At 37.8% G+C, this 144,179-nt stretch overlaps 4 protein-coding genes across 6 annotated transcripts; 1 reads left to right on the top strand and 3 right to left on the bottom strand.

Annotated features, from left to right (window-relative positions):
- Positions 1–17,643: 17,643 nt before the first annotated feature.
- Positions 17,644–27,503, bottom strand: PDP1 (pyruvate dehydrogenase phosphatase catalytic subunit 1). Its single transcript, XM_083357884.1, has 2 exons — positions 27,367–27,503; positions 17,644–21,485 (listed from the first exon to the last, which is right to left on the bottom strand). Exon 2 carries the CDS (start codon positions 21,439–21,441, stop codon positions 19,831–19,833), a length of 1,611 nt encoding a protein of 536 aa, XP_083214010.1. The 5' UTR covers positions 21,442–21,485; positions 27,367–27,503; the 3' UTR covers positions 17,644–19,830.
- Positions 27,504–37,613: 10,110 nt separating this feature from the next.
- On the bottom strand, positions 37,614–73,336 carry TMEM67 (transmembrane protein 67; the record flags this gene model as incomplete). The annotated part of the gene is made up of 28 exons (XM_083357756.1): positions 37,614–39,051; positions 39,910–40,052; positions 41,589–41,691; positions 42,216–42,320; positions 45,696–45,812; positions 47,519–47,635; positions 48,309–48,389; positions 49,300–49,440; positions 53,867–54,006; positions 54,416–54,515; positions 56,038–56,124; positions 56,477–56,575; positions 58,405–58,503; positions 58,600–58,656; positions 59,668–59,773; positions 60,854–60,977; positions 61,738–61,897; positions 63,849–63,914; positions 65,416–65,502; positions 66,751–66,859; positions 66,955–67,109; positions 68,037–68,099; positions 68,920–68,994; positions 69,606–69,675; positions 70,140–70,239; positions 71,316–71,409; positions 71,520–71,608; positions 73,162–73,336. The coding sequence occupies 28 exons, from the start codon at positions 73,334–73,336 to the stop codon at positions 38,971–38,973; spliced, it is 2,943 nt and encodes a 980-aa protein (XP_083213882.1). The 3' UTR covers positions 37,614–38,970.
- A 2,302-nt stretch (positions 73,337–75,638) lies between these two features.
- On the top strand, positions 75,639–81,860 carry RBM12B (RNA binding motif protein 12B). Of its 3 annotated transcripts, none has more exons than XM_083360792.1 (3): positions 75,639–75,657; positions 78,490–78,535; positions 79,090–81,860. In XM_083360792.1, exon 3 carries the CDS (start codon positions 79,118–79,120, stop codon positions 81,416–81,418), a length of 2,301 nt encoding a protein of 766 aa, XP_083216918.1. In that variant the 5' UTR covers positions 75,639–75,657; positions 78,490–78,535; positions 79,090–79,117; the 3' UTR covers positions 81,419–81,860. The 3 variants fall into 3 exon arrangements, with proteins under 3 accessions (XP_083216918.1, XP_083216917.1, XP_083216919.1); XM_083360791.1 differs by lacking the exon at positions 75,639–75,657 and adding an exon at positions 75,666–75,956; XM_083360793.1 differs by lacking the exon at positions 75,639–75,657 and adding an exon at positions 75,675–75,811.
- A 561-nt stretch (positions 81,861–82,421) lies between these two features.
- On the bottom strand, positions 82,422–98,029 carry CIBAR1 (CBY1 interacting BAR domain containing 1). Its single transcript, XM_083360019.1, has 8 exons — positions 97,976–98,029; positions 94,603–94,837; positions 94,081–94,149; positions 92,870–92,971; positions 90,643–90,759; positions 89,699–89,812; positions 88,578–88,697; positions 82,422–86,043 (listed from the first exon to the last, which is right to left on the bottom strand). Exons 1-8 carry the CDS (start codon positions 98,005–98,007, stop codon positions 85,948–85,950), a joined length of 885 nt encoding a protein of 294 aa, XP_083216145.1. The 5' UTR covers positions 98,008–98,029; the 3' UTR covers positions 82,422–85,947.
- Positions 98,030–144,179: the final 46,150 nt, after the last annotated feature.

Below are 144,179 nucleotides of genomic sequence, written 5' to 3'. Positions count from 1 at the left end.
ATTTTTTTTAGTACTGCTACCTGTAGTTTACGGTTCATTCTTACATTTAGCATCATGTACTGAGTTGACTCCAACTAAGCTAATCTCTGCCTTTTGGATTCTATGGTATAACTTATTGAGAGCTAAGGGTGAAACCTTTCAAACTTATTTTTAAAATACAAGGGAAATTGGGAAACTCAGGGCAAGAGAAATAATAATAAAAACTAAAATGTTTTCGCTGCATTTAGAACTAGTGTTCTATTTATTAGACAAGAAACGTACTGACAGAGACTGAAGTGCATTACCTAAAAAAGATAAAAATATAGACAACCTAATACAGAAAAATGTACTTTAGAAATGGAATAGAAAAAACACCAACTGTAATATTGTTTCAATAGTGATTGGAGGATTAATAGAGGTGATGTCAGCCATTTTGCTGTCTAGAAATGCTTGTCTGCCCATTCTTCTGATGGCCAACTGAGCAGTTCAATGAAGCCCTCAGTCACAATGCTGTTGGCATAGCCAATTCCACTTGTGTGAAGCCATTCATGATCCTTTGTAAGACTTAGTTGATTAGTTGACATGTTGTGTAAAATCAGTCTGTAATTGTTGTTTAAGTAAAAAAACCAACAAAAACAAAAAGAAGAGGAAAAACCATGGTTTACCTTGGTGCTTAAAACCGGTCTTTGAAGATCTGGGGAAAAGATGCTGAAAATTGAATTGGCTTTATTAGATTAAAGGAGCCAAACCTTTCATGAGGAAAGCTTACAATATCTGAGGCTTTTTAGTGCAGAAAAAAGATGAGTAAATGCAGGGCTTTTTTTCCTCATAGAACGCTCAGAATGGAGTTTTAGCACCTTTTTTGGATAGAACCTTGTAGGGTAGGCAAGGCGGGTTGTATGACACGTGTGAGTTCTGGCACCTTTTTCTTTTACAAAAAAGCACTGAGTAAATGTGTACTGTTAGAGGTATATAATGCCATGCATGATAGAGAAAATTATTAATTTGGTGTTTTTTCCTCTCCTTCTTTCAAGATGTTACAAGAAGGAGTCATCAGATGAAGTTAATTAATGGGCCATTTAGCTTCTCTTCTTGAAGCCAAGTGGATGTCATTATCTCATGCAATTAGATTATGTCCAAAGGCTTTTTCCTTAGAAAAGTTTATGTAAACCATGTGGCTGTCTGGGAGGGAGGAACTATACTTTATGGACCTCATTAATATTCAGATATATGTCAGTATGGTGTTGGTGGAAATTTTGATATGAAAATCAATGTAATGTAGTGATAAGGATCAGGAATATAGAATAGGATCAAGGAGACCCAGTTTTAGGTCCCACTCTAGCTTAGGTATGGGAACTCCTACCTCCCAGATTTTGTTTAATAAAATGAAGAGAGCTTTTGCGAGAAAGAAAGAAATTGAATAAATACATCATACACATGACTCTGCTCCATATTCATATGTTGGGATAATCATTAACTGGGTTTTAGATTTACTCTTGGGGCTTGAATTTAATTTGTTTTAATTGATTTTAATTTTTGTATTTCATGGTTTTAACTGCCCTGAGTCCTACGGGAATAGGGCGGTATACAAATTCAATAAAATAAATAAATAAATAAATTAAGGTAATATAAATACAACAAATCATCCATTCAACCAGTAAATTTGCATCTGTTTAGAGGCTCTTAAAGCTGTTGTCCTTTTCCAACAGAGACTATGCTTTGGTAATAACTGTAGGATTCACCTCACACTGTCATTGTATTAGTAAGAGAAAATAGTTATTGCTATAGCTGACAGTAGTTCCTGTCATGGAGATCAGTTTTATTTCTCCATCTTAGTGACCTTGAAACACCTGTGAACTACCATTCCCCCAACACTTATCCAGCACATGGACTTCAGATTGAGAAAGGATGGATTAGTCGGGGGTATTAAACTGCCGGCCCAGGGGCCGGATGCGTCACACCAAAACCGCACCCACCTCATTGCCAACAAAGGGGAAAAAGTTGCGATATGTTGCTACACGTCACGTGACGTCACCAGTTTGACACCTTTGGATTAGATAAACTAACTTGGTCACATTTCCATGACATAAACTGTGCTGTGGTATTGGATAGTTGTTACATGCTAAGAAAGCCTTAAAGCTTTCCCAATGAGCAAACAACTTGTCTCCCAAACAAATACATAAATAGAGAAGAATTGTATGCTCTTCTATTGAAGTAGTATTTGGTGCAGCCACATCACCATAGCAACAAGATACGGCCCACTAATAACTCCATGCAAGATTTCCAGATCACTGTTCTCATTGCATCAGCAGTTCAAAGGCCCAGATGAATTAAGGGCCAGAAATAGTCACTCCAGATCAAGTTAGTCCATCTGGAATGTGAGTTTGCAGACTCTGCCAATGATTGCAGATCAAAGGAACTCCTCTCTGCATGAGAGATTCGAACAACAGAGGAAAAGAGAGTGCTGTGTGGAACTGCAAAGTTAAAAATGAAACAAAGAACCTAAAAGAAGTCCAGCTTTGATACTGATGCCATGGATTTTGGAATTTATTTACTCTGTTTCTTTTAACTCTTAGAGCAGTGACACACACACACACCCCCTGCGGGCATCACAATTCTGATGCGACCCTGGCACTTTGCGATAAATAAGTGGGTTTGGGTTGCAGTTTGGGCACTCGGTCGCTAAAAGGTTCACCATTACTGTCTTAGAGAGTCTCCCAAAGCTGCTCTTAGAAGCACACAGGAACACTGAATTAAATACACAGGAGAGAAAATAAGACCCAGACCCTGACTTATCAACCTTCTTGTAAAATGTGATCCTGAGTTGGCCAAGCTATTGAGGAGGAAGGCCGGGACAATAAAACATTGGAGTAGAGAAAATGCTGATTAGCATATTAGTGTGTCCAGTAATGAAGATAAGGCTGTCATAGTAAATACTGATATGTGCAGCCATGTTGCTGAGGTCCATCAACACTCCAATCACCTTATGTCATCTGTCATCAATACTGCTGCCCATCAATTAAACATTTTCTTGGCCTATGCTCACAAACTAGGTATGATAAGAAAACAAAAAACAGTTTGGGATGAAACTATAAATTGTATATCTGCATGCCGGTAATTAGACTTGTTGCTTCTCTGCAGTGACCTAAACTGCGATATGTCAGGACATGGCATGGCTATGAAAATCACCTAGCTGAATCTGGTTGCTGTATCTGATCATGTGAAATAATCCAAGAAGCAGACCTTGCACCTTGCAGGAAAAGAAGGAGGAAAAGAAGAATTTGCATGATGTCACTGGAAAGGCCAAGGCAGAATTTTTCTACTTCTCTATACGTCTACATCTCTATATATCTATCAAGATTACTAGAAACCAACACAAATGCTATTGCATTTGTTTTAAGTAAAATGCAGTACAGGCAAATGTTGGCAGTGTGATCTGGAAGTAAAAAAAGTTACAAAATATTACATACCAAAGTTGACCATAACTTGCCATTTTCTGGGCTATGGAATGTTTTGGAGGGGAAAATGGAAAACTAGACTGAAGAGGATTAGAGCTGCCAGGAATAAGGAATCAGTAGCTAGTTTTCCAGAGTAGATGCACTTCACCCTGAATCATTCATTATTTTGTACGTGAGCAGATTGCTGCTTAGGTGAGTGAAAAACTGCACTATCTCTCCCTACCAGATCCCCTGCCAAAGACATTTTATTTTCACAGAAAGGTTTTTGTCATGCATTATCTCTATTTTCTGATAAGATATAGAACAGATGTTATATGAGATGAACTAATCACAAAGGAAAGTGAGAGATCAAAAGCAAATAACTTTAATAAAAACTCATAAAACAAAATGAAGACAGCAGCAAATTTAACAATGCAGTCATTATATTATTGTCTGACTGTCCTTCCTCTTAGACTTTAGACACCCTGCCAAGGTTTTCTGCAGACACTGCCCAGAAATCAAGATGAAATTAGGTGTGCTTGGCTGTTGTTGTTACTGCAATACTTGTATAAATCTGGAAGACTAATCTTTCCCCCTCTCTATGGTCCCAACACTGTGCTATTGAAATGCATTGAATGTATAAGACCACTTGTTCCTCTAAAATCCTAATTAAGGTTAGGGTTAGAGCTGAAATCCTATAACCAACATCTAAGTGTACATGTAGTAAGCAATGTATGTAGTAAATGTGGCTTACTATGGTATGAAGTCATTCTGCTGTTTTGTGAAGAATGTCTTCCAAAAGTGGTTTATATTTCAAGGCCAGTTTTCCTAAGGCAGCCTGAAGCTTGACTAAGGTGTTTCAGCATGCAAGTTGTGTTTTCCATCTTATGACAGAAGACAGGGCAGGCACATATTTTAGTGCATGGAAGAGAAGTCTTCAGATGTGTGCAGCCCACTAGATAGACCAGACCAACAGCTCCACAGGAAGGCTAGTGCTACTTTTATTGAAATTGGTTACAGCAAGAGAATTTGCAATTGTGCTGTTCCTTTTTATAATTCAGTGAATCCACTGAATGATCCACTTCCAGTGATCCACTTCCAACGGTTATCTTGTTATTCTTGTTGAGAAATGCTTCAGCCTCTTTTACCTAAGTAACAAGTTTTGCATTTCTCCATCAGGGTCATTTTCTTTACTCACTATAGTAAGTCAATGATCTCTTATGTTCCATTGCCACAAGACAGCGAACTGAGCTATGCACCTCCGGAGGCATTTTCTGAATTTTTGTTCATTTTTAACAATCGTTTGTTAAACTTCAAATTGTGTCTTTATATCCGACATTTGTTCATTTAATTTATCAAAATTACTTTTTGTCTTTTCATGGTTTTTTTGTATTGATTCTTGAATTTATTTTAATGTAGTTTGCATCTCATTTTAAGCAGTGCTTAAAAATGGAAAATAAATCAGATGATATTGGGGGGAAAAATGGAAGTACTAATACAAGAAAATGAAAAATTAGAACAAGCAAATCAAAATCTAGAAGGAGTGGTGGTGATCTTAGAAATGGAGAAAGCGGAACACTAATTAAGATTTCAAAACATTCCTGAAGACAGAGAAGAAAATATAGCAGTTGTGATTATTGATCTTCTGGCAGAGGCTTTGAAAGCAGACCGAGCAGAGATGCAAATGGAGATAGATGAAATATTTCGAATGAATTCAAGCTACGCAAGGAAATATAAACTACCCAGAGAAGTTCATGTAAGATTTATAAAGAAAACAACAAGAGATGAAATACTGAGAAAAGTTAGAGATGAGCCATTACAATACAAGAATAAAGAAATTGTGATGTTAAAACAGATCCCCAAGAGAGTAAAAGTTATCCGAAGACAATATCACTTCCAAACTACAAAGCTAATTGCAAAAGGCATAAATTTCAGATGGTTAATGTCACGAGGGATCTTAACCAACTGGAATAATGCAAGATACTGATTGGACTCAGTTTGGAAAGCAGAAGACTTTGATGAAAGAAATTGAGCATTTTTAGATGAAGGAGTGCAATATCGACAAGAGGAGAGAAAAGATAAAAAACAAACAGAAGAAGCAACTATACAAACAGTAGAACAGAAAGAAAAACTTGACCAAAAGAGTAAAGGAATTGCCAGAGAACAGAGGACCACAAGATCGACAAGACCTAAATATAAATAATTGAAATGGAGAAAGAAAACAGATTTTTTTCAGTGAATATAAATGGACTAAACCCCTCATCAAAAAGAAACAATTTTTTTAGAAAGCTACAGAAACTACAGTAAATACAGATATAATTTGTCTGCAAGAGACACATGTAAAAAGACAATATTACAAGCTGTTGGAATATCTAAAAATTGGGAAACTTTACCATGCATCAGCACAACAGCAAAAAGAGGCGTAGCTGTATATATTAAAGAGACAATAGATTCTAAAATGATTTATTCAGATGAAGAAGAAAGAATTGTGATGGTAGAAAATACCTACATCAAAAACAAATATTGTTGGTAGTAATCTATGCACCAAATAATAAACAGGAAGAATTTTATCAAAATCTCCATAGAAAAATAACAGAAATGGAGTATTAAAATGTTTGCTTAGTAGGAGACTTCAATGCAATAGTGGATGGGACATTAGACTATAAAAGTAGCAAAGCAGGAAAAAGTGGAAGAAAAAGATTACCTAAGACTTTTTTTAACATGATAGAAGAAATTGGAATACAAGATGTTTAGAGGGAAATCAAGCCAGGAAAATTACAATACACATTTTATTCAAACAGTCATAAATCCTGGTCCAGGATTAACATGATTTGGATGATATCTGAACTGAGGACAAGTATGCAGGAAATTGAGATAGAACCAGGTACATGGGCAGATCACAACCCCTTAAAAGTGACATGGAGAAGAATACCAAAAAGATCAAGATGGACTTTGAACCAATCTATATTAAAAGAAAGAGAATTTATAGAACTAGCAAAAAAAGAAATGGAGTTTTTCTTCAAAGAAAATAAAAAAGAAGATACAACATTAGAAAAGGTATGGGATACACCCAAAGCATACTTTAGAGGTATAGCTATAACATACACAACAAAAAACAAACAGAAAAAACAGCAATATATATTATTAAGAGAATTTTTTTATAAGACTAGAATTAGAACTGCAAATGAATCAGCAAAAGAAGATTTTGAAAAGAGAAATGGAAACATTTTCTAATTTAATGAAAACAAGCCCTAGAGCAGGCATGTCAAACTGCCGGCCTGCAGGCTGGATGCATCATGCCAAAACTGCGCCCACCCTATTGCTGGCAATGGGGGAAAAGTCGCAATACGTCATGCAACATCGTGAATTTGACATGCCTGCCTTAGAGGGTGACATGATAGCTGTGTTCCAATATTTCAGGGGCTGCCACAAAGAAGAGGGAGTCAAGCTATTCTCCAAAGCACCTGAAGGTAAGACAAGAAGCAACGGATGGAAACTAACCAAGGAGAGAAGCAACCTAGAACTAAGGAGACATTTCTTGATTGTTAGAAGGATTAATCAGTGGAACAACTTGCCTCCAGAAGTTGTGAATGTTCCAACACTGCAAATTTTTAAGAAGAGATCGGACAACCATTTGTCTGAAATGGTATAGGATTTCCTGCCTGAGCAGGGGGTTGGACTAGAAGACCCCAAAGGTACCTTACAACTTTGTTATTCTGTTATCTCCAATTTCTAGTTTTTAATCCCTGAGGAAAATCTAATATCCAGATCTTTGCCTAATGGATTTCTCTGACCCCAAAGTTGATTCTTAAAGGAGAAAAAAACTGAAAAAAAATATTGGAAATGTAGGATGCTAATAGATATGGTTTTTCTGCCTTCATACACATCTCTCTAAAGCCAGGTCTGCAGAATTTGCATCTGCTTTGGAAAGCAAGATCAAAGCCTCTCTAGGATTAAGTATTTTTGAGGATTTTATACCCCAAACAGAAATTCTTGCTTACCTAGAATTTTTGTTTTGATTACTGTAGTTTTATCACCTTGAGAGGTCAAATTTGTTCCACTCTGAGTCACAGAACAGGTTTGACTTCATCTCAAAGATTTGTTTTGTCTCACATAGGCATCTGTCCTCTCGGTGTACATACTTTTGTTTTCTCTGGGGATTGCTAAGTTATTATTTCCTGAGCTAGAGCAGGAAAATCTTCTTCCACATTTTGCTGTTTCCAAGAGGTTCAAAGATTCCTAAAATATATGTCTTAAAATTACATCTGCTGGCTTAAATGAAATAAAAATAAATGTTTACATAATATCAGTTCTATTATCTTTTTATTTATATAGTTCCGACAAAAATCTAGAAAGTTACCTCATAGGGAAAACTATGATTATATGACAGAATTAGAATAGCAAAAGAATCTCTGTTAAGTGTTGATAGTATAGGTATAGTATAGGGGGAACCTTGCTCTGTGAGAGAGATCTCAGAGCAACTGTGAGAGAGATCTCAGAGTCCTAGTGGACAATCACTTAAATGTGAGCCAGCAGTGTGCTGCAGCTGCCAAAAAAGCTAACACAGTGCTAGGCTGCATTAACAGAACCAAGATCATGGTTTTTTTATTAAAGAGTTTTACAAAAACAAAATTTTACAAATTTTACAAATCCCTCCCACCCCAAACCCCCCCACTCCTCCCCACTTCCCAGAGCTAAATACAGGATTATAGTTACAATAATCATATTCTAAATAAAAATTATGCATAATATACAATTAACCAAATTCATAATGTGCTTTAACTCCCCTTTAACATAACTACAAACAAAGTACCAATAACAATATCCCACTAAAATCTACTCATAAGCTAAATGGAACTTTTTAGTCCCATATTTGTTCTGAATATAATTTATCCATCTCCTCCAAACTGAAATATATCTTTCCTGTGAATGATCTTTCAAATAAGCAGAAATCTTAGACATTTCTGCAAGATTCGAAACTTTAAACACCCATTCTTCTATAGTGGGCAAACTATCCTTCTTCCAATATTGTCCCACCAGTAACCGTGCTGCTGTTATCATGTTCAACATCAAGTTAGTTTCTTTAACATCACAATCTACAACAATACCCAATACTAATACCACTTTACAGTGTCTTGGTAAGATCACACTTCGAATTCTGCATCCAGTTTTGATCACCACAATGTAAAAAAGATGTTGAGACTCTAGAAAGAGTATAGAGAAGGGCAACAAAGATGATTAAAGGACTGGAAGCTAAAACATATAAGGAATGGTTGCTGGAATGTCTAGTTTAGTGAAGGATAAGTGGGGACATGAAATTAGTGTTCCAATATCTCAAGGGTTGCCACAAAGAAGAGGGAGTCAAGCTATTCTCCAAAACGCCTGAAGGCAAGACAAGAAGCAATGGATGGAAACTAATCAAGGAGAGAAGCAACCTAGAACTAAGGAGAAACTTCCTGACAGTTAGAACAATTAACCAGTGGAACAACCTGCCTCCAGAAGCAGTGAATGCTCCAACACTGGAAGTTTTTAAGAAGAGACTGGACAGCCATTTGTCTGAAATGGTATAGGGCAGGGGTTGGCAAGCTGAAACAGTGAAAGAGCCACTCGGAACCGGTTCCCTCACAAAAGAAAAAACTGGGAGCTGCAAAAAATAGTGCGCATGCGCATGCATGCACAAAACAAGAGGCTGATCAGCGGGTATATGCGTCCTCCCGGGAGCTCTGGGAACTCTGTAAGGCCAGCCCCGAACTTCACAAGTGGAAATTGAGGGAGATTGCCAGGAACACGAGATCAGCGTTTCTCGCCCTTCTTGCAGTCTCCTCTCTGTTTCAGCTTGCTTTCGGCTACTTTTCTTTCGGGGGATCCAGTCTCTGCCGCCCCCTTCTCTCAACAGCTGGATGCCCTGAAAGAAAAGCAGCCGAAGGTAGCAGCTCTGCAAGACTCCGCCAAGAGAATGGGGCGGCGGAGGCTGGATCCCCCGAAAGAAGTCTCTGTTGAGACGAGAGAACGGGGTGGCAAGCTGCCGAGAGAATGTGGCGGTGGAGCGCTCCACCGAAAGAATGGGGCGGTGGAGGCTTGCCGCTCATTCTCTCGGCGGTGACTTCTTTTGGGGGATCCAGCCTCTGCCGCGCCGAGAACAGCAAGCTGCCCCATTCTCTTGGCGGAGTGCTCCACCGCCCCATTCTCAGCGGCTTGCCACCCCAAAAGAAGTCTCCACCAAGATGAGAGAACGGGGCGGCAAGCCACCAAGAGAATGGGGCGGTGGAGCGCTCCGCCAAGAGAACGGGGCGGCTTGCTGTTCTCTCGGTTCGGCGTGGCAGAAGCTGGATCCCCCGAAAGAAGTCTCTGCCGAGAGAATGGGTGGCAAGCTTCCACCGCTCCATTCTCTCGTTTTGGCAGAGACTTCTTTCGGGGGATCCAGCCTCTGCCACCCCTTTCTCTCAGCTGCCTGGGCAGCTGAGAGAAGGGGGCGGCAGAGGCTGGATCCTCCGAAAGAAGTCTCCCCCGAGTGAATGGGCGGCAAGCCTCCACCGCCCCATTCTCTCGGCGGAGTGCTCCACCACCCCATTCTCTCGTCTCAGCGGAAACTTCTTTCGGGGGATCCAACCTCTGTCGTCCCCTTTTCTCAGCTGGGCTCTGCCGAGATGAGAGAATGGGGTGGCAAGCCGCCGAGAGAATGGGGCAGTGGAGTGCTCCGCCAAGAGAATGGGGCAGCTTGCTGTTCTCGGTGCGGCAGAGGCTGAATCCCCCAAAAGAAGTCACCGCCGAGAGAATGGGCGGCAAGCCTCCACCGCCCCATTCTCTCGGTGGAGCACTGTTCTCTCGGTGCAGCGCGGCAGAAGCTGGATCCCCCGAAAGAAGTCTCTGCCGAGAGAATGGGCGGCAAGCCTCCACCACCCCATTCTCTCGGCGGAGTGCTCCACCACCCCATTCTCTCGGTGGAGGATTGCAGAGGTGGCGGTGGAGCTGCGCACGCAGCTCTCCAAACTGTCGCTGCCCATTTGGAGAGCTACTGCCTTGTCAAACATGGACGAAGGCAGCAGCTCTCCAAACAGGGCAGTGGAGGTTTGGAGAGCTGCGCGTGCAGCTCTCCAACCCGCCGCTCTCCAAACCTCCACCGCCCCGTTTGGAGAACTGCTGCCTTCGTCAAACATGGACGAAGGCAGCAGCTCTCCAAACGGGGTGGTTGAGGTTTGGAGAGCTGCGCACGCAGCTCCCCAAACCTCCACCACCCCATTCTCTCAATGGGACTTTTTTACTCCCACTTTTTTTCCAGAATGGCAGAGGAGGACAGGGAGCCGCAGCAGATGGCTTAAAGAGCCGCATGCGGCTCCGGAGCCACGGGTTGCCGACCTGTGGTATAGGGTTTTCTGCCTGAGCAGGAGGTTGGACTAGATGACCTCCAGGATCCCTTTGAAATTATATTATTATTATTATTATTATTATTATTATTATATTATTATTATTATTATTATTATTATTATTATTATTATTATTATTATTATTTCTACATCAGATAAATACTTTCACACTGTGGAATTTGGGAATGTCTTGGGGATGTCATGTCTTAATGACGCACTACTTCCTCTGTTTTTCATATTTCTTTGAATCTCATAGCTTTATAAAGCCAATGATCACAATGGATGAAATGATAAATAACTGTGAGACACATATAAGAATGGCTACTTCTTGTGTTTCGTGAGGATGCTTTCTTTTCATTATTCCTACTTACTTTTACTTACTAGTTTTATTTAGTACTTATATTATTTTTCTTACTCTTTTCATTTTTCTTACCTCAAAAGTGCAAAAAATATTTTCCTATTTTTCAGGAGTTCTGTTAATAGAATCCAAAGGCAGAGTCAGAGGAAGCTCTAAAACCCTAAAGTGGAGCTTTTAGCTACCTGTAGTCACAGGGCCATAAATTAGCAGTTTAGATTGTCAAATATATTTCTTGAGCCTATTTAAAGAATTATGAATCATACTAATGTTAGACAGATTTTGTAATATTCACTTTTTCACAACATAAAATCTATCCTTTTTCTCAGCAGTTAGCTGCCCAGTTTTGACAAGGTTTGTAAATTAAGCAGTACTGGATCTGGTTAGTTTGTGAATGGAAAATTAAGTCAAAAACAAACCCTAAAAAAAGATAACAACAGATGACTTCAATATTGCTGCCAAGAATACAGTGTGGCATAACCATGAAATCATGACGAATCAAGCTTGGTTTGGAGAATTTATTTTAAATCCCTCCTTTACCTTGTCTTTGTTATTTGCCTATGGCTTCTGTTTATACTTTGGCTAATTTTCTGTAATAACAATAGGGAATATTGGCCACGTTATTAACGGCAAGAGTTTGTATACAAGCTGCAGTTGCATATGACCCAGGGCAATGTCACCCATATTTAGCTCAGGGCTTAAATGAAATATCATTTTTCAGCTTGACTGTTCTGTGTCAATCAGCTGCCCATTAGGATCTAAATGCAGAGGAAAGGGATGCTGAGCAAGCTGGTGGGGGAGAATTTCTAAGCAACTATCCACCATCTGTTTGTGCATAGGAATTTTTGGAAAGACAAGAATACATAGATAAAAGCAGGACCACCTTGTCAGGTGTCAAGAAGACAGTTCAGAATGTCCAATCCAGGCAAACAGTAGAAGGAATTGAGGCCAAAAGTTTGCATCATTCTTAAGACCTCAAAAAATGGGTTCTGCAAATTTTTCTGCCAAAAACCTGCCAATCATCTCAGAGGAGTCTAATTATTTTTTTCCTCCCAGGATTTCATATTGTCAAGTTTTCTTTTTACCACCATCTCTGGTTTATTTAATGGTGTGCTGACCTAACATGTACAGGTAGTCCTTGTTTAGTGACTGCCTTGTATAGCAACCTTTTGAAATTACAATGGTTATGAAAATGTAACTTTATAATGAGAATTCTCATTTTGACAGGTCTATAAATCAAAGTTGAAGTAAGAGCATAAGCAGAGTCATGTGAGGTTATTTCCTGAGGTAGTGGACAAAGTCTCCCAAAGTTTGGTCCACTGTTTATTAGACCCAGGTCCTTCCTGTATTGCAAAAGTAGTTCAAGTGGTGACCTGTAATTAGGTGTGAGGTGGCAATGCCATTGTGCCAAGGAGTTTAGTGTCCTATTTTGATTTTTACTTCACAGTAAGAAAAATCTAGTTTAGAACTCATTCTGAGCTAACCTGTTTTTCACTCTCATTTGCTGAATAAAGAAGGGGGGGGGGAATCTGCACATAGCTGCAAAAGTGAAAGTCTCAGACTTTTGGTTCCCATCCCAGTGTCGTGTGCCACCCGGTAAAGGTCAAGTCCTGCAGTCTCATGACCATAGTAGGGCATGAAGCTGTGGTGCCAGGTTTTGATAAAATCCTTGGAGTTTTTATTTGTGGGAACTTCTGCAAAGAAACTAGCATTAGGTACGGTGGAGGCTGGCTATCCTTGGGCTATATCTGCTGTCATTATTAAGTTCTTAATAGGTTGTAAGAGATTTGGGTGTCAGCTTACTTTGTATGCATGCTTTTAAATGTTTTATTGAGTTAAATGTGTAGATGTTTTTATTCAGTTAATCATTGTGTGCTCGTTTCTGGATCCAAAAGAAGCAATTGTCTGGACATCTATCACTGCCCTGACACCTGGCAGAACAAGGTGTCAGCCTCTCAGGAGGCAGCAATTGTTTCCTCTTTCTCAAGAGACCATTGTTGGATCCATCTCTTCTGGACAGTTATTGTCCAGTCTCTGATATTCCCTTTCTTGGAAAGCTTGAGAAGATAACTGAACAACCATTACAGGTCTTGGAAAACAAAAACAATCTGGATCTGTTGCAGTCAGGTTTCACGTCAGGTATGGCATGGAGCCTGCAACATGATGACCCGATGACCTTTGGCAGTTAGGATGATGTCACTGCTTGAACTCTCAGTGCCTTTCAATACTATCAACCACAGTATTCTTCACTTCTACTCCTTCTACAGGGGAGTAGAGGTAGTTGTATGCACAGTTCCTCATTTGTGGACAAAAGGGCTCAACATTCTCATCCCTGTTTTAACATGTAGGTGAAGTGGCCCACGGGTTCAAGGTCTGATATCATCAGTATGTTGTAAATCTGTCATGACCCGTCTCCATCTCTTAAAAGTCCTGAGCCAGATATTAATGAAAGCTAAGCTTACCAACCTTATCAAATTCAAAGAACCAGGATATGGGTTGTGAATGAAGTTGCAGTGGCACAGACAGAATTGCAGAAAAGTAGAATTTTAAACCATGATTAATCTTATCCCCAGGATTACATTCTGGTGCACCCAGATCACTATGAATCACTCTCAGATGGGGAAGCTGCAGTCTAATTTATAAATGTTTGTAGGTGCTATTGACTTATATTAAGGGGAGGCTCTTCTTTTTATTGTGCAAGCACACCCTAAAGCCTTAAAGAGCTTTGGCAGCATTAAGCTATGGCTAGAATACAACTGAAAATACTGAGAAACAGCAATGCAGACGGGCCAAGCTCACATCCATGCCCAAGTCATAAATAGACCTATTGAAAAGCTTTTGGCCGAGGTGCTTGGCCAGTCAGTCCCACTAACCTTCCCCTCCTGCTCCACTTTTTGACGTCCATCTGGCCAAGCTGATCACATGACAATTGACAGAACAGAATCCAGTTTACTACTTGAATTGCAAACTATCAGTTCTTCAAACCACTGCAGATTTGTAGCTGTTTGGTATTGTATTCTATTGTTTTGTACAATACCAATCAAAATATAACAAAGAGGAGAGCCCCAATAATTTTAATTGTATTTTCTTCCTCTTTAGGCTGATTGAAGAACAATTTCAAACACATTTTTGAGAAGGGGATGGGAAATTCAGGTTAAGCTTTTCTTCAACAAGGCAGAACCCAACTGGGAAATTCCAATGAACCAACCATAACTACTTTTTCTTAAAGGTGCATCGCTTTAAAAGAAAAAAAAGTACAAGTATTACTATGATATACATGAAATATATCAATATAAATTGACAGATGAACCAATTTATTTTGCCACATCTGTCATTCACAATAAAAAGTTTTAGTTTCCTTTTAGTATACTTTTATTCTGGCATATTTTATTGATTATCCCTATCTATCTATCTATCTATCTATCTATCTATCTATCTATCTATCTATCTATCATCTATCTTTTAACTAATGCTAAAAGTCAGATAGATAAAAGACCATTACTTTGTAATATTAGGTAAAGGTAAAGGTTCCCCCGCACATGCGTGCTAGTCGTTTCCGACTCTAGGGGCCGGTGCTCATCTCCGTTTCATAGCCGAAGAGCCAGCGCTTGTCTGAGGACGTCTCCGTGGTCATGTGGCCGGCATGACTAGCACGGAACGCTGTTACCTTCCCACCGTAGTGGTCCCTATTTTTCTACTTGCATTTTTACGTGCTTTCGAACTGCTAGGTGGGCAGAAGCTGGGACGAGTAACAGGCGCTCACTCTGCTACGCGGCACTCGGGATTCGACCCGCCAAACTGCCGACCTTCCGATCGACAAGTTCAGCGTCCTAACCCACTGAGCCACCGCGTCCCTTCTTTGTAATATTACATATATACTAAAAAAGTAGCATAATTATATTGTATAAGACTTAAAAGAGAAACCTAGCCTATTTTAAAGAAAACATTCTACTATACCAGGGGTCCCCAACCCCCGGTACCTGAACCAGCACTGGTCTGCAGCATGCCAGCAAGCAGGCCACACAAACAAGCAAAGCTCCATCCTTGGGATGCTGACAGTATTCAAAACCACACCCCTTCTGGTCCACGGAAAAACCTTTCTCCATGGCACCGGCCCCTGGTGCCCAAAAGGCTGGGGACCTCCGTACTAGACTATGTGTGGATGTACAGATAACAAACATTTAAAAACTAAACTAAAAGTTCAAACCCATATCTAAATTATATTTATTTTTAAACATTTAAAATTTTATCTATTTTTTTGACCAAGCTGTTAAAATCTCAAATTTACATAATTTTCTTCAAATTCTAAATCAATTTTTGAATAATTAAATCTAGCACACACAGAATCATATTGCCTGTTCCCTTTGGTATAAAGTCTGAGTTGATTCAATACAGGTAGTTTCTCAACTGACAACCATTCAGTGACCATTCAAAATTACAATGGCAAGCTTGATGTAGCCAAAGTTCTCCACAGAATGAAATATTCCAAATGTTTCTAGAATATATTTTAACAAAATATGAAGATCTTTTTGCCTTCCCAATACCTGATTCACTACAACAACATTTAATCAATAATTATAAATGGAAACTTATTTGTATGGATTTAACTTTTACTATAAACCATCTGAAAAACTACTAGTGTTGAATATTAAACAATATTGTAAATAAAATTTTACCTCTTAGCCTATATCATAGCAAGCCCATGCTTTCAATTTTTATGACTACATTTTCAGTGATTAATTTGTCCAATACATCTGGCAACCAAATCAAAAGAGAAATTATACTATTGGCAGAATGAAACATAAAAGAAGACTGATTTTTACAGAGCTGTTCAAAATGACTACCCAATTTACAAGCCACTGAAAAGTCACGAGTAATGACACCTGATAAGGGCCTACAGAATTCCTAGAAGTCACTAAAGAGTTGATAAAAAGCCATTATTCTATACCATTCTTTATTTCATATTTAGAAGCAAGAGTACTATATATGTTGTTTCTTTAATCTGGCATAATTGTGCAAAATTTTTTTTCCAACCAACAATATTACTATAAAAACAAATAATAGTCTTGCTATCATGACGGTACATTCCAACACAAGAGATGCAAGTCTATTCACTTCATAATTGACATTTGATATTGCTTATGAAAGAAATAGCCTCAAGCATATTTCAGCTTAAATGGTAATTACATAATTTTATGGCCTTATTAATTCCTGGCATAGATCCTAGGAACTCATTTAAAAAAGTCTCATTATAGTATATAGAATTATTATTACTCTAAACAGTTACTAGCAGAAATGCCTGAATATAAAATGATGTTCTTCTGATAAAGATTATATACAGCATATCTTTTAGCAGTAGCATTTACTTTTTCCATCTGAAATTTTCACAATTTGTTTTAGCATTTTGAGCAGTAATTTAGAACTACATTGGCAGTCACGCCGAAAGGTATTATATTGTTACGTCAACAAGATCAGATAACTCCTGGTATTTTGTATCTAGATTTTTTAGAGAATTGATATATATTTTTGCTGCCTTGGATTGCTTATAAAATAATAAAGGGGAGGAAAGAAATCAAATAATAAATATAACTTAATAAATAAAACCCTAGCCCAAATTCCTGTCTGGAAAGTTAGCAGAAAAAAAATACATGTTTATGCAATATTGTTCCTGCATGCTGGTCAAGACATTTTAATTCAGGTCAACCAAAGGTTCTACTTTAATAGAGTAAAAATAGACAAACATGTCAGTTATAGGCCTTTGCTTGAAACAGAATAATTTTTCTTTTAGTGGTCAAGAAGCAATAATAGCAAGGCTGCCTAAGCTTTTAAGATTTACACATTTTGCCCCTTTGTCTTACATGTTTATTTTCTCAAAAACTTTGCCTATTCTGTAAGGTTACTCTGTACTAGAACTGATCCAAAAGCCCAGGTTCCTAATTTCCAGCAATTTAAGAAAACAATTCTTAACATCTGAATTTGGAACAAGAGGATGGCTGGTTTTAAGGATTTTCTTTCCCCAATTTCAACCGGAACCATTTTTTTTAAAGTTGCCAATAATGCAAAGGCCAATAAATGAGACTAACTCAAATCATTGAAAAGATAATAGCTACTCATTGGTTGGAAACTAAAGGGATTTAAATAATCCAGCACTCTATAGTTGCTGTATAATGGATCAGGTAAAAGCATATGCTAAAATAGAAGAAAACTGGAGAATGCTGTAGATGGCTATATTCAACTGAGCTCTTCTGCTCACTAAAAAAAATGGAAGTCAAGAATACTTCTAATCAGCTGGAAGATAATACAAAATCACATTTGTGAAGTAGAATACATTCAAATATTGTGATCCATTTGGTCTGATGCTACTCATTTGTTCCAGTTGTGAGCTCCCTTGGGAGCTCACAAAAATCATGTATAACAGTGATTTTATTATTAAACATAGTCTAACAATCAAATATGAAATATGAATTCAGGAAAATAAAGCCAAGACAACTTTTCAAAGACTCTAATGCATGTTTCCAATAATTGTTTTTATTGAAATTTACCAAAAAGTTATTTGTTCTTTGACTATATCGTGTGGTGTTGAAAAAGCCATTTCCCCTCCCTCTACAATGCAAACGTATTCTGAGAACTTAAAAGTTAATTCTTATGTTCATATCTGTACATACAAGACCAACTCTCCCCAAAATGCTGAATACATAGGGCCAGGACTCAATACCATTCATTTTAACTAGAACCAAGCCACAAAGATACATTGACATGTATTATAGATGTCACAATATCTAAGAAAATGAACAATGTACCGGTAACATAAAATATGGTTTTAACAATTCTACTCCATTTATAAAGGTGATATGTTAAACTGCTCAGTTTTGTCATTAATACAATAAAAAAATAAAATTAGATGAGTAATATAAACAAAAGCTAGAACAGTCACTTCTTTGGACACAGAAAGAGAAGACCATCCCCTTTTTAAGGCTGCAGATAGGAATTTTCCATCAAGATAAATTTATAAAGAATATCCATTTAGGAAAGTGATGCAATTACATATTGTATGTCTTTGCATTTCAATACTTGCAATCTTTAGACAAATATGACTTTTAGTGTACAGTAAAGAGCTAAGAGAGCTTTAGTGTTACAAAACCTAAGTGCTGGAAACATTCATACACATAGTACTGATTTACTAAGGACAGTTAGCTCATTGTTCTTTTTTCTTTTTATATATCTATGCTGTGAAGAGCACTGACATTTTCTAAAATGTGTCAGCTTAAACAATCACATATGTGATGGAAAGTCAAATGCAGTTCAAGTGGAATACATACAAGATATTTAAACAGAGAAGCAGATATTAATGTTTATTTGCAAATGCCTCAAATATAGATATGAACTTGAGAAAAATATTAAGCAATGATTCATATAGTTATACTGTCTTTTTATGAAGTAAATAAAAACAAGTTCATTGTTATAAGGCAAGTGACATTTGTGAAGCCTTGAGTCTGACATTAAATTAAAACCATTCAAATTGTAATTGCTAAGGAAATTTTTTAAATTTACCTGCCATTTCCAAATATACCATTATATGGCATATACTTCAGAGATCAGTCATGCAACATTAGGAAGAGATCTGGGATGTAAGCAAGTTTACATACCAGTAATAAAATTGAAAGGAGTTGATGTTGCACTGCCAGTGGAATTAAGCATATAGCATGCAGATTCTTCTCTGCCACTATTTCTATTTACAATTTTTATTACATGGTTTTCTTCAAGTCACCATGGCAACCAAACAATACAGGTACATTTGTTTGCTTTGTAATACTTAACACATCCAGAAGACCAAACTTTAATTCAGACTATAAACATGTGACCGCACAAATTTACCGTCACTACCATTTGTCTAAGTACAACACTAAACTCAGGATGAGCAGAAACAGATTTGGTATGATTCTGATTGAAAGTCAAGATTCACAAAAGTAGAATTTTAAATTTATAACATAAGCCAAGGGATTTGGGGGGGAGGGGGTTTGCACTTTTCCATTTAGTTATCTAACCTTCTAATAATTTATTGCCCTTTGAACTGTGCAAAATATATTAGTTTTTGATGCAAAATGGTCTTCAATTTCTAATACTTCTGGATAGGCTTAGGATATTTATGGCTTAAACTTGGACTTTTAACATCAATATTCCAGGCCAAGATAAGATAGTTAGATATAATTTCAAGACATCTACTGTCTGTTTAAAAATACATTCCCTTCCTTTCCTGAAGGAAAGACCCAACAGCTACTTTGTAGGTATAAAAGTCAACAGCCCTCTTCAAAGTTCAATTTTATGATCAAATTATCATCCAAAGTTTTCTAAAGCAACTTAGATACCTACCTACATTGGAATTTACATGTGATAAATACACTATTTTTGCCCTGAAGGGCATTGCGCTGATGCATATGAAGATTTACTTCTATCAAATAATCCCAAATTACAAGCCATTGTTCAAGCAAATATACTTAGTGCAAAGTTGTTTTGTTCTCCTGGTAGTTTAAATCAGATAAGTAACATTTTGACCATTGTCCAAGGTTTTTGCAAATTATATTTGCTCCAGTTATAATTCCAATGACCTGATGATAATAAAGTGTTTTACTATGATGCACTCAATACTGGTCATTTTTTTCATTTTGTTCTGTGAAGTTTAGTTTGCCACTTCAATTCAGAATTCTTCATTTTGACATGCACCAACCACATGGGAATTGAACTGTACTACTATAATTGTGATATCATCCCTGTACATCCGAGCCAATTCTTCTGGAAGACTGAGCATCTTAGAAAGGCGTTCATGATCAACAGTGCCAAATTCATTATTTCCTACAGCATGGCGTATCAAATGAGTAGCAGCGTTCTGATCTTCAAAGGCTGAAGAGACACGGGCTCTCCTTTCACTAAGAAGTCCATGCATCTGTCCCAATGTTACCTTGTAACCACCAACAGCTATTGGCTCCTGATGATGAACACCTGTAAGATACTCACCTACAATTCTAACTACATCCTGCCTGTGCATGGTTTCCCACAAACCATCGGTTGCCAATATCAGGAATTTGTCCTGAGGTCTCAATTTGTGGTGTATCACTTCAGGCTCAGCCGTGAGATATGGAGGAGTATGATAGTTTGGTGGAATAAACTTTGTATATTCATTATCATTGAGTTGATCGGGGCCAGTTTCTATTACTCTCTTCTGAAGGTCAATGCTCCACTTAAATTTGACATCACCAAAAGCTCGGAAAGGCATAAGTAAACCCAAAAGCCGATCTTGTTTGACAACACTCTTTTCTTCGGACTTTGGATGTTCCATCTTAAGTCGTTCAATTTCACTTTCATTGTGTGAATTATGATCATGAGACAAAGCAACAGCAGTCCAAGAGCCATCCTCTTCTTGGACACCAAGCATGGCTCTACTATCACCAGTATTGGCAACATGCAAATCAACACCATCTACATGAGCCACACAAGCAGTTGCACCAGAAAAAGCTACACGCAATACTAAATAGTTAAGAAAAGAATTTGGATCTCCAACTTGTGCTTCCAAAGAAATGTCATTGTCAAGTCTCTTAAATGCATTAATTAAAGCTTCTTTGACATCTGTTGTTTCTCCAGAGTTAAGATCTATGAGTTCTTGCCAGTAAGTTCGCAAGCTGTTGAAGTATAATTTAGAGGCTTCTTTACTGAAATAGTCATTAGGGTGCTTATGCCACTGTAAGATGGGTAATAGGGCCCTACCACTTTCTACAGCATTTTCTATTTCAAGTAAAGTTTCGTGAGGCAACAAAGAAACAGCTATATAATAAAACAATCTCTCACTGACAGCCTGGGCACATGCACATCCTGCGTGGCCATCAAATACACCCAGAAGCATGCCTCTTGTCTGTAAACAAGTCGCTGCACTTCTTCGATCCTCTATGGGAGCATTGGCTGGCAGCTGGTTGCTGTCAAAGCCAAGAACAGAACTTACATTTTTGCCATCAAACTCTGGTACTTTGAAACTATATTCATTTGCCTTGAGGATGCTGTTGACTTGTGGAGGCGTGAGGTAAAATCGCTGTGGTGTGGAGACATAGTTTCTTGCATGAATAAACTGACTGAAGTTTTCCTTTGGTCTGCAGAGCGTTGCAATCTTCTTCTGAGGAACATATCTCAAGTGCTTGTGAGTTAAAGGAGGGGACAAGCAACATAGATGCTTGTGGTGACAGTAACATGCAGTACTGTATATCCTGCCAATCTCACAGTTGCGAATTAATGGGAGTAGTAGCTGAGCTGGTGCGGGCATGGCATCAGAGAACAATGGTAGTCTGGAGCTTTTGACTGGAATTGCTGGAAGAAAACACAAGACAATGAAAACTTAGGATGGCAATTTCATTAAAAAAGCATATATACATCGTATCATGTACACATATACTTTTATTTAAAGACCTCTTTAATGTGTACAGCTTTGCTAATTCAACAGATACTTGCAGGAAGCAAGAATATTTTAAAGTATTAATCTAAGATTTTAATCTTTTATTTATATCTCAATTCACCCTATTATACTAGTAGAGAATTACAAATAGCATTATTTAATTTAATTGAAGCTTCAAGTTGGGAGAACAAAAGTCATCTCAAAAGCTGAAGCCCCAAAACAACCACAACTAAAATCCTGTCATTAAAAAGATTCTAATCTCTATACATGTAAGGATTTGGACTGCCATATAAAGGAAATTGCCACATTTCTTATTTGTGTTAATTATTATAATCTGTTTTCTCTGATATGCTTTCCCTAAAATTTTACAAACTTAATAGCAGAATAGAATAACGAAGTTGGACCTGGCTGTTTGAGCTATCTGGTCTGGACTGAGGCGTTTTAATGTTTTTAAATTGTGATTTTAATTTTTTGGGGCTAGACTTAATTTAATTTTAATTTTATATTGTATTGTTTTTAAATTTTGCCTTGTAAACTGCCCTGAGTCCTTCGGGAGTAGGGCGGTATATAAACCGAAATAATAATAATAATAATAATAATAATAATAATAATAATAATAATAATAATAATAATAATACTACTACAGGAAACCCTATAACATTTCAGACAAATTGTTGTCCAATCTCTTCTTAAAAATCTCCAGTGTTGGAGCACCCATAACTTCTGATTAATTATTCTGTCAGGAAATTTCTCCTTAGTTCTAGGTTGGTTCTTTTCTTTATTAGTTTCCATCCATTGCTTCTTGTTCTGCCTTCAGGTGCTTTGGAAAATAAGTTGACCCCCTCTTCTTTGTGGTAGCCCTTAGATATTGGGACACTACTATGTCGCCCCAAGTCCTTCTTTTTATTAAACTAGACATACCCAATTCCTGCAACTGTTCTTCATATGTTTTAGTCTTCAGTCCCCTAATCATCTTTGTTGCTCTTTTCTGCACCCTTTCTAAAGTCTCAACATCTTTTTTTATATCATGGCAACCAAAATTTGAGGGGAACAGGCAAATATCATCTTTGCATTACCCACCAGTAAATCCAGCTCTAAGTTCACAATTTACAATGGATACTTATTGTGTATAACAACAATCATGTACAGCAGACTACTGTTTGGAATTACAAACCTTCCAACAGATTGTTTTAAACAATTACTTAGTCATTAATAGTCTTCAAGCAAATCAGAAAAATAATTAAGTCACCATTTTGTAGGTAGTTTTCAGCAACTATCTACTATTACAGAGTAAGTGGTCTATGACAGCAGCAGCAACTTCAGAATTAATATGGAGTACATGATTGTATGCTAGAACTAACATCTAGCCTAAACTTTCTTGCTTCATAGTGCCCTTAATGTAATTTTCTCACTGCACCCTATCAATCCTGACACATGCTCCATAGCACCCCAAAGACATTGGGACAATTCAGTTTATTAAGTAGTAAAATATTCTAGTGCTTGTGAAATTATTGTAATAATCTGGGTATCAGTTTGGGAGCCACAGATCTAATCCAGTTTCAACTGACAGCTTGTCAAGAACTTCAGTCATACAGAATTTCAAAAAAATAGTTAAACTGTCTTAATCTGAGCGGTCTGTATCTATTGCTTGCTTCTGTATTCCTATATTTTTGGTCGCACATAGTTTGCTCAGTGTTTTCTTTACCTGTCAGTCTTTCTCAAATGTCAAGACACTTTTTGCTACCTTAATCCTTAACCATAAATGGAAGACACAAGATGGATCCATTGTTCCTATTTTATTTTGTTTTTCTTACAATCATACCCTACACTGACTTTTACAGTGCCAATAGTAATATGCTACTGTGGAGAGCCTTTTTGGGGTGAAGCAGAGATAGCTTCTCTCACTGCACAATTTAAATATGTATATGATTTCAAATTCTGAAAATTTCTACCTTTAATAGATGAAAGACAGAAATAAATCAAGTCAGACAGTTCTAGAAATTGCCAACAAGTGACCAGGTTCAAGTTCTTTTAATTCCTCAGTTTGACAACCAGAGCTATGGTGGCGCACTGGTTAGAATGCAGTATTGCAGGCTAATTCTGCTGACTGCCAGACTCAGCTTTCCATCCTTCCGAGGTTGTTAAGGGAACATACGCTGACTCTATAAACCGCTTAGAGAGGGCTATAAAGCACTATGAAGCGGCATTTAAGTCTAAGTGCTATTGTTTTTTACTTGTTTACTGTCAGGTCCCCAGACAAACATATCAATTTTAAGCAGCTGATGACTTGTGACTATTTATTTATTGATGGGATTTATATCCCGCCCTATCTCCCGAAGGACTCAGGGCGGCTAACAACAAAACATATAATAAGTACAGAAATCAAGATAAAAATAAAATTAAAAACATCTGTGCAATAAATTAAAATTAAAAACTAAAAAATAAATTAAAAATTCTAAATATAATTAATTAAAATGCCTGTCAGTCCAGGTCAGCCTGGTGGAAAAAGGAGAGTTTTGAGGCTGCGGCGAAAGGATTGGAGATTTTGGGCCATCCGAAGCTCAGGGGGGAGCTGATTCCATAGGGCTGGCGCTCCCACAGAGAAGGCCCTCCCCCTGGGGGTCGCCAGCCGACATTGCCTAGCTGATGGTACCCTGAGGAGGCCTTCTCTGTGTGAGCGTACTATCAATAAAACAATTTGAAAGCCTGATATATAGTGTCACTTATGGTTACCTTGACCAATATTTCACTTTCCAAGTAAGTCTCAGCACTGAATCAGATAGAATATCATACCAGGAGTGTGGTACAAGGTGGAAAACAGGGATGGGGTGAGGCGGCAAGGGGGAAATATATCAGTGAGATGGCCAATTTATTCCAGTAACTGAAGCAAGTTAAAATTAATCCTGAGAGTATTCAAAAAACCAAGAATGAAGGTAGTAACAATAGAATTTATCTTTATATGATATTCTAGATACTTGGGATGCTTATGAGCAATGCATTTGTACAAATGAGTAAATTTATTCGACCCATATTCAACACATATATGATGGCTGGGTACACACATCCTAAGGATTTTTTAAAACCATAATCAGTTGAATAAACCGTAATTGTTAGGTCTACCTATAATGTGAAATCATAAAGCATATTTCACAAAGCACCATACTGAGTTCATGCATTTAAACAAATTGTTTAATGTATTGTGTGAAATCTGTTTTTACTGTACAGTGAAGCTGATGTCTGTGACATCGAAATCCAAGGTAAGTTTATTTGTAAGAGTATACAGTAGGAAAATACTGATTTAAGCTTAAAGAAGCATTTAAAGACAATACTTACAGCACCTTTTTCAAAATTGGTATTTTTCAGAAATGTTAAGACTTCAATTCCAAAAATTCACAGCCAACAATTCCAGAAGTCATCTACAGTAATACTTATTTAATACACTCCCTCATTAACCTTTTACCCACCCCTAAAATTCTATTCATCAGATAATAGGAGCAAAAAAATACCTACCAATTCTCCTGGGCCCAGGACACACACACATTCTCCTGTCACAACAAGAAGCCGCCAACATCCACAAAGCAGTAGCCCAGGGATAGCAAGGAACAGGACAGATTTATTAAAGGAGGAAGAAGAAGTCTCCAACATTGAAGGGGGACAGGAAAAAGAAAGAAGACAGAAATACAAGCAGTTTTGTTTGTAGTGACAAACATTAAGAAGCAACTTGCAGCATAGCCATTTCTTAACCAGCACTATCTAAGCTTTCTACAGCCGAACACAGAGCAGATCTCAATCACACTTGCTTTGCAACATAGCATCCAGTTCACACAAGACCCACCTGCTATCAGCCGACAGGCATATACATTGTTTTGAAATGAGGCTGGAGGAATATTTTAATCTGCTAAGCACCAGCTTCAATTATTTGAAGCCACCATCAAAAGGTATGCAGCTGCTCTGAACAGCGTAATATAGTTTTCACTTTAGTATTTTCTACAAACTAAGATGTTCAAGATTTCTCCAGCTTCATTGATCTAACAGAGATTAGTAAAGAGACAAACAGGACATATTCCGACCAGATCAAAACCATATGTCCGTATTAAACAAGCATTAGTACTGAAAATAACAAGTATGCCTCAATCTTCCTGAACATATATGAACATCACAGAAAGAATGAGGCTTCTTAGGTGAAGAACAGTTTATCACTACCTCACCCAGAGTTTGGTGTTTTCAAGAGTCCCTTCTTACATGTCCTGATTTTCCTTATTTGAATATGGTCAATCCACTTACAAGACATATATCCTATTTTCCAAGTTCTTTGCATATTCATGAGATAAAAGGGGGTCAATCACAAACCTGGCAAGACCACACCAGCTGTTTAGCCACAAAAGAATGCCTTATACTAGGAACAAACTAACAGGAGATTTTAACTATATCTTTCCCAGGATTCTGTCAATCCTGTTAATAATTCTCCATATTGCAGCTAGTGGTTTAAAGAAAAAGGGCTGCACAAGTGAGTTCTTCTGAATACAAGGCAGGAGAAAATAAACTGAATAGTTTATGCAATGATCTGCTAATCAGATTAAGCGCTTTATTTATACTAGAGGTGTCCCCAGGGAGAAAGGCAGCATTTCTTCTAATAAATACAATGATATTAGTTTTATTCTTTTGCATTCAAAACAAAAACAATTAAAAAGCAACATACGCCTACTTCAATACTATTAACTCAATAGATGTATACAGCACAACTCCAGCAGATGGAAATAGCTGGCTGTCTATGTTTGAGTTTGAAAGCTTAGAAAAGAATTGAGTTGGATTAGTACTGGGAGAAGTAAACTGTAGAGAATACCATAGGCTATGAAGAGATGAGACTAAAACAATTATATCGTCCAGAGGTCCACAACCTTTTGGGCACCAGGGACCAGTTCCATGGAAAAAGGTTTTTCTGCAGACCGGGAGTGCGTGCTTGTGTGTGCTGCCTGCATCTCACAGATGGGGCTTTGCTTGTTTGTGTGGACTGGTTGCTGGCATGCTGCAGTCCAATACTGGTCCACAGACTGGGGGTTGGGGACCCCTGATATAGACATCAATGGTGAAGATATTGCAAGAAAACATTTTCTCACAATATCTTCACCATTGCCGTCTATATAATTTTCTCAACTTGAGATTTTTCAATATATGCTTATATGTATATGCACATTATATACACACACGTACAGGAACACTTAATGGAACTCAGAACTCGCACTTAAGATATGGCCCATTTTGCTCAACAGGCCCTACAGATAGGCTGGAGCTTTCCAGTCCCTACTCTTACTATGCAAACCATATGGATGCAAACCAGGAGCAAAGCTTGACCCAAAGGATGTAATATTCTCTTTCCCACGACCTAGAGATGCCGCACAGTGAACCAAGGCTTTCTGAAGACAAAACACCGGTCCTGCTTTTGGTAGATCCCGAAATGTCACCTTCAAGGAGGACTCAGGGATGCATGTTTTGTTTTTTTTTTTGCATGCCCGTTTACAACGCCTTTCTTTCGGGGGCTCCCTAGGAGACGCGTGAACTCGGGTCTGTGGCCGAAACTACGCCCGCGTCCTCCTGCAAGGGATGCCGGTCTCTTCCGGGGCCTTTCCGCCTGTACCAAGGGGAGGCAGCTGCACTACAGCCTCGGCAGCAGCATCACTCCTCCCGCGCCCAGTCCGCGCGCACTCCTCCGCCCGGGGCTCGAAAAACCGGAGCCGAGAGATGGCAGCGGCCGCTACCCAGGATCACCCGCGGTGCTCCAGCCCCAGAGATACTGACCTGGCCAGAGAGGGGGAGTGGGAGTTGTAACGGTACCCGGCGAGGACAGCCGGGTAACAGGAGAGCGAACGAGGCGGCCGCCGTCCCGCCCTTCCGCGGCCGCCGTCGACGGAGCAACTCGGCCTCTCTGACGCTCTCTCCCCCCTCCCACCCAGAAGCTCTGCAGCCGCGCAGCGGGTATTGAAGAAAAAAAAAAAAGCGAGATGGATTTCGCGGATCGTGGGCGGTTTTTGTGACGCTACCTCGATTATATAGCCTCCGCTCGGCCGTCTTCACGCTCATTGGCTAAAGACAGAAATGGGCGGGGAGGGAGGGTAGGTCACGTGACTCTCGCGTTCGCTTTATTCCCCCCCCCCTCCGCTTTTTTTTTCTTTCCTCCTTTTTTTTTAATGGCTGGGGCTTGGCGGAGGGATCTCAAATCTTACATTCGCCTCCGCCGATCGCCTTGCTGCTACCGGCTTTCGGAAGAAGAGGGAGGCATCTTGTACAAATTGCCGCTGAGGACTTTTTTTTTTCCTTCTTTTATTATTTTCCAATCTGGAAAGGCGGGAGCCGGCAAAAAAAAAAAAAAGAAAAAAAAAGGGCGGGTTCGCCCGGCGCTGTACTTGGCTCGGATCTCCCAGAAGGTCCTCCTTCTTATAGCTTTTGACCTATCAGAACGCTTTCTGAGGAGGCGCGTGGTCTGTACTTCTGGGGTGGGGCCGCACGAGATGCAGGTGAAAGCTATGCTCTATTGCAGCGTTTCCCAACCTTAGGAACTTGAAGATGCGTGGACTTCAACTCCCAGAATTCCCCAGCCAGCATAGCTGGCTGGGGAATTCTGGGTGTTGAAGTCCACGCATCTTCAAGTTCCTAAGGTTGGGAAACGCTGCTCTATTGAAAAGCAGGTGAGAGCAATTTCAATGCTCTTCACAGTACTCCCTCTTTGCTGAAGCTGTAATTAAGTTCACAGGATGACAAGGATAGCTAGCCTTGCTTTGAATAAAAATCTCAGTGGACACAGCGTATGTGTTTGCACAGGGTGTGTGTAATTAACCCTATGTTCTGGGTTTGCACAATAGACTAAATTGAAAACGAACCAAACGGTTTGCACGGCAGGTATGTGGGTCTTAACATAAGCCCTGATATTTCGATGTAGCCTTTGCAAGTACATTTTGAGTGTGAGTGGGCACAGGTCATTTACTTGCCTTCTGGAATTGATTTTTGACTTTCCAGTTTAGGCTCCAGTCCTGGGATCCAAGCACTAATCAGATCTTACTCTGTTGCCCAAGGTTTCTAGGATTACTGCCTGTATAATGGAAAAAATAAAACATTTATTTGGCATTGCAGTAGTTAGATACTCATAAAGTAAAGTTGTGCATAAGATTCAGCCTAAGACTCTTACATATAAGAGTAAGATAAATACAGCATGTGGTTCTGCTCAACAGGGCCATTAGAAAGCCTACCCCTACCTAGTTTGAGCTATTACATATTTCAAACTTTTTTCAGAAAGGGTTGAGTTACTTATAAAGTAATAAAGAAAGAATAAAAAGCAACTATATATTTCAAAAAGCATGTTGTTGTTAGTTGCAAAGTCGTGTCCGACCCATCGCGACCGTATGGACAATGTTCCTCCAGGCCTTCCTGTCCTCTACCATCTTCTGGAGTCCATTTAGGCTCACGCCTACTGCTTCAGTGACTCCATCCAGCCACCTCATTCTCTGTCGTCCCCTTCCTCTATTGCCCTCAATCTTTCCCAGCATTAGGCTCTTCTCCAGTGAGTCCTTCCTTCTCATTAGGTGGCCAAAGTATTTGAGTTTTAGCTTTAGGATCTGGCCTTCTAAAGAGCAGTCAGGGTTGATCTCCTCTAGGACTGACCGGTTTGATCGCCTTGCAGTCCAGGGGACTCGCAGGAGTCTTCTCCAGCACCACAATTCAAAGGCTTCAATTCTTTGGCGCTCAGCCTTTCTTATGGTCCAGCTTTCACTGCCATACATTGCAACTGGGAAGACCATAGCCTTGACTATACGCACTTTTGTTGACAGGGTGATGTCTCTGCTTTTTAGTGTGCTGTCTAGATTTGACATGGCTTTCCTCCCGAGGAGCAAGCGTCTTTTAATTTCTTGGCTACAGTCCCCATCTGCAGTGATCTTGGAGCCCAGGAAAATAAAATCTGTCACTAGCATAGTTTTCATTTAATCTTTGGCAGCTTGCAGACGGTCAGAGGTTGGACTCGTGTCAAAAAGGAATCGATTAATGTAGGTTGTCCTAGATCTCACATAACCCAGACACAAATCTCTGTTTTGGAGGAAAAGGTAATGTTTGTTCCATGCACTGCAGAATAATGACTGAGCTCTGAATTAATTTGAGGAACAATTTGCCCCAATATCAGAATTATAGATATCATTGGAAAAAAAAGTTTAAATTGTTCGTTTTAGGAACTTGATAAGGTAGAAATATGCTGCTTTTTAAAAACGGAAAAACTAGGCACTTGGTTCTGTGATCATCAAAGGCCTGCTTTTCACCCATAGTTCCTTGCCATCCTTAAACTTCCTTTTATTTTGTAGTTTGATTCAGATGTTGTGGTCACAAAAAAGAGGGTGAAGGTATTTTTTTTAAATATGAAATACTACTGGATTTCAAAAGCTCTATGCTATGAATGTTAAGAATTTAAAAGCTCTCCTACCCTGAAGGTCAACCAGAACTGGAAAAGTGACACTGAAAAAGATCGTTGGTTTTAGATGTCATACTGTGTGACTGAGCCATTTCCATTCACCTACAGTAGAAGAAATACTATTTTTTAAAGACCAGAAGAAGCAAAGTCTGAACTTTTAAAAGATATCAGTTAGTTTATGAAGAGATATGCTGAGTGCACAAAAGTATGTTGATTTATCCGGAAGGAAATCACAATTCTTAAAAGAGATCCAGGGAATGAAACAATAGACATTTCTGAAAATCTGGGAAAAAAACTCTATTGGTATCTCTTGAGATGCTGTGCCAATTTTGCCATGCAATTCTTCCTTTGTACTTTTAAATAAAAATATATTTAGAAAAGACATTTTTATTTAACTTTACATAAATAGGGTGATGTAAGAAGAGAATAGCATGATGAAAATAACTCAAATGAAACAGGGTAATTCTGTCATTCCTGTCCTCAGGTAATAAGACATGATGGGGAGTTTTGAACTAAATTGAATTGATCTGAATCTGAACTTCTAATAACATTGTTTGCATTATAGCAATAGCACTTATATACTGCTTCATAGTGCTTTACACCCCTAAACGGTTTACAGAATAGGCATATTGCTCCCCAACAATCTGGGCATTGATTTTACTGACCTCAGAAGGGATGGTAGACTAGTCAACTTTGAGCCAGTGAGAATCGAACTTATCAATGGGTTGGCAAAATATGACTGAGCTATTGTGACCTAGAGACTGGATAAACCCATGTTGTAGAATTAACAGAATAACAGAATTCTACCATGTTCTGATTCTACCATATTGAAATTCAACTGCATTGCAGTCTTTGCCCAGGCCTGATGCTTGCTGGATTCTTTTCACATAGTGCTTTGCCTTAGCAAATGGAATGAATTTCCACATGACAGGCAGAATAAAAAAATAAATAGTGGGAGAGAACTGGGACAGAGGATTCATGCTTCGAATTGTAAGAGAATGCAAATCGTACATTCCAACTCAATTTTTCACCCTCCCTTTCAAGTCCCAGGCAAGCAACTTGACCCTTCCATTAGGTAGACTGAGTTTGGCTGACTTTAGTAGTCACTTTTGATATCATGAAAAGACCCATTGCTAGCTATTATTGTTGCTACTATTATTATTATTACTGGCTGGATTAGTAATAGAATAGACCAATTAAGAGCAATGGCATTGAAAATAGAATAGAATAGAATAGAATAGAATAGAATAGAATAGAATAGAATAGAATAGAATAGAATAGAATAGAATAGAATAGAATAGAATCGAACCTTGGAGGTCTTCTAGTCCAGCCCCATGGTCAAGAAGGAGAACCTATACCAGGGGAAGGCAACCTCGGCTCTTTTATGACTCATGGACTTCAACTCCCAGAATTCCTGAGCCAGCTATGCTGGGAGTTGAAGTCCAGCCAAGGTTGCCTACCCCTGACCTATACTACCTCAAACAAGTGACTGTCTAGTCTCTAGTCTCTTAATAATTATGTCTCATTGTTTTCCATGGGTCTCTATGTATGTATGACCCATTGCACTTTTTTTGGTTGAGGTTGATAACTGCCATAAGGCAAAGATACCGTATTTTCCGGCGTATAAGACGACCCGGCGTATAAGACGACCCCCTACTTTTAATAAGTTTTTCAAGGTTTTTTGTCTTATACGCCGGAAAATACTTACATGCCCTGCCCTCCCTGTCTGTCGCAGAGGAGGTGAAGGCCCGACTGGCCCCGCCGGCCCTCCTGCTGCTCCTGCGTTTCTGCCGGCCCCCGAGGCGCAGCGTTTCCCGGGCGGCAGGCAGCGCCGGAGGGCAGCCGCCACCCCACCACGGCCGGCACCCCTCCTGCTTCCCCCCCAGGCCTTGAACTTCTCCCATTCGGCGCAGGGCGGGGCAGCTCCGCCCGCAGCCTCTTTTTCATGTGCCGCTTCCCTCTCACCGTCGGCCGAGGCGCGCTCGGCCCGGGCTCCCGGTCCCTCTTCCCGGCCGGCTTCCCGCCCTGCCCCTCATGGAGCTGGACTGGGCGTGCAGCCTCTCGGTGTGGCTGCTTTTCCTGGGCAGCCTGGCGGTGCGGCTGCTGCTGCGCGTGGGGCTGCTGGCCGTCCTGCAGGCGCTGGGCCGTCCTGTCCGGCGCTCTTCCCTCTTGAGGCAGCTGCTGCCTCAAGAGGGAACAGCGTCAGATGGGAGCCGGCAGGGAAGTCCTGCGTGCGCGCGTGTGTGCAGGACTTCCCTGCCGGCTCCCGTCTGCTGCCTCAAGAGGGAAGAGCGTCGGACAGGAGCCGGCTCTTCCCTCTTGAGGCAGCAGCTGCCTCAAGAGGGAACAGCGTCGGATGGGAGCCGGCTCTTCCCTCTTGAGGCAGCAGCCGGCAGGGAAGTCCTGCGTGCGTGCGCATGTGCAGGACTTCCCTGCCGGCTCCCAGCTGCTGCCTCAAGAGGGAACAGCGTCGGACGGGAGCCGGCTCTTCCCTCTTGAGGCAGCAGCTGCCTCAAGAGGGAACAGTGTCGGACGGGAGCCGGCTCTTTCCTCTTGAGGCAGCAGCTGCCTCAAGAGGGAACAGCGTCGGACGGGAGCCGGCAGGGCAGTCCTGCACATGCGCGCACTCCCCGGCTGCTAAGGAGCAGCCAGGGAGTGCGCGCGTGCGCAGGACTGCCCTGCTGGCTCCCGCCAGACGCCACCCACTGATTTTCCGGCGTATAAGACGACTGGGCGTATAAGATGACCCCCCAACTTTTGAGGTGATTTTCATGGGTTAAAAAGTCGTCTTATACGCCGGAAAAAACGGTACTTGTGTATCTGTGTACATATTGGCTCAGGTGCCAACTTAAGATAGTTAGTCTTGGCTTGGATACAAGGTGTTTTAATAGGAAGGGATACTATTTATTCTCCAGAGGCAGCATAAAGTTTTGGGACAGTTCTGAGGAAGCAAACTAAGGTAGCCAAATGTTTGTACCTACAAGCTGTTTTCAGCTAATATCATGTACAGAAAACGTGGCAACCCTATACCAAAGAATGTTTTTAGTTTGACCAGTTTGGCTGGAACAGGAACGGGGAAAAGGGAAAATACTTAAAAATGATTTCTCAACATTCTGTGAGAGTCCCACTTCTTGTTTTATCTGTCCTATTTTCCTTGCCGGTGTTGATACGTACAGAATACTCATTACCTTTGTAACCTGCAGTTTCTCTATCATGTTCTTCCTCTTGTTTCTGATGGCACTCTTCATGATTTTAGGTATAATTTCCTTTACAGCCTCTGCACGATTTTTCTAGACTGAAATCCCCCAATTTGAACCAGGGCCTTTTTGAATGCAAGGCATACAGTATAGGTAGTCCTTGACTTGCAACAGTTCGTTTAGTGAATGTTCCAAGTTACAACAGCATTGAAAAAAGTGACCGATGAATTTTTTTCACACTTAACAACCATCACAGCGTCCCCATGGTCACGTGATAAAAATTCATATGCTTGGCCAACTGATTCATATATATTGATGGTTGCAAAGTCCCAGGGTCATGTGATCCCCTTTGTGACCTTCTGAAAAGCAAAGGCCATGGGAAAGCCAGATTCACTTAATAACCATGTTACTAACTTGATTCAGGTTAAGATTCAAGGTGCTGGTGATGACCTATAAAGCCCTAAATGGCATGGGTCCGGATTATCTTAGGGAGCACCTGCTGCCAGCATCAACTTCCCATCGTCCTGTGCGCTCCCACAGGGAGGGCCTCCTCAGGGTCCCGCCGGTCAGGGAGTGCCGGTGGGCGATCTCTAGGGGGAGAGCGTTCTCGGTGGGCGCGCCTGCCCTATGGAATCAACTGCCTGTGGAACTCCGGATCGCCCCCGACCTTCGCTCGTTTCGCCGGGACCTAAAAACCTGGCTATTTGAGTTAGCTGGCCTGGACTGAGGGATTTTAAGGTTTTAAATTTTAAATTTTAAACTCTTTTGGGGCTATTAATTTAATTTTATTTTAATTTGTACATTGCACTGTTTTAATTTGCCCTGTAAACCGCCCTGAGTCCCTCGGGAAAAGGGCGGTATATAAATCGGAACAAATAAATAAATAAAATAATCAATAACCGTAGCAGGAAAAGTCCTAAAATGGGGCAAAACTCACAATAAATGTCTCTTAAGAACAGAAATTTTGGATTCAATTATGGTTGTAAGTTGAGGACTACCTGTAGTTCTTTGCATTGCAATGGCTGTTTACCAGTATAACATATGATGACCAGTACACAGAAATTAAGCTACTTAGAAAGCAATCTGCTGAACTGCATTTCAGTCCAGATAGCAAGAGTCATCCATTTTATCAAATGTTATCAGGACACTTGAGTATTGAACCACTATCTGCTATTTATATATTAATCATGAACAAAAAAATACACTTAAAATGCCAAATGGCTTTGGTCTGTAAACAGCTTCCTAAGTGAATTTCATATTATCTTATTTACATTCCAATGTCCAGACAACATCAGTTTCAACAAATGGGATTTTGCAAGGATCATTTGAGAAATGGCTGTAAGTAAAGGTTGAGTAATATTCCAAAGTATAATATTACAGATTCAGAAGAGCATTTCAGATAAAAGGAACTGTGAGAAGTAAAGGAAAAAGTGGGTCATGGTGACCTTACTCTGAATAGGAAGAAAAAAAAAGTTGTGAAGCTGTTTGCTCCTCAGGAGATCTTTTATTTTACTGTGGTCAAAATGTATCATTTTCAAAATGGTCTCAATAACTTTTTTTAAAAAAACACACAGGATGGTTCAGTTTTTTTAAGTTTTGCTCCCCCAAACAAAACAAAAACAAAGCTTACAGTATCCAATCAAACTTCCTATTTAAAATAAGTCAACAAAATAGTGCAACTGAATCCAAAAACCTCCAAAAACCTAACTTGCTTTATAAGAATTGTAATCAAATGAATTTCATAGAAAAGTATATGTTTCCATGCTTCAATAAACCAACCACATAAAAGATGAGTGAACATTTATATTTATTCAATTATTAAACTTATATCTACCAGAATAAACTGGGTGGTGAACAAGAATCAAAACACAATAAATTAAAACCAAACAAAAACATTTAAAATGATGTGGAGGTCTTATAAAACTTATATCCATCAACCAATCAACCCTGAATCCCACAAAGGTGCAGCTGGTCCTATTGCTTCTTTGACAATAATTGCTGTATTCTTGATAGGATTTCTTAGTGTCATGTGCAATCACCTGCTTTAAAATACCCATCACCATCTCTGTAATTTTATTTCTTTTGTGTTTTATCAGGAAATAATGCTTTTCCACTAGTTACTAGGAATTGTCATAATGATTAACACTAAATTTTCATACTGAAGTGAGTGATTCTTTGAATAAGGATGGTTAGAATTGTATTATCCAAAATAATAGTCTTGAATTGTTTGCTAATCACTGTGCATTATACATTAGAGTACATTAAATTAAATCTGGATGGCATGATGCAAGAATCTCCACAGGATGTAGTCAAAAAGTCACCATGAATGAAAGCTTATTCCCAGCCACCTGCTCTTTGTTTTATGGAGTAAGTCACAATTCTACTAAGAACACTGTTCACACTTTTAGAAGTTGCATTTAATTTGGTTCGTGTATTTTCTGAAGAATTTCAAAATTCTTTGGGGGTTGAAGAAGGAAGGAGGAATGGCCATCTGTACAATTGATCACATATGCATCTGCTTTTTTTCTCCTATAAAACGTGAAGGATACATATGTTGTAGTGCAAGGCAAAACTAAGTAGGAAAGATTTTATATCAAAGATGCTAAATTTGGAAATTAGCTCATATTAATAGTACAGTAATTGTGCAGGTGTATTTATTTTGTCACAATTTCATTTAATGTCATAGTATTGAAACATACTTGTTATAAGGAAATAAAAGGAGTGATTTGATGATAGGAATGTCTATGGAGATTCTCAGTCATGCAGATCATGGTTGTCCCAAAGGTGTTTTTTCCAAAAGGCAACTGGGCTTTCTTGGGTTTTTTTCTTTGAAGACATTTTGCTTTTCATCCAAGAAGTTTCTTCAGTTCACTTCAGTTGATGATAGGAAATGCAGAGACAGAAAAGCAGTTGAACTGGCTTCTTTTTCTCTTCAAATGGCCTTTTGTAGATACAGATCTGTGCAGCACATGAAAATTTTCCTGTCAAGCAAACAGCAGAATTTTACAATGTTTTGGCAAGCCTCATGCGTTGATCAACCCTTCTCCATTTTCTAAGACTTCATTGTCCACAGCTTTAATAAAATGTAGTGCTTTTTCTCAATGGTGGCTGAAATATCAGGAAAATTAAATCATGCATATATTTTACAGCCTGTAGAAACCAATAATGGATTAGCGTGTATATTTCTGTAACACATTGGTCCTTCAGTTAAAAAAATTAAATATTTATTGGTTTCTTGTTCTGTTATTCTGATAATCTACAAGCAAGTGATCTTTTGCAATGTGTTCTCAGTGGGTCATTTCCCAGAATATATGACAGTAAAGCCTAGGTTGAACAGACTTCTTAGATCAAACTTGGATGCAATGAACACAATTTGAGGCTAAAGATTACTGTGAAATAATGGGCAGCTATTTAATCAAGGCTTTACTTCTGTTAATGAAAGACTTGGGAAGATAGCAGGAAGATGCTTTCCTAACCTCCATTTGCAATATAGTGGGGTACTTTAGGTTATACATTTTCAGTCATGTGCAAGATAGTAGACAGAATTTGTGAAAAAATAGACCTTGTGAAAGGCTAGGTAGGCTTTGCACGGTGTGGAGGGAGGAATGCCATCAACCCCTCCCTTTATGTTTCTTTGTAAAGTCTCTCTATGCAGACAAGAATTGGAAAAAGGCGGAGAGTTACAGCAGGGCTGGAGAAAGAGGGCTCCTCCCACCCCCTCTAGGGAAGTCCTGAGTGAAATATATGCATTAAGGGTATGTTAAGGTCAGGAGGAGCCTGGCAAGAATGAGTCAACATACCTAGGGTGGTCCAGAGGCAGCAGCCCTTTGAATACTCCCACCAATGGAGAAAAAACAGTGCAACAAATAAGGCGACTGACAAAAGTCCTGCTATGCTGAATTGCATTGCTAGCAAAATGTCTTGAGTGTTCCCAACTATCAAGATGATGGCTTTTTCTTATTTCTTCCTCCTAGTGTCTGATAATAAATGTGTTGGGTGCTTTGACATCCAAGCTTCTCCATTCTTGCAGTCAACCTGGCAGTTCACACCTCCTGAAGGGAACCTCCTTCTGTCCCCTGGAGTCTCCTGTCCTTACTACTCTGCTTCCTGGGAAGAGGGGTGCATTCAGATACTCAAATTTAAACCTGACATCAGGTACCAGCTCCTTAGCTCTCAAGTTTATCTCCTGCAAATAAGTAAATAGTGGTCGTCTCTTATATCTTATTGTAGTTTTACAATTTAGTTTGTTTTCATATGAAGACATGAGAGCCAGTTTGGTAAGGCATTATGTTACAAACTGGGAGACTCTAAATTCTAGTTCCTTCTTAGGCAAGAAGCCAGTCTTATTTATTTATATGAGGTAGGCTAGACAAGAAACACGATCAGATTAGGTATTTTTACTTTATTGTAAGGTTATATTAACAGAATCTTGCAAATTTGAAAGTTCATCTCTTCCTCAGTCTTCTTTATACCTCAAGAAACTAAGAATGTTCCCTTCCGAGACATCTGCTATACCCACATTCCTGCGGTAGGTTAAGGTACTAAATAGGCTTTATCTGATTGTTCCCTTATCTATGTCTCTGTCCCAAGTTCATCCCCAAATTTCATTACTCTTGAGCCAATCAGTTTCTCTCAGCCCTAGGAAAAAGACAGTGACATCCTTTCTAAGAAAACTGCAGGCAGTTTCAAAGAGTCAAAAAACTGACTTGAAAGCACACATACACTCATGAGGAAATACTTGTTTCTTTCAGAACTTTTAATGAGTTCAACAGGGAGGAAAATTTCTCTCATAAACTGGCTGAAAATATACTTAGTTATATATGACAGCCATCAACATGTGATTTCTTCACTGCACAAGGCTAGTTACATGCTGATTGGTTTGTCAGGAACACTGTGTGGGATTGGCTACCCTCAACTCAGGCAGAAGAGGCTTGTTTGCTTCCATAACTGCTTTGTTTAATTTGATCAGCATATTTTTTTTGCATCTGTCAGCATTTGTTACTTTAGTGGAAGGCTAAACCCAGCATGCCTTTATTCAGGACATCAGCAAAACTACCAGCTAAAGTAACCAAGTTCCAGAATTCTTTGTTGACATATGAAACAAAGCAGAAATGACAACATACTTGTTTTATTATAACCAAGTTTTTTCTGTTTAAATATACTAAATGTTGGGAAAAAAGTAATTCTGTTATCCCTTGCACTCTTAGACTCGTATCTTCCAGTATTTTCTGCCATAACTCCAATTTCTTTATTTCCCCCCATTGTTTATTTAATTTATATACCATTTAACAATAGTAAAATTATACAAGTTTATAGAAATTTATAAAATTACAGAAACATTAAAAATGGTATTTACATACTTTACATATTCTAAATCAAATGGTTCATGAGACTATAAAATTATAAACCCATAAAGGTTACTTACACCATATGCAAATATGTTCAACATAGCCACAACAGAAATATTGCAGTAGCAAATTTGAGTTTGTATAAAATTACAAAATTAATGCATAAATTTTATTTTGTAATATTGACAATAGGATTTTGTGGTATTTTATCAATGCTCTAGGTAGGGCATGGTATTCATTATGAATTACTACAAGTACCGAAGTATTTAATTCATACAAAATAGATTTGCCAGTATGCCACATAACAAAAGTAGGATACATTAATATTTAAATAATACTGAAAACAGGTTCTTCTTTTTTTCAGAGCAACACTAGTGTCCATTAAAGTACTGTTTTTCCCCCCCATTTATATCAGGAATCTTTCATCCACTAACGTCTTGGATGCTAAATTCTTCTGCCCAACTGTATTACGAATGAACCTGAAAATCTAAGAACACAAAGCAGATTTAGATGATATGTTACAAACTGAACCAAATATTCTTTGTGTAGCAACAAATGTCCATAGACTGTTCTGCTAACTTACATACTGTTTATTCTCATATAGATTATTGTCTTAGATTGTGACAAATTGATATTACAGTCCGTGAGAAAAAGGGGGACATCCAAATCTATCTAATGTTGTGTATTCATATTAATTTGGAATTCTAAGAAATATATCAAAGCAAAGCTTTAAGATCAGTCACTTTATAGGATATATCAATTTAAAGTGACCAGTCTTAAATCTGCTATTTCAGGCTTTCAGAGAGTAGCAAGTTATAATTTCTTGGAAATTCTAGAGGTACTAACAGCCAAAGAAATGAAACCGCATGACTTTGCTGTCTCAACAGTCAGATTTGATTAATAAATGGGAATTTACCAGAGGATTCTGAACTGAATTCAGAGCACTTCCTGAAAATGCCACACCAGATTAACTTTGCTTAATACTAAACATAGTTTATAAAATAACAATAAGTTATATATTGCCAGGTATAATTGCATAATGTTTCTTTGGAGGGATAAAAGAACCCAGGAAAAAGTCTAAATGTAAATCTTTAAAACACTACTTTCATAGGAAATCACCAAACCAATGTTTTCTTTTGCTCTCTGTTCCAATGGTGTTTTGCCATTTCCTTTTAAATTGTGAAAGATGGATTATTTAAAATGTTTATATAAAGTATATAGCAATTTATGGGATATTAATAATTTTAATAATGTACATTTTCCCACAGGATAACTACAAGTGGTAAATAAATGACAGAATGGAACCCTAAAGCATTATCTATGTTATTCTAATTGTGAGATTTACCTCTTGTTGTAAATATGTAAGAACAGCTGCTAAAACGAAATTCTGAGTAGCCATATCCACAATGGCAAAAAACAGTATATCAAAGATGAGAAGGGAAGTTTCATTGCCATAATAAAGAATATTGCTGAAAGAATGACCTTCATCTGCAAAAATGAAAAATAAAATGTAAAAAATTTAAAAAAATAGCTTGCCTTTAAAAAAACAAACTTTATTTTATAAAATCATAACTACTACTAGAATGTTTTTTTCAAACTAGGTTCCATCGCTCATAATCCATAGCCAATTGACTGTACTGGAGAATTGATAAAAGAAATACAGAGAACACGCAGTGCCAAAGGAAACATGAACTATCTGTATAGATTTGGAAAAAATAATAATGCACTACTCAAGTTATATTTGGCTGCAAGCAATGTAATGCGTTTAATGTATATGCAATTCTGCCAGAGCATAATAGTGTTTCAAAGCCCTTCTCAAAAGCAAAATACGATTAAAAATACAACTAGAAGCACTTGATTTCTAAAGATTTCTAAAGTTATTGTCCAGAACCTGGATGGAAGACCATCCAGAAATATCAGAGTTGCAAGATAATATTGGGAGGTTGAAAACAAGCTGGAAAAAGTCAATGCCAAACCATTTTTAGATTGTTGCCACAAAAATTGCATATTGCTAGGAATCAAGCCTGACCTGGGCGTCCTTTTTGTAATTGCATTGAGCAATATGCTATTTGTGACCAAATTCCTAAAAATTGAAGACTATTCAGAATGAAAAAGTAATAACACTTCTAATCTTCTGCCAGTATGAGCAGAGAGGGAAGCTGCTCGGTTTCTCTATAAAGGAAATTCCATTCTCAGAATTAGTGCTGAAATTAAGCAGAGTGATAGAATAGATGAAGGACTCACCACTTAATCTCATCTCTGCCTTTTCTTTTGGTAAAGAAAGTGTTTTTAGCAGAATTTTAAAAAGATCATCATCATTTATCTACATGCTGTTTATAGAGATAGAGGATCACTACCCTAATAGGCTGTAACACATTTGCAAGTTAAAATCTTTGGGACTTAATTAGATGGTTGTATTATGGCTAATTTATAACTTAGTTAGAAACTAAGATAGTTTTAGCTGCAGCAATTCAGCTAGGGATGTTTGTCTGGTAAATATATCACAAATCTCAAAGCTCAGAAATGGACTAATTTTGTCTGAATAAATACTGCAGGAAAGAACTGTTCCTCTCATTGCTAAAAGTGTTTTATGTCTTGAGATCAGGTTAAGAGAGAAAAAATGGGGGTGAAATGTGTGCTCATTTTTAAGGAACAACTATTCAAAATTGTAAATTCTGTAAATTTTAAACAAAAGATGTAGCAGAGACAACACTGCTGAAGGCACATCTGTTTTGAGGAGTGACAAGACAAGGGCAACTGAGGCAGAAGAGCTTGACTTATACTAATATACAAAGATGGCCGTTCCCTTACAACCTGATGTATTTAAATGCTGACAGATTTAATCTTCACAAATATATGTGCATAGAAAGTAGCAAGTATAAGCTATATGTTATGTAGTTAAGCTGATAATTTTTCGGAAACACTAAATGCTGTGCAAGACCAAAAAAAATTGCATATTGAAATAAATTGCTAGGATTCCCGTGCCTTCATAAATTAAGCATCTGAAATCTACATTGGCAATACCATTGTAAAAGATGCTCTTTTCTATTGGTTCCATAAATTCCATTCCAAGAATTCTTTCCAATAATAATTTGTCCTTTATGATGTAATCCATTTCCTTATGAACCTATTAAAAAGGGAAAACATAACAACTCAGAAGAAAGCAAAAGAAACTCTTCATTATGAAATTCCTTTCAAAAGAACAGTAACACAAAAATAAATTATGTGTTCATTGTAAGATAATGTTTGCAAACTAATTAAAATAGGATAAAAAGTATAAAATAATTCTGTGGATGATGATGATGATGATGATAATATAGATGAAGAACAACAACAACAACAACAGAAAGATCAAGCCAAAGTCTGTTACATAAAAAAACTAAAATATAATAATGCCCCATCTGCTAACAGAATATTGTCAGAGCAGATAACACTGTGTTCTGGGTATCATAGGTAAAAATACTGTTCACAAATTATATTAAAAGGCATCTTAAGAGGTAATACAACAATAATAAATGAACAATAATGACCCATATTTGGGACAAAAATATATTGCACCTAATAAACAGACATATATGAAACACAAGCTAAAGCAAGCTAACTCACAACTGCATGAAAACCAATATTTTATATGTTAATTATAATACATACATGATCTATAAATGAGCTTAGAAATCTATTCATAGTATGGTATGCTTTTGTGCTTTGCTCAAATGTAGTTGCAGAAGAATTCAGAAGCCTAACGGGACCATGTTTCTGAAAGGAAAACAAGAGAATAAAAATTAATCTGAAGCAGGGGTCCCTAAGTCCCAGGCTGTGGCCGATTACCGTGCATGTGCAGCTCCACTTGCACGAATGGCAGGTACTCATGCTTGCACACAGCTCCACTTGCATGAGCAGTGGACGCTTGCGTGTGAAGCTCCATTTGCACGAGTGGCATGTGCATGCCACTTCTGTAAATGGAGTTGCACACGTGAGCGTGTGAACCTGCACTCACATAGTCATTCCCTCTCCCCACCCCGCCAGGCCACCAAACTGGAAAGGTTGAGGACCGCTGATCTGAAGCATGCATATTTCTGGGTCCATTCTGATAAAACAAGCATAATAAATAAATAAATAAATAAATAAATAAATCTCCATACTAAATATTCAAGGCTTGCAATTAAATATTTGTGAGTATTCCATTAAGGCAATATCATTTACAATTGTACTAAATTCTAACATGCTTATAGTATTTCAAACTCATTGCATAAAAATATGCAAAGGTTCTCCTAAGCAGCACAAAATTCACAGAACTAATCAGTTGAAAATACAGGTAGTCTATTATTAAAATACATAAGCCAGTTTAGTGTAGTGGTTAAGACACAGGCCAGAAACCAGTTCCAGTCTTGCCTTAGGCACAAAATAAGCTGGAGAACCTTTGGCCAGTCACTTTCTCTGAGCCCAGGAAGAAGGCAATGATTGCAATATTATTTACTGCTTGATTGTTTGTCTGGTGTTAGTCCCTAATTATCTGGGTGTTGACTGCTGATCAGGAGATGTTCTGGTCTTTTCACTTCCTTTCTAGTTCTTTACTGTCTCTTTTGAATGGTGTGTAAATGTTGTTTACCTCTATGTGACTGTGATAGCTGATTTGTCTGACTGCCAAGGTTTCAGGAATTTCCCAGCATTTTAGGATTTAGTTTGGTCTAGGACACTCACAGTTTCCTAGTTGAAACTATGGTTAAGTCTTTCCATGTGTTATGAAATTAAGGAATTTTCCTTTTGTCTCCTGATTGTTAGTGGGTGTTCATGCATGCGCTCTGCTAGTCTTCTGTTGATTTGTCCTACATAATAGCTGTTAAAGTCTTCATACTGTATGCTATAGATGACTCCTGGTTTTTTTCCCCTTAGGCTACTGGGTCTTAAGATATTTTGGAGGATTTTAGTGGGTTTGTGTTCTATGGTGATGCTGTGGGTTGTATTATAGACTATAAAAAAGCTAAAAATGAAACAAAAAGATTAGAACAGTTCCTTACCAGCAGTCAACACCCAGTTAAGTAGGAATTGACAGCAGACAATCAAGCAGTAAACATCTAGGAACTACTCAGGAGAAAACAACACCATCACCAACAATGACAGAGCAAGCTACAAACAGAGCAAATAATCACTCCCTTTTAGCATTGAAGATGTTATCTAGTTGGGTAATAAAATGTCTGCAACAAACAAGCACAGAGAGCACCAAGAACCTTACACTTCAACCTTGAGCTACATTTATTCTCTCCCAAGAGTATATTCTGCAGTAATACTACTATCCACAAGGACCTCATCAACCATTTTAACATACAGGGAGTGCAGAATTATTAGGCAAATGAGTATTTTGACCACATCATCCTCTTTATGCATGTTGTCTTACTCCAAGCTGTATAGGCTCGAAAGCCTACTACCAATTAAGCATATTAGGTGATGTGCATCTCTGTAATGAGAAGGGGTGTGGTCTAATGACATCAACACCCTGTATCAGGTGTGCATAATTATTAGGCAACTTCCTTTCCTTTGGCAAAATGGGTCAAAAGAAGGACTTGACAGGCTCAGAAAAGTCAAAAATAGTGAGATATCTTGCAGAGGGATGCAGCACTCTTAAAATTGCAAAGCTTCTGAAGCGTGATCATCGAACAATCAAGCGTTTCATTCAAAATAGTCAACAGGGTCGCAAGAAGCGTGTGGAGAAACCAAGGCGCAAAATAACTGCCCATGAACTGAGAAAAGTCAAGCGTGCAGCTGCCAAGATGCCACTTGCCACCAGTTTGGCCATATTTCAGAGCTGCAACATCACTGGAGTGCCCAAAAGCACAAGGTGTGCAATACTCAGAGACATGGCCAAGGTAAGAAAGGCTGAAAGACGACCACCACTGAACAAGACACACAAGCTGAAACGTCAAGACTGGGCCAAGAAATATCTCAAGACTGATTTTTCTAAGGTTTTATGGACTGATGAAATGAGAGTGAGTCTTGATGGGCCAGATGGATGGGCCCGTGGCTGGATTGGTAAAGGGCAGAGAGCTCCAGTCCGACTCAGACGCCAGTAAGGTGGAGGTGGAGTACTGGTTTGGGCTGGTATCATCAAAGATGAGCTTGTGGGGCCTTTTCGGGTTGAGGATGGAGTCAAGCTCAACTCCCAGTCCTACTGCCAGTTTCTGGAAGACACCTTCTTCAAGCAGTGGTACAGGAAGAAGTCTGCATCCTTCAAGAAAAACATGATTTTCATGCAGGACAATGCTCCATCACACGCGTCCAAGTACTCCACAGCGTGGCTGGCAAGAAAGGGTATAAAAGAAGGAAATCTAATGACATGGCCTCCTTGTTCACCTGATCTGAACCCCATTGAGAACCTGTGGTCCATCATCAAATGTGAGATTTACAAGGAGGGAAAACAGTACACCTCTCTGAACAGTGTCTGGGAGGCTGTGGTTGCTGCTGCACGCAATGTTGATGGTGAACAGATCAAAACACTGACAGAATCCATGGATGGCAGGCTTTTGAGTGTCCTTGCAAAGAAAGGTGGCTATATTGGTCACTGATTTGTTTTTGTTATGTTTTTGAATGTCAGAAATGTATATTTGTGAATGTTGAGATGTTATATTGGTTTCACTGGTAAAAATAAATAATTGAAATGGGTATATATTTGTTTTTTGTTAAGTTGCCTAATAATTATGCACAGTAATAGTCACCTGCACACACAGATATCCCCCTAAAATAGCTATAACTAAAAACAAACTAAAAACTACTTCCAAAAATATTCAGCTTTGATATTAATGAGTTTTTTGGGTTCATTGAGAACATGGTTGTTGTTCAATAATAAAATTAATCCTCAAAAATACAACTTGCCTAATAATTCTGCACTCCCTGTACAAATATAAATGGTAAACTCCACTCAAAACTGTAGGAATATGAATTGAAAGTGATGATCCACCTATACAACACGCAGATAGAGAATGAATAATAAATTATTGGTTATTCAAGGATAACAAAAATGAGAGAAATAATTGTATCAAACACCATACTCTAGCAAGAATTGGCTCACATATTTCCTGTAAAAATTGTATTTCAAATATTTGATAGCAAACAGTCTAACAACAAAAAGTTATATACCCTTGTCAATGATTCATGAATCTTATCATATTGCTGCCTCATTTTGCTTGAAATGGAAATCTGAAATGTCTGACCATCTGTATTTGGTAACAAGCCTCTTTGGCTACACAGATTTTCCTGAGGAAATGACAAAGAATTGATGAAATAACATGTACAAAGATTGAAATTTAACATTTTATTATATAGGTTAGTGTTTCTCTACCGTGGCAACTTTTAAGATGTATGAACTGCAACTCCCAGAATTTTGTAGACAGCAAATTCTGAAAGTTGTAATACACACATTTTAAAGATGTCAAGGTTTAGCAACACTGATATAGGGTGATCGGATACAAGCTGCAAAAAAAATCTGGACGTACTCTGGATGGGAATAAATAATTTTCTCTTTCTCTTTGGTTGATCTGGATTTTTCTAGCTCAGGTTTGGGAGCCCCATATTATTTCTGTCACAACAGAGTATGTACACAATATGTGATTCCAGAACTGTGGAGAATCTAAAATTCTGATATAAAATATTGTTCATAAGTTATATAATGGTAAGAACAGCCACCGCCAAAAAGTGATAAAAGATAATAAAGGTAAAGGTAAAGGTTCCCCCGCACATGCGTGCTAGTCGTTTCCGACTCTAGGGGCCGGTGCTCATCTCCGTTTCATAGCCGAAGAGCCAGCGTTTGTCCGAGGACGTCTCCGTGGTCATGTGGCCGGCATGACTGGACGCCAAAGGCGCACGGAACGCTGTTACCTTCCCACCGGAGTGGTCCCTATTTTTCTACTGGCATTTTTACGTGCTTTAGAACTGCTAGGTGGGCAGAAGCTGGGACGAGTAACAGGCGCTCACTCTGTTACACGGCACTCGGGATTCGACCCGCCAAACTGCCGACCTTCTGATCGACAAGCTCAGCGTCCTAACCCACTGATTCAGTTGAATATAGTTTCTCTTCAGGGAGAGCTATAGGAATCAAAGTCAAAAAAGTAATGATGGCAGCCACAACTGCACCTGTCTCTTACGAAGCAGATTAAAAGTGGGTGGGGCTTTGATTGTACATTTCTGGTTGTCATCTTGACTTTCTGAACACTGTCCTGCAGATGCCCTGTCTCTATGACCAAAATTCATTAGGATGCTATCCCAAAGGTGCTTTTTCACAAGGCAACTGGACTTTCTTGTTTTTCTTTGAAGACATTTCACTTCTTATCCAAGAAGCTTCTTCAATGGCATTGTGCTTCTGTAGTTGTTGCAAGAAATCAGTGACCTTTTTCTTTAACTGCTGTTGTGATCTCTCTTCTTGGATGAAAAGTGAAATTTCTTCAAAGAAAAACAAAAGTCCAGTTGCCTCGTGAAAAATCACCTTTGGGGTAACTATGGCCTGAATGACTGAGAATCTCCATAATCATTAGGATACTCTTACAAGCTTTGGTAATTTAATTATTCCTTTTTTATTGGATGGCTTAAAATTAAAATATGAACAATTACAAAAAAGGGTCAAAATAAATAAGGCAACCATAGGAATAATGCAAACATTGTAACATGATTAAAAAAATTAAAAACTACTTTGAAAGAGACAATGGATTGTGTATTAACACCTCCCAGTTAAGTACTGTTCATTGTAGTATTAAGTTCATATGAAATATTTTATTTGTTTCTTTCTGGTGAATTTCATAAGCTGTGGCAGAACTGGAATATTTTGAAAAATCAAATGAAGGGAAGGTAGAAGAGAGTAAACTGTTAATTGGGTATCAATGAATGAATTGAACTTAAGATCGTAGCAGAAGCAAAAATGATAGAATGAAACCATTTTAGATTTCCAGTCTTCTGGTTTATTCACTTACTGCTTCCCTTTTTAGGTTCATATTCATCTCTTCCATATTTGTATCTGAATGCCCGTGCACAGATCGCCCATGAATGTAATACCCAAAACATCTGTCTGACAATAGGAAAACTGAAATCTGCAATATGAGAAAAATAAAACGGAGCATTTTAGTATACATTCAGATAACAAGTAGAATTCCACCCACTACTGCATTTTGTAAATTTATTATGTAATTACTCCTATGCTACAGAGCATAAGCAACTGTATATTTGGAAAGCAGGATATGTCTTAATTTTGAAGCACCTTTGAAATTGTATGTGTGATCATGAGATGCTTCCTTGCATGAGGCTATGAGTAGGAACAATTTCTTTATTGAACTGAAATACAGCTCAAACCTAGCAACAACTACACTGGGTGGAACAACTTTCGTTAAATATTTAAATGGCACTACACTGGGCATTAAAATAAGAAGAAAAGTGAAAATCTGCCCTTTGTTCTCTTTGGCTCACATCTAAATTGAGACACTTGAAAAAACAGAATTCTGAATTTATCTCAGAATATCATCAGAAGCTTTCCTATGGTTAGAACTTTTTTACAGGTTTACATTAGTAAAATTATAAAGAAACCCATATGGGTTTTAGTAAAAAAATCAGGAAGTTGTTCAAAAAAAGTAGTTTGGGATATCAATTATTAGTAGACTAACTATAGATATATTGACAGAGCACATCTTTTCAAATATAATTTTGAAATGTTTAAATATGAACAGACTTTTTGAAGAAAGGCACTATTTGAAAGTATAAAATACTTACATTGCTCATGCAGCATAAATCAACAAACTGTCTGATCTTATCTTCGATAAATCTTTCATGAATGACAGAAAAATATATCACCTGTGAAAAATTAGATTTACTAATAAGTTAATTTTTTTTTCTATTTTAGCCAATAAGATACATTGATTAAGACGTCAGACCAGGCTAGGGCAATACACACTTGTTTCACCTCCAGAAGGAAAGGCAAAATATAAATCTAACAACAATTAAATAGGTACTACCATGCAACTGGTTTGCAGAACTGAAGAGATTTCCAACTTTGCCAATTCCACAATAACAACCGACCTCTCTCATAATGACTTTCTCTCTCTTTCCACAACTAAGGAGGATTTGCACCTATGTACCAGAATCTGCTTTTCTTAATATTTTGTGATCATCCCCAAGTATGCATAAATTAAGAGCCACCTCTTGGAAAACTCATTAATAATTATTATATGTAACTTATTTGATTTTATTGGAAATAAAACATATTTACTGGTATTGAAATTAATTCCATAAAATGGAAATACAGTAGGAAAAAATATGTATTAAGCTGAAGTCTATGCAACTCAGTCTGACTGTCATATTTAGTCTAGAGGAAGGAACATCACTGATAAGAAGGCCCTTTGTCCTTCAGTGATGTTCCTTCCTGTAGACTAAATATTAAGAAAAGCAGATTCTGTTACATAGGTGCAAATCCTCCTTAGTTGTGGAAAGAGAAAGAAAGTCACTATTCTCTAAATATGAGAAAGGTTAATATAATTATAACAATTTGGTATATTATTGTTTGAGAGATATTTCCTATTTTGTATCAGAAAGTAATAAATGTCCATAAAGCCACTCCTGAAGAAAAACTCGAGAAACTAGGTTTTATCAATTTATTGTAGGTATCTAGATTATGCTGATGACTCATACACAATAAAATCATTTAATGAATATGAATCATCTTATGGGAAGGTAGTCACAGTAAAATGATTTTATAAAGTTTTACCTGAATTACAGCGATCAATAGCCAAAGTACAGTGGATATACCATATCTCAAAATGCGGCTCCAGGGTGCTATGTAACTTTCAGGGTTTCTAGTCAGACCAGAAGATGAATCCATTAAGGCTAAATTTGAAAATCCTACAACCTGTAAAGGTAACAAACAGATTACAGTTATACCCCAGTATTCAACTGCTTCAAAACTCATCAAATTGGGTACTCCACGTGTTTTGAAGCAAAAATCTTGTCTGGGTACTTGATCTCTCGGTACTGGATACGCAAGGTAAAACTTGCTGGCATCAGTTGCCTTGTGACTCACTACTCCTTCTGGCCAAAATGAAGGGTCTTGTCGTAAGTCACATGATTTGCTCAATACCTGTTTTTAATATTTGTTATGCCCCTTGGAATGAACCCCAGATGGGTACCGAGGTACCACTGTATGGATAAATTTTAAAAATATCTATTTACATTAGCAAAGATTTTCTAACGAATGAAAGTGAATATACATGTCCCGGAATAATGCTGCAGGATCCAATCTGGGTCAATCACTGGGACCAGAGTTTTAGTCTTCTGAAGTTTCAAACTTATGCTGGAGCGCATCTTCAGGGAACTTCTCTCTAGCAGTGTGTGCGCTGTTCTATGTGTGGTATTTATACAGTGCCTGTTGTATGTAGCTTTTTAGATGCTGATTAGGGTGTGTTGATGGCAGGCTTTTAGGTTTTCGGCTGTCGTTTGCTTGTGCTGCCCAGCCCTTGCCTTCTAAGTACTTGATATGCTGGTGCTAAATCAGCACTCCTGTTGATGGGCGAGCGGCTTGTTTCCCAGGCTTCAGTCACTTCCCAACAACCTTAGTAGCTGCAAAGTTGAATGTGTGTCCTTGTTCAATGCAGTGTGAGGCTACGAATGAGTTTGGATCTCCTCATCTGACTGCTCGCTTGTGTTCTTGTAATCTGGTGTTTAGCTTCCTCCCTGTCTGTCCTACATAGTCAGAATCCATGCAAGGGATTCGGTAGATTACATGGGAAGTATCTCCCACCTCTAAACAATCTTTACAATGCATAATTTGTCCTTGTATGGTAGCCTCTGGGCGGTGTGTGACGCTCACTTGTTCATCTTGTGATGAATGATTGTGGGTACACCGTGTTGACAGTGTCTGACAAGATGTCTGCGCAACACAGTGGGAAGAGAAAGGAAACAAGATACAAGACCAACCACATGGCACACCCTGCCATACATCAAAAACATTTCGGAAGCTGTAGAACACAGCCTCTGTGATCTACAACTGGGCATCACACACCACCCAGAGACTACCATACGAGGACAATTATGCATTGTAAAGATCGCTTGGAAGTGGGAGATAATTCCCATGTAATCGACTGAATCCCTTGCATGGATTGTGACTATGTAGGACAGACAGGAAGGAAGCTAAACACCAGATTACAAGAACACAAACAAGCAGTTAGATGAGGAGACCCAAACTCATTCGTAGCCTCACACTGCATTGAACAAGGACACACATTCAGCTTTGCAGCTACTAAGCTTGTTGGACGAGCAGGCACAAAAACAGCCAGGGAAATGACTGAAGCCTAGGAAAAAGGCCCCTCATCCATCAACAGGAGTGCTGATTTAGCACCAGCATATCAAGTACTTACAAGGTGAGGGCTGGGGAGCACAAGCAAATGACAGCCAATAACATAAAAGCCTGCCATCAACACACCCTAATCAGCACCTAAAAAGCCACATACAACAGGAGCCCTATAAAAACCACACATAGAACAGCACACTCTCTGCTAGAGAGAAGTTTCCTGAGGATGGGCTCCAGCACAAGTCCGAAAACTTAGAAGACAAAATCCCTGGTCCTGGTGACTGACCCAGATTGGATCCTGCAAGATTTTCTAAGTTGCCTAGATAATCACTTTCAGTTTTTGAATATACTTCAGCGTGCACTAAACAGCAAGTAATAGTTTGTCAATATCATTTTTTCTATTTAAATAATACTAGCCCTTGAGGTGAGTGTGGAGAACTTATTTCTCCAGCTGTTACTAAATTATTATCCCCAGTCAGAATGGCCTACAGGAAGAGATGCTGGAGCTAATTCATCACAGCTCTGGTTACGGGAAGGCTTGCAATAATAATGTAAATGGTACTTGATTAAAGTAGTACAATCAGAAAGTAATACTTATCAGTTGAAAAACATATTCTGGAGCTTTGTAAACATTTGTTACAATTTCTATCCAAAGACAGCTAAATATATGCTGATACCTAGCAAAAATTAAAACCAACATCAAATAATATTAACTTGGAATTTTGTAATTCATATGAATAACCCTGCATTCTGCAGTTCTCTGCTTCACTTTCGGCTTTATATATTTGATTTGGCAGCCAAAATGTAAACTTGCAAAAGGAAATGGCAGCTTGGATATAAATTGAAACTCTAGTCCTAGAGCGTATGATGATGTACTGACCTTTCTGTTATCGCATTTATATGCATAAAACAAATTTGTTCTTATCTATGTCTCATATAAGACGTATGCATCAGCTAACTTTTATTCTGCTAGAAAATATATTTTCTTTTCATTGTATCTTGAACAGATTCAAGACCAGGAACACAGAGATAATGAATGAAAATAATATAAACTTAAAAGCATATCCTTCTGCCAGACACTGGATTACCTGATTTGACCTCCCGTGCCTGATTTATTCAATATTTGACTTTGGCCAAACCATGAATAAAATTACATTAAAAAGGGCCCAGGATATCCTCCCAGTCTTTCAAATATCCTCTCAGCCTTTGAATAGCTGTTGATTTTAGTAAGATAATGAAAGTAACAGAATGGAACTTGCATGTCTGACAAATAAGCTTATCTATTCTTTTGCTATATTGTCAAGATTTTTTATTTATGCTCAGAGAAAAAACCATTAACCTGTCTGTCTTAGGAACTGAAGTAAGTAATAAATCAATCATATTTCAATCCAAACAAGTATCTGCTCCTTTTCAGTGGGATGGTTCTTGGCTGTAGCCTGACTTCTTTTATTATATTTTATTGTAGTACATGACTATAAAAATATAGAAGAAGTTGATACAGCTTTGGTTTGCTGAATGTTATTGCATAAGACCTGTTTCAATAATAAAGGCAATTGTCAGGAAGCTATCATCCATGTTGGATAGAGTTAGACAGCAACTGAAAATAAAAGTTCAATCTTAGCAAAAACATCAAAGAAGTTTTTCCATTATTAAGACTCAGCCAAGAGGCACCCAAATTTGTATGTCAGCTCCTGAAAGCACACTCTGCTCCTGATGAATTCTTCCAATGATTCCTGGATTATGATTAATAGTAAAACTATAAATGTGGCATGGATTGGTATATACAAATAGACACTGCTAATAGACACTGTAAAAGAAAAAAAACTAAATCTTAAGTGCCTGAATAACTGGCAATTCCAGTGCTCACATTCCTCATGTTGGACTGATCATTCAACATTGCCCTTTGTTTAGAATAATTATTGTCAATATGCAATTAATCTATTGGCGATCAAACTTAAAAAAAAGGTGCTTATCAACAATCATTACACTAACAAGTAGGAAAGAAAATGAAAAAAAGATTCTCTTCTTTTGTATGATAGATATCTTAGGTGCCCTGGTGGCGCAATGGTTAAATATAGTATTGCAGACAAACTCTGACCACAGCCTGCAGTTTTATCCTGACAGGGCTCAATGTTGACTCAGCCTACTATCCTTTTGAGGCTGGTAAATGGGGACGCAGATTGTTAGAGGCAATATGTTGACATTATAAACCAACAAAGAGTACTGTAAAGCACTATGAAGCAGTATATAAGTCTAAGTGCTATTGCTATTTCTCAGATTATAAAGTGAGATGGTTGTTTTGATTTCTTTAAATTTTCCAGAAAGGTGTAAAAATGGCCCTCAAACATCCAAAAAAGAAAGAACATAAGCATAGGGATTCCTACTCTGCTAAGAAACTCGTCTGTATTTGTCTTGGTCTACTTCTCTACACCATCTTCCAGTGCACCAAGCAGACAAAAGCAGACAATTTGCACAAGAAGGACACATCCTTTCTTCTTCCTGAACCAGAAATCCTTTTTCTTTTTAGAAATAAAGTTATCTTTATCCTATTTTCCTGAACTGTTGTATCTGCAGATCTCTTGATTTCTTTGCTGTAGCAAGACAGCTTTCATCTTTGCTGTATGCCCTTCCAGTCTATGTACCCATTAATATGAACTTCTTAAAATCGTGTTTTCTGCTTACCATTTTTTGACTTCACCCTTGTCTTTCTCTCATAAAACTGAGAATTACATTCCCGATAGACTGTTAGTGACTATTTGATCGTTTTGTATGCAAATAGCTTCAGATATGCTTAATTATACTGCTTTGATTATTATGTATAATTTCATAGCTGGATGTCTGGATTGCATAAGTCAGTTTAAAGATGTTCAAAACTGGTGCTTTAGGAGGCCCAGTTTGTGACAACTATTGTATTATAAATGTGATTTTTTTTCATTACCCTATTTTCATGACCCAATTACATCTTTGAGCATTGAAAAAAAAATGTCACCTCTAAAAAGAAGAGAACAGCAAGCACTTGGAAGAGAGGATTTATTTTCCTAATGGTCTGAATTTCATTCCATTCATTTGCTATGAAGTATGTTCTCCATATGCTGACTGGTGCAGAAACACTTCTTATGCCATTTTCTCCTATAAAGAAGAAACATACGTTAAAATTTTTATTTTGGCCTCAATGACACAAACACCACTAGTTATTAGATAGTATAATTAGATTATATAAAATTAATATAAAGCATATCATAGGTGTTTAACTAAATTAAATAACCTCATGTATTTTTGTTTCCCCCCTGGTCTATTTTATATAATCCAGGATATAAATGCATTTATTACTTATCCGAAAGCCGTATGAAAAGCATCACAACATGAAAAGAATATGTACAGTTACTTCATATATAATATCAGAATGAAGATATAGATGTGGTTACATATGTCTGTAAAAGTAAAACTCTTCTATATATAAGCATAGAATGTTTAGGATGTGATTTGCACCATTTCTGAAATTGGCAAGTTAATCAACCACTGAAAAAACATTTTATACCTTCTACTGCCTTAAGAACCTTTCCTTTTGGACGCTCCCAGTCGATGAAAAAGATATCTATTGAAACTTGGGAAACAAGTAGATGCAAAAAGTGCAGCGCCTAAAAATCATTAGATGAAATAAAAAAATACAACTTAAAATTATTGTCTTGGAAAAGAAGACAATTCTAGAAAAGCAACCATAATTTAGAATTACATGGAGAAAGACATTTGCATTGCCACCTATCAAATAATAATAAGAAAAGTCCTGTCTAATACCTCTGCCTCCTATTGCCATCAACAGGAGTTGTATGTTCTACATTTATTTATTTATTTATTGAATTTCTATACCGCCCTTCTCCTGAAGGACTCAGGGTGGTGTACAGGGCAATAAAAGCATTACATACAAAAGTTAAAAATAAGATTAAATTAATTAAGCCCTAACAATAAATAATTAAGAATACCCCAAACCCTTAAACCAGGCCGGCCTGTTCAAATAAATAGGTTTTCAGATCACGGCGGAAAGAGCGCAGGTCGGGAGCCATCCAGAGCTCAACCGGTAGTAGATTCCAAAGGGCTGGCGCGCCCACAGAGAATGCTCTCCCCCTGGGGGCCGCAAGCCGACACTCTCTGACTGACGGCACCCTGAGGAGGCCCTCTCTGTGGGAGCGCACAGGACGAAGGGAAGATGACGCCGGCAGCAGGTGCTCCCATAGGTAATCCAGACCCATGCCATTTAGGGCTTTATAGGTAATCACCAGCACCTTGAATCTCTCTCTTCATGATGGATGACTTGGAAATTCCCTATGCAATTCCAATCAGATCACACAATTATAGAATGTATGAATTAGAAGGGAGTTTGTAGGTCATCTTTTTTCCAAGCCCTCCAATAAATCATCCCTGATTGGCAAGTGATGCAGCTTCATTTGAAAGCTTCCAACAAGCAGAAGTACACTACCGTTCTGGACAGACTGTTTCATTTAGCAGCTTTTTTCAGTAGGAAATTCCCAGTAATAGCACAATTTATTGAGGTGTAAGTTTTACTGAATTTAATTTCTGTAATTCTAAAGAACACAATTTTTAAATCCTTGTTAAAAGGTATCTGTTTTTTTCCTACCTCAAATCCAGTGCTGAATTATATACAGAATCTTTATGCTTCACCAATGTACATACATGTACTGTACTTTCAAATACTTGTAAATTTAAAAAACCCAAGAGCTTTCAAATAGAAAAAAAGCATATGCTTCTGTTTTTAAGGATATGGGGAGAAAGACATGTTCCTTTTCAGTTACAACTGTGCTTAAATTCAGTCTTATTCCAAGGTTTTCAACATGTACGTATCAGGTCTGACTCAGTGCAGGCCTAAAAGTAATCTCATGTCCCCACTGAAAATTAGGAAATAAAAATGAGTGAGTTTCCAACTAGACTTTAAAAATACACTTAGCAAGAATTGTTTCATCAGCTATCAGATTCTTTCCTTGAATTTTAACTTAGTGAACACTAATAAGAAAGTAGTATTCCAAAAAAGAAGTTACCATTAAAGCTTTTCTCCCTTCAGACAATAATGAATGCAAACTGTTTCCAAACTGACACTGATAAATTGTGGCAGTTATATTTTTGGAAATCAAAAGGGCATATATTTACCTTCAGAGCAAAAGCACATCCAACGTAAGAAATGAACTTATCTTCTTGACTTGGCTGAGGTAGTAAAACAGAGACAAACTGCTGTGCCTGAAGAGCAACAAACTCTTATTATACCAAACAGGATATAACACAATTATGCTTGTTTAATCATACTAGCTTGGATATTACTTAAAGAATAGCAGCAGTTTTGCAAGAGTTAATGAACTTGAAAGCAAAATAGAATAGGTACTAACTAGATCTATTATTTTTTCAAGTGTACTTAGAGGGGAGGAACTAATAAAAACCATCAGAGCAAACAAAAAGATCATTTAACATGCAGAACTTGCCTGAATGGTCTGATCAGAAAAGGCAAAAGAGAAAGTAAAACATATTAAGTATTCAGGTGTCTTATAATTATACGGAACGATTCATTCATTTACAAAAAAGGGAAAAAACTTACTTTAAAAAATATAAGCCAATAAATCCCTGTTCCCACTGTGATGATGAAGAAAACATTGGCAAGGTCTCCAGCATAGAAAAGTAGAAACTTCGTAACTGTCTAAAATACAAAATTATGTTTTTGTAAGATGCAGTGGAGTGACTTTTTCCCCCAGCAGAAATGATCAGAAAAGTGACTTTTAAACAGCTGCATCTACCTGTCAAGAGACTCTTGACATGCAGAGGCTTCATGTGCAGGAAAGGTTCAAATTTTGCTGAAATGGATGAATTAAGAGAAAACACATTATCTTTTTATTGCTGACGGGAAGCCTCTTATGAACTATTTATATAATAATGAAAAAAAACCAAACTTGTAATTTATGGTTTTGATGATTAGATAGGAGATAGATCATAGAATGTAAAGTATTATGATGTAACTTTAGAGAGAGGTCAAATATATTGTAATTGCTATGCTCTGAAGAATATCAGAAGCCAGTTTGTGTTTTTTCTTTTCCTTTCTATTTGTTTTTACCTGTTTTTCCTTTTCTTGAACATTTTGCTTTCTGTTTTCTTTTTCCTTTTAGTGTCTATTAGTTTGTGTTAGCTTTTAGGTTCTTATTTAAAAGTTTTAATTAAAAATTATACTTGAAGAAATATGTAGGGGCTTCACAGAAGATTTTTTGAAAGAATCTGTAGGAGAGATAACAGTTCAGCACCCAAATGTGGAAGTTTATTTAGGAAATAGTTTTCCTTATTTCTTACTGTTCAAATAAGCCAACGTAAGTCATGAATATAACACTGTGCTGCTCTTACTGTATACCATGCACCCGTTTAGACTACTGCAACGCTCTCTACATGGGGCTGCCCTTGAGGACCACTCGGAGGCTTCAGCTGGTGCAGAATGCGGCCGCGCGAGTTGTGATGGGGGTTTCCCGATACTCCCATGTAACACCTCTACTCCGTGAGCTGCATTGGCTCCCGGTTGCCCTCCGGGTGAGATTCAAGGTGCTGGTGATGACCTATAAAGCCCTGAATGGCTTGGGTCCGGGATATCTGAGGGAACACCTGCTGCCGGCATCAAGCTCCCTTCATACAATGCGCTCCCACAGGGAGGGCCTTCTCAGGGTAACACCCAGGGGGAGGGCCTTCTCTGTGGGTGCGCCTGCCCTTTGGAACCAGCTGCCCGTAGAGCTCAGGACTGCCCCCGACCTCCGTTCATTCCGCCGGGACCTGAAGACCTGGCTCTTCGAGCTCTCTGGCCCAGGCTGAGAATTTTAATTTTAATTTTAACTGGGGTTTTTATTTGTTCAGGGATTGCTATAATTTTTTTAATTGTTTTTAACTTTTGTATTTTTCGTTTTAATCACCCTGTAAACCGCCCTGAGTCCTTCGGGAAAGGGCGGTATATAAATATAATAAAATAAATAAATAAAAATAAATTATGCCATTAACAGTGGGTTGAAAGAATGCAGTAGTAAGGCTATACTACCCCAAAGAATAAATATATTCTTTGCTAAAATGAGATTTAGAATGCCAGGTTATTTGAAAATAAGCCTCCTCATGCAGAACATAGAGGGCTCCTTCCATTCAGAGATGAGTAATTAAAATAACCTTTCTGCTATTCTTCATGAAATTTACTATTGCACATACATACTAGGATTGCAGTTTTTTAAAAAAATCTGTATTGACACTGGAGTTTCCAGTTTGATGCTGTTAACGCAGTGCTTACATTTCTTAAAGTTGTAATCCTGGCATAAGTGTGCATCATAAAAAATAATTAAACTGAATAGGATTTATTTTTACTAAGTGTGTTCATAACATCAGTTTGTTATAGTACCCAGGTGTTATGCTTTAACCAGGTCAAAGCTGTTGCAGGAAAGTGTCCTAACATATACAACTAAATAATAGTAGATAAACTAGTATTATCTAGTATTAGATAACTGTTCATACCTGTAAATCAATCATGGGGCTTCCTATACGCCTTTTCCAGCCAGCAGTCTTGAGAAGAGACCATAGAATTGCCAGGCCGCCGAGAACACCTAGTGCTATCTGCAGGAACAAGTAAGCAAATCATATGGCTTTGCCTATGGAAATGAGCAGACAAGTTCCAAAGAAATTAAAATTTGGTGAGAAGAGAATGCTTACATCAGTGTGAATGTGAGCCTCTGATTGATTCATTTCATAGTTGACTGAGAAGGAAACCTAAACAGTGAAATTGTTAGAATGACAAAAGTAAAATTTTACTAATTAAATGACCTGTACTTGATCACCACCATCCACACAACGTAAGTTTATAAGTTATAAAATATAATTACTTAAAATAAAATGTATGTCATTGGTTTCTCATCTATTTGCTAAGTTAGTCTTCAGATTTTGGCAAAAGAATGTCATAACACCACAGATAAAATGGACGGTGTCAGAAAAATAGTGCTACAATATAGAAATTTGAACAGTTACTGGTAAGGAATTTTCAAAACAGCATGGCTTTATATGTAAAACTGGTACTGAGAGATTGTTTAAAAAATAATACAGAATAGAATGTAGGAAGTGCTAACTCAGTTACTCTTGTCTACAAAAAAGTAATCTGGGAATGGAAAATTGAATCATAAAATATTATCACAGACTATTGAACATGCTTTTCTTATATGGCACTCAGTCATATTCGTGAGATGGACAGCTAGATATTAAGCACAACTATGGGAGAAATAGGAAACCAAGAAATTGATCAATGCTTAAATAAATCAGAATGGAGATTTTGTGAGGATGCACCAGTTTGTAATCATTCATTTTAATGGCCATTCAATAAGGGTCTAGGACAATTGAACGTGGCTGCCTGGCCATGCCTGCTTCACTGCGTACCTCCTAATGCAACTGACCCATCATGGGCATTTATCCTCGGCTGGCATGCCTGTGATAAATTAACTGTGGCGGAGGGGCCCATAATGAAGTGGGCGCAGCTATGTGCGTGTAGTTCATTGTCCCATTCCGATTCAATAAACTGGGTTAAACAGGTAAGAGCTTATTTCTTGCTACTAAGCTCTGACTTGCACTTTTTTTGTTAACTGTGAAAACTTTATAATGATCAAAATTCAGGGCTTTCCAGTTTATCAGTGGGATTATTCATTATTCAGCAGGATTATAACTTGGTTATGCTGTTTTGGTTGCTTGGCTAAGCTACTGTTAAATGTAGCTGAGAAGCAGAGAAGAGCTTACCATTATATTCTCAGCACTGGGATTCTGGATGAGAATATCACTATAGGCAACTGTTATCAGAGGTGGATAGATGGCTCCCCTTTGAGTGTTCTGCACAAGACGAATGCTGGAAAAAGGAATGCAGTGGAGCATTAGATAGAAAATCGCAATTGGCACCATTGGAAGTAAGGTAACAACTGTGCAATGTGTAATGTCTTTATAGACTGTGCACCCAGTTCTATGTTTTGTTTAAACTTGCTTTCTTATTCACTTAATGTAATGTGCCTAGCATCTCTTTTTTAAACAATCATTACTCTTTTTAACTCCCAGAACATTTATGGAACTATGATTAAATATGGTTATTTGTTATATTAAAAATATTATTATTACTGTTAATGGAAGATAGGCAAAGGCAGAGACAGGGAAGAAACGGTGGCAGGGGGTATAGATCACAGAAGAGGGCAGAAGAAAGGAATGTGGTACATTGGCCTTGTCCCACTTATTTGGTAAAACCGCTCTTGATTTTGTCTTGGATGAAATTCAGAAGAACTGAAATATTTTGGTTCTGGGTTAGCAATCTACCTGGCTAAACTTCCTGGCCATGGTGTGTTTGTTTGGGGTTAAAACAAACTTATTCTCTGTTTGTATTCATCCTTCTACAAAGTACAGATTACAAAATTAAGACAATATACTTGTCCCATGTCTCATCAACAGCACTTACTTTTATCAGTGACTGATGGCTTTACTGTAGCAAGTCAAATATGAAATTAGCTTTTGCTTTGCATTCCGAGTATGAATCATAGCATTTTTAAAGCTGCTTCCCATTTCGCTACTTATGGTAGCAAGTTCCCTCTTCAAGAGTAAAACATATAGCAATAACTTCCTGAAATTTTCCTTTAGACTCACATTGTATGCATAGGCAAAATACTTGTTTGAACTGAGGATATTATCGTCAGCATGGATGGACCGTTTTCAACCTACGATCGCACTTTATGTAGAAAAGAGCAGAATAAATCCCAATAAATTCAACAGAGCTCCCTTTTGAGCATACATGTGGGGGTTTTGATTGTTGCAGGGCATTGGGCCATCTTATTTTTGTGCAGTTATTTTTTTTCTCACAGCAAAATGTTGGATCAAAGAAAATTCAAATTAGAAGTTGGGAATTTACAACTGGGCAGCATCTTATCCAAATTTTATATAACCTTACCTTATTGCTATTTTACTAGCAATTCGGATTACTTTTGGCTGGCTTTCTAAGTCATTTTCTCGTCCACTTAAGGTATCCACCAAAAATATACGCCGTGTCAAAAACCAGTTATTCACATTACTGCCTTTGAAAAACATATAAAATTACAACTTTAGGAAAAAAAACTTTGAGAATTACTGTATGAGAAGGAAAAATAAGGAAACTTGCATTATCACTAATATAGAACAATGATAACAATGATAAAAATCACGTTGAATAACTAAGTTGTTCTATACTATTAAATACGCTTTAATAGATTTACTTTTAAAACTAACCGAAGTTACTTCAGGAACACATATATACTGCCTTTCCTTCTCTCCTAGCACAGCTGCCCTAAGACTAAATTTCTGATTCTGCTTTTAATTAACTATAGTTATTTGATGTTCAAAATAACTGTGGCTGGCCTTATAGTTTACTGAAAACAATTCAGTTTCAAACGATCATTTACAAACTTGGCTTACTCTGCTACGCGGCACTCGGGATTCGACCCGCCAAACTGCCAACCTTCTGATCGACAAGCTCAGCATCCTAACCCACCTTATTGTTAAATTAACAGTGCTTAAATATTAAGCTTCAGTTAACTGAAAACTGAATGAACACTTCTATTCTCCTATTGATAGGGCTGCCTGAAAAGAGAAGGAATAGGGAGGTCCAAATCTGATTCTTGTTCACTTAATACCAAATTATAGCTTTGTATTTTTTTTGAAATGAGGTCATTTATGTATGAATGAGGTTTAGAGTGCCAGTAGAGTTACTTTTGAAGAACAAGAAAGCGGAATCATATATTTATTACACCTACTTTTTACCTGTTGATTCACTGAGATACATCAACAGAATATTCTTACCTTGGTTCACAGATATTTCATTATACCTAAGATTCACATTTAACACCGGCACAGCCCAAAGGTATTGCTGTCCATCTTCTTCATCACGATATTCAAGGAATATATCGTAAAACACAGGTTCAGCATAATCCTTTAAAATCTTGGAAACTGAAATTATACACTGTATCAAAAGAGCAAATGAACGTGTAATGTGTTTTAGTAACACCCAAGAAAGCTCTAAAATAGAAAAAAATTAAGGAAAAAGGCCTTCCCCTTAAAACACATACCTTATTATTTTTAGCAGACAGAATGACAGAACAAAGAGAGTATACAAATGGCTTCAAAAGTCTGTATACAACTACAAAGTGTCAAGATAGAATCTTTTGGGTACACTGAGTTGGACATGAGAATAACAGCTTCCCTTTTGCTATTCCCCAATACCTGGCAATTTAGAAAGATACTGAGAACTTTATTCTCCATCAGTTGGACCTATTTTGATAAGATGGACTCAACTACTAAGAATCATCTTGCATTCCATAGCTTGACTCCCTGTGTAAACAAGTCCTTCTTTCTGCCTATTTTGAATCTTCCTCCAATGACCTTGCATTAAATGAAAAAGGGCCAAGCACTGTAACTTTTCCATATGGAAGAATTCAGGGTGTATAGTCAATTTGCTAACAAGAGACTCTTTTGTCATAAACAATAGATGGATGACAACAGCCTCACCACTATTCACAGTCATAATATTACATTTTATCAAACTATTTTTTTGTACTGAGAAGAATATTTGTAGCTCAGGGTTGAAATGAGAGGTCCTTGGTGCTCTCTAAGCTTGGTTACTTTCTTGTTGACATTTCACTATTATGCACTGATAATGTTACCTAGTTTGGATAATGAAACATCTGCAAGAAAACAACCAAGGTCAGAGAGCACTAAGAACTTGTTATTTTTTGTAATCAAGGAACTCTGATAATTTCTAAAACTTCAACAAGGGGTTCCTGTAAGCCCTTTCAATGCACTCCTGGGAAGGTTGCTCCATTGGGAAAGGTGGTCTTTTTCTGAACTTCTTCTGATGCTACAATAATGCTAGTGAAATACTGCAAATACAACGGTCCACACCAGTTCAGATATGATTTATTTAACAGCATTATGATACATTTTTGGCAGTTTTATGTTTAATGCCTCATCTAATGAGCTGTTGAACAGAATGATTAACATCACCAAGTTAAATTTATTAAATATTTAAAAATGTGATAAGTTTTTTAAAAACATTTCAGTAGGTTTATAATAGTGATGTTACTATTTCAGTATTTAATTAGTTAAGTAAAACCATGAAAAATAAATATAAATAAATAAAAATAAAACAACAAAAAGGAGAAAGGCATAATACAATTGCATAATAGCAAGGTAATGTTAACATGTCCATGTTGATTTTTTTTTAAAAAAAGAAAGCTGTTATTTGTGTTGGATACGTTTTACACTGAGATGAGGATTGAAGTGAAAATTCAGAAGATGAGATTTAATATGTTTTAAGATAAATATTTAAAAATAACTTAAAAATAGAAAAAATTGTATAAGGAAAAGCAATCAAGCAGCCATCCTCTTTTGTTCCCCACTCTTTTGTCTCTAACTGCTATTTAAGTATTTTTATACTATGCTTTAAACTTCCAAAATCATTACTCATTTCTGTTTAGATAATTTTAATTAAAAAAAATTAACAGGACAACCCTCAAATTTAACACTGAATGAATTGTTGATAGTGTTTTTGTATGCACTTTCAAGTAGTACTGATTTTTCATGCCCTGATGATTCTAAAAAGCCCTTTTATTTTATATATTTGGAGTTCAGCCATGCCTTAAAAACCAATAACACCACCAAATTCTGAACTGCAAAATATGCAGTATATTACCACTTCTTAGTTAAACTTACGTGATCTCAAAATACCGTATAAATACCAAACTATTTTCAACTGTGTTCATACTGTGACAACCCAGAATAATCTTATTTCTGTCACTCCATATGAGAGCAGGGAGCTTTACACTAGAAAAAGCACAATAATAGGATATTCACTTTCTTCTCTAGCATTAATTAATGTAGATACTTTGAATCTTAAAAAAAAAAACAATGCTCACCTTTTGTTGGTAAGTTGTTCCAAACCTATAAGCAGCATTGAGTCTTATTAATGTGTCTGGACAAAGCTGTTTTTTTAAAATAAAATAGTTAGCATTCTTCATAACAATATTCTCCGATTTTTAAATAAATGTTACACTCATTCCTTTTTTTTAAAAAAAGATAGAGGGTTTATGTTTCCATGAATGCAAAATGCAGTCTTGTCACTTTGGATTTTTAATTGACGTAAAGCGCTACAGGTAGTCTTTGACTTATGACTGTGACTGAGCCTGGTGAAAAGTCAAGTCAGTCACCGAGGGGATCATCATGTGACTGCCCCCGATTTTATGAACTTTTTTTCTGACAGCTGTTACACAGACATAGGGTTGTAAAAAGTGAACTGATCGTTTGCTCTGAAGTATTTTTTTGCTGGAATCTGGAAGTAAACAAGTAAACCTTAAATGTAGACCAGTTGCTAAGTGCCCAAAATGCAGTTACATGATTGCATGTGTGTGGCTGTCAGAAATGTGTATTTGGGCCCTAAGTACCTTTTGTGGGGCTCACCATAAATTTAATCTGTACCAGGGATATCAACACTATCTTTTTTCTAAGATGACATTAAGAGTTTTAAGGAATTTCTCTCCTCTTCTCCTTTTTACTCTTTGGAAAACTCAAGAGGGTCCCTTCTGAATTGTTTCCTATGCCCTCCTCCTTCTGAGATATCTTTAACATGAGGGTCGCCCACTCTGCAGCTCCTCCTCTTGGTCTCCCAAGGTCATTTCCACATACCATTACAGGTAATCCTTAACTTAAAACCATTTTGTTTAATAACTGTTTAAAGTTATGACAGCGCTGAAAAAAGTGACTTTCAACTGGTTCTCACAGCTCTTAATGCCACAGCATTTCCTGTAGTCCCATGATCAAAATTCGAGGCTTGGCAACAGGTATGTATTTATGGTGGTTTCGGCACCCTGGAGTCACATGATGGCCATTGGCGGCCTTCTCAGGGGCCTTCTGACAAGCAAAGTCAATGGGGAAAGCCAAATGTAGTTAATCAGCATGTGTTTGGCTTACGACCACAGCAAAATGATCTTAAAATCAGATGCAACTTAATGATGAGTGACAGAAATTCTGCTCCTAATTGTAGTCATAGGTTGAGGACTACCTGTACGTTTTCCTAGAACTGATTTTAGATGATAAGGCTATAGAATGTTTTGCCGCCACACTTTATATTTTGAAACTATGTTGATGGGATTCAAAATGCAAGCATGTGGATTCATAATTAGAAATGCATCAATGATATCATTTTCTCCATGGAACTGCTTCTGTGACTCAAATACATTCTTCCCCATCCCACCTTCTGCATACCCCTGTATCTGCTTTGGAGGTCTGGCATACCTTCTTGAGTTCCTGCAAAGTATGCAGTAGTGGTGATGGGAGAGGAAGAAACATTACATCTAGCCCTGTTTAAATTTATTCAAAACCATTTTTGACAAATTTGTTCTATGAGATTTCAATAGACAGTTTTGACTAAATCTGATCCTATATTCCTAGCCCAAATTAATACAAGGTGATGTGCTCTTTCCTTACCTGCAAAAGGCCATCTTCTAAATGTTGCCATTTCAGAAAATTTCCCATTGCATCGTATGAAGCTGCAATAAAATTTAATTTTACATCCTGTAAAAAAAATTAGGTGCTTTCAAGATCTAGATTCTTGCATCTTAGGCGTATCTTTTATGCAAGATGAAAAAGAAATTCAGATTACTAATTATTAATATAATATTAATATTTCATGTTGCAAATTTACAACTGTATACGAAAAACTATCATAAGAATTAAGTAAAAGGTAAAGGTAAAGGTTCCCCCGCACATGTGTGCTAGTCGTTTCCGACTCTAGGGGCCGGTGCTCATCTCCGTTTCAAAGCCGAAGAGCCAGCGCTTGTCCGAGGACATCTCTGTGGTCATGTGGCCAGCATGACTAGACGCCAAAGGCGCACGGAACGCTGTTACCTTCCCACCGTAGTGGTCCCTATTTTTCTATTTGCATTTTTACGTGCTTTCGAACTGCTAGGTTGGCAGAAGCTGGAACGAGTAACAGGCGCTCACTCTGTTACGCGGCACTTGGGATTCGCCAAACTGCCGACCTTCTGATCGACAAGCTCAGCGTCCTAACCCACTGAGCCACCGCGTCCCTTCAAGAATTAAGTACTAAATATAAATCCCTACCACTCCACCTACTGTGTAGCCCACCATATGGAAACATTATCTTGGAGAGGTAGAAGTTATTTTCTTATTTCAAAAATATGAAAAAGAATAATGACCATAATTTTAATACAAAGAAGTGTTACAATGTACCAATGTAGACCTGAAGCTATGAGATAGAACTCTCTCAGCAAAACAGTTATGAGGAAATATTAACTTTTAATTAAGATCTTAAATGCATGATTATTTGTATTGTACATATTAAAAATTAATGTCTGCCTACCATACGTATGCCTGCAAATGCTCTCCTGCCTAAAATGTTGTTTTCAAGAAAAAAAGTCAAACCCCAACAGAAAAGCTTATATATGTCTGTGAAGAAATGAAATTAGTTTATATAAAATTAAATCCTAATAAATAAGCTGTTTTCATCCAGCACAGTGCTAATTTCCCATCCACTTCAAATAATGGAAACCTGAAAATAAAAACAGCTTGGTCATTTCAAATTACATGGAAAAACTCCAATATAACTGTAACATGGATTTTCATGTTCTATTTTTAAGATACATATTCAAAAGCAGTCTATCCTCAAGAAATGAACTAATACATTAAAATAGTCACCTGGGTAAATTAATCACTACAAAATCACATCAGGGAGAAGTCTAGATTGAAAAAAAGAGAGTTTTTATTGCAGGAAACAGTAGAATTTTACTGCAGGGAACCTACCTCGTCTTTTCCTTTAAAAGTGAAGCTGGTAGGAAACTCCGTTCCATCAAGAACCTGGGATGCTAAGCCTGGTTGGTCACCATAGAATAGCCATGGTAGAGACTGTCTCCTGCAAACAACAATTATATAGTGTTTACTGCAACCTATCTAAGGCAAAAGCATATAGCGTATAATTCAAAGGAATGACGGACAAAGACAACGTACCAAAATGATATTGAATGAACAGTACCAAGTCCAACCGTATTTGCAAACACAAACTGAAACAAACCACATGCATCAGGGGTGGCAGAGCTCAAACTATTCATGTTCATAACACACATATTTCCCAAGGCTTGGCAAGATGTAAGATTGGAATATAGCTGAAAGAAAATAAGCCATCAATTAGGAACAGAGTGCAAAATTATATAAAAGAACAAAAACAATTAAAAAGAAAAAAAATGCGTCCCCCGCCCCTCCTTCTGAACAAAAGAAAATATCATGGGTTGTTTTCTAACATTATGCTCCATACAGTTAGTCCTTGACTTACAATGCAATCAATAATAGAATTTCTATCGCTAAGCAATGTGGTCGTAAAGCGTGACTGCATTGTTTAGTGATGGCAATCCCTAAATCATCCCAGTTGCCATCATTAACCGAATCCAATGGTTCTGAGGCGAGGCCTCCTTCTGCTGACTTATCACAACCAAGTTAGTGGGGATGCTAGCAAGTAGCTGCAAGTCCCAGGTGGCTTGTAAGCAAGTTGGCAGGTAGGTAAGAGGCTGCTGCAGGGTAGGGTAGGGTAGAATGGGGTGCATGTGGGTGCAAGGGAGGTGTGATAAGAATTGGAGAGGGCGCATGAGAGAGGTTTGACAAGGTTTGGGGAGGGTACACAGAGGTGCAAGGCAGGCATGGAGGGTACACAGGCTGTGTGGGTGGCCAAGGCAATGTGAGCTAAAAGCCCTGAGGCAAGGTGCATGTGTGAAGATGACTTAGCTAAGCAACTTGTGCCCATTCGTGCTGGCTTCCCCACTGACTTTCTGGGGAAGCTGGCACGGAAGGTTGCAAATGGCTACCATATGACCACAGGGCCCTGTATCTGGTCCTAAGTGTGAGCCTGTTGGCAAGAGCTCAGATTGTGATCACATGACCACAGGGATGCTGGGATGTGACATTACGCTTTATGACTGCGTTGATAAGTAATGGAAATTTTGGTCCCAACTGCTACTATAAAACTTCAGAGCTGTATAAATTACATGGATTAGAAATGTTTATCATTAATTTTGTTCTAAAAGAAAATTAATACATACCCAGCAAGCAGCTGCTGATGCTTGCAGATTTTTATAAAACCATTCTGATCTCAATGTGATGCCCTAGAAATGGAACGGTTCAAATTGTTACAGGTTTGTTGTTGTTTTAACCATTCGGTCATATCTAATTTTTAGTGACTTTATAGGCAAGTGCTCTCACTGCTGCTCTGTCAAGCACAGCTTCTTTCAGTTGTTGAATGTTAATCTTTGTATCAGCTTTAATGTTACCAAGCCAGCATGTTCTTTGCTTGTCCCTTCTTTTTGTTCCACCAACCATTCCTAGCATCGTTGACTTCTCTAATGAATTTGCATGCATGTTAAAGATATCTTAGTATAATTCTATAAACATCGGCTCTTAAGTCAGTCCCAGGTATAGGAAAGACTGTACTCTGATGACTTTTTCCTTCGAAGAATCAGCAACACTTGACTTGATAGTAACCAAAATTAAATTTAATAGCACTTCTCAAATACCTGAAAGGCTGTCAAGACTTTGAATACAGATTTATAGGAAGACAGCTTCCGAATGAACGTTAGAGGAAATCTTACAGTATCAAGTTTCTTACTTAATGGTAAGAAAATTCATTAGTAAAATCAAATCTAATGGTGTATTTTCATTCACTAGATGCATCAAATGGAGGCTGGAAAGTTATATGACACTGATGTTTTCACACAGATTTCTGCACTAAATTGGATTACAAGTTCAAATAGCTTCTTTTGACTCGTGTCTATGGTGCTGCTGCATATTAAACTTAGCTTTTATATTAATATGCCCTGGGTAAAAATGATGTATTTATGTAGTTTTAGGAGCTTAAAATCAACAATTGTTTTACGCCCTGAGTGCAATGCTTTTGTAATCTCATATAAAAATGTGACTATAACTTACTAGCTTTCCAAATCGAACAGTTGTAATTCCCTTTGGAGGGAAATTTCCAGTGCTTGTAAAACATAAACTTCCTGTCTGAAATTGAAAATCAATAAATCTTGTCATGAACATATCTATTTTAAAGGTAGAGGTCTTAACCTAGATAAAATAAGAAAGTTTCTTTTACACTGAAGATCCAACAATAGATGCAATTCAGAAAGCCAGCCACTTGAATTTCAGTAATTCACCATTTATTTGAGTGTCCTTTCCTATCTCCCATGCAAAGCTGTTTGAGGAAAGAATTTGGGAGGACATGTGTGTCTCATTTTAGTGAACATTCCACTGATATCTAGGTTTAGTATAGCAGTCTAATTCATATTTAGGCATGCAAAACCTAATTCCTATCCCTTCTACCATAGTCCCATGTATGTCCTGTAAAAACTCCAACAAATTGGGAGTGTCATACGAAGTAGCAGGAGGTTGCAGTAGGGTTGCTGCACTACAAATGGTCTGGACCTGAAAGATTAAATGGTTCCTCCACGATTCTAGGAGAACCGGTGAAAAGTAGATGCAGGCAACTTATGTGAACAAGCTTCTCCATATTCAGTACAATGAACTATTATTACTTATTAAATTTATACCCCTCCTCGGTGCCCAAATAACATTGAAAGCAGCTGTTTTTATTATCTGCTATGTGTTACACTTACTAAAATATTTGGCTCAGAACAGCTACATGATTTGTTAACGCTGATGAATGTTGGTTCACATCTTTTGCACCTACAAAAGATAGAATGAATTGTGAAGAATGCACATAGGGTTTAACACTAAATAACCTTAAATAAAGGATACAATGGTTCTTAAGTTAATAAGCAACATGAATAGATGCAGTATCTCTCAGTGTCATGGTATCATGGTAAAGCTGAGTACTGCACTAGAGTTAAATCAATGTTGAAAAGTCAGCTTGGAAATAGAACAAGTTTTCACTGACTTTTTTCCCTTTTAGCAAAATAATGAGAATTGCCTTCAAAGGAGGACACAATTGAATGAAAGGGGAGAGGGAAGGTAAAAGTCTTATTCCTGAGTCAGCCCAATACATTTTTAAAAGCGGAAACACTTTGAAATCTTTACATTTGGCAAATATAAATTAGTTTCTTCAATTGTGCAAATTTAATGAGAATAAATAAGAAAGGCAAATGTCGTTTCCTAATCCAATATACATCTTATATAAATAATATACTTACATGTTATTTAATGCATTTGCAATTGAAAACGACTGTTCCTTTCCATCACACTGAACACATAATGCAGCTTTCAGTAGTGAACCATTAATATTTCTTTCCACTTAAAAAAATTATAAGACTATTAGTAATAATCTTAGAATAGATACATTATACTTAAATATAGTGGGTAATGCATGTATATTTAAAATGTATATTTAAAAAGAGCAAATCCAGAAAATTCAGTTGACATCGCTTAATACATGACTCCCAATTTGGACCTCTTGGTCATGAACTTTCCAGAAATTTATTTATTTATTTATTTGATTTTATATACCGCCCTATTCCCAAAGGACTCAGGGCGGTTTACAGGGCGAGTTAAAACAATACAAATAAGTACACTTTAAAATAAATTAAATTAAGACTAGCCCACAATTTAATTTAATTTTAATTTAATTTAATTAAACAAATTAAAATTAAAATTAAATTTAAATTAAATTAAAACCCCTTCAGTCCATTATTCAAATTACACTGAATAATGAAAAAATAACTTTTTGTAAATATGGAAGTGCTTGATCATTTATTAATACCAGTTATTTTAAGGGGAAAAATCAACTAACATGTTTTAAAAGGAAACTTTATATTTAATTATGTAACAACAAAAGCTATGTTGTAAGTCTCTCTCAACACTATTCTATGTTGCAACTTTCATCAAAGAGAAAAATGGTATCATAATCTAACTTGCAACAAAAGTGTAAATTCAGAAGAAGAACATATTTTCAGAGAAAATATTTTATTTTCAATTTGGGAAAATAAAGAGCTCAGAAGAAGATCCTGAAAACCATTCAATCAAAGACATTGACAGCTTATATAACAGAGCAGGTTTGCTTTCCTGTAAAACTATCAGTGATTTCTAAATGAGATTTTTATTTTAGATAAGTAAGTAAGGAAATAGCCATAAAATTTACATTCAGTAATTATTTGGAATAGTGGATCTGAAAAAACACATATGAATTGTTTTATTTTTTAAAAACACAAATTTAAATACATAATTATATCCATTTTGTTCCTGGAATAAATAAAACTTTACAATTTTTCATGTGTTCACTGAACTAAAATGTTAAAGTATATCTCACATGTAACTTTCTACATATTTACCTGGAAAAATAAACAAACAGAAAACAACTATAAAATTCTTACCTAAAATCTCATTATTAGCGCATATACATTTTCCTTCTATAGTTAAGCCACTGGGACAAGTAATGCAGTCCCATCCATCTTGAGTAACTCCACTCTAAATGAAAGAATAAAAGTATTTAAAACTCACTTTAAAGCTTATGGTGTAGAAAAAATAAAGTTAATCTACCTACTTTTTCTAATAGAAATATTTTAGGTTGATTTTACCATAGTTTCTGGACATTTTTCACACATAATAGCTGTTCCATCTTTATCAAAAACTTTCTTGAATCCTGGAAGACAATCACATGATGTACCTGAAAAATACACAATATCTTGTATTATATGCTTCAAATTAAAATATTTAATAAGGATATGACTGAAAGAGATCTCTTAAATTTGTCTACATATATTGCCTTTAAAAGTTTTTAAGGTTTTAAATATTTTATGTTCGTTGCCCAGAGAAGCAATTAAGAGGTGGATGACTATATAAATTAAAGAAATAAATTGGAATCATTTTTCTAAAGTAATCTTCATGTTTCCTGGTAGAATTTTGGTTTGACAGTAGGTATTCTCTAGCAGATTTCAGTACTAGAGTCAAACCTGAAAAAAGAGGTTATCTTGACATCCCAAAAATGCTGAGAGGACTGACAGTCAGATTTTGAAATGTTCTTAACAAGGTGCCTTCAGCGGGTCTCCACCGTCCTTCCCTACTAGTGGGAATCCATTGATAGAGAGATGAATCAATAGATGGAAAGAGGATTAAGTTTCGTCTCTTCTACCCAGATGCCTTCTTTATTTGGCATGGAAAGAACCTACAGTTTATAGCAGTTGGGAGAAGTTACTTTACTTTCTCTTCCAATTATAGTGCTCAAGATTAATGGAAGATAGGGCTTAAATGTAAGAATGTGTGCAATCTCCAGAGCTAAATAAGGATGCCTGGCCACCATCCAGACAGAAAGTGAGCCAAGATGGTTCTGAGTAGATAATGAAACTTTCACTTACTTCTAATTGTTCTTCTATGTACTACAGCAATTTCAGTCTCTTAATGGCATAATAGTTGGCATTTGTCCAATAATACCAGCATTTAGTATTTCTCTGTCTCGATAGAGAATGACTGTACAAAAGATCTAGCTCCAGTAAAATATATGGCACCTGATGACTACTTCTATTCAGTGCTTTTTTTGTAAAAGAAAAAGGTGCCGGAACTCACACATGTCATACAACCCGCTTTGCCTACCCTACAAGGTTCCATTCAAAAAAGGTGCCGGAACTCCGTTCTGAGCATTCAATGAGAAAAAAAAGCCCTGCTTCTATTTATTCACACACCCTCAGTATGAAGCAAGAACTAGAGAATATCAGGCTTGCTGTTCGTATTATGCGGGGATACGTCCCTCTATTGACAAATAATTTGCTTCTTAATAAACACACTTTAAAGCAATTTCACCATCTTTAATTTATCCCTGTGGTTATATGTATTCTTTTCCCTGTAGGCGATCCAATGACGAGCAGCAGCTACTCTTCCTGATCTGACCGTTAGCTACATAATGACCGGAAGATGGTAAGTAATCAAGCACAACTATTATCTGCTTTTTGGGTGGAAATAAATGAACATGCAATTCTACACGCGCTATGTTCAAGCAGGTCCACTGAATTCAGCGCAACGTCTGAATGAACCTTTTAAAAAGCTCCATCTTCCATCCGGTTGAGCCTTTAGGTCAGGGGTCTTCAAACTTGGCCCTTTTATGACTTGTGGACTTCAACTCCCAGAATTCCTCAGCCAGCAAAGCTGGCTGAGGAATTCTGGGAGTTGAAGTCCACAAGTCATAAAAGGGCCAAGTTTGAAGACCCCTGCTTTAGGTAGTCTCACCCTGAGCGCTTTGCTTCTGGAACTCCCCACAACGCCGGCAGTCCAAGCTGGCGATATCGAAGTACTGAGTCCCAGCGCAGCTTTGTGGGTCGCGCAATGGGAGGAAAAAGCCGCGGCCCGCGCTCAAGGGGAGCATCACCAGCGCCGCGGCAAGCCACCGCCGCAGCGTCGCCATGGCTACTCAAACCTCGACCCCGCCCACCCTATCGAGAATTCCCTGTTGGAAAGGCGGGTTTGAAACTCGAACTACGGAACGCCAAGAGGGTTAAAAAAAAAAATCTCAGGAGTATAGACGATCACTTTTTCCAACTCTATATCCCGCAAAGCAGAGAGAGGTCCTGCGGCTCATTCAATGAAAGATGGATGAGGTTCAATTTTAAATGGAACCCTTGCGATTGAAGATTAAATTTCAGTCATTTGATGAGTGAATAGCAGTCCATGAAAATTAAATCATAATCTGCACTTCTTGCCCCCATGTTATTTTTGTTGAATTGGAAAAAAAAATTGCATTTAAAAAAACACTATTTGAGAATATGGTGCATATAGTTTGTTTTGTTACCTATGAGATCTCAAATAGAAAAAAAACATTGTCAACATCACTTATACAGATGATGGTATTAGGACATCATTATATGATGAAATGGATGGTTACAAAATTTTATTAAATTTAGCTTTCATTTTCACAGCTTTTTTGGTGTAATAATTTCTGAGCAATTTCCAGTAATTTTAAATACTTCTATGTAAGGGATTATGTACTTACTTATGTACTTTGTAGTGTTTTGCAGTAACACATTTTCCAGGTAATGATTTTGAATCTATTTCTAATTGGCTATTACAACTGGCAAAATCAAAAATGATTTGTTGATGCAACACATATTTTTTTAAAAAAATGTATTATAAAAATGCTTATTGTAATATTATAAATTTAAATATAAAATTATTTTATAACCAGCTGGAGAACATAACTGCCCACCAGGATACTGAAACCTCCAGATGCATTGAATTTCCTATTCCTATAGAGCAGCGGCTCCCCTTTTCTATACCCCGCATCAATAGAACGCTTGCACCCTTTATAAAAGTTCGAAATAATGAATTATGCAAATACAGTATAATTTTTAAACTTCTAAACCCAAGTTTTTGCATCTCCTGGAATATCGTCTCGCACACCCTGTTGGGAACCCCTGCTATACAAATGGTCCTTGACTTACAACTATTCATTTCATAACTATTTGAAGATACAGTGGCATTGAAAAAATGATCTATGACTGGTCTTTGCATTTACAATTGTTGCATCCTTGCCATAGTCACATCTGGGGCATTTGGCAACTGGTATTTATCATGGTTGCAACATCCCACGGTCACATGATTGCCATTTCTAACCTTCTCAGTCAGCTTTTGATAAGTAAAATAAATGGGGAAAGCTGCGTTCGTTTAATGATAGCGTGATTCACTTAACCGTTTCAGTGATTTGCATAACACAGTCAGAAAGGGTTGGTAAAATGGGGTGTGACTTGCTTAGCAAGCACAGTTTAGCAATTATGTTCCCAACTGTTAACATAAGTCAAGGACTTTCTAGTGTAGTTTTTGAAACAGCATGATTGGTTGCTTCATCACTTTGGATGTTAGATGTTTATATGTAGAAGAGTTTTGTCTTTTTTAATGATGATTGGAACACATGGAGAAACCTGGCCCACAGAAGTGTCAAGAATCAGATATGACTGAATGGATAACATCACCACCACCATCAATGTATATCAGGGGTCCCCAAATCCTGGTCTTTGGACTGGTACTGGGCCGCGGCATGCCAACAACTGGTCTGCACAAACAAGCAAAATCCCATCCATGGGATGCAGGCAGCACACAAAACTACACGCTCTCCCTTCTGTGGAAAAATCTTTCTCCATGGAACCAGTCCCTCGTGCCCAAAAGGTTGGGGACCTTTGATCTATATCACAATACTATTCAAATCTAAGCTCAAAAATATCAACGAAATAATTTTTTTCATATTCACACAGAGAAGAGCACTGCATTAAAATGGATAAAAATCACTCACATGAAATCATAAACCTATTTGAAATCAAAGCTCTTTGGTTTTCATGATGATGGCATTATACACATTGTTACGCATTACTTGAATAAATAGCTCATTTTTTTTAAAAAAAATTCTGAGTTGTATTTAAGAAAACCCTAGGAGGCCAAATGGAGTTAATGTTTATATTATGCTAAATTTTCTAGTCCCGTGCAAAACGCTATTCTACGTGCCATCGGACTGCTAACAAAAGTTGCCATCTTTCAATCCTCCCTACCTTTCTATTCCCTTTACAAAATTTTCGGATTTTTTTTTTGCAGGTAAAAAAAATTGTACTATCGGCGATCGAAAACGACTGGGCAAATCGAATTCCTGACCACATTTTGCACTTCCGGGACATGGCGCATGCGTTTAGAATATCACTCTGAGCCTGCGCACCGAAAGTCGCGCTCGATGGCTTTGCTGAGGTGGGACGCGGGAAGCTGGAGCGGAAGCGCGGCTGCCATTTTGTCGATTGCGAATCGGTCTTTTCTCGCTTCGGAAGGTCGAAGCGGGGGGCGCACCGTATTTTTTGAGAGGGCAAGACGCCCGCAGCCGGTTTCCTGACGGACACCCGGAGAGGTTGGCGCGCCCGAGAGCAGAGGGAAGAGGCTGCGGCGGTTGCCTCATGACCTGTTAAAGCAAGCGCGGGGTTCGGCTCTTCTTTCCCGCGGGAAATTACGGAGCTGAGGCGCTTTCAAGGCCTCTTTCGACTCCCAGGGGCCTGGTTAGTAGAACTGAAACGCGAAGGGGTCATTGTTACGGGTTTCCGTGTGTGTGCGTATGTGTTTGTGGGATTGCTGGCTTCGAGGATAGCGTCTAAGCTGCACTTGGCATGCCGTATTTTCTCTGTGCTCTTGAGTTGAGAGACCCACCGAGGTCGGCAAGTGGTATGGATAAATGACGGGGTGGGTGGCAAAGGCGTTGAGCACTGTCCGGGCAGCTCCTGCTGCGGGGACGGTGATGCCGAGGAGTTTGCTCTTCAGTGTTTTGATAACATATTGAGGCGTTTAAACAATTCTCCGAAAGTGAATTCTTTCTCCTTTACGAGGGGGATGGGAAAAAAAAAACAACTGTCTGGCGTGCTTGGAAAAAATCGCTCTGGTTCTGTGTCGGAAGGTCGTTTCAGGATTGAACACGCTACGGAAGTTCTCGTAGTTCTTGTATTTTCTTTCGCTGGTTTAAACGGCACATTCCTGAGAATATTGGATCATTCCGAACGTTTTCCCGAGGAGTGAGTTGGACGATACTAGAAACTGAATTTGCATGTAGACGCTGTACAAGATGAAGAAACTCCGGAGTCGCAAGCTTGTTCTACCGATTGATTTCTATCTCGATGGGTATTTCTGATCTCATCTTAGTCAACGTATCTTTGGAAAGGAATGGGTAATTGATAATTGCTAGAGAAGACATGCTTTTTCTCCCCACCTGGTCTTTTTACGATGTATTTTTTCTACCAGGATTACAATCACGGAAGTCATGCCTCATATTCCAGAGTTCTATACTCTGCATTCTCTAGAGGAATAAATCTTTGCAACTATCTTCCTGGGAAAGAGTCAACCAGGCATTACTCCAGCAGCCATTGAATGGATAGGAATGAATGTGCCTGTTTTAACAAGAATCAATGCTTGCTCGCTTGAATTCACATATGGATTACACAAGAATAAAATGTAGTGTGTATATTTTAACTGCAAAAACATAAATAAACCACTTCAGCTGATGTTCATCCTCTGTAGGCAATTGTATAATATAAACGGGTCCATAGAGGATTGGAGGGTTTTGACATGTGGTTAACTACAGTATTCAATTGGTTTTTAGAAGGAGTTTTAAAGCTTACTAATCTTCTCAGAAATACGTTTTACTGAATTCCTGAACTCCTTGTTTGATATATATGTTTTTCTCATTTTGTTACCAGATTAATGTATATGTGTCTTAGTTGTACTTGACAGTCAGGAATTGAAATGTTAATAATTGTTAATTTTACCTTAGTTGGAATTCCTGAAGGCTTTTTCATTGCTTGGTAGACCTCTTTTGGAAATAAAGGGCAGGATATAATGCTGTCAATTTTTGTTTGGATCTAGTTGTTTATTATTCACTTTCAGGGGAAAAATTGAGATGCCCAATGCTAGTAACAGTTGTAGTTGGCTAATTTGCATTTGTTAATGTAAGCTTTTTGAACAAGTTGTTATTCATGTCCCTAGATTAGTTGCCATTGTTTTCAGTGAAGTGGATTGGACCTTACAAATTAGGTCTTTAAAAAGAAAGATGGATGTGCCATACTTTTGTAGGGTTTGGAGAAAGTAGTTTGGTTTTAAGCATAGTGACAGATTTGAATGTTTAGTATATTTTATCATTGTTTACAGCCTTAAAACTTCTACATAAGATATATGTAATTTGGGTTCTGATATTAATATTCTATTAATAGACTATTAAATTGAATACATTTCCTTCCATGTATTTGATATTGTATTAGGTCTTTGATACTGAAACTGCAGTACTGTGTACGTTCATAAGTGGACTTTGATGAGCTTAGTGGAGCTTTACTTTTCTAAGGTTATTTAGGTTTGTAGTTTTTCTGTTATTTTCTTTTTCTGGAACTTGTGAAATATGGGTATTACAAGTGCTGTGTGAATCTATTTCTGCATATAGTCATTACATGTGTACTCCTCTGCAAGGTACTTATCTTCTAAATTCAAAGTTATTCTAACATACTGGATTCCTCTGGATTCATATTGGCACAGCAAGCTTTATGGGGAAATTGGTATATCATCAGTATATTTTCCTGGAATTTCTGCAGTTGGAATATGTTTCCTTAATTTGGTCACTTATTCAATTTTTGATTAACATTCTGCTATGTTCTGTAAAAGAAAATCATGTTAGAACAATTGGACACTTACCTTTTTTGGGTGGAACTTTCAAGGACTGAGGACATTGATGAAAAGAATATTTTTAATTGGATTTTTTTACCAGTATCAAAATATGAAGATCAATCTCATATCATTGTTGCTGACATCAGTTTTAAGTAGAGAACATAATGAACCTCTCAAAACATGTGAAAAACAAGATACTATACAACAGAAATTCACAAATCCTGGTTTTTTTGGTACATCTCTGGAATAGGAAAGGAACAGAACAACTTATTTTTTTTATTTCTTACTGGGTTGTTAATGTTCACCATAGTTCTGGATATCCCACTGAATGTGGCTTAAAATGTAAATCTGCTTCTTGGCCATTAATTTTGTTTCATTTTCTTTCCACAGTTAAGTTGATTTCACAGCCTTTATCAGGCCTTCTAAGAAGAACCAGGTAAGCTTCTGAAAGCTTGATGTTTATATTGTCAGATTTGATGGCTTTTCATCCAAGCTGATGACTGGAAAGGAAGATGTCCAGTTGGCTATCTAATCATAGGAAAGAATAAACATGGAGAAAAAGATTACTGAACTTAATTCTTTATGAGATGAGCCGGCCTGACAGAAAATACTTAAACTTCATTATTGCTTGGAAGTGATATGACATCTTTTTGATCAAAGTAGTTCAGAATGTCAGATAATGGAAAACGATGTTTTCTTTTACTGGATTTTATAAGATGCTGTGAAAGCTTCGATAGCTTTTATTTTAGATGTTATGAATGACATTGGTGCTTTTGATTGAGAATATTATTGGGAACTGTACACTTATTTCAGACTGGCCAGTGTTTATAAACATTCAGATTAAATTAGGTTGTATGATTTGAAATGTAGGAGTTATTCTTTCAATAATGGCAGGATTTCTTTTTGTTTTGTTTTAAATGGTGTAGCGTAGGCCTAGCATTCTTCCAGTATACTAAAGGCTTGTTATCATGTATGCCTTTTTATCCACAGGTGATTTTTGCTGTGGGTTGAGCTCAAAATGGCTGTAGTCATCCGTTTACAGGGACTTCCTCTTGTTGCGGGTTCTGCAGATATTCGTCGTTTCTTCTCAGGATTGAATATTCCTGATGGAGGTGTACATATTATTGGAGGAGAAAAGGGGGAAGCTTTTATTATATTTGCAACAGATGAAGATGCCAGACAAGCAATGAGCTATTCAGGAGGATTTATCAAGGATTCACGTATACAGTTCTTTCTTAGTAGCAAGACAGAAATGCAGAACATAATAGAAATTAATAGGAAAAGATTTGATCGTGGTGGAAGAGGAGTAGGAGATAGGCGGACAGGTCCTAATAATCCAGGAACATCTGATGTTGGCAACCTTTCAAATATAGTTCAAGTCATTAAAAAGGGATTTGGTAAATCTAGCCATGATTCCAGGGTTCCTTTGGAGGATGAGTTTCATTCTGGTGGCCCTCGAAATGCCAATATAAATATTTCAAAATCAAATTTTAACCAGCCTAGGAAGGAAGTGTCTAAATCTGATAGGTTATATTTATTCATACGTGGTATGCCTTATTCTTCAACAGAAGATGATGTGCTCAATTTCTTTTCTGGATTACAAGTGGAGAAGATACTTATGTTAAAAACCAATGGTCAAATCAATGGAGATGGTTTTGTCAAATTTGCTACAGTAAGTGATGCCATGAAAGGACTGCAACGGGATAGGAATTATATGGGTTCACGGTTTATAGAAGTACGTCCCTCCAAGGAAGAAACATGGATTAAGTATGGTGGCAAGATAGATGAGAAGATAGATAATTCTTTCCACTTTCAACAAAATTCAAATAAAGGACATTATTTTTCAAACATAGAATATTCAAAAAGAGAGCCAAGCTATTTGTTTTCAAGGAAACGTACCCGATCCAGAACTCCACCACGTAGAGTAGGACCACAGGTTAATTCAAGGTCTCCCTCATGGAGGATTATGGAACGCAGCTATTCAAAATCTCCTTCACAAAGGGTTATGGCTCATGCCTATTCAAGATCTCCAGAAAGGGTTATGGCACACACTGGATCAAGGTCTCCTCCACGGAGGGTCATGGCACGCAATGGTTCAAGGTCACCACAACGGAGGGTCATGGAACCTATGCGTTCACATTCTCCCAGGAGGATCACAGCAAGTACCCATTCAAGGTCTCCAAGGAGGGTTAGAACCCACTCTAACTCACCTTTCTCTGCTCCAAGGCAGTCCCGTTCACCCCAGAGCAAGGAATATTACATACATCTTAAAAATCTATCTGCTGCTGTTAAAAAGAAAGACTTGCGGGCGTTCTTTCAGGAGCTAACTTTAGTGAACAAGGACATTACTTTTCTAAAATCACATGATAATGAGGCAAGAATCAAGGATGCAGTTGTTATGTTCAGATCAGAAGGAGCATATACATCAGCACTGAATCATCACAAGCTTGATCTTTTTGGTCGGCAAGTTTACATTTTCCCTGTTTCCAAAAGAACAGTCCTAGAGTTAATTGGATCACCAGAAGGATATCACCATGTAAAGGATAAAAATCAAGATGGATACCTTGGCTCAAAGACGTGTGTGTATGTAAGAAATTTTCCATTTGATGTGACAAATGTTGAAGTACAAAAATTCTTTGCAGGATTTAATATTGATGACAATGACATTTATTTGCTTTATGATGACAAAGGAGTTGGACTGGGAGAAGCACTAGTTAAATTCAGGACAGAAAATCAGGCCCGAAAAGCTGAAAGCTTAAATCGCCGATGCTTTTTGGGGACAGAGGTACTCTTAAGATGTATACCTGAGGAGCAAATGCAAAAGTTTGGTATTAATATTTCACCAGCATCTAATGAAAAGATGCAAGGGCATCACCATACACGCGAAAGAGATGAAAACTTTTACTCTGTTGATTCACAAGGACCTGTGCAGGAAGGTGATTATCGAAGCCTGTCTGATGATTTTATCTATTCATCCGATAGAGGTCCTCCCTCATTTAAAGAATTTGGTGATGGTATTCCTGAAAATTTTTCCGATAGGCACTTTATGCCTGATTCTAACTTTGGTGGTGGCTCAGATTCTGTAACATTGGTCAAATTAAAAAATATACCATTTCGAGCTTCTCCTAATGAAATTCTGGATTTTTTCCATGGCTATAAAATTATACCAGAATCTCTTTCTGTTCAGCACAATGAATATGGAATGTTTTCTGGTGAAGCAATCATTGCTCTAGTAAATTACAAAGAGGCAGAGGCTGCTATTAATGAACTGAACCATAGGCCAATTGGCCAGCGCAAAATTAGATTAACCTTGGTATAGGTGAAAATGAGATAAAGAAATATACAGTATTATTTCATAATTCAAATTTTTTTACTTGGAAAATGAAGACACCCCAAAATGTTAAGCATTATAAAGCGTTAAGTCTTATTTTAAAATTGCAGCATTTTTAATTGATTTTTTAAAAATAATGGATCAACCTGATAGTTCTGACAAGTTAACTTTAAAATACGCATAGCTGAAATGTGAAATTTAACACGTATTTCATCCCTCTGCTGCATGTATATTTGCAGTTTATCTAAATATGGTTTGATGTAAAACATTGTATTTTCAGAGTTGTTCAAAAGCATAGGTTGTGTCATCCTTGTATATATTAACTTAAATCCATAGGATTCTTGTCCATTGTTAATTCTCAGTGATAGTTTGAATGTTTTGTTAATGTCAGCTCAGCTTTTCTTTCAAAATAAAAGTACATGCACTGAAATATGTGGGTCATTGATGCCTTGCTTATTCGTAGCAGTAATATCTTGCAATTCTAAAACCAGTTTTATATTTGGCATGTGGACATAATGATTTTATAAATTACATTTTAGAGGAGTTGGCACAATGTAAAATTTTGCATAGTATAGCCTAAAGAATGCAACTTATTGTGATACCCATATACCCTTACAATTTTGCTTCATGCCTACATTTTCTATTAATTTGGCAACAATATTATCCTTGGGTCAAAAAAAGCCTTAACACATTCCTTTAAGCATTGTGATGGGAGGAAAAGGAAATGGCAGCTGAAAAGTATCCGGTATTTAAAACTTTAGAAACATTTTCAAGTTGATCTACATGCATTGTAAGGGCATTTTTACTCATCTTGGGCACTTGCAACTGCAGCATCATTTTGACATGATTACATTGGCTTTGTATGTATTAGACAAGTCTTTCCCAACTGTGTGTCTTCCAAATCAATTAGAATGCAATTCTCATCAAATTTAGTCAGCTACTTTGCTTGGGAATTAAACAATCTGGACGGTATCAATTAGATTGTCAAAGGCAATGTTGAATATTTATTTATTTATTTGATTTGTATATCGCCCTTCTCCCTAAGGACTCAGGGCGGTTAACAGTGACATAAATAACAGAATGCACAAATACAGATATTGAAAACAAATTAAACCCTAATTTTGCCCAAATGCAGAAGATAGTTACCTTAAAACAGTAATTACAACAGAACCCGTCAGACCAGACCGGATTGCTCAAAGGTCGCGTCGGAAGGAGCGAAGGTCGGGAGCCATCCAGAGCTCAACCGGTAAACGGTTCCATAGGTCAGGCGTGCCCACAGAGAACGCCCTCCCTCTGGGAGCCATCAGACGGCATTCTCCGAATGGCGGAACCCTTAGGAGGCCCTCTCTGTGGGAGCGCACTGGACAGAGGGATGTTGACGCTGGCAGCAGGTGATTCCTAAGGTACTCCGGACCCATGCCATGTAGGACTTTGAAAACCATTACCAGCACCTTGAATCTTACCCGGAGGACAACTGGGAGCCAATGCAGCTCACGGAGTAGAGGTGTAACATGGGAGTATCGGGAGACTCCCAACACAACTCTCGCGGCTGCATTCTGTACCAGTTGGGAGCCTCCAAGTGGTCCTCAAGGGCAGCCCCATGTAAAGAGCATTGCAGTAGTCTAAACGAGAGGTCACGAGTGCATGAGTGACCGTACGTAGGGCATCTCGGTCTAGATAGGGCCGTAATTGGCGCATCAGGCGAACCTGGGCAAAGGCTCCCCTAGTCACAGCTGTCATGTGCTCTTCCAGATATACTTATATACACTGTGGACACAATTATTAGGCAAGTTGTATTTTGGAGATTAATTTTCTTATTGAACAACTACAGTGCTCTCAGTAAATCCAAAATGCTAGTAAAGCTCAAACCTGAATATTTAAGAAAGTAAAAGTGTGGTTTTAGCTTTCTTAGGAGTTGATTTAGAGTCCATCTTCAATCCAAAAAGGTCCAACTAGCTCATCTTTAATAATACCAGCCCAAACCAGTACCCCACTTTGACCTTGGCTGGTGTCTGAGTCGAAGTAGAGCTCTGTACCCATTACTGATCCAGTCACGGGCCCATCCACCTGGTCCGTTGAGAGTCCCTCATCACTTGATAAAACCTTTGAAAAATCTGTCTTCAGATATTTCTTGGCCCAGTTTTGCCATTTCAACTTGTGTCTTTTTCAGTGGTGGTCGAGTTTCAGCCTTTCTTACCTTGGCCATGTCTCTGAGCATTGAATACCTTGTACTTCTGGATACTCCAGGTATGTTGCGGTTCTGGAATATGACAGCACTGAACGATAACACATTTCTGATAAGCTTCACATTTGATTCATCTCAAATTTTTGGCAGTTAACGTGCATCTTTTTTTTCTCAGTGTAAATCTTGCAACCCTGTTGACTATTTACAGCAAAACATTTGATGGTTCTGTGATCAAGCCCCAATATCTTAGCAATTTCAAGAGTGCTAGAATCTTTTTTGGCCCATTTTGCCTGAGGAAAAGAAGCTGCCTAGTAATTATGCACACCTTGATATAGGGTGTTGATCTCCTTAAGCTGTTACACCCTCTCATTACACAAATACACATTACTTGATATGCTTATATCCATTAAACATTCAAGTTTATACAGCTTGGAGGTGGAAAATATGCATGAAAATGATATGGTTAAAATACTTAAAACTGCACGGTGTATGGGATAAGTCAGGATGATAGTCTCCTCAATCAACGCATCTTATTTCATATACCACTAATCTCGTCTCTTAAAGATAGTGTTTGATATGATAAAAGGGACTCCTGTCATCTAGGGACCTGGATGATAACTGAATTATTTATTCATACTAAAGCAAAATTTTGACATTGTTTTCTACGCAGATGAGATGTAACTTGAGTTGTACAGTACTATATGATCTCTTAACCTTGGGAAATGGTGACTTTTTTTTCTTAAATTCCATCTGGTAGAATTCCAATAACAACTAAACGTAATATTAAAAATCTGCCATTTACATTTTAGTAGAAAATGCTGCATTTCCAATTTCTTCAACATATCTCTGCAGTATTTATTACTCTAGCTGAGCTAGGGAACATGTTTTTCCAAGTATGACTAGTATAGAAAACTGCTTTTTTTCAGCATGGATATATAGTTTATCATATATATTATACAGTGTTAATTGATTTTTAGTTACTGAGGTGAAGAGATTATGGTTCAGTTTTAGGTGTTTGCACATCTGCGTTTTGATTACAGTTGATAGAAGGAAGTTAAATGCTTATTTCTTATTCTCTGGTTTCAAACTTAGTGTGTTCTACAGTTTAAAAACACTGCTATGGGCTTCAGTTTAAGAATCACTAAGACAGAGGATATAAATACTTAATGTGAAAATGCATTTTTTATTTTTAAAATATGTGATAACCGGCAATTAAACAGAATGGATGTTAGAATACTGCTAATACATAATTAAAGCACTAATTCTAATTATGAAATGAGAAGAAAATTTAAATCCCATTTTTCTTCTAAAGTCGTGTGTGAATTTTGACTACAAACTTAAAAGCTATACCGTAAAATGCTGAAAGGTAAACTTAATACTGACTCACACTGCTTCTGTTGCAAATCAAATATGATTATTCAGTTAAACACCAAAAACTAGATTCTGGGGAAGAATCTGGCTAAGGATGAGCAGAGAAAATTACATTCAGGCTTCACTCTCCAGTTATATGGCATGCTGGAAGGTAAGGCTGGAAGTGATTAATGAAAGATCTTTCTAAGTTGTTCTCCACTTAAAACCATTTGTTTGTTCAAGATTATAATAGCATTGAAAAAAGAGACATGACTAGTTTTGCAACATCCTGATGGACATGTGATCAATATTTGGGCACTTGGCAAGTGGCATGTATTTATGACAGCTTCACTGACCTGGGGTCATGTGATCACCATTTATAACTTTCCCAGCCAGCTCCCAACAAACAAGTCAATGGAGGAAGCCTGATTCTCTTAATGACTGCATGTTTCACTTAACAACTGCGGATTCACTTAACTGGAAAAATAATAAAATGAGACAAAACTCATTAACTGTCTTGTTTAGCAACAGAATTTTGGGCTCAATTGTAGTTGTAAGTCAAGAACTACAGGGTTTTTTTAGGCATATAGGCCAAAGCAAATTTAGATGTTTTGACAGCGGATGGATTCTATGATACATCAAAGAAATTTATGTAACTCACTTCGTTACTGGGGGATGACTGCTTATATTTAATAAATATGAACATATACCTCATTCCCCTTGTTAATAGATAATCAATGGGAATGTCTGTTTTGAAAGGCAAAGAAACAAGAAAACTTGGTGAATTCCTTACGGTAATTGTCAAAATTGACACAACTTTTTTTAAAAAAATATCTCCATTTTAGCAACTTTTTGTACATGTTATACTACTAAGATCATAAGGTGGTCAAATAATGTATCTTTGTTGTAATTTTAATGGCTGTCCTTATGATGTCTTAACATGAAACTAGCATTTTTGAGGAATATTTTGTTGTGGCAAAAGCTATCTTTCCTCCTTAGTGGTTTCTAATTCTTCCTCTTCGTCGTCCTCCTCTTCCTCTTCATCTGCCTCCTGTTCCTTAAGGCGATTCCTAGCAATCTGTTAGCAAAGAATAAAACTGAAAAAAGCACTCATTGCAGAAAGAAAAACATTTTTGTACAGTATTTTTTGTACGTTAAGGATTCATTGTTGCCAGGTTATCCTACATACAGTCATGGCTGAAATTGTTGGCACCCCAGAAATTTTTCCAGAAAATCAAGTATTTCTCACAGAAAAGTATTGCAGGAACACATGTTTTGCTATACACAGGTTTATTCCCTTTGTGTGTATTGGAACACAACAAAAAAAGGGAGGCAAAAAAGGAAATTGGACATAATGTCAAACAAAACTCCAAAAATGGGCTGGACAAAATTATTGGCACCCTTAACTTAATATTTGGTTGCACACCCTTTGGAAAAAATAACTGAAATCAGTCGCTTCCTATAACCATCAATAAGCTTCTTACACCTCTCACCCGGAATTTTGGACCACTCTTCCTTTGCAAACTGCTCCAGGTCTCTCTTATTGGAAGGGCGCCTTTTCCCAACAGCAATTTTAAGATCTCTCCACAGGTGTTTAATGGGATTCAGATCTGGGCTCATTTCTGGCCACTTCAGAACACTCCAGTGCTTTCTTGCCATCCATTTCTGGGTGCTTTTTGACATATGTTTGGGGTCATTGTCCTGCTGGAAGGCCCAAGATCTCGGATGCAAACCCAGCTTTCTGACACTGGGTTCTACACTGCGACCCAAAATCCTTTGGTAATCCTCAGATTTCATGATGCCTTGTACACATTCAAGGCACCCAGTGCCAGAGGCAGCAAAACAACCCCAAAACATTGTTGAACCTCCACCATATTTCACTGTAGGTACTGTGTTCTTTTCTTTGTAGGCCTCATTTCGTTTTCGGTAAACAGTAGAATGATGTGCTTTACCAAAAAGCTCTATCTTGGTCTCGTCTGTCCACAAGACGTTTTCCCAGAAGGATTTTGGCTTACTCAAGTACATTTTGGCAAACTGTAATCTTGCTTTTTTATGTCTCTGTGTCAGCAGTGGGGTCCTCCTGGGTCTCCTGCCATAGCGTTTCATTTCATTTAAATGTCGACGGATAGTTCACGCTGACACTGATGCTCCCTGACCCTGCAGGACAGCTTGCATTCCTTTGGAACTTGTTTGGGGCTGCTTGTCCACCATCCGGACTATCCTGCGTTGCAACCTTTCATCAATTTTTCTCTTCCGCCCACAACCAGGGAGATTAGCTACATTGCCATGGGTTGCAAATTTCTTGATAATGTTGTGCACTGTGGACAAAGGCAAATCTAGATCTCTGCAGATGGACTTGTAACCTTGAGATTGTTGATATTTGTCCACAATTTTGGTTCTCAAGTCCTCAGACAGTTCTCTTTCTGTTGTCCATGCTTAGTGTGGCACACACAGACACACAATGCAAAGACTAAGTGAACTTCTCTCCTTTTTATCTGCTTTCAGGTGTGATTTTTATATTGCCCACACCCGTTACTTGCCCCAGGTGAGTTTAAAGGAGCATCACATGCTTGAAACAATCTTGTTTATCCACAATTTTGAAAGGGTGCCAATAATTTTGTCCAGCCCATTTTTGGAGTTTTATTTATTATTTATTTATTATTTTGATTTATATACCGCCCTATTCCCGTAGGACTCAGGGCGGTTTACAGGGCAATTAAAATCATACCATACAAAAATTAGAAGATTTAAAACAGTTAATTAAAACAATTAATTAAATTTAGAGCCCAAAATTTAGAAAAGTTAAAACATTAAAATCCAATTAAAACCCCTCAGTCTAGGCCTGACAACTCAAAGAGCCAAGTTTTCAGGTCCCGGCAGAATGAGCGGAGGTCGGAGGCAGTCCTAAGTTCCATCGGCAGTCCTTTTGTTTGACATTATGTCCAATTTGCTTTTTTTCCTCCCTTTTTGTTGTGTTCCAATACACACAAAGGGAATAAACCTGTGTATAGCAAAACATGTGTTCCTGCAATACTTTTCTGTGAGAAATACTTGATTTTCTGGAAAAATTCCTGGGGTGCCAACAATTTTGGCCATGACTGTATCAACTTGTCTTTCTGAATTATATGTTTAATGGCTTACAAATGGAAGTATTTTCAGCCAGATTTTCCAAAATGAACAAATACAGATAAGATGCAAAACTAATTGGCATGCATTTTTATATTTAACAGTCTGTTTTACTCCAAAACATATATATGTATTTTACATGCAGCTGTATTACAAATGCTAGCCTCAGTATTTGAAAATGGTACTAAAAAAGCCCCTTAAAACAAGTTTCACTATTACCCCTAAGGTTTTCACAAATAATTTACATATCTGAGTAAGTGTAATATTTCATAAACGATTTACACATCTCATTGTGCGTATTCGCTTTTAGAAATAAAAGGTTTTATAAATTCATTTTTAACTATTCACTGAAATGGCAAGTAAATTGGACATTCAAACAATTTGATATCCAATAGATTTCTGGTTAGAGATTATAGATTATTTGGAAAGGCTATATTAAAACATTTGTAGCACTTAGTAACAAAAACATTCAAGATCTTTTTTTACCTGAACTATTCCAGTACAAGTTCTGGAAGAACCAGTTCTCTGAAGGGGAGATTTGGAATTTGCACGAACAATATCCAAACGGGTTTGATGTTCTGGTGGATAAAGTGAACTCCGAAATACCTGTTAATAAAACTTCAATGTTGATAGTGAGATTTGGAATGCATGCAGCAATTCTGAGGTACACTATTAGTACTACGCTGATTTAAGTGATATAAACGTCATTTCAATGCATAATTTCTTGGAATACTCCCAGTAGACCACATTTTAATCTAAACAGACTGGTGTTGATCAAAGTAATACAGATTCTAGGATGTACTGTAAATGGCTGCAAAGAGAGCAAGCTGAACAATTACACCACTTCATCTCTTCTGAAAGTATAAACGTTACCAGACATGAACGTCAGTCCAAAATCTAGATATTAGTTAATATGTGCAGGCCAAGCAGGAGAGCTTGTATAACTGAAGTTTCCTTTATCTTTTCAGTACTGAAGAGAAAAGCTAGAAATCTATTTTTTTGAAAGTCATTCAGTTTTAAATTATCAAAAGCAATTTTAAAAGTTTTGGCTGAATTTATGTTACCTATGCCTAGTTTATTGTTATATTCCAACTTCTAGATGCGGAAGAATTTCTGCAAATCAGATTAAAAAGGCTTATTTATTTGCCTTCCATGTCACAAAGAAAACAATTTTGAACTGCTAGCAGCTGAAGTGCTAAAACTTAAACCAGCAAAAATTATTTCAACACATTCCTTATCAGACAATTTAGGGAGGCACATTACACTTTTAAAAAGTTGAAATTAGGAAGATAAGAGTTAAATATAAATCTCTCTTACCCATTGCTTCCTGTCACCAAATCTACTTTGATAAGATAGGAAACACTCAAATAAATTGCATCTCTACTTAGGACAGAATGAGCAAGAATGGGAAACCTGTTACTTATTCAATCTATTTTTTATCTGTTTTAAAATATATACAGACTATAATTATTCCTTAATTGAGGTTTTTGTTTATGTCGAATATTTAAATATTAAATTATTTTGGAACAGCTAGCGTTTAAAATTGTAATATGCTACAAAATAATCAACTGACTACACCTTTACCAAAGATGCATTTGGTCTCTTACCTCTAAATCTTCATTCTCATCAATATTTTGTATATTTTGGAATGCAGCAGTATAAATTTCTAAGGCTTTTCCATGAAATAACATTTCAATTGTAATGAATTCTGAAAGTATGTTCTAAAAATAAAGGGTAGAATATTATATATATATATATACACACATACATGTGTGTGTGTGTATCTATTGCTTTATGACAGTTGTGGCAATAATTGAGCCATCACTATGAAAACTTCACTATGCTTGGAAAAAAAAGAATGTTCAATTTACTGTTTGTAACAGTCTTTGTATAATTGGTGCCTTTTGAACAGGCTGACTTGGTATCTGCCTAGAAGAGACCAATGCAGCCACAATTTATTCAACTGGGAAAAGTTCTTCTATACTTTGAAGGTTTCTTATCCGAAATGTAACAGCATGGACCATTTGAGCAATATTTTCCCCCCACTCATGCTAGTATCTGTCTCAGTGTTAAATACTGAGTTCCCATTTCATTTATTTACTAAGGGAATTGCCTGCTCCTTAGAATTAATACATTTTAATGTTAATCTATTCAAATACTATTTGCACTAGAATACTGTAATTCTACTATGATCAAATTCAGTAATAAATCTGAGCAGTGTTGTTCTTCACTGTAAATGAGATATTTTAACAGAAGCAGCAATTTGTTGGGGCTAAACTGTGTCTCTGACATGTACTATGAGTATTTAAAATCTGCCAGTTTGAATTATTTAGTGAACATAATTTGAATTCTGTCACTAAACCTGAACATGCCAATTTTAAAAATAAAACCAGGAATTATATTTTTTCTAGGGTCCTCGCATGGAGGCTAATAAACTTGGCTCACTTATTTACAAGTTCATTAAATGTGTGGAGAGGTCTGTGTCAAGACTGGTTTGTTCCCATTTCAGAAGTAGTCTGCTAATCTGTATTGCGTTGTATTACATACCTACCTTAATATCTTTTATCTTTTGTTTTTCAAAATTGTCCATTGTTTCTTCCAACTGCCGACTCGTTCTAGTTGCATCCAGAGAGGCTCTCTGTAATTCACTTTCAGCCTTAAAAATAAAGTATTTTTTTCCCCGACAACAGATGTTTTCCAATGTTCCATTTAAAAATTAGATAAAGTGCCTGAGAAAGCATTCTGCTTATCTATAGCCCTAGATAGGATACTCTAAGTAAATTAACATTAATTTTCCCACAGTTTGGAAAAATTCTATCTAGTGGACCTACACCAATGTATTATTACACATATTCATAATTAGCATAATTGGAAAAGTGGCCAATATCTGTAGCTGGGGTGTAGGATAAGCCTGCAAACAAAAAGTTCGGAAACCAACCCATAAGCTTGGGAAACAAACCTTTAACCTCACAATTGGAAAAGCTTGATTTCTTAATCAAATTAAGTGTGTTCTTTTGGGGAAATAATTAAAAAGTTGAACTGATTTATGAACAGTCTTTTTAAAACACCTTTTAAAATCTTCTCTGGGCATTAAAAGTACCTATTAACCATAAATCCCTACTACAAGTGGGACTCACAATTTTCCCATGAGATGCTGCAGCTTTAGGATCCTTGGGGGAAAATGTTTCTAAAGATTTCTAAGATATAGATGGGAAAATGTTTCTATTTTTCTCACCTGTAACTTAGAAATATTTACTGGAAACATTATTTGCAATAGATGTGCTGATAAAACATAACTATTTTTCATTCTTAAAACTTAGTTCAAAGATTTTATGGAATTTAAGCTGATTTGTTGGTATAGTTTTTAATCTTAGGAGTAATATTTTCCTTAGTATTTTGAGTTTATTTCATGTTTAGTTATTTTTTTATTTATACTACAGATACCCCATCTTTATATCCTTAAGAAATAAAATAATAAAAATAAAAGTTAAAATATTATCAGAACATTCTATTTAAATCTAGATTGAGCCCATGTGGTGAACAAGCCACTGAAACTGACACCATGAGCCGTTTACTCCATGGTCATTCTGATCAGTTTTATTTGCAAATATTACATTAAGACTTCAATGATTATATTTCTTTAAACGTGACTAAATTCTATTGTGTAATACGAAGCTGTACAGCAGTTTAGATCTCTTGCCTAATTTATATTAGCTATGCAATGTTTTATGCCAATACTAATCATTAACTTTAATTGAAAAAATCAATTTAGCTAGCTAACTTATGAATTTTAATACAGTACTAGTCAGAAAACATGGTACCAAACTCCTTTTTTTGCCTTCCAAAGTAAGAGATCTTTAATGAAAATCTACTTTCTACTCCTACTTCTGATCTTAGTATCTGTAGGTAGATACAACTTATTTTTCTTATTGGTGGAACAAATATAAATATGAAAAAGCATAATTATCAATAGAACTTATGCTATCATTTCAGATGGAAGACTCACCTGTGACTGAAGGTGTTAACAGTAAAGGAAAATGTTCTAAGTTACAGAAAATACTGCAGCAGTATTTCTGATATTTAAACAATCCTTTCCATATAACAACTCAACAAGCTTCTAGTTTATCAGACAGAAATTATTGATGGCTTTTGGTTTTTAGTAAATCTTGAAACTATAACAAATTAGGGAATAAAGAAAAAGAATTATATAAAGTAATTACTTTTAATTGCTGAATAATCAATATAGCTACTTGTCAACTAAGGCAGGAGTCCCCAACCTATGGTCCTATGTGCTCTTGGCCAGCGGGCCGTGGAAACGGCTGCCCGGTGCACATATGCATGGGCGCGCATTCCCCCTACTTGCGCCGGCAGCCCCATTTGCACATGCAGGCAGGTGCGAACGGGGATGCTAGCGTGGTATGGGTGTCTGCAGCCCGTTTGTGCATGCACTGCTATCCCAGGTGGTTTGCGTGGCCCATTCGCACATGCACGAATGGGCCGCTAGCCACCATGGGGGATGCGCAGCCATTTGTGCATGCACACAGCCCATGCCGCATGCATGAATGGAGCTGCTAGTGCCGTGCCAGTGTGCGCACCAATTTTGAAGCTGCTCTCCTTCCCTCTGGTCGAGCCCGGAAAGGTTGGAGACCTTTGAACTAAGGTATTTTAGGAAAGCAATGTAAAAGAAATTGCACTTAATTTTTTACATGTACCAATCTTTTTCAACAGTTTTAACTATTGCATATAAAGTTTTAAATAAGTATGTGTGCAAAGGATACAATAATGTGCCGATCAGATGGATTTCGTTGACGGGTCCTCTCCAGTTGAGATAACTGTTTTGCTTCTCTGTTCTTTGCTGTTAAAGTTGCTTTAAGATCTTCCTGCAAACAGATTGTAGGCACGTCAAAAACTATATTTTTAAAAAAGAGGTTTCTAATTATTTACATTTTTGTGGAATTCAAAGGCATTTACTTAAGGCTATTGATTAAATTATACAACAAAGGTTGTGCTTTTAAATAAAGTATTTTCCCAATTTTTTAGAATTGCTATAGGATGAACTACTAGGTAAGGCTGTTTTCCCAGCATTCTGTTTTCTAAAGTCTTGGGCAACGTATGAGGAAAACAGCCACTTATCATAATTGGATCTTCACTACTAGTATCTGGAGCAGGGGTGAGCAATTTTCCCAAGAAGACACAGGAGAAGCTGGGACTGTTATGGAGGGCCACTGCCCAAGCTGCCCCACTGATGCCAGGGCCTTGCCTCCCAGCGGCTGATGGCTAGACAGGGACAACCAAAAGGCCAGATATGGGCCATGGGACATAAAATGGCCAGGCCTATTGTTTCTGAACTGGAAGGTACTGTTTGATTAATAGTTGATTCAATATTCAGTATATTTATATGTAGGCTTGGATGAACAAATGAAATTATGATTATTTATATATACATGCTTCCTATTAAATGAATTTGAGTAAATATATGCTTTTGAATTTCCAAGTTTTCCTGGACATTGCCAATTTTGAATATCCAAACGTGCAGTATTTTAATTACATGGTCTTTTATAGATTTTAGGATTTGATTACTTGAATTAAGAAAGACTAGAAACACCAGGTTCTTAGAGAAGTACCTTAAGAGCCTTGGTGGAGCAGTGGGCTAATGCCTCCTTAAGTAACACCAGCTGCCTGCAATTAGTGCAGATTCGCGTCCCACCAGGCTCAAGGTTGACTCAGCCTTCCATCCTTCCGAGGTAGGTAAAATGAGGACCCAGATTGTTGGGGGCAATAAGCTGACTTTGTAATAATGCCGCTTGGGGGGGGGGAAACCCTAATAAGCAGGCATATACATAGAATGAAGGCTATTGCTAAGCACATTTCATTTGTGCTTAGATTGTAAGCCGCCCTGAGTCTTCGGAGAAGGGCGGGATATAAATGGGATTAAAATAAATAAAAATAAAATAAAACATGAAAAAGGGAAACAAAGTCTGTCACATACTCTTTTAAGTTTTATGATGGTCCCATAACATTTCAGAGGTTCAACAACTTTAGCTTCAAGTCTTTCTACCTATAAAAAGAGGTCACGATGAATCATTCTAGAATTTTTCATTGCATAAATTCCCATTATTTTCAGTGAATCTGAAATATAGAAAACAATCAAGAAGGAAATAATAGAGGGGAAAAAACCCTTGTTCTGAAATAAAGAAATCTAATGGTATGTTAATTAGTATACTCATTATTTAGTTTAAAATATAGTTTGCCATTGTCATCTTTTAAAGTTTAATGCAACATCTTCTTAATATACTGAAAAAAAGGTTTTAATTTTCTGAAAATTTATTGTGGAACATCAGGGACTATATCAGAAATTATCAAAAGTTTGGAAGTTCTGTTTATGGGTAAGTTACACTGTATAGTATTAGATTCCAATGGCTGTAATTGTAATTTGTTATCATGGTCATAACATGCAAACATTCAAAATTTGAGTACTGACATAAGAAAATGTATGAATGTAAATTTATACCTCTGCTTGGCGATAATCCTGAAGCTTGGAAAACTCATCTGCAAAATTTTTCAACCCAAACTTTAAATTTGGTGTTTCTGTAGCTGCATAAGCATGTATCTCATTTACTAAAAGGTCTGCTTTGTCTCGTAGCCTGGCAGTTTTTCGTACGTATGCTGCAAATATTTGACATAATTCACCAAAATGTTTTTCCACATTTGAAACAGCTTCCCGTATTTGTCTGGTCTGGTTATCCCTATTTAAAAAAGGAGAGTTGACTTAATAAAGACAAAGGACAGTGTTGAGAATTATAAGCACATCCAACATTACCAGCAAGCAAACTTTACTTGGGGAAGCAACATTTGTTAGACCTGAGTGTCCATTAAATCTGAATAGAAAATCTAACCTATATACATAAACCTTGACTTATGATGACCCTGGGTGACCGGATGGGAAATAAGCCTTGGCCTACAGATGGTAACTGCCCTCTGTATGCATGTTGCTTCTGGTGACTTGCTTCCCTCTGCTCCTTGGGATTCCCCATCCTCAACTGGCTCCTATTTAGCAGGCAAGGAAGTTTTAAAGCTGGTCAGCAGAGTAGTACTTCTTGTGAGCTCTCTATTTTTAATGAGGTCCTGTTTGTAGAGAGCTTCCTTAAAAAACAAGCTACAATCTCACGAGAAACTGTAGAATAGCACAAGGTTGCCATGAGGCTGGTAGCCTCTGCAAAGCTGGGCATTGCATTGCATTGGACAGGCTTCTCTGCATAAAACAAAAAAAAGTTGAGTGCTCCTGGCCTCTGGAGCTGGGTGGCGAGCAGGCTAAGTCCTGCAAGTCTCCGGTGGCTGGATGGCCAAGTAGGTATCATTTTACAGGCTATAAGTGACCTGCATGGGCCAATCACTTCTGTGAACCAGCTTTAGATTTCCTTGCCCAGCTGAATAGTCAGGCTGAGAGCTGGCCAAAACCTGCTGAATCCCAAGGGGCAGGACAGGGAGTAGAGCACCAGGTGTCTTGGAAGTGAGGGAGGCCTTTGGAGACCTGTGTTAGGCGTCCAAGGACCTCCCTCACTGGAGGCACCTGTTGCCCCATTTAACAACCCATACATTCATTTAAGGATTACATTGGGGACAGCAGGAATGAGGGTCATTAAATGACATGCTTCACTTAACGGCCATTGCAATATGCAAGTGTAATGGGCAGGTTCCATGGTTGTAAGCTGAGGGCTACCTGTGTGTGTGTCACACAAAGCTACTGTATATGATAAAATAAAAAACCCTATACTGAACTGCACAGCAGGAAAAAGAACATAACCCTGAAAATAAATAGCAAAAGCTAAACAAAACAACAAAAACAGACAAAAATGCTAAATTAAAAGGGAAAAAAACAAGTTATTGAAATTGTATAACTTCTTTTTCAATTTCATCAACATAGTTCTATTTTTAAACAATAAATAAAACAGGCAATGAAGAGTCAATTCCTGACCCTTCTTCGGTATAAAGCTAACTGAAAAGTTGGAAGCCTCATTAACCCAACCTTTAGCCTTCGATATTTGAGCATTCTTCCTGAAATGCATAATTCAGTGATAATTACTGAATTATCATAATTTCATTCATGTACAAAGCTGTATTTCAATTTGAATACTATGATTAAATTTTTAAACAATGTAATTTCCTTCAGTTTACTGTATCGATCGCATAAAACTATAGTGCTACTACCATACCGAGATATAAAAATAAAGCAGTTTCAAGATTGTAATAATTAGGTTGACTAGCTTAAATTCAAAACCTCCTTGTTTTTTTTATCATACATACATACAAAATTGTGAAATAAGGTTTCATAGAGGATGTTTTTAGATAGCTAACGACCAAATTATCAAAGTACAACAATATTGAATTTATTTTTACTTAACACAATATTTATTGCTACCAAGGTTAAGATGCTCTCCACTTTCTGATTAAGGTAAATGTTGCAATCAGAGGTGTATACCTGGGTAAATAGGCAATAAATGCAAAGCTGCACTGGTTTGAATTCTCATACTAAAATACCTATAGTCGTAAAAATAGCCCGTGATTTTGTGTTTGATGTTCTAGCAAAAATTGTCCTTACACATCAACGTACAAGTGAAAATAGGTCAAGGAGTCACCTAATCCAACCCCATGGTCAGTGCAAATTCTGCTAAAGATTAAAGACCTAACTAATAGTAAAGGTTTCTCTAGAGCAGTGTTTCCCAACCTTGGGAACTGTAAGATGCGTGGACTTCAACTCCCAGAATTCCCCAGCCAACATAGCTGGCTGGGGAATTCTGGGAGTTGAAGTCCACGCATCTTACAGTACCCGAGGTTGGGAAACACTGCTCTAGAGCACGGTGCTCATCTCAGTTTCTTGGCCCAGGGAACCGTGGTCATGTGGCCAGCATGGCTATACACCAAAGGCCCTCAGAACACTCCTGCCTTTCCACCAAAGTGGTACCTACTTGCACCTGCAAGCTTTCGAACCGTATACTGCATTTTCCTAGCCTCCCCAAAAAGCACTTAAGACTTGGGGTTCACGTCTTTACGCAGGCCCCGGTTTGGTTTAGTTTACTGTTTTATCTGGACTGTCTGCGAGGTTGCCAACCCCTTTTTTTGTGCCCAGGAAGGGAAGCCGGCTGAGCTCGGATGAGGGGACGTCGCGGCTTCTCTCAGCGGTGCGGCCCAGAAGGCGAGTCCCCGAGCGTGCTGCCAAGCCGGTGATGGACCTGAGGGGCTGAGAAAGGAGGAGCGGGCGCTTTTCCCGAGAGCCTCGCCCGCCTCATTCCTTTCCGTTCAGGATCAGGGCGAGGATGCCGAAACAGTTTCCGGCGCTCCCCCGAAAACCTACAGAGGGAGTGGGGAACGACGGCCCTTGGATGACTTGTGGCTGGCTTCAACTTGTGGAGTTGGAAGTCTACAAGTCATCGAAGGACGGCCATCGTTTCCCATCCCTGCTGTAGCGCATGCGCTGGACTACCATTCCCATCTGCCCTGATCAAGATGAGGAAGGGTACTTTTAAGTCGGCAGGCCTTTTCTTCTGTCTTCTCCTTTTCTTTTCTTTTCTTTTCTTGTCTTCTTCTCCCCCTCTTCTCCTTCAACGGGACGGATCTGCCCTCGCCCAGGGGTCGGCAACCTCGGCTCTTTTATGACTCGTGGACTTCAACTCCCAGAATTCCTGAGCCAGCATAGCTGGCTCAGGAATTCTGGGAGTTGAAGTCCACGAGTCATAAAAGAGCCGAGGTTGCCGACCCCTGCCCTAGCCGGACGACGCTCCCCTCCATGCCGGGGCGAGCACACACCCCTCTCGCCAGGGAGCGTGGGACCCGAGCAGGATCCCCCAGACCAGAAGCCCTCTCTTGCCCCTCGGCGACCCCATTACCTGGCGTCCAGCCCCCTGCCCAGCATCAACATGGCGACTGCGACCAGCCGCCGCTGCCGCTGACGGTTGAAAGTGGATGGTGCGCGCATGCGCTTCACTTCTCTCCGGTTGCCCTGGAAGCCAAGCACCACCCACCCGGCGGCTGATGCGAAGTTACTCTTCGCCTTTCAACAGAACTGGGGGGGGGGGGGGGTTGGGGGCGTCCGAGTCATCCCTGTTGCTATGTTTTTTTTTCCCTCCTTTCCGCAATCTTTGGCAGAGTCGGTGGCGCTACTTTACATTCTCCCCTTCATGAAACCTGATTTGCATTTCTGGATAACCCTTCTCCGACGCACTAAATCAGCTGTTCCCTAGGTGGCAGTAAAGTGATGGGAAAACTCTTTATTCCCTCTGGTTCGTTTTTTTGGAGCTTAGATATGGCAGCCTTATATCTTGGGATTTTGCCAGGGAGACCTGACGGGAACTCCAGCCTCATTTTCCCTGTCGATTCAAGCATCTGTTTTTCTTCTTCTGGGAACTCAAGAGTGTTTGCCGAATAAGTGCTGAATAAATCTTTCTATTTCCCTCCCACTGTGAAAAGGTGGAAAAAGAAATACAGTACCATTTATTTTCGACTTCTGCAGGAATGGCTGCTGCCCAGTAAACGTGTGAATGAAGAAATGGCAAAAGAAACTATGATAAGGGTAGCCTCAGTTTTTTTTTTTGCTAAGAATGAATTAAGTATTTTCCAGTTGAAAGCTGCAAAAGCAAATGGAAGAGATAACTTCTGGTAGTCCTCAGTATTCGTTGGAGACTTCACTTCTCATTCCCCACTATTACACACTGAAGGAAAAGTTAAGTGAATGAATGACAGAGAATCCTATCTTTATTAGTCATGACTAAAATTGAATGACACTATCAAAAATTAGCAGCAGCAGGAGGTGATTATCTTCATGTTCTGCTGGGGAATCATTTTCTATTATGTTACAGTACAGATAGTCTGTGACTTATGACCAGCGGCCTTGGTATGGGTGCTTTACAACCTGTAAAACACTTCCAGCCATTGCAAAACATTGCACCGCCTTGGTCATATGCCTGCATTTCAGATGCTTGACAACCTGTTGGTATTTGCAACCCATTGCAAAGTGCCCTATATGTAATGTATTGGCCGGGGTGAAGAAATTCCATGATTACTTATATAGCAGGAAATTCACGGTCTTCACTGATCACAAGCCACTGTTGGGGTTATTTACTATAGATAGATAGATGCCTCAAATACTGTCCCCTAGAATGCTAAGACGGTCCATTTTTATGTCAGCCTACAGCTACAGGCTGGTTCAGAAACCCAGCAAAGACATGGGCCATGCAAATGGCCTTAGAAGGTTGCCATTGCCACAGGTAGAACCAGATCCGGCTCCAGCAGCTCGCATCTTATCAATTCAGGATTTGCCTGAGTTTCCCCTCCATGCTGGGGATGTGGCTGCAAAAAATGCTGTAGACAAAGTTTTAAGTAGAGTTTTGGATGATTTGGGGTGGGAATGGGTTCCTTTAAACCTATTGGCCGCCGCCTAGTGGTCAACCGTATAAGTAGCTGGGCAGAAGCCTCTGTTTCAGTTCCTGTTTGCCTCAATAAAGCAATGTTCCTGTTTGCAACCTCTCGTCTCGCTTACTGCCCCCAAAGAACTCACTACACAACACTATGATCATGTGATTTCCATTTGGAAACTTCTCTGCTGGCTTCCACAGAAAATCAACTCAGCAGGGAAGGTTGCAAGAGGAGGGAATGTTGGATTTGAGGGCCTTGGTGGAGCAGTGGGCTAACGCCTCCTTAAGTAACACCAGCTTCCTGCAATTATTGCAGGTTCGCATCCCACCAGGCTCAAGGTTGACTCAGCCTTCCATCCTTCCGAGGTAGGTAAAATGAGGACCCAGATTGTTGGGGGCAATTAAGCTGACTTTGTAATAATGCCGCTTGGGGGTGTGTGAAAGCCCTAATAAGCAGGCATATACATGGAATGAAGGCTACTGCTAAGCTTGTAAGCCGCCCTGAGTCTTCGGAGAAGGGCGGGATATAAATGCAATAAAAATAAATAAATAAAATAAATAAATAAATTTCCCCAGTATGCCAAGGGATTTCCCCTCCCCTCCATGCAGAGAGGGAACTTCTATGCGCTGGAGGAGGAATGGACCTCAAATCTGGCGAAAACGCTAGGGAAGGCCAGAATCCTGAGCCAGAGTTTTCCACTCTCCTCCAGCAGACTCTGGAAGGAAGGGGAAATTGCTAGTGAACATCAATGTTCTGAGCCTTTTCTGATCATTTTGAACCTTTTTCTGGAGGGGAAGAGAAAAGTCCCTCAGCATGCTGGAGGAAATGCCAGCATTCTTGTGACTGTTCTCTCTAGTGGGCTTAATGACCATACCTGGGAGAGCCAGGATTGTAGTTGAGTGAAGAATCATGTGTTATCTTACTTAATGACCACTTTGCTCAACAACCAAAATTCTGGTCCAATTGTGGTTGTAAGTGGAGGACTACCTGTATTAAAAAGAAGATGCAGAACTAGAGAAACATGCTGGTGTGTTTTACCAGTCTTTTGGGGTCCTGTGGAGGCATGGATGTAAGAATGAGGAACATAGCCCTTGAACATAGCTGGCTGGCTGAAGCTTTGAGGGAAATGGGACAGTTCAGAAATGTGAATATAAATTGAACAAACATGGATGGGAGTAGTAATACAACATTTTGTGATGGCCAGTAGTCCTTTATGGACCATAAAGTACCATTTCTGAGGCTGTTTGTAATTCTAGACCACGGTTAAACAGTCATAAATCAAGGAGCACCTGTAGTGGTAAAGGTGCCAGACTAGAAACAAGGAGACCATGACTTCTACTTCAGTTTTAGGCATGATCTCTGGTAGGTGCTCTTGGCCCAGCTATTCTTGCTTATCCCTAGGAAGGAGGCAACCACCTCTGTAACTTTGTAGAAAAACTGCAGGTACTATAAGGCAGTTGCCAGGAGTCAACACTGAGTTGAAGACATTCCCCCCACAAAAACAGCCCTTACAGACCACTATCAGTGGTGTACAATAACAACAACAAAACAAAACAAAACAAAACAAAACAACAAAACAACAGCAATAATAATGTTGGAAGGGACCATGGGGGTCTTCTAGTGCCTGAGCCCCTGCTCAGGCAGGAAACCCTATACCATTTCAGACAAATGGTTTTCCAGTCTCTTCTTAAAAACTTCCATTGCTGGAGCATTCACAACATCTGGAAGCAGGTTGTTCCACTGGTTAATTGTTCTAAGTGCCAGGAAATTTCTCCTTAGTTCTAGGTTGGCTCCTTGATTAATTTATATCCATTGCTTCTTGTCCTGCCTTCAGGTGCTCTGGAGAATAGATTGACTCCCTCTTCTTTGTGGCAACCCCTGAGACATTGGGACACTGCTTAAAATTAAACCCTGTAAAATTAAACCCTGTAAAATTAAAACCATACCTAAAAATGACCATCACCCCTCAAAGAACACCACCTAACAGGGGAAGCACATAGCACAATCAAAACAACAAATGGGCATATAGTACCACTAGCTTATTGGAAGAGCTTGCGGAAAATCCCTAGGTTTTTTAAAGTGTCTAAACGGCTTGCAGGGAAGTCCAAGCTTCCCAAGAGGATGTTATTCCAGGATCAGGCACTGCACTCTACGTGTTGTCATCTGCATTGCCAGAGAATTGTCATATATGTTATATAAGGCCAACTTATACCATTTAAGGGACGCGGTGGCTCAGTGGGTTAGGATGCTGAGCTTGTCAATCAGATGGTCGGCAGTTTGGCGGGTCGAATCCCGAGTGCCGCGTAGCAGAGTGAGCGCCTGTTACTCGTCCCAGCTTCTGCCAACCTAGCAGTTTGAAAGCATGTAAAAATGCAAGTAGAAAAATAGGGACCACTCCGGTGGGAAGGTAACAGCGTTCCGTGTGCCTTTGGCGTCTAGTCATGCTGGCCACATGACCACGGAGACGTCCTCGGACAAGCGCTGGCTCTTCGGCTTTGAAACGGAGATGAGCACTGGCCCCTAGAGTTGGAAACGACTAGCACGCATGTGCGGGGGAACCTTTACCTTTACCTTTATACCATTTATCATTCTTATGCTATTGGAACTTCTGATGTTTCCTTTGTTAAAAGATTTTCTATATAACGTGTAGCTTTAACCTCAGTATTCTTAAATTATCACACTAAATACAATACATTTCAGGTAGTGCAGATGTGGTATCAAATCAGCTCAAATTCTGAAAATGATTTAAAATGCACATTTCTGGTAAAATTCCAAACCTGGAGGGCCAAATTACCATGGCTGGGCTTTGTTTTCTGCAGCTACAGACTTCCAGTGCTTATATGAATATATGTCTTGAAAATTATGCAATAGAACAACTCTTTTCCTCTGGCAATCTGCCAGACAATACACTTGAATATTTTCCTAAAGTTCTGCAAAGACATTTTGCTTGAATTTTTTTTTCTATGTTTAGTGGTAAGCAAACAGTAGGTGGCATTCATTTAGTATAATTTGAATTTTTATAGTATGGTTGTCTTGGCTGCTGTTTATGACTAATTTTAATTTGTTTTATAATGTTTTTATTCATCCCGATTGCTCAGGGTTGGGTGAGTGAAAAATTTAAATATATGGAGAGAATAAATGAGCAGTATCTGAATTAAAAAAACAACATCTTTTCTTAACTTTGTTGAAAATAGACCCCTAGAGTTCTCCATTCTGAATCCCAAGCCCAGATGGCACATCACTTGCCCACAGATTCCTGAAATATTAGTTTTAATTTACTGGTGGTATAACCCAGCAGGTTGCAGTAAAATGGGAGGAGTGGGGAAAATGGTACAAGGAGTAGAAATTTGGTATTAGAGGAGAGGAAATACCTTGTGTGTTAAGAAGCTGGGACCCAGGGTTTGCAATTATCAGGATGTAAGAAAGAGCTCATGAGTGTAAAAATAAATGGGGAAAATTGTAAAGTAATTTGATCACAGGGAGAGACAAGGGGCTTCTTAGCAGAAAAAGGGGAGCTTACAAGAAACCTGGAATTAGGAGAGGTGAGAGAAATGAACAAAACCTAATCTGGAGAAGATACAAAAGGTGTAGTGTTGTGAGTTGCACAGAATACATCTGGAGGCAAGTGCAAACCTAGGAACTCCACTGAGGGAAATAGACCCAGAGAAACCAAGGTGGGAAGAAATGGCTAGCTTAGGGCAGTGTTTCTCAACCTCAGCAACTTTGAGATGTGTGGATTTCAATTCCCAGAATTCCCCTAGCCAACGTGATCTACCTGTTTTATGATTGTTAGGATATGTAATCATGATGGGGCAAGCTCCATTTATGGTTGTATGTTGAGGACTTTCGTAAGCTGGAAAATGCTCCTTCAATATGTAGCTGATATTTATGCTTAAAAATAATAGGATTCATGCATTTTTATAAGAAAAAACTTAAATTAACAGAAAACATGCAATAGAAAACAGTGTACATAATCTGAAAGATTTGAGAGATCAAAAGTAAGAGAGCATTTTTTGCACGAATATGTTAGGCTAGTGCACCAACTTATCACTTAAAATAGGGGTGGGCAACTATATCAACTTTATCACCTGTGGATTTCATGGAATTCTGGGAGCTGAGGTCCACAGGTCATAAAGTTGCTCACCACTGACTTTGAGTCATTATGATTGAAATACATTAGAAGCATTTTAAATTAATTAATTAAACTGTCTATTTCTGAAATTTTCAGCCTCAGTTAACATCTATGCTTTGATTATACCTCATCTTGACTGCTTCAGTATGCTTTATGTGGAGATGCCTGTGAAAAGAGCTTATAAATTACCACTGGTATAAAACATGATGCCGGTAGTTAAAAAGTTAAGTAGTGCAGAAAACAGGATCATGTGATGTCTCCACTGCTAGAGTTTCACTGATTTTTTGTTCCTTTCTTGATTCAATTTTTTTACTGCTGTTTTTGACATTTAAAATCATGAAGTGCTTAGGGATCACTGTGTGAGGGACTGCTACTCCTGTCTTGAATGTGACTTGCTATTTGGATCAGCAAGAGAAGCTTGTGGAAGAGAGCTTGCTGTTGGATGGTTCTGAAGTTATGGAGTTCTCATCCCAAGGAGTAAGAAATACTATATGTGTGCCTGTAAATCTTTCAGGAAAAGTAGAATATAAATATTAATAATAAAAAATAAAATGTAAACAAAAAACATTGAATAAAGATACTTCTTAGTTGTGTGATTAATGTTAGGGTTGTGCAAAACATTCAAAAGGATGTTTCACCAAGTATCTTGATGTGAACAAAACATCCTTCCTCAAGGAATTTAGGCCGACAAGTTCTCTCAAAGGCTTGGTGTATCTGTTTCCAAAGTTGCCTCTTGGTGTGTTTGCAGATATAAACCACACTTCTTCTGGGACCACCAATAAAATGGCAATGGACTGGGGACATCATGTGTGAAACATGCGGACACATTCCTGGAAGGTGCATCTTCCTCAACACTTTAGGGATGTTTAATACGTCTTTGTTCTTTTCATCCATGCTGAGCAGACTCCAAAACTAGAATTCATCTCTTTGGTCAATGAGTTTTGTAGGTCAGCAAGGAACTTTACTATCTAAGAATTTTGAGTATTAGTCTTATCATAGTCAAAGGAGTCCAACGTGGGAAGGTTGACACTGTTGTTCACAGTCGTCACGCAACTGATCAAAATGTTCTTCTCTGCTAAAAAATGACTACAGATAGTTCCCAACTTATGACCACAATTGGGACCCTTTTTTGCCACTATTGTGAAATGAATCACTGCAGTTGTTAAGTGAAACATGAGGTCATTAAAGCAAATCCAACTTCTCACTTTGACTTTCCTTCTGGGAAACTGGCTGGGAAGGTTACAAATGGTGATCACATGACCCTTGATTCTGTAGCCATCATAAATACATTCTGGCTGCCAAGCGCCTGCATTCTGATCATGTGAATCACTTTTTAAAAAATGTGTTGCAACTTTGAACAACCGTTAAACAAATAGTTGTAAGTTGAGAATGACCCATAGACTCGACTGGACAAAGAATGGAGGACAGATTGTCTATGTAAAAATAATTCAGAATGAAGCGTAAATTGCACTAAACATTCTCCTATATTGAACATGTACATTAATATAGAAGAGCAAAATGTAGAGCAAAATTGCATTAACATATCTATAATCAAAATAAAATGTCTGGGCTATACAAGCTTTGCTTTCATATTATAAAAGATTGGAAGAAAATTTGAAAGGATAATAATTCATGAGAAAGAATGTTGAATTTTTGGTTGACATGGCTGATGTGTCCTGATTTATGGAGACATAAAATGCCACAGGATCTGGGAGATTGAGGGCTTGACAACAGACTGGTCTCTGGGCAATATAAGCAGATCAGAGAATCACCAGTGTTATAAAAAACCAGGAGTGTGGTGAATTTCCAAGGCAGTGGATTGGATTACTGTATGGCATACAGTGATAAGTTTCTGCAGTAAGTGGTGATATTCTGTAGGCAAACTTGGGAAAGATGGAAGGCTTAATATCACAGTAACAGTCAGCAGATGGTGGTGTTGCATTACATTTCCCGATGTCTTTTTGTCGGGCACTTAGAGTTGTTCAGTTCAGCACCTAAGGAACAGCAGGAGAGCTTGTCTTAGTTCTTGCTTAGACTAAATATGAAGTAATACATCCAGCATTGCTGCCAGGCTGAGTTTCCTGAAGAAAAGAGGCTAGGTGTTGTTAGTTTTGTTTCTTTGGTGCAATTTCCAAATCTCGTATAGAGTGCCTGTTTAAGTAATGGTTATATTTATAATATATCCAATCATGAAACATAGCCATAACCTTTTGTAAGGAAAATAGCTAAAGGATTTAAAACTGTACTTGCTATTACCTAACACTGAAATGTACTCATCCCAGCCATAGACATAGCTGTAAGCATGGATGACAGTATTTTTTAAATTTTCTTTTTCTGTTGGAAAAATAAATTATCAGGAAGAACTGGTCCTGAGACAATAAACCAGCTGTGCAACAGTCTTATTTTAGTGCACGATTCTACCCTGTGTAACATAACTACTGATATAGTGAGACAAGAAAGTCTGTGGCAATGAGTTAACACAATTTTGCTCTCTAAATTGTGTTGGGTTATTTTTTATTTTATGTTATGGAGAAACTCAGTCATGATGCATTTGTATCTGTAGAATTTACATCTTTTCTTTTTCCTTAAACTCCAGCACTTGGGATAAAATATCATTTTTATTGCAAAAAAAAAGCTTCAAGGGTTTTAAAGCTTCAGGAATGGCGACTGTGTGCAAGACTTCTTTTGTGAAACCTTTTTTTTTTTGAAGCAGAGTTCAAATGTGTCTGCCAAGACTTGACTGCACCGAAGAGGGTATAATACAAATAATATGCTTTATTTTTTCTGAATTTGTGATGAAAATAATTTTGTTATTTTGTTAAAAATGCACCTAAACATATAATAAGGTGCACTAGCTGTAATTTCATCTGTAAGTTGACCTGTTTAGAGCAGCCGACTTAATGGTTCCAAGACTGCACAGAGAAAAACATACGTATTAGAGTTTTTCTGTGTGAAAATATTTCCTATATTTCCAGCAAGAAAATCTTCACATTTTGAACACAAGAAACTGACCTGCTTATTTCCAGAAGTGAATTCTACTGTGCTACTGCTGTGCAAACTAAAGCAGACTCCTCCCTCATCCAATCTCATTCTCTGGAAGCATGTTAGCACATAGGATTTTTTTTTATTTCAATCCCATTTATATCCCGCCCTTCTCCGAAGACTCAGGGCGGCTTACAATCTAAGCACAAATCAAATGTGCTTAGCAATAGCCTTCATTCTATGTATATGCCTGCTTATTAGGGCTTTCGCCCCCCCCAAGCGGCATTATTATAAAGTCAGCTTATTGCCCCCAACAATCTGGGTCTTCATGTAGTAATTATAAAATTGGTTATCCACTTGATAATTTTCTTGGAACCTCCAATTTAAACAACCTTAACTTTAGTCATTCCATAAAACTGACTCTCAGAGATCCTGTCCTCTGATCTCATTTAGTTTACTATATGCAAATTGAAATGCTTATTTCAGATGTCAGATTGCATTTTGAAGCAACATGGATGATGAAAACAGCTCAACAAAACTTCATTATAATTTTTTTTATATATAAATGTTTTATTGATTTTTAAGAATTGCAATTTTTAGTGCTTAGTAAACAATAGGTTGTCTGGATTCATATATTTGACATTAACTTCTTCAATATGAATCTGTTCAGTACTACACAATCCAGTATTTTTTCCCATGATCCTCCTTTCTTGCCCATATTGTTTTCCATTTTCCCCTCATTACAGAGTTACAATTTTTGGTACTATTGATGTATACAAAATTAGATATAAGCATGTTCATCATATTTTAGTAATATTACACAAATAATAATATCAATTCATAAATCAATATCCTGTTTTTCATGCTCTTGTTAAGGTTTAATTTCCCATCAGTATTTGAAATATCTTTGTTAGTTATGATTTTCTCAATATTAATTACATTTATATAGCTAAATGTTTTATTCATATCAATCCTCCTCTTATTTTCATATTTCCCATATCAAAAAAGAGAAAGAAAAACAATCTATTTTAATTCTAAATCATATCTTTCATTATAAAAGTCTAATAGTATTTAAGGGTTGTCCATTCTTTTAATCTTATTCAAACAAGTATTTAAACATATAATGCCCTGTAAAATGTCAAATCTTCTGTTTTTTAAATCTAACTCTCGCTTTCTTTCTTTGCCAAGTAGCTTTCCAAGCCAGGGCAATTAAATCACCCAATATTTTTTTCTATTTTTGTGAAGACAATTTAGGTAGGGTATTTTTGGGGGGTGGGTGGGTGGAATTCCGCTCATTCATATTCCTTAAGCAACTCCCAGTTTCTTTCGCCCTCAATTTCTCTTTTCATTCCCTGTCTCCTGAGTTGTGACATTTCCCCTAACAGCTCTGTATTCCATTTTTAAAATCTTCTTCCTTATCATCAGATGTATTCTCCAGACCTGAGGGGTAAGGGGTCTTTTGCATTTTCATTGTTATATCTGAGTCTTGCAGTATTTTGTTTGTATATACTCATTTATATTTCCCATCTTTTATCTCTTCTGTCTCTAAATCCATTTCCTCTGCTTTGTCTTCTGATTTCTGGTTTATTTGTTCATACTTTGTAATTGTTGTCTGGAAAGTTTCTAGTTCTAGATTTAATTTGGATATTTGCTCATTTATATTATCTAAATTGTTTTTAGTCTCATTATGGTTTCTTTTTATGTCCTTTTTGTATGCAACAATTGTTTGATGAATTACTTGTAGTATAGAGTATATTTCCTTCTGAAAGGTGTTTGTTTTTTCTTGAGGCATTGTTCCAGGAGATCCTCTAGTATCACCAGTCTCAGTAAGAGTGGATCAAAGTTTCATCTAGTTTTCTGGTCTTTATATGTAGCCTTTATAATCCAATAGGTTTCAGAGTATAAGTCCAGTCCTGAAAGCAATATTTTATAGTGATCATTTATTTGAGTTATCCAAAACTTGTTAATCAGGCAAGGTTGTAATCCACAACGTTCATGGTATTCAAAATGTTCAACCTCCCTGAGAACAGCTCAAAAGTCTCTCCCAGCCAGGCATAGACCAAAGTGAAATTTTTCTTTCTATCCTACTAGCTCTTAAGATTAAAAGTCCAAGCTCAGTAGGTATTTATAATCCAAGAAGGTCAGGGTGATAAGTATGCCAAAATATTTTCTTTTATTGCCAGCTGTTCTCCCAAGCTAGGAGTCACCAAGCAGCCAGGAAGCAAATTGTAGTGCTGTACACAAATCCACTACTAGATGTCCATTTTCCACTCTTAAGACAAAGGATTGATTTCTTATATTTCGCCTCAATGTTTTGTTTTCCAAAGAGAAAATCTTAAAAGTTATCTCAGTTCTCAAATTTATCAAAACTGTAGCTTTATATTACTTCTTTCTGTCCCCCATGAAATTAAAATGCCACTTCTGTTCACATTCAGAGGTTTTTAGCTTCTTGGGAGCCTTTCCCAGGAAATTCAGTTGTGAAGTAGTAAAGAAAGGATTAATATTCTCACCCAGTTCCAAACATGCTGTTTACAATGTGTTAATTAGTGCTTTTTCTTCTTCAGTTTTCAGTAGCCAATGGCCGGCCACAAGAATGTAACCAGTCTTTCCCCTGCTGGTTTGGAGGGCTTTCCTTGGATCAAATGGAAAAACCGCCATCTCTGCATGATCAACAAGGCACTCCTCCTCTTCATTGCCTCTTTGGGCCAACTTTAGGCCCTTTTTAGGGCCCTTAGCAGGGTGAAATTGGGTGTAGAAGGCAGTGCCCTGCCTGCTTGTGTCCCGTTCCACCACGACACAAAACCGGACGTCCTCAACAAAACTTCATTCTAATCTTTTAATATTACTTACTTCTCCATGCTTTTAAAATTTTTGTGATGATATTATGCCCTTTACAGGTACTCAAACTTAAAGTGATTTTTCTTCAAGTGGGAATTCATAGAACTGTCTCTAGCAAGAGTTCTTTAAAATGGAAACATGAGGTGTAAAATTTTTAACAAATAACTACTTTTCAGTTTAGAACAAATATTCTTGGGGTCAATTAAAACAGCCTTTTTCTGATAGCATTCTGGTTTACCAGACAGGAGGCAGCTGTCTTTACTGATAATAAGTAAGTCTTCAGCTGGCTCTCTACATAATGCTTAAGTATCAGTCTGAGAACCAACTCTTGCAAGCAACTTTTAGAAATTAGACTGCTATTTTTATTTTGCTCAAAGTATTCCAAAATGTGATTATACTTGTAAATAATTGCTGAAAAGTGCCCAGTGCATGTTATTGGAAGGTCTGAAAGCTACTAAATCATATTCAGAAGCATTCTGTATTTCTTGAAATTTACAAAGTATTGTGGAAGTTTGACAGAGCATCTCAAGGCTAGGTGACTACTTTTTCCAGATTGAATCTGCTGTCTTCTGAAAGGCAACATTCAAGAGAGGAAGCTTGTTGAGAGTCCTTACGTCAGGAGAATGCCATCTATAGCCATGGTGGTGCAGTGGTTACAATGCAGTATTGCAGGCTAATTCAGCTCAGCAGCTCAAGGTTGACTCAGCCTTCCATCCTTCCGAGGTCGGGAAACTGAGGACCCAGATTGCTGAGGGCATTATGCGTACTCTGTAAACTGCTTATAAAGTGCTGTAAAGCACTATGAAGTGGTATATAAGTCTAATTGCTATTGCTCTTGCTATCTACAGACCTCCTGAGGACTAGCTTTCTCAGGTGATGTTCCTCTTCTATAGAACAAGCACTGCAAGTAGCAGGACCTCCTCCACATTTTTGGGCTTTGACAGGCCACTCATTTGGGGATATAGGAGATTATCATATCCCTGTGACATTACACTCATGATGTATTACTTAGGTGTATTCTATATAATTGGAGGTGTTCAGATGTTTTGGGTGTTTGTAAACTACTCAAAATCTATGAGAACTGAGCAGCATACAAGCCTCAGCAAGCAAGTAAGCAAAGAAAGGAAGAAAGTAGAGGGCCAAATATCTTTGAGGGATGCATCTGTGCTTTCATCAAAAGCTCAAGTATGAAATGTTGCCAATGCTGCTTCATATACTTCTGTACAATGCTGCTAATAATTTTAAGAAATTCAAAAGAATTCTTTTCCAATTCTCTGGGGAAAGCATGCACTTTTTATGTGCTTATTAATATCTTGAGTGAAAAGCATTAAGCTGTTCATTTTTATAGCCAACAAAACGTTATCAATAAGAACATTTATTTCTTTTAGATTTTATTGCTTGTGTTCCAGATTAATATTGCCTTTTCTGTATTTTTTGAGGGATTTTCAAGTAACATGCCAAGCAACCCTCCATGTAAAAAAATGGTTTTTTAAAAAAGAAATAGAAGAGCATAGCATATGCTCTTCAACCAGTGGAAAGGCATATGAGGCTTATTTGATAGATGATGCTTTAAGAAATCCAGTTTCTATACTTCCTTGCAGGACTGTTGGCATTGTGACAATGCAAGCAAACAAGCAAGCATCATTATCCTCATATGTAAATGTTTCATGAAAGTTGAATATCAAGCCATGAGATTTTGATGTAGCCATTTCTATAGATTCATCCAGCTATTTGAAGGAGCCTTGGTGGAGCAGAGGGCTAATGCCTCCTTAAGTAACACCAGCTGCCTGCAATTAGTGCAGGTTCGCATCCCACCAGGCTCAAGGTTGACTAAGCCTTCCATCCTTCCGAGGTAGGTAAAATGAGGACCCAGATTGTTGGGGGCAATTAAGCTGACTTTGTAATAATGCCGCTTGGGGTGTGTGTGAAAGCCCTAACAAGCAGGCATATACATAGAATGAAGGCTACTGCTAAGCTTGTAAGCCGCCCTGAGTCTTCGGAGAAGGGCGGGATATAAATGTAATAAAAATAAAAATAAAAATAAATAAATTTCTGACTGCCATCTAAATGAGATTGCCTGCTTCAGGCTTTTAGACAATGAAATTTGGCAATTTTTTTAAAAAAAAATCTTTAAAATTATGTTTTAACAGTTACTTATATTGTGTTAACGTAATCTTAATGGCTAGTTTGCACTTAATCAAGTTGTCCAATCCTCCTGTCTCTCTCACCAGGTAAATAAACTTTCCTGCTGGTGTCCAGTTTGATTAGCAGCAATGCAAGCCACACAACTTTCTGTTGAGTCTCTCAGATCTAATAGGGAAAGCCATGAGGGATGGGCTGAGGGATCTGTTGGTTCCAGCCAGTGGAAAGATAGAGAGTATTGTTAGATACTTTCATCACTTCAATGACGAGACAAGGCGAGTGAGTTCAGCAAAGATCATTGTTTATTGCTTGCAGGATCTCAACTGAGAAACAGGGCTGCGAATGCAGCAATTTATACCCTGGCCTCTAGGTGGCGGCCAATAGGTTTAAAGCAACCTATTGCTGCCCTAGAGGCAGCCAATGGCGGCACTGGAGACGGGTTGTCTGAGGAGCTGGGAGCCGTTAGCCAGCTTCCCTGCTTAAGCAACCTTCCAGCAATTAACCCACGTGGTGTTCCCTTAACAAGACAAAGCCCAATACATTACAAGTATTGTGAATGTACTGGAAGGTAACTCTAGTCGCAGAAAGGAAGTGAACAGCTGAGCCAGGAAGGTTTCTGGATTATGCAAATGATACTTCTGTATGCTAGTATTTCAAAATGTAAATTGTTCAGTTTAGGGTAATGTGTTTATATTTTCTTAAATGCCTTTTGAACTAAGGTGAAATTATTAACATTTCTTAGCAATACTTCATTCTTTCATCTTGTATTTTGCCATGTTCATGCCATGATCCCCCAGAAGGAGTAGAGCTGGCAGTTTTGAATGTTTTCCTCCCCATTTGGGGCCAGAATTTTAAGTATCAGAATGGCTGCAGCTGTCATGGTTCTGACAGATGAAATTCTTCAAAGAACTTTGAGGCATTGTTTACCTTAAAGAATCTTTATTCGAGTAACATGGCTTCGGCACATACATGGTCGAAGCCAAAATCTGAATTCCCCTCTCCTTCGCACATAGTATCAAACACAATTCCCTCCTCTAATTAACAGTCATAAATCACATTCCTCAATTAGTTTGAAATGCAGGCTTTCCCTCCAGTTCTTCAACCCACCATTTCTTATCATCTCTTATTTCAAAAGCCCTGAGTACACACACTATTATAATATTGTTATGTCTAACTAAAACCCATCACATTCCTCCCCCCCCAGTATCATCTAATTCTAAGAGTAAAGCAATTTAAAGGAAAAGGCTGCATCTCCATATGTTGTCAAAGCAAAAACATCTGATGTTAGCAGCATTGACAGCAGCATCTACAGAGGGCACAGTGTCATTAGCCACACCACTACAGGGATGATTATAGCAGGAGAGCAATGTTAGTCTAAGGGAGCAAAGTATCAGGAGTCTAGCACTGAATGAAAAATGCTGCAGCTCATGAGAATGCATGTCTTTTAATAAAATTTGTTAGTCGGGAAAGGTGCTACATGATTCTTTTTTTTAAAACTCCTACACAGAACAGAATGAGAAATCGCAGGTGGAAAAAGTTGTCTTCTTTTTTTCCCCTTCAACTATTAATCTTGTTTCCCCCCATCCTGTGTCCACCTGAGGTTATTGTAACCTTAGCTCAATATTTCTCAGACTTGGCAACCTTAAAAGTATAAGAATATAATTATGAAGCAATTCATTTAAAAAAACTATCTTTGGCTGACTGATGATATGGCTTGTTAGCTGAGCAAATACTTATCTACAAAAATTATATTTTAAAAATATTGGAAAATCAATGGAAATTTGATGTATGCCCATATGAGTAGAACTGCATCTTTTAAAATAAGGATGTTGAATTTATGTTTCTACAGATGTTTATTAGCTATAATTCCTAGTGATCCCTACCGGTATGGTCAACAGTATGGGTTGCTGGGAGTTATAGTTCAGCAGCAACAAAAGGGCATAGGTGTGCTTAATTTTCTAAGGCCCACATATTTTGCTAGGACATTTCATTACACCAAAGCATGTTCATGAATCTCCTTCTAGAGGGCAGCAAAATACTACATTTGAACAGTACAGATATTTGTTATCTGTTGCTTTAGGCCCTATCCTACCCTTTTGAATTACAGCGAACCTATGTATGATGTTCATTCTCTTCCCCATTTTTTCCCCCAAAATGACCAAGTGGTAAGAGTAGAATAAATTGGAATATTTTTTATCAAACTCCCTTTTTTAAATTAATACAGAACTCATTCTTCTGATTACTATGTGAAAGCTAAATTGTTTTGATAAGAAAATAGATACAACATATTAAGTCTTTTTTCACGTGACATGTCATATAAAACCAGTAACTTTGATCTAGAAAGTGCATTTAAACATCAGTTTAATTGGAACAAAATAGGATTTCTTAGATTTTTATTTTCAATCCATTATTCTTTGTGGAAAGTAACTCAAGTTTAAATCAGAAGAGATTTTTATTCATTTTTCTTACTGTATAGCTTGTGACTTCTCATGTCTGTTCCAGTTTTGAGAAATAACCTGGTAATACAGCAAATGCCAAAGTAAATATATATCAGTGCCTAATTTCCACCTCCCCCAAGAAATAAGAAAATTAACCTTCAATGAATTGCTGAAGTGCTGTTCAGTTCAATTCTGGGGATAGATTTTTCTATCACACTAACACCTGCACAAACCGCACTTCACTATTTTTTCTATTAAGTCCAAACTTGATTTGGTATTAATTATGTGAATGCAATTAATTCATACAGATTTGCAGAATAGCACTTCGTAGAGCAGTTATGAAAACCTTAGAAGCAATATTCAAATGCGACGAAGTATTTATACATATGGCAGTGAAAGCTGGACCATAAGAAAGGCTGAGCGCCAAAGAATTGAAGCCTTTGAACTATGGTGCTGGAGAAGACTCCTGCGAGTTCCTTGGACTGCAAGGCAATCAAACCGGTCAGTCCTAGAGGAGATCAACCCTGACTGCTCTTTAGAAGGCCAGATCCTGAAGCTAAAACTCAAATACTTTGGCCACCTAATGAGAAGGAAGGACTCACTGGAGAAGAGCCTAATGCTGGGAAAGATTGAGGGCAATAGAAGAAGGGGACGACAAAGAATGAGGTGGCTGGATGGAGTCATTGAAGCAGTAGGAGTGAGCTAAGATGGACTCCAGAAGATGGGAGAGGATAGGAAGGCCTGGAGGAACATTGTCCATAGGGTCGCGATGGGTCGGACACGACTTCGCAACAAACAACAACAATTTATACATATAAAGATCAGAAATGTGCAAACAGTTGGTATTCTCTGTGACACTATATGTAAGGAAAAGTTGAACTTTGAAGAAGCAAGATAGAAAGACTGTCGACAGTTTTGAACTTTGGTGTTTGGAGAAAATACCTGAGAATACCATGGATAAGTAAGAAAACAAACAAATGGATCATCAAACCAATCTAGAGTTCTCACTTGAGGCACAAATGACAGATTCAACTTATCATACTTGCCTTGCAGAAATGGTGGAGGTTTACTTCAAATCAATAAGTGTTGAAGAAGAAAAGCTTGGATTGGCTGATTAAGTAAAGACAGCCAAGAACAAGCACTTATATAAGTTAAACATTGGAACTTATTGACTATATAGGAAACAAAACATAAATATCGAACAGAATGCTAGCAAGAAAAAGCATTACATAGTCAATTTCTACAAAAGATCAAGGGTAAAGATACAACCTAGAAAAAGGTACATTTGAAACCTTAAAAACCAACTGAAGGCTTGATTTGGCTGCTCACCAGGAAGCTATTCAAAATAATGCACTTAAGGCCACAACTGAAAGATTGTCAAATGATTCAAAGTGCAGATTGTGTAAAGAAGCAGAAGAAACAGTACATCATATACTCAGCTCATGCCAGAAAATTACAGAAACTGATAATAAACAACAACATAACACAGTCATCAAAATTATTCACTGGAACATCTGTAAAAATTATCATGTGCCATTAACAAAAGCCTGTTGGGAATATACTGTATATTTGAAAAAGTAGTAAAAAATGAGCAGGTTAAAATACTGTAGGATTTCCAAATACAAATTGATAAAGCCTTGTTCATAACACACTAGATTTAATTATGGTTGAAAAGAAGAAAGTATGAATAATTGATCTGGCAATACCAAGGGATAATAGAATAAGAAAAGAATTTGAGAAGAACGTATCAATCGAAGTTGAAATTTTGTAATGGAAATCTTCATATGAAGTTTTTTTTAAAAAAAATCTGTAAGAATGATAAGAATCTGGCAACAAATTGTACTTCCTCCTATTCTTCCTGGTTCTTATTTGAGAGAGGCCTTTGCATATCCTTGCCAGTATTAAAAGATGATAGCATTTTAAGGAAAAACTTACACTGGTGACCAATCAGTCCTGTGATCTCTCAATATTTATTTACAGAATCTCAGAAAAAAAACTAAAGTTTCACTCATTAACAGGAATGGAAGAGAAAATTATAGGACGACATGCACTGTTATTTCATAGACTTCTGGGGATGATCCGCATCAGAGAATCTGCCAAAATGAAGCTTAGCTTGGGTCAAAAAAGATGAAAAAAGAAAGCTATGCATGCAAAATCAGGAAAACAAAGTGCCTTAGAATAGCAATCATAGTATAATATACCAATGTGGTGCTGATACATATTATAGTAAATTGCAGAAGCATGAAAGTGAATTAAGTCATTTTTCTTTATCCTTTTTAAGTTTCTGCTTGTGTAGCTGCCTTTTTCCAGTTGGTAATTCCTCTGCAAATTATATCTGCATTCCTCGAGAAGTGAGAATGAAGTAACAGCTTTGCTGTTTCTAAATATTAAGAACCAAGCTGCCCTGCGTTGTGGCTTCTTCTTGGCTGTTAGTGGTGAATGTAAATTAGCAGACAATCAAGGTTACCTTGTGATTCAGGCCACAGTTCCCTGGCAGGGAGTTTAGCCCAAGCATCTGCCTGCGGAAGGGGGGGGGGAAGGGGGGAGGGAGGAGGCAGGAGAGTGGCATGTTCCTGGGTGGGGGGGGGAGTAGGCTGGAAAAGCTGCCTTGATTTCATGAGAGAAAGAGAAAAAAGTTTTGGGAGATTTAGCTGGGTGGTAAGAAACAATTTTAGGAGTCATGGGGTTTGTTTACGTACTTTGATCTCTCAGGAATTACCAGTGTCTGCTTCTCATCAGCTCATCTTATATATTTATATATTAAGTCTATATATGTCACAACTGAATAAAATAAATTAATGGCTGTTCCTTAGAGACATAATTCAGGGAGGCCATATCACAACGATTTCTTGATTATGTCACTGAAGTGATGCTCTATGTTTTCCTCTTTTTTACATATTCTTGAGAGCGGAGCTATATACCTTAGGACCTAGTAAATTGCAGATTCTTATTATTTTAATTCCCCCCCCCACAGTTTCCTCAGCAAGTTGTCAAGAGTTCATGAGAAAGTATTATCTCCATAGCAACCCATTTTCTCTCTTGGTGGCTAAAGGAGGCTCTGATTGCCTTCTGGGCAGAAAACTGGGATATAAATTGAATAAATAATAATAACAACAAATTCATAATCCCTTTCAAGATGAGGTGTTTTGAAAGAAAAGAAACCCCTTTGTAGCACTTTTATGGTGGATTGTATCAAGACACTGTGAACTGAGTCTCGTTGGTTCCATAGCTTTATTTTATATTCTCACATTATGCATTTTTAAAATATTTTAATTTTTTATCATATGCAGCAAATACCACAGGAGGAGAAACACATACAAAAGCCTATTACTTATCAGCTAAGAAAAGCTAAGTCTATATGCACTGAATTTATTCATTTACTATGGTGATCACAATCTCATACCTCTCTATTCCTAAATTTAAAATTAATTCTAGAAAATGAGAAAACATATTTTTTTTTCAAATATATACATATATATGCCCATCTGAGGAAAGTAAGGAAGATGTTCTTGATAGAGATACCTAGGCAAAAGGTAGGTATCTAAAACAACATTTTTTAAGAGAAACAAGATAATATTCAGAAACGGTTTAGGTAGATGCCACCCTGATTCACTGAATTGTCAGAAGAGGAGGAATACAGGATTGCAACATATTGCAAGATACTGTTATTATAGCCACTTTCAGAAAATTAGTTTTAGCCGTCCCAGTTTCCTGGCCTGGTCTACCTAGTGGGGTTGATAGTGTGTGTGCGGGTGTGCGGGTGCACACTGTCCTCCCCTTAGCTTGTATGTGTAGTAAGACAAGACATGGAGTGGCTCCTGTAGCTATTGCTGTGTATTACATTAAGTGAATAAATGAAGAGCAAAATGATCAAAGGAAAAACAGGAGCATCTTAATTTATGTCACCTTTTCTCTCTGGACTAGGTGTAAAGGGAACCTGATCAAAAATGGAAAGCCATTGTGATCATAATTGTGTGGAAGACACAAAGAGTTTGTGGATGGGTAGGGTGGGTAGGAGGATTCAAAATTGGAAAGATGAAGGTGCGGCATCCTGATATAAACTGTTCCGCTTTTATATGTGTGTTGATATCACACGCATGTTTAAAAGAGGAATGGCTTGCACTGTGATGCTCTTTCTGCCATCTAGTTGATTTTAGCCACTTAGATATTCCTGAATGACCATTGGTTTTTGTTGAACATTTAAGTCCTCCAAACGTGACCCAATCACTGGTTTGAATATAATCTTCCCCAATTCACAGAATTTCCAGGGAAGGCCGTGTTTCCTGGAGAATGATACAGATGAAGTTCTCACAGCTAGAGAGTGGCCATATTAGAGAGGTCTGGCTTTATCCTTTTTTCTAATGCTGATTCTGATGCAAATAATAAATCCCTTATCTGTCCAGACTGCTATTATTTGCATGAGAGAAAACAGAGACAAAATAATGTTACTTCAGCTCTGTGAAGTATCCTTCACCAGGCTACTGTACAAAGAGATGACAGGAGATAATTATCATTACTGCCAGTCCCTTCTTGGAGAAACCCCGGATAAGTCTTTCAGTTTTATTTTTGAGTATTTTTAAGTGGTTTGCCATTTCTGCCTTCCTAAGCCTGAGAGAAAGTGACTGGCCCCAAGGTCACCCAGCTGGCTTTGGCAATCTCCAAAAATCAGGCACAATTGAATGGAAAGGGGGGGAAAACTCAACCCCCCCTCCTTTCACCTTGTAGTTGCCATTTCACTATTTATCTGCCAAGTTATCATGGTCAAATGTGATAGATGAGGTGTTTCCTGTACTGTGATTAAAATCTCAGACAGGAATAGTTTTAATTGTAGTACCAATTAAGTTTGGGGGCGGTATTAACTGCTTTATTCCCTGGTCCAAATACAGTTCCTCCAACACTACTTTTGGAAGACAATAATCTGAAATCCAATTTGTCCAGTCAATCCAAGGCTGTTTTGGCTGGATGAAATTTTGTAAAGACAATAGAAGTTTGACTCAAGGTCGCTGGTCATTGTGAAGACTTTTTGTTTATGTATACATCTGTCTTGAACATGGAACATAGTTATCTTAGATTCTTGTCAGAAGGTTAAAACATAGCAAATTTGCAGCCGTCAGAAATTAAAAATACTTTTTTAAGGTGCTTAGCAAGTACATTAATATTATTTGTCCTACCACTAACATTTTTTCTTTAATCAACATGATTTGAAAAAATATATATACTCACATTTAAAATACATTGCTATAAATTTAGCATAAATTATCAAAAACAATTTATGTCAAACCTTCTGCATTATCTAATAATACACAAAGCATTCCTGAGTAGAATCAAGACAGCATGGGAAAGCAAAACTTCTATTGGATTTCAAATTCTGATAAGGGTATAAAACTAAGCAGAAGATCATACAATAATAGCTTAACTGGCCTATTCAGTCCATCATTCACAAGATAAACTGTTCTTGGGCTAGCATCACTGATTGGTCCAGGTTAGGTGGATAAGATAAACTTTGGATGTAGCAGTTCCAGACTGGCTCCTCCCTGCACTTGAAAGGTCCTGACAGGAGATGTTTGTCTGCTGCTGCTGGAAATATGGTTAGAATTACTTAAATGCTATCGGCCCTCCAATAACATGCACCTTCTCTCTGGCAGAGCTCTTCCCAGTTAACACAGACCAGTGCAGAGCTAACTGTCTGCCAATGAAGTGCCTCCCAACCATTAACACTGAATGGAACATAGAATGCTGCCCTTATGTATCAGCTCATGAACATGCACACTTTTTTGGTCAAGGGTTATATGTAGCATTTGCTGGGGACCACATATGTGAGCCAGGATAAAGAACAGTGGATGTGGGCAAAGCAGAAAACAAAAATGGACAAGTGTGGAGTCAAATCTCACATTTTAAGATTAATTCAGACTTTTTAATGTTGGTTTATTCTCACCCCATCTGCACCCCTCTTCTGATATTATGTAGTCTTTAAAGCACAACATTTCATTTTAATTTTCCATTGAAATTTAGTCGAAGCTAAGAAGAAGGCAGGAGTAAGTAAGTAGAAAACTTTTGGGTCTGCAGGTTGTATATCAGCTGGATGACTCTATATTTTAATTTCTCTTCATGTAAAACAGATTGCTTTGAATCTATTTTGTACTACCATTGTAATTTTCCATTTTTAGGTCCGATAGCTCTCAAATTTGCTCTGAAATAATTTAGGCAAGATTCTGTATCACTGGGAGAAAAACCAGTGAAATGAGAAGATAATTTCAACTGACAAAACTGAAACCATTTTAGTAATTGTCTTCTTCTCTTTTATAATGGCAAAGAGGGATGAAGTGCTGCTGAAGTCAAAATACCTCCTTGTTAAGGAAACCACAACCCATGTAAAGAAACCAGCTGATCTTCTTAACAAACCAAACCTAATTTTGAAGGTGACAAAATTTCTGCTGGTGTTTAAAATGAGCAGGCTGAATGAACAAAGACTCCGTGTGTGTTTAAACTGGGCAATTCATGGTGAGAAGGATTTCATTACAGGGACTCAAAATGCATTCAAGCTTTTAAAATCAGATTGGGGATCACACAATTGATTGCAACTTGCAAATGAATTGAAAGCATGAGGAGAAGCTGTACAGGAAGGTGATAATGATCACTTGACCAGCTTTTCTAATAAGCCTACTGAGGAAGGCATTACATTAATACTACCCAGCTGTGAGCGGGAGAGCAAAGGTTAGAGAGCTTCTTATGTGTTTTGAAGTCTACAAGTACTGAACAGAAATGTGAGGTGTCTTAAGATTCTATTTGTAAGAATGCGGAAAAGAAGATGAATTGAAGATGTATCCAGTATATTTTCTTTATGGGAGTTGTGAATGTTACAGATATCCTGATTTGATTTGTTCCAGGGTATTCCAACTGCTGGATTCAGCAATAATTGTACAACTGTCATGCTGATCCTTAAAAGTTCAACCACTTGTAAAATAACATAGCACATTCATGAACATTTATTACTTGTGCAGGCAAATTATAAGAAGAGATGAATTTCATAGAAGCTGAGGCTTGAAAAGACTATGAGGTCACCAATCAGTTTCTGTCAAATTTGGACATCAAGTCAACCTGGAACATGGATGTACTGATACCACAGTTCAGAGATGCACTGAACTTTGAACCACATTTTTATGTTCCCTGATACCCTTTATTCTATGCACATAAGTAAACCACCCAATTATAGCAGATAAAATTTTCACTTTTGTTTTTAGAAAAGGAAAAGAAACAATGAAATATGTATATTAAACCTTCAGTGTATTTATTTAGGACAACAAATAAAAGAGAAACTGAATCCCAGAAAATGACCAGTAAAATCGTTGTGAATATTGTAGCACTATTACTTTTGGAAATATTTTAATGTTAGTACCTTTCTATAGCAGCTTTTGGATACTAGTAAAAATAATTCTGGTTAATTAAATAAAAATGCACCTCTGTTCTAGCTAAGAATAGTTTTAAGGCAGCTGGTGCTGGTGCTAGTTTGAGAAAGAAAAAGAGAAAGAGAAAGAGAAAGAGAAAGAGAAAGAAAGAAAGAAAGAAAGAAAGAAAGAAAGAAAGAAAGAAAGAAAGAAAGAAAGAAAGAAAGAAAGAATCTTGATGCCAACCAGGAGAAACAATCTTGATAAGCTCTCCAAATCTTGTGAAATTAAAATTAATCACTCAGATATTGAGGAGTGGGAATCTGTTCAGTTGGAAACCACTCTATTCCTTCTTTGTACTTTGGCCCTTTGAACAAATAGTATGATTTTAGTTGTTCGATGTTAATTACCAATATATTTCATTTGCTGTATTAGATAGTAGATATCATTGCCTTTCTATGTCATATTGGAAAACAGGAAGGAAATTAGCAGTGCATGTTCTGCATATAGTAGTTTCTGGCATTTATAAGCTGCTAAATTTGGGGACATGAGCATCTAAATTGTTCCCTGTCTCAATTATAGAATTTATGAATAGATTGAACAAGGCAGAACCATAATACATCCTTGCTGTACACCCCTATGAATATGATTTGCATCTGCAAGTAGTTCTTGATTATTACACTTGACTGTCAGAGAAGAGTTGGTGTATACATCCTGGATCAGATGATGAAGATGTTTATCCACAATGATATTCTTGAGCTTATCCATAGTATTTTTCTGGCTGTAGAGCCAAACACAGATTTAAATGCTACATATATGCTTGATTTTGAATTCTATACGTACTTCAGGATAAGGTGGTGCAATATCAAAATATAGTCTATAGTTGATTGACTTTCTCAAAACTTGTTTTGTCTGTAGTCTAACATTTCTTCAAATTCTATCCAAGCTTGGACTTGATTACTCAGATGTTTTGGATATGATTTGCCACTCATTACACTTCATAGAGGTCTATAATAATTAGCTGGATCTTTTTGTCTTTCTTGTAAATAGGAACTGTAATTGTTATCCCTCTCCCTTCTCTCCCCCACCCCCATCTTTAGGGATCTGCCCTGTTTGGTCGATAAATGTAAATAGAGATGCCAACAAGGGACCCACTAGTTACAGTTCACTTTAATTACCTCAGGCAAGACAAACTTATTACCTGGGATATTTTTAATTTTATGCAACTATGAGTTTGACCACTTCTTCTAAAGGAACTAGAGGTCAGCTATCCAGAGTGCTAAAATCATAATACCCAGCTTCACTATAGTAATTAGGAGCAGTATATAAAGCTTGATAATGTACTTGGGCAAGGATCTGATTGACCTGGATCTCAATTAATACACCAAGTGCTTGGATAGCAATATGCCAGAAAAGAGATTTTCTTTTGTCTGACAAAAATGATAAGTTGATGCCATGCATGTTTTATAGCCTTCTCTTTTTTCTTCCTCAGGATTGATTTATATTAAAGGGTCTTAGAGGGATAAAGTTTGTAAACAACATAGGCAGCTCTAAATCTCTCTTTGAGCTGCTGGCATTTTCAATCAAACCATTGTTGCTTTGCTATTAAGAAAAAAGAGATGCTTCCTCTTTTCTGAGGAAAAAAATGACTTAAATTTGCTGATCAGCAAATTGTACAATCTAGTCTTGCATTCCTGTGGGCAACTGGCAATTAAACATGGGCAAATTTCTGAAGTATATTCTGACTTTAACCATTGTCAGTTTTATTCTGCTTCATTAAGGTGAGTAACATTCCTTTTCTTTTAGTCAGAAAGGTTTACAATTTGGGGATAATTGTTTAGGCTAGTGGTTAAGTCACCAGGCTAGAAACCAGGAGACTGTGAGTTAAAGTGCAATCATAGGCTTTATAAAGTGCAATCATAGGCTTTATAAAAGGCTGGGTGACTTTGGGTCAGTCACACTTTCTCAACCCAAGCCACCTCATAAGATTATTGTTGTGGGAGGGGGAGGAGGAGGAGGAGGAGGAGGAGGAGGAGGAGGAGGAGGAAGGAGTATTATGTATGTTTGCTGCCTTGAGTTATTTATAAAATAATAAAAATGGGATAAATCAATCAATTTATGGGTTTGACAGAAGCCTCTATTTTTGTTTGCCCCAACAGTGGATCACGTTTAATGAAAACTTTCTGCTACAGGCTTTTCAAAATGAGATCATGATTAGTTCTGTTTAAAAGTGAAAATGAAGAAATATGTACTGAAAAATACAGGCAGTGCAAGACCATCTGTACACATTGACTTATATTGTTGAATTTTGCTTGTCAAAGGGACAAAAAAGTATCTAAAATATTTGTTGATATTCTGTTCTGTATATGAAATTCTGCTATGGAAAAGATTTTCCTGCTGGCTGTGACCTACCCCGTTTTGTGTGGGGCTCAGCAATCTCATGCATCTAACACCCCTCAAAACAGGATTACAGAACATGCTCTCCTTGGGGAACATTTATGCATGGAATTACTTTGCAAATATTTTAGGCAAATGGTCAAAATATTACATAGCTCGAACACAAACTGTAGTTTCTGCTACATACAAAGCTAGTTAATGACAACACTTTTTTTCTATAATTTCACAAAGACAGCATGAGGTTATGTTGCATGCAGTTTTAATTCATTTTCATGCTACAGTTGTGAAAATGTTCATTTTAATTCTTCCAGTGAATCAAAAACAGATTTCTTAGCTGGGTGTACTTTCTTCAAATGATTTTAAAGATTTGGTGAAATTATAATATATAGTGAGTTTATGGTTTTGATTACTCTAATCCAGGCTAATCATTCTTATTACCAAAGAATCTACAGAGGGACAAGGATGGTCATGGGTCCTGCTGAACAGAGAACAATCTTCTATTTGAGACATCCTCTATTTTAGTGGCTGTTTTCCTATAGATATGGTTTTAAAAGAAATAATTCTACAAAGAGGGAATAAAAATGATCTTGACATTGCCCATATAAACTTAGCATCTCAAAAATATCTGAGCTTCAAGAGAGGACACAGAGATGGATTGTGCTATTGTTTAAAATACATTAATCATTATCTATAAATTATCTATGTCTGTTTGTCTCTCTCTCTCTCTTCCTTTGTTCTATTTTGATGAAATAAAGGGCTGATTCATGAAGGTGCTTAGCAATGATGTGGTTTCATTGCTTAACATTATACATGATGTTTTTCAGAAAATCCTAAATCCAAAGTGCTGGACTAAATCATAGTTGATTGAACAAATTTTGGTAGCCTATTTCACAGATAAAGTTAAACCGTGAATGAACATACTAGTTAGGATTCTTAGGAAGAACAATCACAACACTTCTGTGAGGCAATAACTAAGGGAAGACAGTAATAGATTATGGATAAACTTAAGTCCCATTGAATCCAATGAGTAATAAAATACATGCTTCTGTTGCAATCATAATTCATACGAGCAAGTAATTAGATAATTTTGAGGGTATCAAATGTGAATATGTTATGTAAAGATTTAAGGTGCTGGTACTTACCTTTAAAGCCCTACATGGCTTAGGCCCAGGATACTTGCAGGACCATCTGCTACTGGGAACGAATTCCCATCGCCCAGTACGCTCACACAGAGAAGGCCTCCTCAGGGTACCGTCGGCTAGACAATGTCGGCTGGCGAACCCCAGGGGAAGGGCCTTCTCTGTGGGAGCGCCAGTCCTATGGAATCAGCTCCCCCCTGAGCTTCGGATGACCCAAGATCTCCGGTCCTTTCGCCGCAGCCTCAAAACACTCCTTTTCCACCTGGCTGACCTGGACTGACAGGCATTTTAATTATGTTCACAATTTTTAATTTATTTTTAATTTTTAATTTTAATTTATTGCACAGATGACTTTAATTTTAATTTTATCTTAATTTCTGTTATATGTTATTGTTGTTAGCCGCCCTGAGTCCTTCGGGAGATAGGGCGGGATATAAATCCCATAAATAAATAAATAAATAAATAAATAAATAAATAAATAAATAAATAAATAAATAAAACTTAATGAAAGCTCTCAGAAACATTAAAAATATTACATTTCAGAATTTCATAAGAAATAATAGTTCCACATGCCTTTATTTGGACAGAACTCACCTTGAGTGTTATAGTCAAATCTGGGCACCCTACTGTGAGAAGGATTGAATCAATCTGGAACAATTCAAAGAAGATGACAAGGGAATAAAATGTATAGAGATTGAAGGACTTGTGTAACCACTTGAATAAAGAGGAGCAGAAGATAAGACTCTTCAAGAACTTGAAAGAAATTCAAAACCTATTCTCTACCATTTCAGAATTCAGGTCATGGAACCAATTCAGGTCATTCAACAGTGGAACCAATTAGAGAAGCATTGGGCTTCTCTTTACTGGATTTGTGCATTGAAGCTTGGAGAATCATCTGTTTGTCTTAATTTGGATGCCTTAGCTTGGTTCCTGCACTGAGGATGTGGGTTTCTATGAAATCTTCTGTCTTCACTTTCCTTTCTAAGTTCCATAATACAATTATATTGTCCTATTTTACTGAGTTCTTGTATCATTAAAATATGTAAGGCACTATAAAAGTGGTATGACTGTGTTATAATTTAAATATCTTTACGGTGGCCAAAACAAACCCATTAGGGCCCCTCAGCATGTGACTACCCCAGTGCACTAGGTTAGTATGGAATGGGAAATCTGCATGCATTACCCATATAATTTATAGAAATAATTTGGCCATAAATGCATGCGAGTAATTTATATTCTGTGCTTACAATATACTTTGGGTTGGCATGGATAGTAGTATCAGGGTCCAGTAGTGTTCATCTTTCACAGATAAAAAAATCTAAAAAAAAAGAGTCAGTTAAGGAAGCACATTATTGAAAATTGAATATAAATGATAGTAGTGCAATGGAATATTAGGGACATTTACATTAAATAAACCTGTATTAAGGAAATGTTTGTATCAAAGAATGAAAGAACAATTTGCATGAAAAAAGGCTGAGCAATTTAGATTAACAGCTATGTTAATTAAGGAGAAAAGCATACAAAAGCTAAGCATGCTAGGAGATGCAACAAATTTAAATTGTTACATTTTCTACTTATTTAATTCAGCTATTGCTAATTTAATTGATGTCCAGAATCACAGATATGAGATGGGTAACTATACAAAACTAATAAACAAACAAGCAATCTCAGGGGACAATAATCTCAGCTAGATTTTTACTGACATGTACATTGACACGTATATTTTCCATCTTTGTAACAACCCTTCACAGATGCCTGCCTATGTGTCTAATTATAGGAACCAGAAACTGTGCACAAGTTAACATCAGTTTTATTCTGATTTTTGTTCTTTTTTCCCCTCTTTTCTTTGAAATGATGACTATTCAGGACACAAAAAGGGAAACAAAATGGTTCCACAAGTGAGTACTGGAGATATCATTCAGTGGTCTTTCATTCTTCTGGTGGAATTAAGTCTCAGGTATGCCACTTAAGAATTTGGTTTCCTTTCAAACCAGAGTGAAACCAGAAAAAAAACCTTTCAGATAAAAGACTTTAGGAAAGTCTCTTGTTTCTTTATTTCAGGCTTCCATTTTACTTCTTTAGTCCATGTTTTCCCATAATAGGGAGCCTCAGAGTCCATTACCTGTGCAGTTTGTGTGAGGGAGTGGTGAAAACAGTTGGTCTATGTGACAAAACCTTTCCAGTCTTGCTGTGATCTTCCTGTCTTATGTTGAATGTTATAATTGGAATCATAAGAAAAACATAAATTAAAATGATGGTAGATAATATATTGTACCTTTATTGTTGCTGCTTCCTGGAGTTTTATAACATGGCTGTTGCAAATTCTCTATTTACCAAACAGTAGGTAGCCCTCTCATATTGAAAGTAATAATCCTGTGTACTTTAGTTTTGCTAAAAAATGGTTTTCCTCATAAAATAGACTGCTTGTATAGTATCAGTATGATTTAAAAAAAACCTAAACAGCTTATGCTTAGGTTTTTTTTGTTGTTATTGCAGTATTTTGAGTTTATTCTTTTAGTATTTTTCTATGGAAAAATAATCTTGGTTCAGGTTACGTTATACAATTTATATCTTGTAAATGTATGGATTACTTACTGGAGGACAGGTTGAAAAAGATGATAGTTCATGCTTGAAATAACTTTGAGCCTGATGTACACTGACTAGTAAGCAAAATGCTTCACAGCTGTACTCATAAGAAATAAATGACTTTGAATGAGACTCAATATATAATAAGTCCAAGTTATGGAGGACAGTGTAGGTAATTCTTGACTTACGATTGTAATTGAGCCTGAAATTATAGACATAAATTGTGCTGGTTGTTTAGCAGGTCATCACAGGACCCCATCCAATTTTAAGATTTATTTGGGGGCAGTTGTTAAGCAACTGCTGTGGTCATTAAGTGAATCCATTGTCTGCAATGGGCGTTTTTGCTGGAAACTGGAAGTCAACACCTTGTTTTTTTGGCAAAAAATTATAGAAGATGATCAGGCTGAGCCTGAGGGAGTGGTCAAATGCAGCATCAGTTTTGCCCATAAGAGATTTAAGTTCAGCCTAACTTGAATTCTGTTGACTCTTATCTACTGCCAATTTGCTTTGACCTTTAGTAGTTCAGATTCTTATAGAGATCATTAACATACAATAAACCTATTTTCTTTTGAACGGCCGGAACTCCTGATTTCTTGCACTTGACAAAAATGCCACATGACCTCAAGATGCTGCAAATGGCCATAAATAAAGAATTGCATTGTGGTGAGATCGGGGGTGGGGGGGAAAAACTAATTTAATTAATTAATGAAAAGAAAAATAAATGTGGGCTGGTTACCAAGCACTCAAAATGTGATCATATGACTGTGGGGACAGCCATTGAAACTTTGAATCTGGGTCATAAATAACCCTGGGGCAGTCCATTGTAATGTTGAACAGTCACTAACAATCTTAAGTCAAGGAATGCCTGTATCCCAGTACTTCAGGGGAAGAGCTAGAGATAAAAATCTTTTTTAAAAAAAGCACTTAACAATATATCAGATAAATTTGATCTGGGTGGCAGAGGATACAATCCCTCACTTAAATGATAATAATAATAATTCTGACTGCTAAATCAATTAGCTTAATCATTTCATTGCAGGATGAAAGACTCATTAGGGAAGTTGTGGATTATAATCAAATGTGTTAGGCCAATGCAGGTTGGTAGGTATTTTTTTTAATTTGCCAGTATAGAGATAAAGACGTGACTGGACCAAAGTTGCCCAGCTGGATCCATAGGAGGAACACATAGCAGAGCAAGTATTTTCACATGGAAGAGATGCTGCTGTTTTTTTTTAAAGAGTGCTGTAGAGGTGCAAAGGTGATTGGTTGCCTTATCTCTATAATTACTAAATAGGGCCATTGGACATTACATTTGCAGAGTCTTGAATTTCTGCCAAAACTAGATGTTATAATTCTTTAATGTATGTAGTGCAGCTGGATAATGTTAGGTTTACACATGCCCAGAGTCTAATGCATTTGTTTATTTCAAAATTGATTCTCATTTTTGCCATTACTCTTATTGGGCTGTGTTAAATAATAAACAGCCAGGTGCCAGCAATCTGAACAATGATGCCCCTGCTAAATCTTCTTGAAGGAAGGTGCACCTGTCAGCCATATTTTCAAGTAGGCACAATAATTTATTCTTACTGCTATATAGATCTAACTGGATGCATAAAGAAAAGGAAGCTGAACACCTTGTGGTAGTTTGAATCTAGCATTATAGGTATGTGGAAGCTCTGAACATAATCATAGCTGAAGTTTACAGCACATTAGTAGACTGTAAGACTCTATATATTATGTTGGCTTTACATGTGAAAATCAGTTCTCAGTAATAGGATTTCTGGACCTGGACAGTTGTATGCATTGTGTATGTCATGCAATTCCATAACTTAATTTTTAAGAAAACATCTATAAGCCTGATTTTATGTAAACTGCGGATGTAATATAGGTTTTGTCCTGAGGGTTAGGTAATACCACTGTTATGCTTTTAGATCTAGAATGACATCAGATGGCAGCAGAGAGATAGGGTTTCCATTTTTCTTTGCTGTCATCTAGTGCCTGGCTTTTCAACCAGTGGTACGGGTACCACCTGTGGTACATTGGCACCTGGCAGGTGGTACGTGACCATCCTAGAAAAGTGGTAGCAGGGGAGGGGAATGAGCTGAACCGGTGGGAGCATCGCACAAGCCTGAGCGAGAGATGGCTGGAGCCGCAGGACTGTCAGGGCTCAGGAGAAGCACCAGGATCAGTGCCAGGCTCCAGCTGGAGCTCGGCGCTGATCCTGGTGCTTCTGCTGAGCCCAGAAGAAGCGCCAATCAGTTGGAATGTTGCAGCATCTCCAGGGTCTTGTGATTTACATTCAGATGCTTGGCAACCGATTCATATTTATGATGGTCACAATGTCCCAGGGTCATGTGAAGTGACCAAAACCTGCTGCAACCACCCAGCAGAGGGGTGGGGGAATAAAAACCAAACACCCCCCTCCACCCCCACTGCCAATCCTCAACAGAAATATTCACAACAATGAAAACCTCCGACAGGAGGAAGAGCGCCGCCAGGTGGGCAGGCAGGTGTCTTGCTCGGCTGTGGCTTGGGGGGCACTTTTTTCAGTGTCATTGTAACTTTGAACAGTCACTAAGCGAACTGTTGTAAGTTGAGGACTACCTGTTCTTCATCACTTTTTCCCTTTTTTTTGGTCATCAAGTTTTTGACACCTTGCTAGGTGACTGGTGGTACTTGGATGTTGCCATATCCTAAAAGTGGTACAATGGGTGAAAAGGTTGAAAAGCCCTGCTCTAGTGATCATCTGGTCCCCCCCCCAGCCCAGATCTATTAGTCCTCCTTTAGGGCAGGAGGAAGTTTAGTTGTTATTATTTTTAAATTTGTTATCCCACTTTTATTATTTTTTTATAAATAGCTCAAGGAGGTGAACATAACTAATACTCCTTCCTCCTCCTATTTACCCTACAACACAGGTGTCACTCGCGATGTCATGTGATGTGTTGTGACATATCATCACTTTTTCCCCATTGCTGGCAATGGGGTGGGCTTGGTTTTGGCATGACAATCCGCCCGCAGGCCGGCAGCTTGACATCCGTGCCCTACACCAACAATCCTGTGAGGTGAGTTTGGTTAAGAAAGAGTGAATGGCCCAAAGTCACCCAGTTGTCTTTCATGCCTAATGTAGGACTATAACTCAGGTCTCCCACATCACACCCCCTGTTGCATTTTTTAAAAATGGTAGATTTGGCTATATTATCTAGCTGTATTCTTAGTTGCTGGGGCTATGGGAGGAAAGAGGGATCTAGTAAGCAACCCAGCAACTATGAAGACTAAGCTGGAGTTAGCAGTCACAGGAGAACTGAGGATGTCATTTAAAGGGTCATTCTGAGTGGCAGATATAAATACAATGGGAATGGCCACCACTTCTTTCTCAGTAGAACGATTTAGAGGAGATATTCCAAATTATGGGTGCATAGTGATCTGTATGGGCATAACTCTACCGAGCACAGTGTATCTCAGCTCATAGTAATTTCTAATTTTATACTATGTCAAAGGACTGGAATTTTAAAAGCAGTTTGCAACTTGCAACTCCCAGAATTCTCAACCAGCATGCTAGGAACTGCAAACTCAAAAGCTAGAGCAGATCTTACTGTATATTACAGCCCTGCAAAGCATTTTAAAGAGGCATTTTGCAACACAGAAAATGCAAAAGAAGCACCTCTGTTCAAATTGCTAAAGCATCTGTATCTTTTGTAAGACTTGTGCAACTGCTTCAGAATCTATTCCTGATCATCTCCCATGCCACACTTGAAATAGCTTTGTATGCATACCTAGACAGCCATATTTCTCCTCCTGCCACATTCAAAGTGAACCACTTTCCTTGCTGTCTCAGAGAAATCCTTTCCTGTAGAGGAGAGGGAAGAGCAAAAGCCAGCTCAAAAGCCAAATGAGTCTGAGTTGATTATATCAGGGCTTAGCACTGAGCTTTTGACAAATCATCATGGAAGTCTCTCAGCCCGTTTTCTGATTCCGACAGAAATATATCTCTCAATCCCACAAAAATGCTGATGCGTTCATGCTGAGTACCAAAGGACTGAAAGACAAAATAATGCCAGATGTTTTGGAAAAGCATCTTGGGAGTAGTAATGAATTTAGGAATAATAATCTGTAATACTTGGAAACCAGCTGTTCCAGAGTAGCCCAATTTCCACAATCAATTCCACAATCAGCTGAATTTAAGTAGAAGCCCATCCCCTCGAGTATCTAAGTCTCTAAGACAAATCAAATGTTGGAAAATTCATTTAAAACCTTGATATTGTGCCTTGACTCAAGTATTTCTGAAAATTCTGATTTTTATCCACATATGAATTGTATCAGATTGAATCAGATTGTAAACTGCCTAGTGTTCCATGACATCGAGATGGGTGCCAGATAATTAAAGGTAAAGATAAAGGTTTCCTCTGTCCAGTCTTGTCCGACTCTAGGAGGCAGTCCCCATCTGCGTTTCTTAGCCAAAGGAGCCAGCGTTCCATAAACAAACAAACAAACAAACAAACAAACAAATAAATAAGCAAGCAAGCCTTGCTATTGATTTTGGATTTTGTGGACTTGAACTCTAAAGTGGATTTACTGTGCTGGCTTTAGTTTCTGGAGTGTTTGACTGTATCTCTGCTACCCTCTTATGTTAACTATGTTCAACAGGATGCATAGTAGAAAATAGATCTCAAACCTATCCTGACAAGTTGATAAGAATATTGATTATCTGTATAATTTATTTATTTATTTAATTTAATTTATATACCGCCCTTCTCCCGAAGGACTCAGGGCGGTGTACAGGGCAATGCAATAAAATACAATGTACAAAAATTAAAAATATTAAATACTACAGCCCTATTCAATAAAATTAATACAAAACTATAAAATACCCCTAAACCCATCAGACCAGGCCGGCTTGTTCAAATAAATGTGTTTTTAGGTCCCGTCGGAAGGAGCAAAGGTCGGGAGCCATCCGGAGCTCAACCGGTAGACGGTTCCAAAGGTCTGGCGCGCCCACAGAGAACGCCCTCCCCCTGGGGGCCGCCAGTCGACACTCTAGTAATGAGCTACCCCTGAACTGTTTTCACCCGAATTGATACTTCAGTTACAGGGAACAGTCTGGTAAAGTAATGGACAAAAACACAGATGACATAAACAATCAAAAGAGCAAATCAATTGACACCTTATATGATAAATGACAATTTAGCTGAGGTGAATAGAAATCTGGGAAGAAGCATTTCAGAAATTCTGCCTTAATTAACTAATTGTAAACAAGACTAAAAATTGTTATTATATTTTCCAAGATTTATCTCTGACTAGCATTAAGGAGAGTTTACTGAAATATCTGTAGTTCTCATTTCCTTGGAGTTGTCCAGCTATGTGGGGCTTGACACAGGCAGAAAGAGCTCTTCATAAGCTAGTTTTAAGAAAAGCCATAATTTTAGGAGAAAACCAGAGACTGAGGTCTGTAAGTCTGAAGCCATACATATACTAATCTCAGCATTCAAGTCCTACATCTTTTTCTCCTGTGTGTCCTAACAGACTGAGAGTCAATCACTTCACTATGGGAGAAGTGTCTGACATCTGTGCATTCTTATTGTAATGGACCAGCTTGCCTCAAGTCCTCTGCTTCTGACCTTGCCTGTCCTGACCTTCACACCAGTGTGAGATACTGACTCATGTCAATACTACCAAGTAAGCACCTTTGCAGAAGACTGCAAATCTTTAATCTTCTTTCAACTTCTTATGGACGTTCTTCAGAGCACTAGATTGAATCCAGCATTGGTTGAAGGTAAAAGGTCATTGCCTGTAGTTGTAGGCATATGTTCCTACAATGTACACAAATTTAAGAATCTCAAATTAAGTGGGCTAATGAGATTTATTCTGTCTGTCATATTTGAGGCCTAGAGAGACATAATATTGTCAGAGAGACTCCAGGGTTGAATAACAGAAACAGTAACTGTGACTGTAAATGGATGGGGAAATTACCCTTTCCTGAGATAGTTTTGGATCAGAAGACATGAGGAAGACAGCTGAAATAGCCCAAAGGTCTGATATGCTTTCGGAATAAGCAGAATTTTCAGGCCAATTTTGTTATGCAACCTGGGCTTATTTCTGCATGTACCGTAGTGTTTGGATATTCTCTGGTTGTTTTAAAGAAGAGATGTAGCATCTAACATACAGTCAGTAAGAACAAAAATAAGACAAAATGGATGTGAGTCTGTTGGAACCATGCAAATCCTTTATGGATATATTCTGTATAGCCCCAACTGACTGAACAACTATGCATAGTTCTCTGGCCTGTTCTATCAAAACTTAGAAGCCAGATGTCAAAGAAAAGCACAAGCAATATGAAATCTCTCAAACAGGTTCTAATTAGTATGAGTAGATGCAAGAATTAAGTGCCATTGGAAGGCTGTGACAGCTGCAAATAAGAGATATTATAAAGCACAAAACTGCTTCTGAATGTGAAGAGATAAAACATTTTTTTACTGGTTCTGAAAGATTCTTTAAAAATCAAAACCTATCCCATTGCCAGGTTTTTGGCAGACCAGCTAAAATGATGTTGGTCCAAAATAGTTTTTGCCTACTGTATTGTTTCTTAGCACAACATATAAAATAGCAATACCTATAAGCAGTATCTTGATGTTACTTCATACTCTGGCTGTGAATTTAATTTTTCAGTTGCAATTTTTAAAATACAAATTTTAAAATACAAAAGAAAATAAAAACAATGGGAAACTACTGGAGGAAAAAGGGAAGACGAGAGAGTATGGGTTAAAAGGGAAAAAAGAAAAAAAGTCATTGATTTCCGACTTTCTTTAGCACACTGGAAGATAATAACCTTGCAGCCTCAACTTTTTACTTTTACACAGCAATAGCCATTTCTATAAGAACAAACTGTGAATTTAATTTAAAAACCATTTTAATTTTAACAATTCTTTAATTTCATTTGTTCTTTAGAGTTACCTGACTATTAGGCTGCTTTGTATTGTAATATGTTTGATATTTTGATCTATAACTGTAAAAAACTTTTTTAAAGAGTACGTTGTGGGCACTAGAAAAAAAGAAAATGTCTGTTATGTGGAAGATTATTCAGTTTACAAAATGGCTGATACAGTAGCTGTGGCCTGTCACAAAATCTGCACTTGCCAGAAGATAAACCGTTGGAAGTGCTCCTATCTTTCTTTGTCTTCAACATATACAGTATACTGTTAATTTTTAGCTTGTATTTGTCTTTTGATTTTTTTCTGGTCAGATGGGTAAATTTGCAAACAATGCACAAATTGTATTTTCTCATTTTTTCTCTCTTCTTAAGTTGCCTATATGGAACCCAAAGGCATTTTTGGAAATAAGGATTATCCTGGAGGCTTTTGCTTTGTCTTATACTAGCTCCTTTTTTAGATAATCTTTTAAAAATAATGCACCAAGGTGAAAAAAACTGTGAACAACCTGATGCCCCTCTGAGAACAATAGGAGACAACATAATGTAACTTCATGGAAGAAAGCATTATCAATTTAGATTGTACTTTGTAGATGCTACTACAAAGAAAAAAAATCCCCATAATTCTGTCATCCTTTTTAAAAACCCATCAGCATGTGACCTTCTTGCGAACCCAGGTTCCTCTTTTCAGCTCCAAAAAGCCAAATAACATGGTAACTGTGGCTGGTCAATAATTCTGGATGCAATCTGCCCAAGGGATGTTAACTTTTACATCCTCTGGGTCGCATTTGAATTTGATGGCAGTCAGGTATGTGTACACTAGGGTGGTCATTAGAATGGACAGATGTTCACAGCTAATGGCCTACAGTTAGGATTGCTACAAGGGGAATTTGTTGGGAGGGAGCAATCTTGCCCCCCCACAAGTCTGAACACCAATGACTTATACAGAGCAATACTTTTCTCATAGCATCATTTACTTGCAACAAAGCATAAGACGGAATTAAATGTATATACGCACCAAGCAAAGGACCACACTATAACATTTGTTCATATTTAGAGAATACAGCATGAACCTCCTATATTTGTACAAGTGACTACTGAGGACTTAAACTATTGCTGAGAATACTACAGGGTCCTCTTTGTTGTAGTACTTGCACTCTACCTGCCTAAGCAAAAATGTCCATAATCTCAATGGACCCCTGAAAACTCACCACAGTCACAATGAAAACTAAATGCACCAGTGACCTGTGCGCCAGTATCTATGCAAATCTCAACCAGGAGCTGAGATTTATATATGCTTCACATACCCCTGAGGAAATACCTATTTTATAGCACTGATGGAACAGATGTAGTTGTCTCTGCAAAATGTGAGTGGAATTTAATCAAGGAGGGAGGGAAAAGACAGCACTATGTATTCAAAACAAGCAAATGCATACACTACTCCTGCTGGCACATCGGAATGGATAGAAAATGCCATCTCTGAACTAATTAGGCACTTTATTGTATGCTGCAACTATACATTTACATGCTCACATTAGTGGGATCTTATTCCCTTCCAGCTGTACCAAAGAGACCAAAATAAATCTTAAATGTTGATTGTATAATTGACAGCCTGATATGGTTTATGGTAGAAGATGGCAAACTCCCTTTAGAAATGTTTGAAAATGGAGGCCCAGTGCATTTTTCCAAAACAACTTACATTTTTTTTTACAACCACAGAAGCTCAGAAAGAAGGAAACAGCAAGCAAGATGGTGTAGACAAACACTCATCCCTAACAGCCTGTTAGAGCATTCAACAGTGTGATTGCTGAGATACAGTTCTCTGGCAGGAGGAAAGTTGCTCCTCCTGGCACAGGTAATGTATGAGCAACCCTCAATGATATAAAAATTGGTGATATATTCAGACGGAATTGGAGTACAGGGATGGACTATTATTATAGAGTCAAGAGCAAAACATTTTAAAGTTTTCTATGATGTAGGTAGTGGCATCAAATAGAAGGAGAAAGACAGAAGGAACGCTACCCATTTAAAAGAAAATCTGGGAGAACGCAATTCAAGTCCTGTCCTGAGTTGGTCAACTTGGGTTCTTTAGTGCAGTTTTTCTGTCCCTGTCCAGTTTGCCTCACAGGGGTTGTTTTGGAATGCAATAAGAGTGAATCCCGCTTATCCACTGTGGCATTCTGAGGAATGGCTGGCTATCAAAACAGTAAATATGGAAGCAAAAAAAAAACACCTTCTGTTTTTCACAAGTAGGACTGCAGCCCTTCAAAATGAACTTGAATTATATCACACATGCTAGTAAGGAGACTGTAACAAAATCATATTTATATCTAAACTATATCAATAAAAAACCCCACACAACCAGGCATTACATAAATAATACACATAGAGTAGCCCAAAGCACACATTCTGGTGAGAAAGAAGTTCCCTGAGGACGGCACAAATCCGAAAGCTCAGAAGATTAAATCTCTGGTCTCGGTGACTGACCCAGAATGGATCCTGCAACATTACCCTGAGACACATATATCTGCCTTCATTTATAAATCAATTTCTACAAGGCTAATTATTTTTACTGTGCATTGCAACCTCATAATATTTAATATTGAATGACAACCAGTTTGGTATAGTCCCGGTGCCCGGAGGCGATCCAGGTCTGGATGGGGGGAAACAGGCTTCGTCTCAATTCTTCCAAGACTGAGTGGCTGTGCATATCGGCATCTCGGGTCAACCAGACTATTCCATCGCTAACGATGGGGGGTGAGGTGTTACCCCCCCGTTGATAGGGCTCGCAAGTTGGGCGTCCTCCTGATTCACGACTCAATTTTGAAGACCATATAGGAGCCGTGACCAGGGGGGCTTTTGCCCAGGTTCGCCTGGTGCGCCAGTTGCGACCCTATCTGGACCGAGATGCCCTACGCACAGTCACTCATGCGCTCGTGACCTCCCGTTTGGACTACTGCAACGCTCTTTACATGGGGCTGCCCTTGAGGACCACTCGGAGGCTTCAGCTGGTGCAGAATGCGGCCGCGCGAGTTGTGATGGGGGTCTCCCGATACTCCCATGTAACACCTCTACTCCGCGAGCTGCATTGGCTTCCGGTTGCTCTCCGGGTGAAATTCAAGGTGCTGGTGATGACCTATAAAGCCCTACATGGCTTGGGTCCGGGATATCTGAGGGAACGCCTGCTGCCGGCATCAAGTTCCCTTCGTCCAGTGCGCTCCCACAGGGAGGGTCTTCTCAGGGTGCCACCGGTAAGAGATTGCCGGCGGACGACACCCAGGTATAGTGCCTTCTCAGTGGGGGCGCCTGCCCTTTGGAACCAGCTGCCAGTGGAGCTGAGGACTGCCCCCGACCTCTGTTCATTCCGGTGGGACCTGAAGACCTGGCTCTTCGAGCTCTCTGGCCCAGGCTGAGTATTAATTTATTTTAATTGGGGTTTTACTTATACAGGGATAAATTTAATCTTTTTTAAACTTGGTTTTTTTAACTTTTGTATTTTTGGTTTTTAATTACCCTGTAAACCGCCCTGAGTCCTCCGGGAAAGGGCGGTATATAAATGTAATAAAATAAATAAATAAAATAAATAGTGGTTAAGATACTGGATTAAAAACTGGGAGTCTGTGAATTCCAGTCCCTCCTTAGCCAGCTGGGTGACCTTGTGCCAGACATCCTCTGTCAGCCCTAGAAAGAGGGCAATGTTTAGTCACTTTTGAAATCTTGCCATGAAAACTATCAAGGCAGTCACTAGGAATCAAAAACTGACTTAAAGGCATGCACACATGTTGTATACTAAATTGAATTAGGAAAATCAATTTGTGGAAGATTTTTCTTGGGAATTTTCGAATTTACTCAGGGGATCATATACTTTACTAAATAGGGCTATAACTCTATAGATTAAATATGTCTTCCAAGCTTCTTTTAACTCTGATACCAAAGGCTGTCATTTTTAATCTCCAAAACAAGGGAAATTATTGAGTGCAGGTGGAATAATACTAACTATAATGCATAAAATTTTAATTACAATTAAATCAAGTTTATTTTTTGTGTTGGCCTTACTTCTTTGGGTTGGACTTACCATTGTTTGAATTACAGTCCCTAATGCCATTCAATGCTCAATGGAGAATTTCTGCCTGGAAAAAAAACAACCCTGTTTTCAGGACCATTCCACAACTTTGGCTGGTGGCTAGCCAGAGTTCGGTGCAAGGATTTAAGAAAAATGGAGCAATGAACATGCAGAATCCTCCTTTATTTGTGTCACTGTTATTCCAATCACTGCTGAAGAGTTAATAAGACAATCTGAGAATGGTTTTGTCTCTCTTCTCCTATAATTAATCTCAGTGGGAGGTTTACTAACCTTATGAAGAAGGGGGAGGGAGAAGAGAAAGAAGGATTATGTTTTTTTCCCATACAATATTATTTTTGTCCTGGTGAGATGAAAAATAAACCAGTTTTTGGACAGGGAGCCAATGGAAATAAAATCTGATTTTTTTTACTTTGTTCCACAAGGATTAAGAAACAAACAAATAAAAACCCTAATTATAATGAATAAAGTTAGACATGTATTGTTTAGGTTCTGCATTAACAATATCCCTGGAAATGTTATTTTAAACAATTGGTAGATTTTAATATTGCAAATTTATATACTCTGAATGCTAGCTGACAGCTCCCTAGTGGCTTGAATAAGTCCTCTCTTTCTCTGGCTTAAAGGGAGATCCTGCCAAACATCATTATTCCTTGTTTGGAAACTTAGCTATTGGGCAAGTTAATTAAAAAAAATGCTCCTACCAACATCAAGAATAATAATATTCCTCTGAGACAATCTGAGACTGATTGGATGTAAAATGTAACTTTATGCCTGAAACCCATGAATAGCATACATACTTGTATTTAAGACATTTTAGGAGACCACTCTCTCTTCCTCTCTCTCTTTTTGAGTTTTGTTGTAGCAAAGAAAAGTTTCTCTAGATACCAATTAGTAGCACTGGATGTTCAATTCCCTATTTAGTGCAGGAAATCCAGAACTAGAGAATCTGAAGAGATTTCTACACTCTCTCTAAAGACCTCCAGCAAGATAATTGGTTCCATCATCAAACTTCTCTTAAGGCTATACATTAAGAATAATGTTTGTAATGTTCAGTTCTTTTACAGTTGGGTGACTGTGGGAAGCTTACAACCGGGCTTGAAAAAGAAGAATTCTTGATTATTCTTTGTTCACCAAACTGTGTTGCCTCATAATAATAATAATAATAATAATAATAATAATAATAATAATAATAATAATAATAATAATAATAATAATAATAATAATAATAATAATAATAATAATTTAATTTCTATACCGCCCTTCTCCCGAAGGACTCAGGGCGGTGTACAGGGCAATACAATAAAATACAACATACAAAAATTAAAAAATATTAAATATTACAGCCCAATTCAGTACAATTAATACAATAACATTAAAATACACCTAAACCCATCAGACCAGGCCGGCTTGTTCAAATAAATATGTTTTTAGGTCACGTTGGAAGGAGCGAAGGTCGGGAGCCATCCGGAGCTCCACCGGTAAACAGTTCCACAGGTCTGGTGTGCCCACAGAGAACACCCTCCCCCTGGGGGCCGCCAGTCGACACTCTTTGACCAACGGCACCCTAAGGAGGCCCTCTCTGTGGGAGCGCACTGGATGAAGGGAAGTTGATGCCGGCCGCAGGTGCTCCCGTAAGTAACCCGTAAGTAATAGAAAAGGTTCATAATGCTATCATGAATAATAGTTGTAAATAGATCTACCTAGTTCTTCCTCATCCTTCACTGAAAAAGAACACAAATATGTTCACAAGTACTAAGGCATTCTCACTCCTGGTTTAAGCCAGAGTTTATCTTGATCTTCATTTGTTCAATAAGAAATCAAATAAATAAAATTACAATTTTGTTAGTAACTTTTTTTTTATCCCATTTATATCCCCCACCCTTCTCTGAAGACTCAGGGCGGCTTACAATCTAAGAAGCACAAATCAATGTGCTTAGCAATAGCCTTCATTCTATGTATATTATGTATATACCTGCTTATTAGGGCTTTCGCCCCCCCTAGCAGCATTCTTACAAAGTCAGCTTGTTGCCCCCAACAATCTGGGTCCTCATTTTACCTACCTCGAAAGGATGGAAGGCTGAGTCAACCTTGAGCCTGGTGGGACTTGAACCTGCACTAATTGCAGGCAGCTGGTGTTACTTAAGGAGGCATTAGCCCACTGCTCCACCAAGGCTCTTGGTAGAAGTTCTAGCTGCTGCAACCAAGGTATGTAGACCTAGCATTTTAACTAAGCTGGTTGTGGGAGTCTAGTCACCATGAATTTAAGGTTGCCTTCTCTGTATTTTCTGTGAAGCCAGCCAATTGTGATCTATTCATCAAACTAACTAAGCACTACATGTGAACCCAACTCCTGCATGATATAAGGGACAAAACTTAAATTAGATCTGAGGGAGCTACATTAACTTCTCTATCTGGATATGAAGACCTAGCAAAGTTCATGTGATGGCTATAAAGATAAAATGGGGAAGAGTGCTGAATAATCTTACCTAATTTATATGGAAGAAGAGATTTTATTATAGTAAGACCACCAAAGAGCTTTGAGATCTCTTGAACAGAAGTATTGAAGCTCAGGGTTTCATACGGTAGTGTCCAAGTCCTAATTTTTTTTATAGTTACAGTAAGAAAGCAGTAACAGCATTATCAACTGATATACCAATGGTGAAACTATGTTCATCTTTAAAACAGTAATTTATGCATCACTCATTAGCAGTTTCAAGATTTTTCAGTGTCTACCCAGCTTGGATAACAATTTACTAATGAAAGACTTTATCTTCTTTAACAATCTTGCAAACCACTTTGTCCTTCATTTGAGAAAGATTTCAGTAAAATATTATTTGTTGAAATAATGAAAAAAGAAGAATGAGATTGAATCACACTGTCATTTGAAGTTTCATTACAATACTATTTTCTTGAGTGCCATTGATTGACCCAATGACGGCTTTGTCTAATTTCTGTAGAGTTGTTATTAGAGCAATTTATTAAAATTGCATGCACTGATTGGAGCCACAAATGATTTCTTGCTAATTATGCAGATGATGTACAAAACTCATTTAAAATTCCTTTTTGAACTTCACATCAGTGAGCAAATTTTTTTCAGAATGAAATATGCCTTTGGGTTGAAGTCAGAAATAGGCTGCATACTTTTGGCATTCTTCTGGTCTACGAAAAAAGAAAAAAAAAAGTACAGTCATGGTCATATGAAATACAGATTCATGTGCATCATATAGTCTTATTTACAACCTTCCACCACAAATATTTTTTGAACCATTTTAATATAACATTATTATTTTTAATGCAAGATGTTTATATGCATAAATTCTAACTTGACCAAACTCAGACAGGTCTCATCCTAAGAGATCTCTCAAGCTGAAAGCGAATCAGAGAATATATTTGAAATTATAGCTTAAATCTTCAGATTTTTCCATTCTAACTTTCATATTATTATGCATAAAGAAAGTAAATTAGTATATTTTGGAAGAAGAAAATATGAAGCTGAAATTAATTGTTACTCATAATTAATGTAGAAATGTTACCTAAAAAGGTCACATAAGCTTGTACACATAAGGACCTATTTGTTCCTTTGGGCTTTTTTTTTGCTGGTTTACTGTAGGAATTAGGACTGCAATAAATTTAGATGAACTCTCTCAAATACATTTAATTACAGATAAGTCCAACTCAATGAAACGTAGTTTTTTTCCTAAATATGCATAATCATGATATAGGATAATTAAAGCATTTCAGTTGACTGAAGATTTTGTTTTTGTGCAATAGAAAACAGAATGCTTTTTTAAAAAATAGGCTTTGGGCTTCATAGAAAACCATGTGTGGTTGGTTCTTTAGGACTATTGTTTTTTTTACATCCAAAACAAACAGTCTTATGTAATTAATAAAGATATTTCTGAGCAATTGGAAAGTTGTCTACTTTGAAGTAAGTTTTATTGCTTTCACACAAATATATATAAATATATATAGATCTGTGACAGAGACCTAAGAATTATTTAATTAAGAAACAGTTACCCTTAATAGTATAAACTTAGTTTTAGATGAAATTCTGAATGTATGTTTGTGCCTGTGTGAGGGAGAGAGAGTGAAACATCTGTGTGTAACCAATACCATGAAAGTTTCTCTTAATGAAGACTATAACATTCACAGATTTGCATTTACATCTTAGGGAATGGTGAGAAGTTAGTTAATATTCAATAAAATATCATTAAATAAACCATAGTTTAGCCCAATCTTTCAACTCAATTGTTATGAGTTGAATCAATAACTATGATCAAAAGTATGGCCACATGGATGTCTTCTCCTCAAGCTATGTTAGCTGATTTGATATAGGGGTGTCAAACTGCCGGCCCGCGGGCAGGATGCGTCAGCAGGAAACCGCGCCTACCCCATTGCTGGCAATGGAGAAAAAGCTCTGATACGTTGCATGTGACGTCACGAGTTTGAGATGTAAAAAGATAATGCTCTGGATTTCTTCTTCATTAAACATCTGATTCCAGAGCTGAATTCTGGCACTGTAGACAGGTTGGCCTACGTAACATCATGCACAAATTAATCCATAATGGTTATGTCTTGATTTCAGCTTATCTTTTCAGAGTGATTTAGGAATAATCCATTTTGGGTAATTCTTCCCAAAACATAGCCAGAAAGGTAGCAAAAGTTACATATGGCAGAGCATGTTATATAAACCATTAATTATTAGAAAATCAAAGACAACATTCTCAGAATAATGTTTATTCCTGAGTGCGTGAGGCAATAGAGGGACATTGCACATTTCCCAATCAGATGAGTTCCTAAAAGAAAATGCAACTGACGAATCACACAAAGTTAGTGAAACTGCCTCTTCCACATCCTTCCACTAATATTTCTCTCCTTCAGTTTCTCCTATTCTTTTGTAAAAGCTGTCTGAACTACAGAAAGGTGCGAAGGAGTTAATCACTTGGTTTTGCTTAAAAATTCCAAACCATGATGAAAACATTTTAGCACCTAAGAGCAAAGATTGTGGATGAAAAAAAAACCCTCGAAGATACATGATTTATCACTCCTCTCACAAATAAAATTTATTCATTGCATCCACCAGCCATCACACAGATGGTCAGAAAATTGGCTTTGTGTAGAGATGTGGATTCAGGCATGAATATTAATATGAGACAGATGTAAACGCATATTAATATGCACTTGCTTTGCATGGACTGACATTACAATATTTTCATTAAAGAAGCCACATTTGAAATGGAAAGTGTAGGTCACCTTTTTTTTTTAAAAAAACCCAAAAACAACAACATACAACCGTATAGTACAATGTATTTACCATTTCTTGAAACAGCAACAGAAAACAAACAAAAGAAAAGTAGCTGCCATAATTTGCTGAATGCAGTGTAAAAATTGTTGGAACAGAAAACCGATTTGAACATAAAATTATATTTCACCACCATTCTTCCCTCAACTGCCCTCCTCCCCAGCAGACAAAGAGTATTTTCCTGAGTGCCAATGAACACAAATGTTCTCAAGTGATGCACATTTGTACACAGGTATATTATTTGAACAAACATATTAGAATATGATTAAAATAATAGAGTATTATGAATTGGACCCCAATTCAGATTTTATCTGAATAGGAGTATTTATGTG

Source organism: Vipera ursinii, assembly GCF_947247035.1.
Source record: "Vipera ursinii genome assembly, chromosome: 3".
Lineage (NCBI taxonomy): Eukaryota > Metazoa > Chordata > Lepidosauria > Squamata > Viperidae > Vipera > Vipera ursinii.
The sequence above is the reverse complement of the archived record's forward strand: the minus strand, read 5'-3'. Positions and strand labels throughout refer to the sequence as shown.

Excerpts from the sequence above, each read along its gene's own strand:
- PDP1 (XM_083357884.1), bottom strand. The coding sequence starts at position 21,441 with ATGCCCGCACCAGCTCAGCTACTACTCCCATTAATTCGCAACTGTGAG.
- RBM12B (XM_083360792.1), top strand. The coding sequence starts at position 79,118 with ATGGCTGTAGTCATCCGTTTACAGGGACTTCCTCTTGTTGCGGGTTCT.
- CIBAR1 (XM_083360019.1), bottom strand. The coding sequence starts at position 98,007 with ATGTTGATGCTGGGCAGGGGGCTGGACGCCAG. Across the intron at positions 90,760-92,869 it reads CATCTGATCGGCACATTATT|TTTATTTTTAAGGCTGAAAG; the intron begins GTATCCTTTGCA and ends GGAAAAAAATAC. Across the intron at positions 86,044-88,577 it reads CTTGTACTGGAATAGTTCAG|ATTGCTAGGAATCGCCTTAA; the intron begins GTAAAAAAAGAT and ends CTTTGCTAACAG.